This window comes from Venturia canescens, chromosome 1 (genome assembly GCF_019457755.1).
Source record: "Venturia canescens isolate UGA chromosome 1, ASM1945775v1, whole genome shotgun sequence".
Taxonomy (NCBI): Eukaryota; Metazoa; Arthropoda; class Insecta; order Hymenoptera; family Ichneumonidae; genus Venturia; species Venturia canescens.
Window position 1 is genome coordinate 25,758,352 of NC_057421.1, and position 144,179 is coordinate 25,902,530.

A 144,179-nucleotide genomic window follows, 5' to 3' on the forward strand; every position below is an offset into this window, starting at 1 on the left:
AACGAGTTATTGTCGATTCTTCATTTTCGAACTCGAGAAATTTGTTTCTTTCTTTAAATTTTTTATTATTTACTATTTTTTCGTCATCGTTTCAAGCGGTGTCTTCGATTTGTTGTGCCTTCTCCTTAATTAAAACATGGAGAACTGGGGGATTCCTGCAAACGTTTATTTTTTATGTCTCGTGGATGAGGAATGTCACGAAAAGGCCTCTCAAAGACTTTTGTTTTCATTTCGTTTTTGTTGTTGGGAAAAATTGAACTAGAAAACTTTTTTAATGGATCCCGTTTCTACCAGTCGGCCTCTCTCCACGTCTCGTTTTCTCTCTGCCTCTTGTTGGGCGTTATGCATCCGTGCCTGTGAGCTTGATTTATTCAACAAAAGATGTTGGAAAAGTGCGAGAATCATTTGCATATTGTTTTATTTCTAAATTTCACGATCTTTGTCCCTATCACGGAGCCTCGCTTCTTAATTATTGGACTTCGGAGAGAGGCGTGTTAATTTACAACCTACAATTCACAATATCGTACGTCCTACGGTAGATTTTGCCGAGAATAAAATATGAGCGAAAGCTACGACCCGCGTTCTCGGTTTCCTTTCCATTCTCTTTTTTCCGTAAATTTCTTTGCTTTTAATTACGCACACCGTATACATGTATTCGAACAATTAAGATCGGCATTTCATGGTACGAGTCCCTGAGTTTCCGGTTACCGAGTACGATTCCCTCCAGAAGTGGTACAGATAGGGAGAAAAATGGAGAGAGATAAATGAATGCTTAATTGCTACGAAATAGTATACGAACGGTTTCGAAAGAGCTTCGTGACGTCCTTGCAGAATATCTGTAGTTGTAAAATTACCGGTGTGCCCCTCAGGCTGAGAGCACGTAATAAAACTAGTCTGGTGCAAAAAAAAAAATACTTTTACCTTCTGCCAACTGTGAAAACAGTGTTTTCAACAAACGTTCATCAACATCTCAGCGTCACCTTACGAAGTTAATTTGTTTCGACGTGTTTATTGAAAAGCTCCTCGAGAAATGAAGATACTGTTAGTCGCTCGGAATTCTAAATTTCAACAAAACAGAGAGAAACTTTTGAAAATTTCTCAGGAAGCTCGAGACTGTTTCGACGATCGTTAGTCTTCCAAATTCGTTCGATTGATTGCAGTCATTTCGTAGGGAATTTTCAAATGATACACTCCGATTACTGGAAACTTCAATTTTCTACTGGTTCGAAAATCAGGATTCTAATGAATTGAGAGAAATGGCTTCGGTTGGAATTTTTCCATTTTCTCATTGGGATTTTTCGTTGTCGTGGAGGAAATAATGATCACGAAACAGCGTGTGTATGAAAAAATTTTTCTTGCATTTTATTACAGTGACGTACGTGTATTATATGGTACAATTGTAGTATTTAACGTATAACCTATCTGATGCAATTCGTTCGGAGCAAAATCAATGCGACCTAGTGCGTCGGTCACGGCAGTTACATTATTCCACTGTTCGTTTTACCTTCTATTGTCCGATCTCTTAAATCGCCGGCGATGCATCCCCTGATTTGTGATTACGGCGCAGTATAATAAACAAATGAAAAAAAAAACGATTCAATTTTTACATTTTTCATCGTATAATTAATATTCAACGGCGACGTGGAAAGAATCGAGTGCAAAAGTCGAAGCTCGTTACGAGCGGACTTTCGCAGACGAGAATCCATTTTACGATTTTTTTTCTTTCTTCCCAATGACAATGAATTTTTGCCTCACAAAGGAACAGCTCGTCGAATATGTTTATCGTTATGAGATAATCCGGAATACGAATCCCATCAGAATGGCAACGACGATTCCAAGAGCATAATTCCTTGTAATTGTTTTGATGGCACAATAATTTCTGTGATTTTCCATACAAACAAGCCTGCTGGCTATTCATGTACATATTAATTCTGCATCTCGTCACAGTGGAACAGTCGAATCAATCATTCATTCAGTGGGCGCCTCCAATTAAATAACGTGCGCGAGGCAGGCAAGGAGAGGGGCTCCAGGCACAGGAGTATGTTAATGAAAACGGAATATCTCATGCAAGACTAATTTTCTTGCTTATTGTATTTTATTCAAAACTCACGATCAATTTTTTATACACAATACCTCACTCCATTTAGACGAACAATTTCAAATAATTATTTTTAACGAATCTATCGATTGTATGTTTTAATTGTTTTTTTTGTTTTTTTGTTTTTTTTTTCGATGTGCTGTTGTTCGACCAAGTTTTTACTGTACCTTTATTCAGTATTCGGTTCATATGAGGAGTGGGTAAAATGAAAAATTTAATAATTCCTAACCGTAGACGTTTCATCAAATTTGCATGATCTATGGGATCAAAAGCTTCTGTACTTTTGTCTAATTGACGGAGAATCGAAACGAAACTTTTCACATTTAGTAATACTTTGTAACCTTGGACCCTTTCTCTTAGCACGAGCTCATCATGAGAGAAAAATAATTTTGCTGGCCCAGTGTTTCGAACAGAGACAAAAAGGTTAGTTCTCTAGCTGTCATTCGAACGGTATTCGACTAAGGAAAGCATCGGGTACGACAGTCGTGATCATCGTTTTTGCTTGGTAGATACCGTAGCAGATTTTGTAGTTTCACTGTATGATATTTGCTGTTCATTTTTGTTGTTGTCTTTTATTCTCTTCGAATTCATTTGAGAGGAAAATATTAAAAAAAAACATTCCGAATGCTGTTACAGTTCAATGAAAAGTTCGATGAAATTTGAGCAATGAAAATTCCAAATTTGTCTTGTTTCAGATTCATCATAAATTCTGCACAGTTGAATGTGATATTTTTGAACGGAATAACAATTGAAAAAATGGTAATTTCCGTGCACCAAGTCCGAATAAATAGGATCAGAATAATTATAATTTCAATGTCAAGATTTCAGTCCTCTTCAAATGAGTGCTGCATCAGCGACGTAATGAACTTCGCATTCGAAATTTAGTTTGTTTTATTTGACATGGAACATCCTCTATGTATAGATAAACTCTACCGCAACCCCGTCCTCTGAAAATACGTGCCTTACAATGTGTACAAGAGTGAGGCGTAGACGTTGAATTATAATCACCGTCGGTTCATCTCTCGCGGCTTCGGTCGTTGCATTAACTTCGAGAAACTGTCCCAAAACGATCACGGAGTCGACAACGTATACAAAGATGACATAATTATAATGACAAGAGTAGGTGGAATGCGTTTTGGAAATAAGGGAGAAATAAAGAGACAGAAATACGAGGGGAAAGGTAGGGAAAAAAGACTCTCCGTAGTCATAATCATTGTAGCAAGTGAGTGTGTCGAGTATTCGACGATGAGAATGCAGTTCATCGCAGTTACACATGAGTACACATTCATGTACCCTTTTTAATCGTTGTATCGTTGTAAGTGGTCGTATGGACATTCGTCGCGTTGTTCATCGAAAAAAGTGTCCCGGAACCCCATTGCTAAAAATATTAAGTTTTTAATGTACCGAAAAAATCGATTTCATAATCATGTACTCTTTTCCTTTAGAAAAAAAAAATAAAGCATCGTTGCTTCATTTCCATTGTACGTAACGATCGGTTGGAGAGCCGGACGCATTGAGCGTGCTTCAGTACGCCTGTCACCGTCGAAATATTATTCGACATTCGTTTTTTAATCCAGTTCGATCGTTTGACGCGCGAACAATTGAAGAGTTCGTAAAAAACTGTTTATAAAATCACAAAACTGCTAACCCCACTTACTCATAATGTTGCGACAAGCCTCGGGGAATCAATGAATTCCCGAAGCAAAATCTCTCTGTACACCAATTTGAAGTACCTATTTCACTATTCCTCGTATAATCATGAGGATCAAATGTTTTCGATCGGCCAAGATCACCCACATTTGCACTTACGAACAACGAGGTAAACACATATATTCGCTCATTCGCACCAAGTTTCATGCGCACGGCCGGTCACCAATCGAAAAAGGGTGTTCTCGAAGGACGCGTTAGACGTTCAACGTCGTCGAGTTGTTGTTAGCGACAGTAGTCAAAAAGGTCGTCGGAGGTTGGCCATCCTGACTAGCGGCCCTTGCCGCTTGCCCAGCCTCGCCACTTTGGATACTAAAGTGTCTGTACGATATATATTCCGGTGGTATCGGTTGAGCATCCCGCTTAACCGCCTCCCGCTGTTTCTTCACCTTCAGATAACCGAGCACCGACACGAGTAGTATAAACACAACGAAACCCATGCAGCAACCCACTATGAGACCCAATCTTCGTGTCAGTATGCTTGTGACACCACTCACGTCACTCATTGGTGAACCATCGCTGCTCACTATCGCGTCCGGTGCCTCCAGTGTTCTCACCTCGGTACATCTACTAGTTGCTGAATCAACCATTTCCGGGAGTGAATCTGACTCAAAAACGTCCTCGTGAGAGACATTAAATTGACCGATTACATTGGCTTCGTCGACCCTCGTCAACCAATTACCCAAGCCCAGAACGCAAATAAGGTAACGCGTGTTCGACGACAATTTTCCGAGCTTCACGGATCTCGCATTGGGATCCAACATTTTTCCTCTAACCTGGAATCAGAGAAACGGAGGGTATTCCTTTGAGGAGATTGGTGACAATGAACTCATTCCATGGGCTTCATTTTCGTCAGTTTAATCTCACTTTGATGAGTAGTAATTCGTGAAAAATATTTCTATTTACCTCATCTATATTGTCCAGAGCATGATAGGCCACCTGATAGCCATGGAGTCCAGTTTGATTGCGGCTTTGCCACGAGACGACAACCGAAAAAGGCTGGATGTCTTGAATGGCTAATTTGAGAACCAACGGAGCCGAACAAAAGGCATGGGGATCCAATTCCAGAAAGACGAGACCACGGAGCTCGGGTGGCTGCTCACATCTCAACAATCCCCCTTCAATGTCGTTCATCCTCATACCACTGGCTGCCCCGTTCGGTCCGCTTCCGCTGTTACCTCGATTTCTACCAACTCCGCCACCAACAAGTTTCTGGTGATCGCGCAACCATTCCCAAAGCTCTTGAGACTCGCAATCGCAGTGAAGAGGATTCTCTGCGGCACAAGAAGATTCTCTTGCGGTTAAAGTACATTAGAAATTGAGTCTGCTACAGCTGCGAAAGGAGCTTCTTAAAGATTTTTCTCAATCGGACGAAACGTTGGGATATCGACTGTCCATTGACCATATTTGTGACCGTTTTCCACAATTTCAATGAATCCAATGATCCCGAACAATCGTTTTGGGATCTGCTTTAGCTGGTATTCGCAGTCCGCAATATGGAGGGCGTAAAGAAACTTTACTTTCCGGTTGAATTAAATTTTGTTTTTGATTATTATCAACCGTTGGAAAAATATACTCAGGGCTCATTCCTGTTTTGCCAGTGATGGTCACGACGACACTTTTAGACAGTTTTTAATGAAGAAGACAATTTTATTATTCCAGATGGTTTTGTTTTTTTTTTTTTTTTATGAATTGAAAACGAAATTACAGATGGTTCTTTTCAATGGATACAGATCAGAATTAAACTTATCGACAGTTCGATTTCTTTTGCTAATTTCATTTTTACTTCTAGCTTCAATAAATGTGTCGAATGAAAAATATTCATGCCATTAATAATAATAGATGTCAGTGAACACTTTTACTCCGTGTTTCAACCGAAATGGGCACTTTCGGTCTAGACAAAATTGGTGATTAATAATGCAACTATTAATAAAATAATAGTGGTGAATGATCTATGATACAGTAAGAAGAAGTGACACGACTAAATTTAGACGTTAGCATTGCTATTTTGAGATCTGGATGGATTGGCTCGTATCGCAAATGATAGATCGAAACGTTTCTAAAAAAAAGTATAATCGTTTTCTCCGAATGTAGTACATCATTTGCCAGCAAGCGTCGTCGTAGTGTAACGTAGCTGAGGGAGATGCTTAAAGTTGAATACGAACGGTGTGAAGCTATTATTGCACTTACCTTCGGTTCGCAGGCTTCGTATCTGTGTCTCCAGCGGCCTGAATGCGTTCAGCGGTAAATTTTCGAGATAATTGTGACTCAAGTCGAGAATGCGAAGTTTCTTGAGTGGCCTAAAAGCATCGGGTGATATGAACGATATCCAATTGCCGTACAAGTGGAGTTCGGCGAGATTCTCTAAATGTTGAAAAGTGTTTTTGCCAACGCCTGTTATTTGATTGTAGGAGAGATCAAGAATTTGTAGGGCCTTAAGGTCCGCCGGAAAATCCTCCAATTCCTTGAGCTTGTTGTGGGTGATGTTGAAAATTCGTAGATTCTCTAAGCCCTTGAGTCTCTCCTGAGGTAACAGTTCCAGCTCATTCATGGATATGTCGAGAGTTAGGAGTTTCGGGAGACTGCGGAATGCACTCGGCGATACTCTCGATATAAGATTGTTGCTCATGAAGAGATGCAGCAGCGATGGAAATGCTTCGAAGTCTTGGCTGGTAACGATCGTAAGATTCGTGCCACATATGTGTATCTCCTCGAGCTCCGGGTATTTAGATTCAGCACTGAATTCATGTATCCTCGTTAAGGGATTGGACGTTACGTTGAGCCATCCTAGACTCGGTATGTTTTGGGCGGAGAGTGCGACGCTTGGTATCTGACGAAACTTATTACCCGCAAGCTCGACCTTGCGAAGTTGATTCGCGTGAACGAAGAAGTTAGCAGGTAGAGCGGTCAGGTGATTGTGACTGAGATCGACGGATAGTAACCTCGAGAAGTTAGCAGCCGCGAATCCGGATAATGACATTATTGAGTTACCGTGAAGATCCAACTCTCGGAGACTGGTCAACCCACTTAGTCGTGAGATGTCGACGTGCGGTATAAAATTGTTCGCCAACGAGAGAAACTCTATCGTGGTCGCATTGACAAAGACCTCGTACGGAACTTCCTGGAATCTGTTCCCATCGAGTTTCACTTCTCTTAGAGAATCCAAACCAAGAAACAGAAGACCTGGCATTGTTCTCAGAAGATTGTTGCTCAACAGGAGCTTTCCGAGATTTTTGTTTTTCGAGAAGATTTCAGTTGGCATGCGATGCAGTTGGGACGAGTCCATCGAAAGATACTGAAGCGAGGGGAGACCGTCGAGCGATTCGCTGTTTATCAGGCTGAAGTTGTTGTTGGAAATACGAAGAACTCTTAATCCGGGTATGTCGAGACGATCGAGAGCGTTCGCCGTCAGACGATTGTTTTCCAAATTAAGCTCATAAAGATTGTTCAAACCTCTAAACGCGCCCCGCTCGATCACGCTTACCGTGCAATTACGCAGATTCAAGGTCCTTATTGGTAAACCCTCTTGAAATATCGTATCGTGCAATATACCGAGATGATTGTTGGCGAGATCGAGAACGCGAAGTCTCTTGAGAGCCGTGAGGGAATAAGCGTCGAGTCGACGGAGACCGTTATCCTGGAGATAGAGCTCCTCGAGTTCGTGCAATTCCGAGAAAGTTCTTGCAGTGACGTGACTCAATCGATTCATACTGAGCTCGAGAAACTTGAGGGCCTGCATCGGCTGAAACGCTGTGTCCTCGATTCGCGATATCGAATTGTTGGTTAGATAAAGTCTTTCGACGAGGAGGAGGTCACGAAATAAAGGCGCTTGCAGACGGGTCAGACGATTGTGACCGAGCCACATTATCCTCACGGAGGCTTGGCCGCGAAGAGAATCGTTGTGCAGTACTCCGAGGCCATTGTTGTCCAGTTGAATGGACACCAACGAACTTCCTCCAACACCGTTTTGTCCGACGTCGTTTGACACTTGAAACACATCGCCTAGTACGGCTAAAAGATTACCCTGAAGATTGACGTGCTGGAGACTGTGAAGTGATCTCAGTGCTCCGGTCTCCATATCGGTAATAGCGTTGTTCTGCAAATGCAGCTCGAGGAGGGAGGGTAACGGTGTGAACACGCCGCGTCTCACCTCTGTTATTTGATTGTCCTGCAATCGAAGTTCTCGAAGTTGTTTAGCTTTGGCGAACGTGCCAACCTCGAGCTCACGAATGTTATTACCGTCGAGGGATAGCGTCGAGAGATTCTCGCAATGCTCGAGAAAATCACGAGGCACTCTCTCTATGTAATTGCCGCTTAGATGAAGCTGACCGAGTTGACCGAGGCTGGCCAATCCCCTCGAGTCTATTCTTCGGATTGCATTTCGTTGGAGATAAATGACCGAGAGGCTCGAGCTACCGGCAAACGCTTCGGCTGGTATTTCCAGTATATTGTTCTCCGTGAGAAAAAGTTCCTTCAGCTCGGGAAGCCTCGAGAATACACCGCGTATATAGTGTATGTGGTTGTTGTTGAGATCAATCGAACGGAGCTTTTGATTGGCACGAAAAGTCGCTACGTCGAGAAAAACGATTTTGTTGTGACTCAGATCAATGGACTCGAGATCAATGAGAGATATAAAGGCGTCCTTATCGATCGTCTCAATCGCGTTGTAATAGAGCGTTAACGTTCTGAGCAGAGGGCAACAACGGAAGCAATTCAACGGTATTATCACAAAATTGTTGCTGCTCAGATCGAAAAAATTAAGGGCATTCAGGCGCGAATAACCGTCACCGGGTAATTGTGAAATTTCGTTCCAAGCGAGCCTCAACGAGGTCAAATGCTCCAAACGTCGGAGTGCCGTCATCGGAAACATTCTTATTTTGTTCTCGGCGAGATTGAGGTCGGTGAGTGTATTTTCGAGACCGGCGAAAGCGTATTCCGATATTTTCGTAATCTGGTTTCCCTCCAAATTAAGTTTTATCAGTGACAGACCGTAAAAATTATAACTCGGTAGATCGTGAATGTGATTCGCCTCGAGATCGAGAGCAGTTAAACGGGCGAGATTTGCGAGGGCTTTCTGCGGCACATGTTGCAGGTGACCCGAGATCAATGCCAATGACTCGAGGCTCGTTTTCAACCTCTCGAACGCATCCTCGTTGACCTCGCGTATCCCCGAATGCGATATTTGTAGATGACGTATTCGAGTGCCTGGTGGAAATACGCTCGCTTTGAGTTCCTCGACCCTCCGGTCAAGCTCGTAAACACTCAACGACTGTACCATCGATTCTGCAAGTAAAGCAAAGGGTCGTCGTTAGTCCGGGAAATAAAAAAAAAAAAACTAATTTTAAAAACGTCCTGTCGCATTAATACTGGCTAACTGGAGCGAAAGAATAATAACTCCTTTCTACGATAAATTACTGAAAGAATTTTGTGACGGAGGAGGGCTCGATGAAGTGGTACGAGATTATACAATAGGCTGAGGAGAGGAAGCCTTTTCGTCCGATTCAACGAGCCCGTAGGGCGAAAAGTTTGAACAAAAAATTTACCTCGGTGTTTTCTCGTCCTCGTAAACGCCAGCTCCCATTCAAACTACTCCCGTCGAGTTATTCAAAGTATTTCAAACCGTTGTAAACCAAGTACAAAAGTTCTTCAGAAAAGTCTTACGTCCTTCAAAAGTCCACTGATACGCTTTATAACACGCTTTTTCATATTGAATAGAGAAACGAAAGTTCTCCCAATTGTGATAAAAAGAAAGAAGCGTGTTTAAAAGCGTATTTCATTTAATCTCACGATTAACCTTCCTTACAGAATATTCAAAATAGAAAAGCTTTTATAATGAATTTTTTCAAGCATTACGAACTCAAAAACTTCTCTACCAGCGTATTTATTTATTCGCTAAAACAATCGTTTCTAATAGGAGCCCGATACGAAGAGGGTCCTCGACGAGAACATTTCACCGCGAGGCTTTTTTCCAAAAGAAATAAACCCGTGGCAAGGCACACCAGCGGCGAGCGATCCAGGGTTTCAGGGGGGATGCACAAGCTCGACAAGTTCAATCCGAAAATGAAAATTTCTTTGAAAGTAGATCGGCAAAGGGGCTGGGCACAGGAGGTGAGGAATTTCAACGGTAGACGAGTCGCGACAGTTTGAAATTGAAATGCGCCAGCGAGCGAGATTGAATAAATCGCCCCCGGGTGGAGAGTAGGTCGCGTGACGTCACGAAGCATATTCTATTCGGGTCAGTTTTTATTTTTACTTCTTGTGCACATAGCGGGCCACAGGAGCGACTCTACCTTGTGTCGTATAGGCCTAACTTGCTGTATAATAGAGCATGCCTCGTCCACCCTCCATACATTACTGTACTCTACGATCCGACACCCACCCCGCCCGCTCCAAACCCGCCACTCTTTCTTCGCCGTTCACGCTTCGAGGTCACAAACTCTCTTGAGCTCTAACGTATGTCCTTTGTGTTAATGTATGTGTTCCATTCTTACGTTCAAAAGGACGTAAACTTTATGGATTCGGTGGCAAACCATAAAAGGCTCGGGTCCTTTCGTTTCCTACCAATTGCTCTGCACATATATTGTATTAGCGTTATTTGACTTTATATATATGTACATACATACACATAGCTATAAAAGGAACGGACCGTAGTATCGAAGCTTTACTGGCCAAACCGTAGCGGTAACGACCCTCATACTAAAACGGATCGATCCCAAGTTTATATCGTGTCGCTTTTACGATATTCCTCGATGTACGTGATACTAGATATTTGTATGAATTTCTGGATCACCTATACATCTTAGTGCAATGGATGTTTGTGTTGTCGCTGTTGTTTTTTTCGATAGGCAGCTTCCATGTTTTAACATATAAACTAACATTGCTGCTTAATGGGTGGCTACAGGGATTCATGATAATTGAATATGGGAATGGATTCTAAAGGTAGAAGCAAACATTTGTTTATAGATGCGCATACTAAATCATTTAATTGACACTGCGAAAAAATATTTGGTCATGGAATTTCATCGGTTTCGTTTGACGTTGGCAATTGAGTACGTTTTTTTTTTTTTTTTTTTTTTTTTTTTTTTCACGAATGGCAAATCATTTTCGCGGAAATAGGGTGAATCAATGAATCGGTTCGTTTCGATGACATTTCGTTGCATTCAGATGAATTTGTTCAACTGCACCAAAGCTTTGTTGAATCGACCGGTAAATTGTTGAAAAATTAACAAATTGTTTTGGTTCGTGTCAGAAATATTTTCCTGCTCTCGTATCGACGAACTGGCTATTTTAGTTAAGAGAAACGAAATAACGAGGAATTTTCCTCTCGATGTAAAGCGGTAGTAACGATGAAATTTTACCTTGAGTACCCGCCACGGTCAGTACGCCGTTCAATGCTATCCTCAATGATTCTTCTGTAGCACCAGCACACTCGAGAAACAAACCATCCTCGAAATTGTAACAGGGACATCCGGGTATCGTCTCGGTTTGCGGACACTCGATGCTCTTAGCCTCGTTGCTCGCGACCCAAGCGGCCAATACCATCGAGTAAATAATACGAAAACCTGTTCCACGAGTGTGATGATGATGATAATGATGACGGTAATGATGATGACGACGATGGTGATAGTCGTGATGATAGTGGTTGTGAGTGTGACGACGTGGTGGCGGTGAGGAACTACGAAGACGCTCGGTCTGAGACCGTCTCTCACGATCCCACTGCGTTTTGGCCAAGCGCGGATTACGCCGCTTCCGCCTCGTTCTTGGCCACGTCGTCCACATTATCGTAATTTTTCTACTCGCTGTAATTCCTCGAACATCCTTCGGCCCCCAATTTTCCCAGGTACACTGGAGAATCTAAACAGACAGATTTTCGTGGCTTATTTCTCATTCGTTTTCCTTTTGTTCGGTTGTTTTTTCTTATCAATATTTATTATTTTTATACCCAACAGATTTGACATTTTCATTGGCTCTCAGAATGAAACTGAAGTGAATTTCATTCCATCCAGTTTTATGTAGTGCTGCTGACCAACAAAAGTAAACCGTAGAATCAATTCTGGACTAGTTTTTTCATCGAGTTCCACATTTTTTTTTATGTCTCGAGACTGAAATGGAAATGCAACAAAAGTAACATCGCGTACTCCATTCAGGCACCGATGAAAATGTTGAAAAAAATACACTCAACGAAATTGCCTTTTACAGGATTACCTTCAAGACTCAACGATCTACTTTTTTTCCTTTCGAAATGCGGTTTTTCTGACGAGAATACATTTCGAGCGGGATTGCTCTTTTTTTACTCGCTCGATTTATAAATTTTTACCAATTATTGATGAGTACAGTGTACTTTGAAATTCATTTGATAGCATTCACTCATTTCACATAATGTTTCATTGATTTAAAAATATTTGAATAAATACACAAACTCATCTATTTCGTATAATGAAATATCAGTGGAATCAAAACTTGAATATTTTTATTGCGTTCTAATTAAAAGCTTTTAGAGCTTGCAGCGTTTGAAAAGAGTTCTTCTTTAATAATATCCAACTTTCCTATTTAAAGATTGCAATCATGGAAACATAATAAACATTTTTTTTTATCTTTTTTTTTTTTTTTCAAATTTGTACGTGAAAGTAAAGGAAAAAATGAAAACATTGAATTTGGAACGTGAAGTATTGGAAATGATTGAATTTTATTTATAAAATTTTAAGTTCGAAAATACATTGAAATATGATTATAAAATTTTCCAGTCGGCCCTAAGATCATGTTCTTGCTTGTTGCAGGAGAATTATTCTTTCGATCGATAAAAGGACAACCCGAATGTGTAGTTGCTGCTGAAAATAAAAATTTTATATCGCGCGGATGAACGTCGTTGGAAATCCGGCAAGATCAGCTGCGACAGTGAAAGAGATTCCACTTCAGAGTGTGCAGAAATATATTATGTATGTGGATGCACCGAGGAGGATTGATGCATTTTGCAAAGCATGTAAGTCAAGGTGGCCTGCTTCGTAATACATCGCGCATTAGTCGTGTTTGATGCACGGTAAAAGCAGTGAGCATAAGCTCCTGTCATTCGTGTTCGTTGTACTCTGAAAGAGGACGCGATAATTCAAGCTTTAATCTCGCAGCTCGGAGAGCGAAAGAAAGCACAAAGATTCGTGAGTCTGTATGAAAACAGTTGACAGATATAGTTATTTGAAGAATATTTTCAACGGAAAAACGAAAGAGCTCAAAGGGCTTTCCTATGACGCTGGTTCAAAACCGCGTTTTGACAAATCTGTGGTAAATCTTTTTTCGAAAGCCTCATTTCTTTGATGTTCTTCAATCAATTTCCATGGTGTCGTTAAGATTTTGTATGGGTACATTAGTTAACCAAGTTGAGAAGCTCTTAATCTCTTATAAGTGAGCAATTTCTTTCATTAAGATACAGTTATGTTAGTGCCTTAATTACGGAAGTGATGAAAGGTTTGAAGTTTGCAGGTTCGTTCTGTGTTTTCTTTTTTTCTTTTTTTTTTTTCATGAAAAGCAATTTTCATATTTGCTATGGTCATGTTTTTGTTTTAGCAATTTAATTCCAAGCATTCGAAGCTTTTTTGCTAGATGAAAAAGAATTTTATTGAGTTCTTCAGAATTAGAAATCAGTTTGCACCTTCAAAGGATTGCGAGTCGAAGTGCTCTTAAGCAGGAACGGCATTTGGGCTTATGATTTTTTTTAAGCCCGATTCAGGCTTTCAGGGAGAGTGTGAAAAAAATAGAATCGAGTGCAAAGTAGTTTGAGCTCAAAGGAGATAAAGACCGGGGATAGAACGAGAGAGGGAGGGAGAGAGAGAGAGAGAGGAGGAAAACTCTTTGGCTGCGGATAATCGAAGCTTGAGCATTCCCGGGGAAATCATAGCAAGGTTGCCGGTATTCAACTCGGCTCAACACCGCGTTCGTGGTCAGACATTTCCGCGCCATTAGAGCCGCAACGAAATTGAATTTTCACTGCTGCCGTCCCATTGTTCCGCTATGCGGCATTTGGCGTTTAATATATAAAGATACATGCGGAAGGCAACAGAAGCCAAATCAGGGATGAGAAAACTGTACGGAGAACACTGGCGTGGATAAAATCGTTCGAGAATATACGTACGGGAAGGGGCGAAGAGGAAGAACGGGCGAGGAATAGAAGGAGAGAAAGCGGATGAGGAAAGGGATGGGTTTAGTTTTCCTTCTATTCCCTTTATAATGCAACGTATCCCGATTAATTTAAAAGGCTAAGTTTTAGAAAATATGCAGTAGCTGGGATCTAAACTATTTCGTGGTTACTCCGGTGGTGCCTTCATCGAGTGAACTCGTGAGCTCTCTCTTTCTCTCTCTCTCTCTCTCTTTTATCTTTTCCTCGTGTTTCACATGTGCGGTTACAGTAGATTTTCTCATAAGCAGCAAGCTTTCGACGCTTCTTTCGTATAAATGGAATTCGAAATGCACACCGCAGCACGCATTGGTGAGCATACACATTCGTCGAGAACGTGAATCTAAATGGGAATATCAACTCAACTCTTATCAACTCATGTAAAGATTGCAAAAGGGTGCATTAGCAATTGCATTTTTAAAAGGAAAAACTCCATCTCAAAGCGAAGGTTTCAAAAATTTCAACTAACTCATTAGTAGTGCTTTATTATATTCCTTTTTACTTGGACCAAATATTGTTTGCGTTTTTCACTATTTATTTTTCAATCATTACATACTCAGACTCGATTCTCATCTTTTCAATATTTCCATACTTCATGGTATCGCATCGTTTGAATTTACAACGCATGAAATATTTCGCACGTGGATAAAAATACGAGGTGAGAAAGGTCACGTGTGAAAGGGGTCTCGGTGGTTCGCTCGTCAGAAAAAAAGCTTCCTTCGAGGATAATTTATGGGGTGATGATGTAAGGGGAAGATATTATAAGGTTTTGATGTATGCGAGCCTCGAGATTGCGAGAGCTCAACTCTCGTGAGAAGTTGACCTGCGATCTTTTCTCGTTCATTTCTCTCTCTCTCTCTCTCTATTACACACAAATCTGCAGTTTTGTTGTATAGTTAATCTACAAATGTTCTCGATATGTTATCATTAATTATACGGAGGGATAAGACGTAAAAAAAGAGAAATTAATGGTCTGGAGATTGAATTATAATTTTTGGATACAAGCTCCGAATCAATATTCCAGGAAAAACTGAATTATTTATAAAGATGCTGAATATTACATTTTCAAATTAACGGTTTTATGGTGTTGAGGTTCTTCAATAGCAAAACACGATTTCTTACGGAAATTTTGAAAAAAATATATGTCCGGTAGAAAAATCTAACGAATTGATTAAAAAAAAAGTATACCGTATAATTTTTCACATATTGTTAGTTTCACATATTGTTGTTCTATGGTTTCTCCATCTGAACACATGGCAATCGTCGAACAAAAAATATGTATCGAAATAATTCGAGAACGGTTCTTACGATTTTGATTTAAAAAAGCACATTGTTAGAGTATCTTCCGAAGAAAAAATAAAAAAATAAAAAAAAAACAGGATCTACCGTCAAGTTTTTGAGAAAAAAATGATTCTAATAAAAATCGTATGAGAATTTGAGTGGGAGAATTTCAAGGTCCGCGACGTGGCCACGTGAGACAAGTCATGATTATCACCATACTTTAGGACACTGCGCCCGTCTCAGACAGTTGCCTGTGTGTCAGAGTTGCCACGATTGACGCGCTTCTAAGAATTCATTAATATGTTCCGTATATGTGCATGCGGCATGAAGATGTATTCTAACAGGAGCGTAAGCAGCAGAAAAAATAAAAAATTCCAAAATCACGAGCAGTTATGAAATTTTAGTAAAATATCGTAAACGTATGCTTGTTTTACTGATCATTAATGATAATTTGAATGATTTTTGGAACATATTTCACAACGAATAATGTTCACACAGGAAGGGAGTTGCACCCTATTTTTTATACAGCAGTTAGCTATCGAACTACCTTAACATCGAAAAACATCGAATCGAATATGCTCGATGCAATTGAAATTACGATTAATTCAAATAATTTTAAGAACTACGTGAATCGCGATTTCTATACGCTGAAGAGCTAAAAGTTTTGTCACATGAAAGGTTTCAACTTCAACTTCGGAAATTGAGTCTTGGCTTGGGCTCATGTATGCAGCTCTCAAACTTCGGGGCCAATGGGAGGAAAATGTGATCGACCTTTTGCTCCCTCCCCCCCCCCTCCCTCCCCCGTCCTTCCCTCCCTCGTTCTCTTTCCCTCTCTATATATAACAACGTGGAGTGTACAAAGCTCTCAGAGTCTAGAACCTCAAGGGAGCTAGCACCCATAGTACAAGGCTGTAAAACCCATACACTTGCTTGTCTGCTTGCTTGCCTGCCTGCCAGTTGTTCGCCTATTTGAATAAGGTCGACGATGGTAATGAGAATGCAAATGGCTGCACGCCAGCGTGAACTTTGTACAGGCGCAACCGCGACACGAAATAAAAGTAACAAGCTTGGTGTAATACTAAGGGCTCATTTTTTCCATCCCTTTTACCCTTCGTTTTTCAAAGGCATGCTTTTTAGCCCACTCACTTAGAAAGACCGGAGGTCATCCAGAACTCAGAATTTTCTCACGTTCTTTCCATCCACCGATCGATCGAGCTTATCCGTGAATTTTTTTCCAGTCTGTTATACACCCCTCTAGTAATTTATTGCTGACTATTTGATTGGAAAAATGAAAATACCGCCGAAACAACTTCTTGCTCAAATTTTCAACTGAAATTATTCTGAGAAAGTTTTATAAAAGTTATTTGATCAATTAAACAAGACGAAAATAACTTTTTTGAATCACTGTCAAAAGTTTACTTCGTACATCCACTCAGACCCGGCGAGATTAAGTACGAAACTCTACTTTCTCGAGATTTAACTAGCACTTAAATACTTTATTTTTACGAATTATATCAAAAGTGCTTTCAAACTTCATAATCGTGCTTTATCCTACGTGCTAATAAGCATCTGTTAATGAATTTATTATGAATGAACGTGCGATTTTGAAGCTACCTGCTCGTCATAGATACGCGCTGTACTTTGAGAAGTTTTTCATTCTCGAATAGCCTCATTGTTTTTTACTTTTCTCAAGTCTCAGTACTTCAGTCTACATGCGAAATAGAAATTGGTCTCGTAAGGCGCATTGTCGTTAGCATTGCTAATAAATGGATCTATATAAAGGACCCGCTCTTCCACGAATTGTCTCGGTGTGCCGAAACTTTGGATAAGATTGTAAAGAGACATTAAAATGAAGGACCAGTCAAGAAGTCCGCTAATTTTTAACCGGCGCTACAGCGCTTGTTTCGCCCTCATTGGCCTTGGGGCTACCTTTTTCGAAAGAGCAACTACATTTGTTTGCAAAAAAAGGTAAAAGGAATAAAGGTAATGATGAATCTTTGTTATCTTATTTGTTCAAAGACCGATATCTTTTTCTAATCGTTAATTCTTCGATATGAAATTGAATTCTCGGTCAAATTTACGAGACAGAAATCTGGCAAGTTTTGGTCGCTTCTGTACTAATGTGCAATCAACATCGATTGTTTCGTGGGCTATTTTTATTAGTACAGTAAAAAGCGTTTGGCTGCACGAATTTACGCTTCTCTTGTTGGCCTATCTCGTCGAAATGTCGTAACGGAAAATGTTAATGTGTCTTCAACTTTAAACGACCGTTCCTTTTTTCCTGCTCCCGCCTCCTTTGCCGTTCTCCAAAAGTTGAAATGCAGTAAGTTCAACACTCGAGGGGAGTGCATAAAAAAATGTGCAGTTGTTCATTTTTATGTTTTGCAAGGTGTTTTATGTTCAGCTTCGACACTCGTGTGATTCATAAAAAATGCTATTACCCAGTATATACGAGCAATATTACGCTTAATGATGAGTAGTATCCACCCTCCTTAATCTTCGTGACTTTTTCGTTTGAACTTTTTTTTTGATGCGTAGTACCTAATGGAGTGAGCAACTTTAGTAATTTCGCAATTCATTTCGTCTGTTGAATGTGTTTAATGATGAAACAATATTTCATTAAGGTCATGCCCGAAGGATCGTATTTTATGGGTGTCTAAATTGGATCGATTTTCACTTCTTAATTAAAGATACAATCACTTTAATTTAATGTCAGAGTTATCAAATCGGAATTGTAAATAAATTATTTCAACTTATCTTTTCGCTCATTTCGTTTTTTATTTAAAAAATCGCATTAGAGAGCGCAAAGGTAAGAAACGAAGGAGAATGGACTAAGAAAAAGTATTAATAAAAAGACAGAAGGCTATGCAGGAATGGCCCGAGCCAAGAAGAAACAAAATGCCGAAATAAGCAAATGTGAGGTTATACCAGTGCTCATTATCAATTTCGTTCAATATTTAACGTAATATATTTTTATTACTAGAAAGACGATCGTCTCGAATTTTTTTCCAAACCTTCATTATATACTTCATCGTTATTGTGTACTTTTTCTCAAACTTCGTAAGAAGCGTTCATTCGTTATATGGAAAGATAAACGATTTTTTACTTATAGTCCCTGCAATCTTGTGTATTTTTCTTCATATTCAACCGCGTTTATCTCAATAACCAATAAGTCGAGCCCTTTAAATTTTGATAGTCGTATCAGTCGACTAGCCATTTGAATTCTGCGTAAATTTCAAGACTTTTTAAAGAGAATCGTTTCGTGCATGAACTACCTTAAAACAGGCGAAAAAACTCTGCGTTTAGTCCATTTAGAAGAGGACGAGGAAGGCACGGAATAGTGATTTCTATGTCGGGTTTGTAAAACTGCGGCAAAATCTGTCAAAATTTACTTTCATCACACCACAGAAGCAGTACATAAACCGTATCAATTACTTTTTGCTTCGGTTGATCGACGCGACCAACATAGTGCGGTATTTCCAGTATTACGGATTTCCGGAGTTTTCGAATGTGAACGCCAGCCGACTCGTTCGTCCCCTGAATATCTGGCGGCACGCAAAGTCGTTTACACGCGATCAACGATCGGCTCTCTGTCCTCTTTATAGAAGCAACGTTTGAAACGTTCGGGGCAATAATTCAGGAGCCGCTTCAATATTGAGGGCTTTGCAGAAAAAATGCCTTAAAAGCTTTCGTCACTTACGCTGAGATTAAATCTCAACATATTTAGAAAATCTTTTCCCGTTACGGATGCGAAAAAATCGATGTTAAGCATGCAAGTTCCCCGGATGAGGCATGAAACTTGAAAGCCTGATTGAAAATGTTAGAAAACGACGAGATTGTTGAAGATACAAATACGATTTTTTTTTTCCAATATCTCTAAAGTCGCTCTGACCGTACGTACATTTGTGTCGTACGTGCGGAAATACACAAGATAAATTTACCGGAATCGAAAGCCAAGTTTGTATGCGATAAAATGGGAAGCATAATTTTTATGGGTATTTTATTGCTCGTTAAACCGTAGACGGAGTGGTTACCCTATACAGGAGTAGAAATAGTGGGACGTGTACGAAAGTGCAGGCACGAAATCGCCGTTAATAGAATCGTACATATAGGTCAGCATTGTTCGATCAATACACCTTTCAAATGAACTAAGAATAAGATATTTTTTGAGCTGCATCTCCGATACCCGTAGCAGCAGGCATTTATGTAACAATGCGTCGAGTGCAGGTCTCGTTAACCTGTCGAATGCACAGAAATCAAATGAATGAAATTTTCGATAAAGGCACAAATAAATCTGAGAACGGGTCGGTTTCAAGCCAAAAATCATTCAGCTGTAGAACTCTCCTATCGATTCAACGTCGAATGAAATTTTCATAAATGAAGAAACGAACATTTTGCTCACCGTGGCAAATTTGGGATCGTGGATTCTCTCGATAAATAATCGAGTTCTATTCCAGTGTCGCGTACACTGACGCTGTGACTCCAAAGGCCACAGAAGCTTGTTCGATAATTCTTATTTCTCAACAGGAGTTTCCAAGGTAATCCAATAAAAGTCGAAGCCCCCCCCTCATGTTTCGTAAATGCACGTATAGATATCTTTTGTGCATACAGGTTTTCCCTATTCGAGGAAAAAAACGTTAACCCGAAGCAGCGAGCATAAGAGTTTTCTTTCTGGCCCTGAGGTGGCCGAGCTATGTGCAACCGTGAACACACTCAGATCCATACGTATATATGAGTCTACATGGACCGTTGAAAATAAAAAGGAAAGGATTGCGCAAAGCGCATATACGTAAAGGTATGAAAGTTCGGACGCTGTAATACTCTGGTCCTTCAACGACCCCTCGAACTTTGTAATTTCGTGAAGAGGCCAGACCATTCGAGTGGGTCACTATAAGCGAAAAGTTTCGCAACGATTTTTTTGGTAATAATATACGTGAGGAGAGGGGGGGGGGGGTGAGGGGGGGGGGAGGATCTATCCATTGAAGCTGCGATGCGGAAATGAGACACGTACGTAAACTCAAACCCTCCATATTTTTTCGTAAACAGTCTGGAAATAAATATGATAAAAACGAGGGATGCTGGATGCGTGGGGTGGGATAAAAAAAAGTTGCACGTCATTCGCACGAGAGTTACTGATTTCGAATGAAAAATAAAAAAGATATCATTTTTCCAGGCTTGTCGGAGAATTTTTCGTATGGAAAGTGCGGATCGGAGGTGAAAGAAAGCGGTGGCAGGTTGGAGGAGAAAGGGAGATGATATCCGCGAAGAGTGGCATCAGCATTAGATATTCCCGGTAGGGGAATAGGGCGCAGTGAAAAGAAGCAGAACGCGGATGGTGCTGTACGTATAAGCGCAGATGAGCTTTTCTTTTCACCGCTATTCGAAGGTCGAGAGAGAACGAGAGTTCCGCACCAGAGAAATCGTTCGTGGCCTCGCACAGTCTCTCCATACACCGGATCACTTACTGCCGTTGCATATACGTGCGCCCTGCCCTCTTCGACGCTGAGACTCGAGAAGAGGCAAAGAGAAATAAACATCAAATGGCACTTGCGTAGACGGTGGCCACTCACGGCGGTATAAGCTGAAACTTTGTTTTGTCTGAGCTATTGAAGCATTTTACAAGATAATTATTCACTAAGCAACATCGAAGTTCACGTGAAAATATTATTTTGAAATAACCCTGCCAAAAAAATTGGTACCGAGTGGAACACTGGGAAATAAAGTACGCGAGTCAACCACTAGATCGCAGAGGCTTCAAGCGCTTCCTCCAAATGCTTCGAAACGAGAATATATTTCAACGTTTAAGATTCCCAGGAATTCACAGTATTCAACTCGTTCCGTAATAACGTCATTTTCGATTTGAGTTTCGAGGAAAAAATTATAAAAACAAATTATTTCAGCACATTCAATTTGTGTCAGGTGCACTCTTGTTTTTTTAAAAACCGCTTGTTTAATTGGTTCCTCAACGGGGGAGAAGGTCCAGTGGGACGTCGGCTCCCCCGTGTTTCCATCTACGATTCTGTGCGGTGAAGCCTGACACAAAAAAGACGAAAACGATATTGCGAGCGCGCCGGGTACAGAGTATCATGTTATGCTACGTAGAAGAAGCTCGAGATCATTCTGAATGAAAGTTCCGCAGGCTGATGAATGCAGCGACCGCAGGGGCGAGGAAGAAAGGGGTGGGACGCGATCTAAACGCGAGCGCGAACGAGGCAGACATAGGGTTAAAGAGATGCGTAAAGGTCAGGAGTGAGAGGAGTGCAGATGCGACGATAAGGTCGATGTTGACGAGACGAGAGGGCGAAGAGTGGAAAAAGCTTGAAGCACGCTCGCGATTGAGATAGGTTGGGATATTATGTGCCATAGGGGCGTTCACCTTAAGCAAGGCAATCGTTGGCCAGCGAGCAGTGATTAGCCGTCGTTTTTTTATTGACCTACAAGCCACGTTGGCCAAAGCATGCTCGAGGGATGCTTCGAACTAATTTTTTCCTTTTCCCATGTGCCAATCATTATGGTCTGTAGCTATGCTCTCGGATACATGGTCTGATCGTCCTTTTTCGAAGCAGATAACCAGGGCCATCAACTGAGCCCTCACTGCAGTAAGATAAAACTACCGTGTCTCTATGCGCAGCCGGAAATGGCTCGAAGTTTATATATCTCGAATCTAGAACGAATTTAGCTTCGGACTCGAGATGTTTCTACATTCTACATCCCGAGGAGAGGTCCGATAGCGATTATCGATAAAAAAAACTTGGAGATAGTGAGCGCTCATTTTGCTCCCTTCGATGTAGCTATTGGAATGCTAATTTCGCTATTTCGTCGGTGCTCGAACCGTGCAGGGTTGGGTAAAAAACGAATGAACCTTTTACTGGTTGGGCTCAGTGAGCATCCAGTCGCCTTGGTCGATGTGGGTACGGGCTGCGGAACTCGGTTCCATTTTAAACTAAACAAGCATCGAAAATTGAAGCTCTCTACGTGTTTGTATACTGCGATTCTCCAGAGCCTCCTATAAACCCAGGCCCAAAATTAATCCACCACGGCTCTGGCCAGTGTGTGACTTCGGATGCCTTCTGTGGATGATTCGCTTCGTCCCAATTTCGGCCTGTTGGTTTCGCAATGATTGACTTGGTGCGCAGGTCAAGAGGCGCTTTTTAGGGACGTGTCAGAACGCGCTCGCACCAGAAGAAATTCGCACCAAATTCCACTTATAACTGCAATGCTTTTGCTGTTTTTCCTCTGCCCTAAGCAGAAGCGATGCAGTTGTTGATGAGCAAGCTGAAGCTCCCTTGAACAGAACCGGAGATCGAAGTGTAAGCGCAAGGGATGGGGAATTATCAAGAAAAGAAGGAAGTTCCATCATGGAAATATAGTAAGCAACTTTGGAGAATTTTTCATCATTTTTTTACCAACTGTTTAACAAAGGCAATCCCACAAACATCGTTCAAATGTTTATCCAATCACACAGTGCGGTGGAACCGCATGCCTGCAATAACTCATCGATTTTTCTCTCACAAAGTATTCCAATTATGTATTTAGGTGTTGCTAGTTTTAGTATAGAAGTCTTGGTTTCTTAAACGAAAGTATTTTTTGAAGTCATCACTTTGTTCAACTTTTAATCAATGTTTTTAAATGCCAATTTTAAGGTTGTTCTATAGGGTTACAATGAAGTTTTTATGAAAACTTCTCATAATAAGCTACCTGAGAGCTACCTGAGATAATAAATTCACATCCATAAAGATGAGGGAAAACAAATGATCAAGTACATCGTTTGTAGTCTATCATACATAATTCGTTTTCTCAAAACGGAATAAATATAACAGGCTGAAGTCGCTCATGTAACTATGAAAAGAGTTGAAGATTTTTAGTTGAAGATTTATAATAAATTATTTTTTTCGGATTTATCATCTGATATCTGGCAAAAGTAGATTAAAATTTGAAAGAGTAAAGAAAGGGCCGATTGGAAATTTTCGTTTTCCTACTTGGCATTGAGACTGTGCAACGTCCTTAAACTCCTAATATTGTTCAACGAATTTAAACTTGTAAATATAAATAAAAATCCAAACTTATCAGTACTATTTGTCTCTGAGATTCGTTCCACTGTCTGGGCGATGCCTGAGTTTCACAATTACTCGAGTTCCTCATTCACAAACTCGTAGTTTGTGGAAATGAATTAATTAGGAATATAGCCCTATGTAGACTTAGCCCTATAATGACTTCAATGAATGGCCTCAGTCAGCTTTCTATATGGTACGATTGAGTTAAAGAAGTGGTTGTCGGGCGATCGCAGGCCTGGGGGTTTGTAGTAAAAAGTGAACTGGATATTGGTGTGTATCTCGACGTCATGTGATGCGGGGAATTAATCAATTTTTCTCCTAGCAAGTTCTTGTTTGTCCAATTTCACTCAGCTCTGCCTGCCGGGCAAAAAGATGAGAGTTGTGCCGTTTAGTTTCGCCGTTTCACGAGGCTTGCATCAGTTTTCGTATGATGTATCTGGGCGTGATAACTTGCAGGAGATATTCGTTTAATTTACGTTAATATTTGTGCACTTTTCCGGAGCCATCGGATTTGTAAGGGCCTCTTGAATTTGTTGTTGGTCACGATGGTTTGCTCTCGCATTTTTACAATTCGATGTTGTACTGCTTGCTCTTCATCGTAGGGGTGCGTATGCTTTGATGTATATTTGAATTCATACACCATTAGGAACGAAGAATTGATGGAGAAGATAGCTCGACGTTTTATTGTTAGCGAGAGGAAGAGGGTTAAATAGAGCCGAGCCTAGCTATGATTCTCTGTCATTCGTTCGTCTATTTCTCTCGCCCTTTCTGCTTGATGTCGTAATTAACTGTTACTGCATTCAGCATTGTTTTCATCTTGGTGATTCCCTTTCTTACTCACTGATTTCTTGCTTTTACTTTGTCGTTGTAAGTATAACGGGATTCTGAAGTGGTGATATTGCAACGCTCCGGAGAATAGAGTAAAAGCTCAAACGCATTTCCCATCGTTTGAAACGACGTACCTCCCAAACGATCTCATTTATGCGACCAAGTGTGTTGCGAAACGGAGAATGTTTCGAAAGCTTCTGCGCTCTTGTCGTGCTAACTATTGGCAAAGAGAGTCTGTGCCATGGTGCAGCTTAGTGAAGAACTTGGAGTAGGAATCTTATGCTAAATGTTTGTTGAATCAATCATCTTTAATGCAATGAATAGCCTTTTTCTCGAAATCACTATTTTGCACGGTTAGTGCGCATAAAACTATCAACATTCCCTTAAGGTAAATCATGCCCGAAGGATCGTATTTTATGGGTGTCTAAATTGGATTACTCCCTAATTGAAAATATAATCAATTTAAATTAATTTCAGAGTTATTAATTCAAAATTGTAAATAAGTTTTTCATACTTATTTTTTGGCGAATGAAATTACATGCCATTAATTAATCGGGAATCCATCGCTTACCGAATCCCAAATTTCGTTCGTCCCTGGTGTAAATACTACAGTTTTTGATGTAAAACATCGCATTGGAGAGCGCAAAGGTAAAACACAACGGAAAATTGATCAAGAAATAAGTATTAATAAAAAGGCAGAAAGCTATGACAGGAATGGGCCGAGTCCAGAAGAAACAAAATATGCCTTAATATATCTTTACTAGTAAGACAATCGTCTCGAACTTTTTCTCAGACCTTCATTATATACTTTATTGTTATTGTGTACTTTTTCATAAACTTTGCAAGAAGCGTTCATTCGCTATATGAAAAGAAAAACGATTTTTAACGCACAGTCCCTATAACCCTGTGTATTTTTGTTCATATTCAACCACACGTTTATCTCAATAACCAATAAGTCGAGCCCTTTAAAATTTGAAATGCGTGTCAGTCGAGTACCCATTTAAACTCTGTGTAAATTTCAAGACATTCTTAAGAAACACGTTTCGTGCATGAACTACCTTAAGAAAAATTGAAATTCTCGGTTATACGTTCACGAGATTGTATTGTTGCTCACACTGCAAAAAATAAAAACTGCATTCGTCTGAACACTAAAATACTCGTGATCAAGTACGTCGTAGTTTGTGTCTAAAAAAATAAAACTGAACTTCAATTTCCCCTGGAAATGAGATCTCCAATCACAGCCGGAATATCGACAAACCACAACCACAAGCATTCCTCTGGTTAAGTTCTCCTAACTATATGTATCTAGCGGCAGAATAATTTATCGCTACTTCTGTAGTGTGGAAGACAGACAGACAATTCGGAGCCACGAGCTCAACTGTATGCAATTAGGAGAGAATGATTCGCGGAATGGCATCAATTATGCTTTTGAAAGACGAGTTGAGATGCGATGTGAAAAGGAGAGAGAAATCGACAGAAACGGAATGGAATGGGAGATCGGGTTAGGGGGATGCCAATCGGGTACAGCTGCAACGATATCTTGCAGTCTTCGTGTCTGTAACGAAATCAACGAATCCGAAGCACTACGATTAGTCCGATGGTTCAATGAGAAAAGTCTCCGAAAGGAAATTGGAGCTAGAGTTACAACGTTTCGAAACTTGTTCAGTTACACCTTCAGGAATCGAAATTAGTTTGGCTCCCCACTGTATATCTATGATCATATGTGCCTATATTCCCGAAGGTGTGGGCATGGGATATACACGTCAGAATTTCTTGTGCACCGTTATCTATATTTTAACTGGGCATGGCTGCATTTTACCGCTGCTGCAGTGGTTGAAATCTTCGAAACGCGAGCTAGTGATTTACTTGGCAGCCTGCAGCCATGTATTTATGTATATATGATGAACGAGTGTGATTAACATTTCGTATGCACCACCAAGTGCTTTCCACATACTTCATATGCACCATACGTACAGAATTCTATGGGCCATACGACCTTGGCAGGCGAGGGTGAAGAAATGAGAGAAAATAAAAAAAGCTAGGCTCCCGCAAATTCCTGGGCACTCACATATGGAACACTTGCATGGGAGAAGAATCCAGGAAAGCAAAAAGAATGAAAGAAAATAAACATAAGAGAGCGATGGAGAAAGGCTGGTGAGAATAATGAATTAATTACTGCTCCTGTGGCCTTTTTACTCAGCTTCGATTCTTCTATCGTCGAAATATTCGGAATGCTTGCGGTTAAATTGAATATTTTTGATAAATGTGGGGACTTGATAAGCATACTAATGTGAATTTGGACATAGACGAATCGGTAGTATTAACGATCGTCGTAAATATCTTGAAGAACGCTGGGAATGGAACGTTCCTTAGTGATTCGACTTGGGTCTGAGCCTTAACCTCTCTTTACTTTTGCCTGCAATTTTTCACGTTTTTGTAGTACCTCTGAGAAGCACTCAGGCTCTCGTTCTATTTTCTTGAAACAACATGATTCTGATGACCTCACAAACAAATCTCGTTTTTCATATAACCATTTTTATTCCACCAATGGAAAGTTCTTCTTTTTTTCGTTCCACCAAAGTTGTAATTTTCGCTAAGGTGTGGTAACAAATAGTTAACACGAAAGTGAATAAAGATGATCTCAAATCGCGTGCTCGCGCCCTCGAATTTAGCTCGGGTGACAATTTTGCTCGCGCTTTGAAGTAGTTTACTTGCCCTTCCTCTCAGTGGCATAATGTCGTTTAACTTTGAGCCAGTGGGCGAGGGCTTTCTTCTCTTGATGAGAAACCTTTTCTCAATGAAAAAATCGATCGATAAGAATACAGGTCTCCAGGTCGAATCACCGTTTCGCCTCAAAACAGCTTCAAATTTATTATTGTAATCATTCCTCATTACCACTTAAAAAAACCCTTCTCATATTGAGAAACTGCATCTTTTTTCACTTTTGACGTTTTGAAAAAAAGAACGGACAGATCCAAAGAGGTGTTTTTACGCAGCCACAGGTCGATTCCGTGCGAAATGCCCCTCAGACCTACGACCGAAAAAAAAAATCGGAATTCAATTGGATTTCTTCTCACTAGGCTATAGACTTCGACTTCAGCGGTTCTTCGGATTGTGTTGGATTGCGGATAAAAGTTTATGCTTTGGCTCGCTCCTCCGTACCTCTCTTTTCCCATCTTACTTTCATTCTTGCCCTTCCTTTTTCTCCTGTATCCAGACATTGGAACGTAACGTTTGGAATTTTATACGGGGGATGCGATTGGAAAAGCGAGGGTGTGACTAGTCTTGACAGGAAAAAGATTTTCATTTGGGGGATTCCCAAACGCAGGATGTGGCCTTTTGTCAAGGGAAAGCGAGGAGGGATTAAACGTGTAAGGAAAAACGGTAAACCGCGTGAGCGGAAATTGATTTTTATAGATGCCTTTGAAATTCCGAAAATCAAACACGTTTTGCTTACGCGCGTAGTAAAGAAATTGTGAATCTCGTATTTGCTTTTGGAAAATTTCGCTTGTTCGAATGCTCCCGGAGGGTTTTTTTCAATGCGATTTTGAAAAAAAAATGCTTCACTAAATTGAACCTCGAGTAACACTGCGCGATTGATATCGATCCTCATCCTGCATGCATCAATAATTTAAGCGTTAATTAAACTTTCAAATCAACGCTCCACTATGAGCACCGATAGTGATAGTAAATCAAACGAGCTACAATATTCTAATGGAAGTTTGAAGAGACGCTATCTCCCGCATACCACAGACACACGAGTAACGACCTTTTCTCTATGGCTCCATCTTGTTCCCTCAACCACTCATCCCTTCATTCCACAGCCATTTATTTGAGAGGGTTGTAAAACAATTCATGAGAACTAAAATGTTTATTATTACTTGGAACCTCGCTCTAAATTCAACTTATTCTAGATGGAAATATAAACATTTTGAGTATGGAAGCCAGCGACTGCTTTGTAGCAAGGATCGTGATCTAGAGTCGCGGTAGTGACTCAAAGACAAGTACATTTATGACGTCGCTGCCAGAGACTCTTTACAGGAGCCATCGCTTTTCTACTTGTTTCGAAAATTTCTTTCTTCAATAAATTTAATTTATCTGGCATCAATCAGTAACTGTTTATATATATATATATATATATATTTTTTTTTCGTGGCGTTTCGTGTTTTCTTCTAATTATTGTGGATAATATATTCAGTTGTAGTAATCTCAACGATGTAGATAAATATTAATCAATCACAATTGATTGAAAATTGTTATTTTTTAGAGAAAATTGCTTTTATTAAACATTTTTTTCCGTTTCAATGGAATCATTATACTTAATAGTTTCGTTACAATGCATTGTGATTATAAAATCAGAAAATATTCAACAAAGAGTGTCGAATAATCATCGAATTTCTGAACGAGGCAACTTTCGAGATGAAATTTTGTTTAAGAAGTTTTTATGCTTCAACAGTATCGTGGTATCTCATTGCTACTAGAACTCGTGAGTTCGTAGCTGAAGTGGTTAGCTTTTTGAAGAAGTGATAATCATTTTACGACCTTCGATTGGCTTTACTTATCATTTCTGAAGAAGGCACGACTCACTCTTATCAAATTCGAAACGAAGAAAACGAAAAAATTCACAGATATTTATCGGAACAAGACGACAAACACATCAGGCTAATCTTCGATTTATTTGCTGAAAAATTTTTCTGCATCGCCTAATGGTGTCGAGTCTTATCCACAAGATTGTGGAAATCAGTATTTAACACGGTTTCACAATATTCGTCGGTAAAAACATGCCGATAAGATGGGCACATTGAAAGAGAAACCTCTCTAACAAAATCAGAAAAATTGAATTTCAAATACTATGATAGTGAAAAAAATGTGGTTGTGTAAATAAGAAAATCCAAAATTCCAGCAATAAGAAAAAACTCCCTTCAGATTTTACGTAATTTCCATTGCTCACATTGAAGGCCCACGTAAAAGAAAATACAAAACGAAATTGTTGCATAGAAATTAATATTATCGCGAAAAATATCGACGAAGCGTGAATTCAGTATTCCTAGGGCAAAACGTCAAACGGTTGTTTCTCGTTTCCCTTGATCTTTGGATGGTGCCTCATAACTTCTGAGATGGAATAGAGCACAGTGAAAAGGTTGCAAATGCACTAAAGAGAATCCCGAGTAGTTGGGGTTTACAGAAACCCCGTATGAGGTTACCAATGGAGAATAAAAATGGAAAGCGAAGAGAAAGAGAAATAGGATGGAAATGCTTCAACCGTGGTGACTAACATACTTGTTTTATTCCCCATCCATTCTGCTCCAAGTCTAGAACGACGACGCCGAGAATCTTATGCACCGCTGCATGTGCACTTGAGCAAAGGACTTTGCGCGAAGAAGGAAAGCGAGCAAGCTCACATTAGAGGCAGGTTTACAACAGCTATTGTTTTTCAAAGCATTGAAATTGCTTTACTCAACATATCGATCCTCTTGGGGAAGTCGTCGTACCTTGATCTGTTCTTCCGTTCCTTCGAGAAGCATGACTCTCACTCCGTGACTCTTTAGTCAACCTTTATATGCTTGTACTACATGTACGTACGTTCGTTTTGTCTCTTTATACATTTAGTTTCATCGTACACTCAAGCTCGGATGCAGTCGGAAGGGAATCTAAATTTTCTTGCCGGAAGCAAATGAGCATGTTTTTCCCAGTCGACGATTGCAGTTTTCACTTATCCAACCAGAAGTTTGCGCCATTTACATTTTAATGAATGGTCCTCTGTCGCCATGGAACTGCACACGAAAAAAGTACACGAAGAACTGGGCGTACGCATTTCGTTTAGTCCAATTACTTTTAATGTGATGTCAGAGAAATTTTGTATACGATTTTTATGTTTATGTGTGCAAAATCGCAAAAAATAAATTAATGAGATTACGTAGAGGATTTTTCTTGAACTGCTCTATTCGTAAGTCCGAGTTTCTAAAAATAATTTCTCTCATAACCTGGTGCAAGAATGATTAATAAGGTGAATGGCTTGTGGACGAATGGTTTACGAAATGAAAAACTGAGGCGTCTAATCTTGGAAGGTTTTGTAATTTTATTAAGCATGAGTCTCATTTGGGACGTCGCTGCATTTGACACTGTCAGTTGCTTCTTCCATTCGGTATATTCACTTCATGCAGAAATAGCATTGGAGTGCTACCGCACGGGAACGCAGTTAATGGTTTATCTTTTATTTGTAAGAAAGTGTGCAGCGTCTCGTGAAGCTTTTACGTTTTATAGGTCACTGAATTTCCCATTGTTCTCGGGCACTTTCGTAGATCAAGTTAGGAAATTATGAAATTGTAGTTCATTAGTATTTCACTGTGATGGCTCAATGATTCATTTAAGGAAGTCATTAGATTCGCGTGAATAAAATTGAGATTCCAAAAGTAGTAGATTGAACTATTTCATTTGAATAAAAATAAAATAAATTCACGTTTGTTCAGTCTACCACTACGCGGAAAATACATTTGTTCGGAAATTCGAAATTTTCGACAATTTGCTTGATCGATTTAGCAATCCACGCTTCGTCTGTAACATAAAAACAGAATTATAACCCGATTTTGAATTCGGGAGAAAGAGAGTGCAGAAAATCGAGTACATGCTATTATATGAGTCGAAAATCGGTGCTTCATGCACCATCGAACCCATACAATTCAAATATGCCGTAATGAAATTCAGTCTCGCAATATCCGAGCAATGAATTTGACTGGGGCTCGGAATCGAGTTGTTTATTTTCAGTTCGCTGGTAACTGAGGCGTTCATCACTGTCATTAATTTTCTGAAAAGCGACCTCAATTAGTCTTTGCGATTCGTATTCTCTTTTCCATATTTTTCGATATCAATATTTCTTTTTTATGATTGGACACGCTCCGTTTGTTCACTGCAGTGAACGTGATCACAGAATGTAAAATTTCTCTAACGCCTTTGCCCTCCTTTCAAATATGGATCACAGCTTAAAATTCATTATTTTCATCATATTTTAATAAGAATTTCGTCAAATTATTCGCGTTTGCGAAATGGACGGGTTGCATTTGAAATTGTCTGTCTATTTTGATGAACTTTCACTAGAAAAAATAGGAAACATCATTTTCGCTACGAACTTCACGAAAAAATGTCCTGAATACTTTAGAATGCAGTATTAGCTGAATCATTGTTCGAGGATTCCCCTGCGTACATCAAATGTTGGGAATATTTTTCAAAAATAAAACAGAAATTTTCTTCGCTGCAGTATCTCAATGAAAAAAGATTAGATTGACTTTTGCTCATCTCTCATCTCTCGCTTGCTTATTTTAACTTGTTAAACACACTACTTTAGAGCCAAAGTGGACTTTAAAATTATTTTTTTCGGTTTCTCTAGTTTCAGTATAAATTTTCATTAACCGAACTGTGAACGTGAAGGTATGGGCTGCGCCATTTATTACGAGAGTGTTTATATTTTTCTCCACTTTTTCTGGGCTTAGTGATCTGATGAATGGCTAGAAAAGTCCTGCATTCATTGGACTGAAAAGTAATGAAAAAAAATCTAAAAAGAGTGTGTGAAAAGTCACGTGGCTCAAGTGAAATTGCTGTACGATGGGCAAACGGGTTCATTTTGTGTCAAGATTGCATCGCGTCTCTTCATATCTAATAAGTGGCATCAAGAGTGTTTAAAAACAGTATTTCATCAAAACCAGGACCTATTAATAATGTTGGTAAAAAAAAACCTGATGTTTACACAGAGTTTCTTATTTAGAGCTGTGACAAGAGATTGAAGATATTTTTAAAATACTCTGTGAATTGTATAGTCCCTGAGATCATAATTGCTTCGTTACCGACGTAATTGCACCCCGTGTGTATTCTCTTTTCGTATTTTTAACTTGGGATTTCATTTCGATAAACTGTACAAACAACTGCGAAATTTTTACTACATTCATTTTTTCATTAATATTTCTTTTCGTATTGATAGTGATACAGTTCCAAGGAACTGTAACTTGAATTAATAATCACATATAGCCAATGATATACGTCTGAAGTTTAGTTCATGGAATCACAGTTCTCGAGAGTAAGTTCTCTTGAATTTACCTCTCATATATGGGATAGAATCTCGTAAACTTTATCGAGCTTCAATATCAAGTTAGTGGAAAAATGAAATTTTAACATCGGACGGTATCTGAGGAAATCAACACTCTCAGGAATTAGTTCCGAGTTTGAGATAATCAAGTTCCAATAAAAAGATTTAAAAAATGAAAAAGTCATTCCAATTTCTATCGTAACTGCTAAAAAATTTTAATCGTACAATGCCAACGTTTCCACCTATTTAACTATAATAAATTTCATTTCAGAATTTAACATTAAATATATTTGTATGAAAATAAAAACACTGTGATATTTGTGAGGAATGCACGTTCAGTAATTATGATTCCTTCTCTCATTATTCGTTACTCCAATAATCGGTATCACTAGCAATGTTATACGGGCAACGATATCGGAAACTGAAGCAGAGTTACGTGAGAGGCCAGTTCTGAAGCATGCAGAATAAGTCTTTCGTATAGCTCGCGCTCGCAACTAAGATTTCCTGATGTTATTTCATGCTGGTCTACAACGCAATTGCTCTTACAGTGTACAAATTTAACTTGAAATATGAACAAAAATAAAGCGAGGCTACATCGTTAGTCTGAAGGTACAAAATATTTACGCGGTCGTCGGGGCTAAACCAACTATGCAGGCCTCGAGTGGCGGTATAAGTGCGTGCGTAGACTCGGTACTCTTCGGATATGTACTGCAAAAATCTGCCAAGTTAAGGAGGGGTGCTCCACGATGGCCGTGCCTTTTAATTATACTTGCATGCTCATGACGGTATCCTGTACTGAAGCCAACGAGTTAGAGAAAGAGAGAAAGAGAGCGAGACGGAAAGTGCGACAGCAGCTTTCGAGTATCGCACACAATTACTCGGTAGATTATTTTTCCTAATTACTTTAAATTTCGTCTAGAGTCTACGCAGTATTTAATCTCATAAACGTCGATGAAAAAAATAGTCTTTTTTTGAATAACATTAACTCACATTTTGCGCCGCGAGTGTTTGCTGAATCAGTCGCCGCGACTACAATATTTCGAGCAACTAACTACAAGTGTGACGGAACGCAAAGCACGTTACAAAATCAGGAGCAACCGTAACGAAAGTTTTTCAATGTGGATGGATGCCGTGTAGAGCTGAAGCTCTACACCAACGTCACGTAAACATTAAAGTTTACATACGCGAGGCTACGGTGAAACTATATGTACCCGCTTCGTCAATCCGGAAGCAATAGAAATTCATTATAATATGTAGTATTCGTGAAAACATCCGAAACTGGAAATCGTAATGAACTCGAATAGGTAAAAAAAGACGTGTATTAGTTTCAACCTTTTCGATAAATATTCGAAAAACACACTTAGTAAACCCAATAAACACACTTTTTTCAGGACTTCTACAAGAAGAGATTTAACTTTTTTGCTTGAAAGAATTATGTTTTTTTTTTTTTTAAATTTTATTACAGTATTTTTGAAACATGTATGCTCAATGAAACGCCTCCTTATTTTTACCAAATAAAAAATGACATTTTTCTGAAAAACGAATTCAAAAAAATAGCTTGTTTGTTTAGGGTAGTTCTGTATGTACACGTACAAGCTAAAAGTTTGGGCCGCGGCGTACAATGACATCCAATGCTTATGCAGTGCTGACGGCTACACGGTTTTGTCAAAGCTTGTACACTCTGGCTGTCCTACACAATCACGCCTCATGAATATTTCCTCTACACATATAGAAAGTGGCATTGTAATCGTGGCAACAACGCCATTCTCCAGTCAAAATGTCAGTGTTTTCCGAAATTTTATTTATTCGTCAGGAAAAAAGTTAAAAGTGTTCAAATGCCACTTCAATCGAGAAAGATGGTTGAACATTTGAGAAAAAAACTTTCACATTGTTTTGTATCAGTTCGCCGCACCGTACATTGTTGCCGCGTCGTCATGCGCCCGTTCCGTGTCACATAGAATTAACCCAGTTCATCAATCAATATCTCCGAAACTAGATGGTCAAAAATTCCCATTTTTTAAAGTATTAATCCCACAATGGTACTGAATACACGACTGGTTTTATTTTTAAGTCGTAAGGTTTGTTTAGCGTCGGTAATAAAAAATGTAAACAAAGTGCTATCCAGTGACGTGTTACTGTTAGGAGGTATAGGCATCGCGTACAAAATGACCAATTTTTAATCGCGAATATCTCGAAAACGAAATGGTGAATCGGTTTAAAAATTTTGAAAGTCGGTCCACGAAGGCTAGTATTACACCATATTTAAATTTCAGCCGGTTCTTAAGATTTCAACAAAAGTACAAAACTACCTTAAACAGTCATGATCCTTGTGCTTACTCAACCCAGATTGTATTTTTTCTCACTCCGCACACGATTACTCGAGTAATCGGATGAAAATATCGAAACTGGAACCAAGAAAAATCGTTCATGGAACTTTAATAAAATGATGAATAACAAAATATCTTTTTTCTCAAGAAAAGTCTGTTTTGTCTGATATTCAGCATATATGAGCTATAAGGGACAGCGGAACGTTTTACATTTTCAAATAATGTCACGTACACGCGATTCATATATTGTCCATGTACAGAAAATAGATTACAAATATTTTTGCTCCGTGAGTTTCCAGCGAAAATTCTGGATGGGCGAATAGACAGAGAGGCATATCACATAGAAGTGTACGAGTGCAACGTGGCACGTATATCAAGCAAGGTTCTTCCGAGTACTCGTGAACGTCTCTAGAATTTTTTTCCCGTATACTGCCATATGATAAAGCGAGCTGGTTGGGGTGGGTGACAAAGGATCGTGAAGGGGGTACTAGTGGATGATCTCTCGTTGCCGGTTGCGCCCCAGACGTCGCGTCGCGAATATTTTTCTCTGTGAAAATTTTTTCCTCGATAAATTCAAAAGTAGCATCGAGGGTGTCACGTTCTCGTGATACTGTGGTCGAATTTCTCTTTTTCTTGAAAAGCAAAGACTCTCTCGCTCTCTCTCTTGCCCTCTCCCCCTGTCTCTTTACTGGGAGCGAAAATGGTGGAGATAGTGCAAAGAGTTGAAGAAGAGCCATAGAATGGAGTAGACGCGAATGTAATCACGAATGTTGAAGTTAGTTTGCTCGTGGTTTCATGAAAATGCTGTCAGGCGGTACCGATTGGGGTTCAATCATTCTTCAGAATTGGTCGAGCATGCATAAAACCGATTATAAGTGTGCAATTGGAGCGACAATTCCTGGTTTCTGGCCTGTCGAATCAGACTCATTCTCCGCTACAGCCCAGCTTTTCTATATTCTACAAGTTTCATTTAGAATTCTTCCATTCTCTTCTTTTTACATTCAAATGTGATGGAAGATTAAAAATGAGAAATGGTTTTATCGAGGGACCTTTGACATTTTTATGCAAGGGTGCAGGTAAGTCTTTCCGAGGGACAAAATCCAAGAATTGCAAACATCGCAATTGCCTTTTTTTCTGCTAATTGCAGTTTTCATCAACATGGTTTCGTTCCTGAAAAACTTCATTTATGCATACGAGCAGGTCAAATTCGTCAAAGCTCAGTCAGTTTTGCCGGCACGCTCTGAAAATAAAATTGTATAATCGAAGCCCTGAGCTGTGTGCGCTGCATGCGATTTTAAAAAGTCGATATTCGATCGAGTCGGTACACATGGAATAGAAGACGTTAACGTAAGTAATGACTAAGAAACAGTAGGGAGTGGTGGGAGGAGGCAGTCGGAACAGAAAGGGAGTGAGAATGTATGTGCTCATGTGTAGCCGCACGGCTAATAACGCGGCGAGTTAATTACATCCGTAAACTGCGGGTAGCTTGTTTAACAACCCTTCGTGGGCTTCGGCTGTCCCGGCAGATTGCCAGCCTGAGACATAAGTCGTCTCTGTAATATCTTTGTGGATATTGTTCATTTACAACTTTTAGGGTGAGGCTGTATTATTCAAGATGTCAAGTGTGCACTTTTATAAATTTGATGTCGCGGGTCACGTTACGGAAAGCTTTGGGATCATTTTGAAAAATTGTCCACATAGAAAAACATTATTTAATAAAAATTTCAACGTTATCTAAAAAAAAAAAAAAAATGATAAGTATTTGGACTACTTATAGTTCCTCTAGAACAATTAAAAACATGACTCACGAGAAAGCATTTGCATTTCACAAGAAAAGATTTGTCTTTGCCCAGAATGGCTGAGTGACACGCTTGATGATGGTGGTTCGTTCATCGTCTCGTTTCCCTCGCGGAGGTTCCGACACAGTTGAATAACGCGTTGTATAATTCGCAGTACAATTGCACGTATATAGACTCTTGAAGAGCTGTAATACAAAGCAATAAATATAATCTGAAGCTATTATGTTGGCACATGTGCAAGAACAGTGTAGATTAGGCGTGTGTAAGTTGATTGTCCGGTTTGTTATTCAGGATGCGTAGTACGAATTTCATACGAATCTAAATACGCGCATATACGTCACGTATAATCCGTTTTGTAGGGGGCTGGGGAAAAAATATGCCTTTTCAGACAACGGCCTGTATAATTAGGTATACTGGGCGATAGCATTCACGAGACTGCCACGCATAAACGCTCGAGGCACGCGAATACGTTAGACCACAAGCCTGAAAGGCAGTATTGCATATACGTGTGGCGTATACAGATGATCCGTGGAGGAAAAGTCCATGAAATAGAAAAGTACGAAGATAAACCATGAGAGACGTTAGGCCCGTAGAGCAGTCAGAGTACGAGAGTTAATCCTATCCCCGCGGGGCTCAATCCAACGAAAAGGGACGGAAGGAGGTTGGGTGAGCTTGGGCCAACCTCGTTCATCCCATTGAAAGTTATATGCACATATAGATGTGGTAAGGGAGGGTCGAGAGTGCGGTACATCCAGAGCAAACCGCCTCCACCGCTATACGAGTTTCACGTTTCATCCGCGAGATGACGGCTTTTTGAGACAGCCTCTGGCTACTCCTGTATGTCACTCATGCAAATTTAAGTAGTAATGATTTATACAAAAAATCGAGCGAATCGTCTGTTAATTTGCGCGAGCCATTAAAATTATTAAAGGAAATTATGTCGAAGAAGATACGTTATGGAGGCAGTTTTTTGAAAACAGAACGAAGCATTGGATTGTGTTTAAAAGATGTTATAAAATGAAGAAGTTGTTATTTGATAAATCGATTATTCTTTGAATTGATTATTAGTATTATCGATTGGTGTTGACAGTGAAGATGGTCACACTGTCTTTTACTAGTTCGAATACATTGATGAATATAGATGTAAAAGAGACAAAAAATAGAGAAAAAAACAAACGAAGTAGAGATGTTTGTTTACTTGGAGACAGTTTTTCTCCGACGAACGGTGAAAAAGAACGTAAAGTTTATGTCATGGGAATATTCAATAATTTTATCTAATATCGATATTTTGTATTATAATTACGTCTTCACCACTAAAATTGTACTTAAGTTGCCAAAGAACAAGAAGATTTCTTAACGTGACGAGATTTACTTCTGTGTGATCAAATGAACGAGTGATGGAGATGAATTAATGGATTACATTTTTTCCTTCACTTGAATTACAGTTAATCAAGATTTCGTCAGGTAATCTACTAAAACTTGACGTTTCTTTAGAATTTACACTTTTATTGGAATAATCATACTGTATTTGGGTGTGATAATCTCTATGCTCCATTCGATTGCTCACTCGTGTTTTTTCTCTAATTCAATGAAGTTCCTCCTCAAAAACTATCATATCGATTGCCTCAATTCTACAGTTACGTCTCATCAATAAATTCTCAAATTCTCAAATTGAAGCAAGACACGGTACATTGTCGTTTCACACGAGTCTCGTGAAAAATTTCTTTTCTTGTGAGTTTAGGCTTATTCCGAATCAATTATCATAATATTTTTTATCCTAATCAAGCTCTTATCAGAAATCATACACTTTCGTAAACCAAAAGGGGTTCATTTTAACACATTGGGTGGTTTTGCTTATCGATGGCACCCGCACAGAGATTTTATTTCTTTAAAAATCTACTAAATCCTTTTCACATACCCCCTTAAGAATGATATTTCGGCGGTTTCACTTTAAATTGTGAGGAAAGTGTCAGGCTAGGTTAGCATCTGCGCACAGATTCATTTGTATTCAGCCTGTGGTCATAGGTTTCTGGATGGGAATAAGAAATATATATGCATGCTCTGAGAGAAGACAGTAAAGGAAGAAGCAATTTTCAGAAGTAGAGTTCCACAAGCCCGATGATCCTAGCAATGTTTGTCGGACGTGCCGAACGCGGATCATCTTTCGTTTATCGCGCAGAACGCCGCAACATTGCATACTGGATTCCAGGTTTACCTATCAAAGTCTGTCCACATCGATATCTTGTGAACTCAACCAGTACACATCCACTGAATCTACAGAATGCTATTTCCTATCGATGTATCTACGACTACTTTACGATGTTCACAGGGCTTAACTGCGTTGGAACGAAGAAAATAGGTTTTCGAATATAAAGATACGGGGAAGTTTCGTTGCCAAGGAAGGCTAAGGTATGCCAATCAAATGAAACGAGCCGCGATTCATTGACAAATAGGTACTATACTTTGGAGGTATTTCCTAGATCAAGTCTTGCAAGTTTTTCGTATTCATACCTTTGTTGGTGAAAATTAAATTTTCGTTAAAACTGAATAATCAATGAATTTCTTGAAGGTTTCGAATACGGTTAATTTTTGCAGTGTACGGAAAACATATCAACGCGTATTCTCAACATAATAATAATGCTGTAATTATATCAAAAATAAACTCAATTCCTCTTTCACCGATATTCAAATCGACTCTTATTCTTTTATTACCTTGGAATGTTTTTATTTGCATAAAATTTAAAAGATTAAAAAACAAATGATATGATGAGAATGAGTTCTCACAATAATTTTGTTGTTGACTCGACAACGTGGGAGATGAAACGAGAAAAAAGTATTTCGCATTTGCAACATGAGAAAATGAGAAAATATTTGTATTGAACAGTTTGAAAAATTTGAGAATTGAACTGTCTTTCGGTAAATTTTAATTTAATGGAAAGGAGCGCGAAAATGAATGAATGAATTCATATTTTGTTTCAGTCGAAGACACATGTGGGTCGAGAAACATTAGACCATGCACACGGAGAAAACGGATTCGTTTTTTATAATGAGGAATATATTATCTTTCAAGAATTTAAAAAGCATTTAGGCACCGATTACAAACAGTATAGTATTTTTCGAACTTTCCAATTTTTCGTCTCTTGAATTCTAAACAGCTTTATGTGGATAGCAAAAAGAGATGCACGTGAGAACTATATTTCGTTTTGTTTTCGACTGTTATTCATCATGTAAGACTAGCACTTACTGATAAGTCCAAATTTATTGTAAATCACAAATTTTCACTGTCAGCATAGTAAATTCTATGATAAGTACACGAATATACACCGAATACGCATGACATTTTACCATGCATATAGTTTTTTTCAGGGTTGCCCGAGCATACTTTACACCATAAATATTTGAAGTGACAGAAAAAATTTTTGACTATGCTTATAGAGAAAAAGACTCTTGAGTCTTTTGAATAAAAGATATGGGCCTTTTTACTATGGTGGATAGAACAATTTTTATTACTGCTCTTCGAATTAATGCTGCAATCCAGTACGTATATACTGTCCCCGAGATATTATATTCGTAGTACTTTCCTCTAGAATTTTCGGCCTCGTTTTCTCCGCATATGATATACATTGATTGTCAAATTATGAGCGTTTTTGGTTCAGTGAATCCCTATCTAAAGTGGAAACGGGCAAATAAAGAGTCGATAACTGGTGAGCGATCATTGAGAATTTGGGGCTCCGAAAAATATTTACTTTGTCTAATCTCCCTGATCGTTTGTAATTGTGTCATTTGGAGATATTAGTGATAACTGTTGATTTCAAGTATAAATGACTGTGGTTAAATGACTACAAACTATATTCAGTCAACATGTTTGATCTGGTTTGTTTTACTGTGCGGAGTAGCACTCCAAGCTGTTGAAATCGGAGCGATTAGAGAGGCCCTGTTCGACAGTTTTATCTACCAAATTTATCCGAGGAGTTTCAAGGATAGCGACAGAGATGGCATTGGTGATTTGAATGGCATTATAAGCAAACTCGATCATGTTGCCGATTTAGGAGTCAGCGGATTTTGGATCATCTTATTATCCAAGCCCGATGCTCGATTTTGGCTATGATATTTCGAATTTCACTGATGTCCATCCTCTCTTCGGAACTTTAAGTGACTTTGATAGACTCGTCGCGAAAACTTAATCTCTTGGGCTCAAGGTTATTATTTGCATCAGTTTCTCTCTGCCCAATCAGATTTAAATTATCGTAATCTGGCTCTCGAAAACGAAATGAAAGATGTACTGAGGTTTTGGTTGAAGCTAGGTGTCAACGGCTTTCGAATCGACGTTGCAAATTTCATGTACGAGGATGACAAGTTTCTAGATAAATCAGTTATTCCTAGCATGGAACTTCCCGTTACTGTATACGACGCACATTTATACAAAAAATATGAAAGAATCTTCGATCGTGATTCGGAAATGGTGATGCGATGTTAAGATCTACAACAGAGTAAAACGTATTTTGTTGACTGAGGTCGGTGACTACAACGAAGTTGTTATGTTATTTCTATCTACGGTTCTAACGTGCCTTTTAAGTTTATGGTCATCAACAGCTTGATTAATATTTCACGAAACGTTGATTTTAAGCGCGTCGTTGATCAATGGCTGAATGACGCGCCCAACGGTCAAGCACCCAACTAGGTTGAAATGAAATCTCGATGCTCGCAGCTGTACTTCCAGGAGTGGAAGTTGCCTATAACAGTGACGACATTGGGGGCTCTCTTACAAAGACACCGTTGATCCTTCCGGTTGCATAGTTGGACCAGATGGATACCAATTCAGGTCCGGGAACCTCGGAGATCGCCTTTTCCATGGGATAATACGACCAGTGCTGGTTTTTCTACCAACAATCGGCTTCCGGTCTATTCCAACTACAAAGCTCTCAACTTGGCGGCTGAGAAGAGCCAAGCCGGTTCCCATTACTCAATATTCAAGAAACTCGTCATATTGAAAAAACACTCAATTCTGAGAGCAGCACGGAAACAATTGTCGTGGGCGACAGTTTTTCGCTGTGGTGCCTAGACTCAATTATACGACGTTGTTGCACTTGTTATCAACTTTTCAGAATCGAGCCTCATTTTCAACGCCAGTCGTTCACTGAATATACCTTCGAAATTAATCGTTTACACCGTCAGCGCAGACTCGGAAATCGTCCCTGATTTAAAGATGGGCACTACTGCGCTCAACGTACCAGGTGCCGCTTCAATTATACCATCTACCGAAAAATGAAGATCTCCAGGAAGGCCGATTTTGTTTTATTTTGGTTGCAAAAGTGACGGTATTTTCTTGTCATCGGCCACTTTACTGTTATTATAATAAAGGAAAAAATAATTTTTATTAGTACCCAATCGATCGTGGATAAAAATGATTTTCATAATTATCTCGAATTGTGATTATTTCTTCTCTTTTATGCCCTCAGTTCCTCGTAAAAAGTACATGTTGATACAAAGATGATATTACGCGAAAATCATTTCTGACTAGCTTACAGTTATTGGAAAATTGCACGTATCACATGGTCGTATCAATTCCCTGGAAAATCATCCACATGCATTACAGTTGAACGCACTTATACCCAGCGAAATTTTTCCAATGCATCAGAGATCCTTTACTGGCATAGCTCCGAGGAAAAACGTCTCATAAAAGGACACCCATTCGAACGCCTATAAGTCCTTCCACGATTTTCGTCTACGTCATCCTTCTTCCTCTCCACAATATGGATCAAATGCTAGAGTATGAGTGCCAGCTACACCTTCGTTCAGGCTTTTCAGACTCGCACGTAAATCTTCCTGAGATTTTCTGGAATCTCTGAAAATTGGGTTCTTTCCATTTTGCATAGTTTATGTGTAGCGATTGAGCGAGGTATTTTTAACATTTCATTTTCGCTCGCCTTTACCATCGACTTCATATACTTTCTTATTTTGCGTCTTCCCACTCCATTTTTGTTGCTTTAAAAAGGTTATTCGAATGCTTTTTATCAGACTGTTGGAATGTACTTAAAATTGATATGCTCAGAAAACTATTTTTGGTGAAGGAAATTTATTCAATACGAAAGCTGAATTATGCAGATTTCTCGATGAAAATTGACTTTTCTGGGACAACGCTAATGATGGAAATGAATATCGTTATAGAAGATGGAAGATTAGAAAGGTTTTCAAGTAGTAAGAAAATGGGATTACCACTGAAGCATGATTGCATCGCGTATCAAAGGACTGCATCAGTTTACGGAATCAATCAGAAAAATAGCTTAGCTCTTATCTTGTTAAAAAGTGCTTGAAGCCTTGGTACTGTTATTGTGATAATCGTATACTCATATCGAGAACCGAGTAGGTGCTGGAGTCAGCACAAGTATAAATTGAGACGTTCTGATCACGAGCAGCCATATGTGGTTGAGATGCTCTCAAGGTCGTTCATATTGTGTGGGCTGTTAAGCCTGGGTGCTAGCTGGATAGATGCAGCTCCCAACGCTGCTGGTGATTGGTGGGCAAACACCTTTATCTACCAAATTTATCCGAGAAGTTTCAAGGACAGTAATGGAGATGGAGTGGGCGATTTGAACGGTATAACGAGCAAGTTGGAACATCTAGCTGATTTGGGAGTGAGTGCATTGTGGATTTCACCGATATATCCAAGTCCGATGGTGGACTTTGGTTATGATATCGCTAATTTCACCGACGTCGATCCGATATTCGGGACTCTGAGTGACTTCGATAAGCTTGTAGCGAAAGCAAAGTCCCTAGGACTCAAGGTACTCCTCGATTTCGTTCCAAATCATACTTCTCACGAACATCCATGGTTCAAAAAAAGTGTTCAGCGGATCAAGCCCTATGACAACTATTATACTTGGAGAAACGGTACAGTCATTAACGGCCAGAGGCGTCCACCTAATAACTGGTTGAGCACTTTTGGAGGATCTGCTTGGGAATGGAACGAGTCCAGGGGTCAGTATTATTTGCATCAATTTGCTGCTGGTCAGCCGGATATCAACTACCGCGATGCGAACCTCGTTCAAGAGATGAAAAATGCGTTAAGCTTTTGGATGAAACGAGGTGTTGATGGCTTCCGAATTGACGCGATAAACCACATGTTTGAGGATGCTAATCTCCCGGATGAACCGGTTATTCCTGGAACGGGACTACCCTCGGATGACTATGACACTCTGGACCACTTGTACACGAAAAACCTCAACGAAACTTATCTGATGTTGAAGCAATGGCGGGATCTCTGTGACAACGTGAGTGCTGGAGGCGTGAAAAAAATTCTTTTGACCGAGGCATACGCATCTATCGACTTGGTGGCCAAGTACTACAATTATGGTTCCAACGTACCCTTCAATTTCATGTTCATGGGTGAATTGAACAATCGCTCGAAACACGTTGATTTCAAACGTTCCTTCGACAATTGGTTCAACCACTTGCCTGCAAATCAAATGGCTAACTGGGTAGTTGGAAATCATGATCAACGTCGCGTGACCGAAAGATTTGGCACCAAAAGGGCCGATCAGCTCAGCATGCTTGCTGCTGTTCTTCCTGGAGTCGGAGTCATTTACAACGGCGATGAAATTGGCATGGAAGATGTATGGCTTTCGTACAATGACACCGTCGATCCTGCTGGATGCAATGCCGGACCAGATCGGTACAATTTCAAGTCGAGAGACCCTGAGAGAACCCCATTCCAGTGGGACGACACGACCAGCGCTGGATTTTCCACCAGCAATAAAACCTGGCTTCCAGTCCATTCGAACTACAAAACCTTGAACTTGGCCGCCCAGAAGAAGCAAGCTATTTCCCATTATTCGGTTTTCAAGAAACTTGTTATATTGAAGAAACAACCAATCATCGTGAATGGTGCTACGGAAACAATTCTCGTGGGTGAAAATGTCCTGGCCGTCGTTCGAAGATTGAACTCCAACGTCGTTGTCCTTCTTATCAACTTTTCGGAATCGAGCGTCGTCGTTGATGCAAGCGCTTGGCTCAACGTACCTTCCAGTTTAGTCACCTACACCGCAAGCGTCGATTCCAAATTGCCTCCGGGTCAGAGGTTGAAAATGACGTCACTCAACTTACCTGGTGCTGCTTCCATAATAGTTTCTGATCAAAAAACGGTTTTCGATATGTTTCACAAGCATCGTCTCTTCTAATTTGTGAAATTGTATACAACGCATAAAAAAAAAATAATAATTTGCTGTACAGTTCTTTTCTTTCAATATCGCAAAATAAAAAGACCTTTTTTCAATGGGTTAAGAGAAAACGAAATTTCATGTGTACAACTTGTTTCCTTTTCCTTCATTGATCCCTTTTCCTAACGTTCTATCTAAATTATATCGCATTTGACTTTTGAATTCAAGAGCTCATGAATATTAATAAAGATCAATATCTTGTGATATTTTTCCGAAACATACAATGTAAAATGATTTCGATCGGTATTTTTTTCAAGGAGCCAGAGCTTTCTAACGCGAAAAAAGATAAAAAAAATTTCGGGAATTTCCTTTTTTGATAAGTGAAGTATCCTACAGTCTATTGTCATATAGCGCGACAATCTTATTCACTTATTTAAAAAATTCAGTTTACAATTAGACCAAAAAGCCAGACTCACTACAGAAATTTAAGTTCATCTCCGTCGTGCTCTTGGTATCCGGCTGGACCTATCGTTAAGTTTTTTTTTCTCATTGTCATATACTGTATCATTATTCACCACAAACATTAATAAATGAATATTGGGATATTATAGTAAATTTAATGTAAACTATCACAGATAGCCAAGTGTTCATTAAATAGTAGAGATTCTTGAAAAAAAACGGAGTACTTAAGGATATTTGGTACAGGCTTACAATGTTGCCATGCTAAAAACATAAAAAGTTTCAAAATGATCAGAATTTTATAAAATTTGGTGAACATATTCTTTAGTGCCAAATTTGACAATACAAATTTTTTAAGATTTTTCTTCTGTACAGTTATCGAGAAATTGATCACTAAAGTTCACGTGTATAAGCACAGCGTTTCCATATATATAGCTATACATTCCGGGCATAAGAAATCTGCTTTAATGCGTAATTACTTGATAACTAAGCAGAAGAAAATTTTGAAAAAAATTGTGTTTTCGCACTTGATGTTGAAGAACATTATCACCAAATTTGATCAATTTTTAATTATTTAGACTTTTGTACCATACATTGTTAAGAGAATATTATACTTTCCAAAGGTTGAGAACCTTTGTCTTTTTCTTACGCATAACTTATAAGTAATATATGATCTGTTGCATGATTTATTGTAATTTTCAGATATTTTTTTTCTCTGGTGAATTGAGATATTTTTAACATTTTGATAAATTTATTTTTGTTACTCTAATTTTAATTGATGCATAAAATATTGATGATTATTTTGCAATATCGTTTTTCAAAGTTCAGGGACTAACGGTGTTTAAAAAAAAAAAAACCAATGTAATTCAATGGAAAAAAAAATTGAAAATAAATCATTTTTGAATCATTGAGTGAACTTGGCGAAACCGCTCGCGCTCGAGTGTTTTCTTTTTCTTTCTCTTATGGTTCGTTGTCATGAACCCGAAACGACACGAAAAAAAAACAGTCAGGCAACACATCGAGTTGATTGAGGATGGATGTACTTATTGAGAGAAAAAAAAACCAAAATCAAATACGAAATAAGGATCTAAGGTAATGGCTTTCATATCATTATTCTTATTCTTGATGATCGCAATTCATTACATGGTTCAATTCTTTTTGGCTGGTGATGGCCGCGGATTGATTAATTCATTACATGGTTTAAATATTTTTGGCTAGTGATGGCTGCGGATTTATTAAAACAAATGATGACTATATAATTGTTTTTGGTTGCTGCGGATTGATTTTTTTTTGGTATTTGTTTTTATTATAGTATAATCAATAATTTTTATTATTCATTTTATATCAGGTGAAAAGACAGTTATATCCTGTTCTGGAATTGATCCGTGAATTATCAAGCAACGTCACACGAAAAATTGAGATTTCTTGTTGACGAACCACCAGAAGAAAAATTAAAAGAAGTTTTATACACAAAACAAATGGTATAGGCAAAGAAATATCGGGTCAAGTTGAAGTTTGATGCACTTTTTCTACTTCTGTTTATATATAATCGATGAATCCATCGCGCCTTTTTTCAAAAAACAAAAATTTAATAAGAAAAAAGAAGAAAATCGTAGTTGTTTATGTACCCGGTTTGCCCTAACTTTCCTATATCATTATTGAAGTCTATAAGCACTTTGTTACGAGACGAAAAGTGGATGATTCGAAATTCTAGAATGACCTATCCCTTTAAGTTATTCTCGATCAGTGAAGAAGCGATTTTTCAGATCCAGTCCACTGGACCTCTGTACGTTATATACCATGATCAAACATGATACAAAAACTACTAAAATACCATTTATGATATGAGAGAAGTGCTGTTTATAAAATGAACATAACATTTGGAATATTTTTATAGGTTCCATCTTGAAAGGAAAAGAGGAAATTTGGGTGTGTACATTGCTCTTGCAGAAAAATTTGAAAACTTTTGCATTTTGGTTCCTTCTGATCAACATTAACGAAATTATGCAAAATTAGTGGACTGAACTGCTGTGATATCATGAACAGCAAATCATGTAAGAGATCCATGTAACACGAGAATGTATCGAAAAATTTGAAAACGGATGTTATTGCAAATGAATATTTTCACGATATCAAAGTACTCTAGGAAACCTCTTATATCTTTATTGATCAAGTTGCATTTTTTTTCCACTGCGATATTGAGTGATACCTATCACGTTATATATTTTCATGACATATATGATTGGATTTTCCCCAAAGAAGGAGAACTGGAAAGTTTGTTGTGATCTTTTCCAACAATTATCGATGAATCACGTGATAGGCATTTTACCGTGGAATTGATTGCTTGAGCGATTTTTCATGACATTATTTCCGCAATATAAATGGAGCAGCCACTGACATGATGCTCAATAGTGTTCAGAAATGTTGGTGAGGTTGATTGTCCTGTTTGTTCTGGCCACTGGGTCGTCCCACGTCGATGCGGTCAGCAAAGACACCAACAAATGGTGGACTGATGGATTTATTTATCAGATCTACCCGAGGAGCTTCAAGGACAGCAATGGAGATGGAATCGGTGATCTGAATGGTATAACCAGTAAGCTTGAACATTTGGCCGATTTGAACGTGAGTGCACTCTGGATTTCCCCAATCTATGCCAGTCCAATGGCAGATTTTGGCTACGACATAGCAAACTTCACGGACATTGATCCGATATTTGGAAATATAAACGATTTCACCAAACTCACAGCCAAAGCAAAATCTCTCGGGCTCAAAGTACTCTTGGACTTTGTACCAAATCACAGTTCCAATGAGCATCCATGGTTCAAAAAAAGTATTCAAAAGGTCAAACCCTACGACGAGTATTATGTTTGGCGCGATGCTAAAATCGTTAATGGTACGAGGCAGCCACCGAACAACTGGTTGAGTAGATTTGGCAAGTCCGCTTGGGAATGGAATGCGCAGAGGGGTCAATATTACCTTCATCAGTTCGTTATTGGCCAGCCGGACTTGAACTATCGTAGCAAAGCACTAGACCTTGAAATGAAGAACGCCTTGACATTCTGGTTGGATCGTGGAGTTGATGGTTTTCGAGTTGATGCGATAAATTTCATGTTCGAGGACTCAAGATTTTTGGACGAACCGCCAGCGGTAGGTGGTCCAAGTGTTCCATCCGATGAGTGGGAGTTTTTGAATCATTTGTACACGCAAGATCAAAATGAAACTTACGACGTCGTTCAGTCGTGGCGTGCACTTTTGGATGCTCATGCTAATAGAACGAAAACAGGAGCGAAGATCCTCTTAACCGAAGGCTATACCGCCTTGCCATTAGTCATGAAGTACTATTTGTACGGTGTCGATGCACCCATGAACTTCATGTTCATGTCCGATTTGACCAATGATTCCCGAGCTGTTGATTTCAAACGCAACATTGATGCCTGGATGAACGGTATGCCCGAGGGTTCTCTGGCCAATTGGGTTGTGGGAAATCACGATAATCATCGGGCGGCGTCGAGATTTGGCACCAAACGGGCAGACCAACTTTCTATGCTCGCTGCTGTTTTGCCTGGCATCGGAATTATCTACAATGGCGATGAAATTGGCATGGAAGACATGTGGCTGTCGTGGAACGATACGGTCGATCCGGCTGGCTGTAACGCTGGACCAAGCAGATATGACTTGAAGTCCCGAGATCCAGAAAGGACTCCCTATCAATGGGACACGACGATGAGCGCTGGCTTTTCTTCGAGCAACAAAACTTGGCTTCCGGTCAACCCTAACTACAAAACCCTTAACTTGGAAACGCAGAAAAAATCAAGCGTTTCCCACTACTCCATTTTCAAGGAACTCGTCGCATTGAAAAAACGGCCCATTTTGAGGGATGGTACCACTGAAGTCATTCTCGTCACCGAAAATGTTTTAGGCGTTGTTCGAAGACTACCCAACAGTGTACCTCTTGCGTTACTCATTAACTTTTCTGAATCAACAGTGAAGGTTGATGCCAGTGCTTGGTTGAATATTCCGAAACAGATGGTGGCCCATATCACCAGTTTAGATTCGAAAATACCGGCTCATTCGACCATAGACACTTCAGCATTTAATTTGCCTGGAGCTGCTTCTGTAATTCTGTATTAGAAAGATTTTATGAACAAGCAAATGTACTTGAATATAAAAAATAAAGTGTGTTACTAGCGAAAATGGATCATAAGACGTAATCGAATGAATAACCAATTGCTGTGATGATTAAAAATTTTCTTTTCCTTAGTCCTTCCTTCTTTTATTTATCTACAATTCAACGAACCATCAATTATTCATCTGCTCTTCTTTTTGACTTTTATCTTGTCACCCTCGTGATAATAATTCATAACAACAGGAGCTTTTTATTCCTATGAACGACGAGGAAAAATTTTCAATAAAAAATGTTTAGAGGGTCGTTTTACTCGGAGGGTCGTGCAGCTCTAGTACAGGCCATGTTTCAACATTTTTTCACGCTTATCAGAGAGGTCAACGAGACCACTTGAATCTAGAGTTACTTACGTGTTTATCAGCGAGGAAATCTTTTGAGGGGAAATCATTAGTGCAAGGTCAATGCTTGATATGCTATACTGAAGGCCATTCTATTATTTTCTCTAATATTTTAGTCATCATATTATATCCTCCAGTTTACGAAAAAATCTCATCTCAGGTAGCTTTCATATCAGTAAAATCTTTTCAAGAAGTTTTCAAGAAGTGAATCAAGTAAATATAGATAGCGTTACTTTTATCACGAACGATCTTGAATATCTGACTTCTGTGCACTCCAATGCGGTGTCCGTTTTTTTCAATCGTTGAATGGAATCTTTCGTTGCAGGTCTAGTAATATTATATAATTATTTCTGTTTGGATTGTCAGATTATTTTGACGACGGAATTTAAACACAAGCTTATCGCTAAGCTACCATGATAAATGCATTTTCTGCACGGACTATATCCAATATTTATTGTGAGTAACCGTAGTGTAGCTTTGGAACTTCTTCGTTTTTTGAATTTCTTGCATTTCAATTGATTACTCACAATGACGGATGTCTCTCAATATTTTTTCTTTTAGCTGCCCCACACTTAACCATTTGATTTTACTTAAAGTAAAAAAAAATTTTTGCTTGTGTAATGAAGTTGTCTTTAAGGAAGTTGAGGCTATACAGTCATTTTTTTTACCCAAAAGTTATAACCTGTACCTTTCAAAAGTTAGGTCAGTTTACAGTTTGGCAATGTTGCATACAATTTAAAGAAAAGTTGGGGAAAAAAAGACGAAAAACTGGTGAAAGCTCAGTCGAAAACACGAACGGTGACGATCTTAGCCTCAAAAAACTGCACGGAAAACAGATTATTATTAATATAATCTCAGCAAATCTCCTAATAAATCTGAAAAAATTGACATTATTCGGCAAGCCTTGCTCATGTTGCCCAAAAAATTTCATATTTTTAGCATCATTTTTAACGGAGATATCACTGAATGTGTCTTGACTTCCATAAGATTACATGTTATTTGGCCCAAATTGTTATTGATTTTTATCAGCAACAACGCTCCTAAACTGTCTGAAAATTTAACAGATTTTTTTTTACACTTCACTTTATAAGATACAATCGGTTTAAAAGCGATGACATCATTTTCATTCTAATGCCTCAACTTCCTTAACAGCATATGTTTCGGCGAAAAACGATTTTGTAAATTCAATGCGGGATACTTGGTGCGAAATACAATCAGGAATAAATTTGTTACGGGGCCGAAGCCTGAGTCATAATTTTTTTGATATATAAACATAAAATCGATAACTGACGTGACTTATCTGGCCTCATCGTGTATCACACGACCACCTACATTTAGCAAGGCCGGTTTCGAGGTATTGCCTGATTAGTGGTAAAAAAATTTGCAAGGTGGCGTTTCTGTTTGTTTCAGAACTGACGATTTTTATTCAGCTGGTGCTTTATAAATGGGGAGGTTTCACCCATGATTCAGTACAGTATTCGAGATGCGGTCACTTGCAATATTAGTATGGCTGTTAGGGCTTGCGTTTTTGGGTGTTGATGGAATCGGTAAAGAGCCAAAAGAATGGTGGAAAGATAGTTTCATCTATCAAGTATATACGAGAAGTTTTAAGGACAGCGATGGTGACGGTATTGGAGATTTAAACGGAATCAGTAGTAAGCTGGAATACTTGGTCGATCTAAACGTGAGCGCACTACTGATTGCCCCCATTTACACAAGCCCGATGATGGATTTCGGATACGACATCGCAAATTATACCGAAGTTGATCCAGTATATGGAAATCTCAGTGATTTCACGAACTTGACTGCCAAAGCCAAGTCTCTCGGGCTAAAAGTGTTGCTAGAATTCATACCAAATCACAGCTCTGACCAACATCCATGGTTTCAGAAAAGTATTCAGAAGATTAAACCTTACGACGACTATTACATCTGGCAAGATGCCAAACTGGTGAACGGCACGAAGGAGCCACCAAACAATTGGTTGAGTGTTTACGGCGGATCTGCTTGGGAATGGCACCCAGTGAGAGGTCAATTCTATTTCCATCAGTTTGCCATTGGTCAACCTGACCTGAACTACCGTGATGCTGCTCTAGATCTAGAAATGCAGAAGGCTCTGATATTCTGGTTGGATCACGGTGTCGATGGCTTTCGCATCAACGGAATCGATAGGTTGTTGGAGGATGCATCTCTTGCGGATGAACCGGAGGTGATAGGCGGTAATGGATCCGCTTCGAATGATTACGATTCCCTTGAGCATATATTCACAAAGGATCTTAACGACTCGTACGTTATGCTGAAATCCTGGCGCAAGATAATTGACGCACACTCGAAAAAAGCCAGCAAAGGTGAACCGAAAATGATTCTGACCGAAGCTGCGACCAGCCTTCCACTGACGATGCAGTATTTCGATGCTGGATCCAACGCACCTCTTAATTGGATGTTCATTTCTGATTTGGACAACAATTCTCGTACCTTTGACTTCAAACGCCTGATCGATCGTTGGATGAACGCAATGCCTAAGGCAGCCTCCGCTAATTGGGTCGTCGGTAACAACGACAATCATCGAGCGGCCACGCGACTTGGCCCTAAGCGAGCGGATCAGCTCTCCATGCTGGCCACTGTTCTTCCCGGTGTCGGTATAATCTACTACGGCGATGAGATTGGTATGGAAGACATGTGGCTCTCGTACAATGACACGGTTGATCCTGCCGGATGTAACGCTGGACCTACTAAATACATCCTAAAATCTCGTGATCCTGAGAGAACTCCGTTCCAGTGGGACGCGACAGCAAGCGCCGGTTTCTCGTCCAGCAACAATACCTGGCTCCCCGTTAATCCGAACTACAAGAGCTTCAATTTAGCTGCCCAGAAGGCCACGCCAGTTTCACATTATTCAGTGTTTAAAAAACTCGTTAAATTGAAGAAACAACCGGTCATGAAAACGGGTAGCATGGAAATCATTCTTGTCGACGAGGATATTCTCGGTGTGGTTCGTAAAGACCCTGACCTTGGTCTCGTCGCTCTTCTAATTAATTTTTCCGAATCAACCGTTGTCGTTGACGCCAGAACTTGGATGAATATACCTGATGAATTGTTCGTTTACGCCTCGAGTGTACACTCGGGAATACCATCTGGGGTTACCATGGACACAACCGTTCTCAATTTGCCTGGAGCTGCTTCTGTCATACTGTCCTCCGAAGAGCTCGTGTCCTGAGCATCCAATGTCGCATCGAACTGATTAATTAGTTGTAATTCAATAACATATTTAACCATAAGTTTCAAGTATTTAAAAGCCATAATAAAGAAATGTAATTTCGTGCAGCCAAGAAATAGTGAAGTCTCTCCCTTTGACTTCGTTGCCAAGCCACGATCACAAAACGTCGTAGCATCTGAATATGATAAATATTCGATGTTGAAAGCTGGAATTATGAAAATATCTAGCTTCCTAGCTCGCTATTAGCAGTTGCTATTTCTACCTCTACATTGCATATCTTCAAGCACAAGAAAGAAGAAGCTTTACTTCATACTCTTGTACCAGGAACAAGAGAGCAATAATGAGGTCAAACGCAGCCTGTAATCAGATTTTCACATATGATATTCTGTTAAAAATGCATTACATTTGCCTTCATGTGTCTCATGTCAGCCGTGTGCGCGTTACTAATCTAGCACGATAGTTCCATTACAAAGTAAACGAGATGCTGATCGATCGATCAAGGTCTCAGTCCCTCCCTTTCACTATCTCTCTTTCGCTCTTACAATAAGTGGCAAGATATATATTTCGCCAAGAGAAGATTAAGATATATAGAGCGCGCAGGCGGAAGTCGAGCCGGAAACACTCACAGCTTGAGGTGGATACTAGAGGTTGGGTACAGTACACTATTAGGGTATAGTATACTATTAGAAGCGTGCTATCGTCGACACGAGCCGCAAAGTGGTTGAAGCTTGAGAGGGGAAGTGGTGGAAGTACACGCCCGTCGTCATCGTCGTCGTCGTCGTCCTCTTTCTCGTCTCCGCGAATGTGGGCCAGACAAGAGGGTAGTTCAATCATGTCATATGACAGTGAGTGAGAATGAAAATGAGCGTATGCCTGAGGTACGGTGCGAGCCGTGCCGTACGGTATCTGCTACCTTGCCCTTTTACGTATTCTGACGTGTCTCTGAGGTTCGGCTACAATGCACTGGTATGTATAGAGTGCTTCAAAAGTTAGGAGGTGACTTAATCATACAATCAATAAGCCAAAAATGTTGCTTTTCGACCTTGAGCAGCTCTTGGTGACGATGGTACTCTTTGATGGTTGGCGGTTCAACAATCCTCTGACTACTATGGGGTGGGTTGTCTTTTCGAATTTCTAGTGCTAGGGTTGGGCCACGATTGCAATATCGTAATAGTAGTTGTGTTGGCAGTATTATGGGAATAGAATGGTAACAGCGCTTGCACTGGTTGATTAAGCATTAGAAGCAAGTACTTCTGGATAACACTCTATGCGAATCAACCGAGCGTAGGAACAATTGGTTAGATGAGATAAGAGTAAAGGTAAGAGTTTATAAGAACTGGTGAGAATTCATACCGGGGAGCATTAAAGAAAAGAAAATGCACGATACGGTGTGCGGTGGAATTGAACGTCGAGTGGAGGAGACTCTAGCGTACCGGGTAACTTTACGCATATCACGGCATGCCAGCCATCGCTGTTCTCCGGAAAAATCCACCGGATTGGACGTGAATATTTGATATCGACGGTGCTCCGACGGAAAATAGGGGGATAGTTCCTTCCCCAAAATCTGCAATCTCATCGTCGATCATAGTTTAGAAGATATTTTTGAAGCGTCCAGTATATCTAGCCGGGCTGCAGGAAAAGAAAAGAAAAAACGAGATAAGAGAGAAGAGGTGAGAGACAACAGTACTCTGCGAGAATTTTTTGCAGGTTTCGTGACAGCTATGGGAGAACATCGCATTCATGTACATGTATTTATACATGTATACCCATTTATTGCCAGAACGCTCTAGCGCGCACCAATCACACTGAGTGCACATTCTTCAACTGGTTTCTCAAGCGCGCGATACATAGCTGTGGGAGAGATGGAAGAACGAAGGGTGAGATGTGCCGAAAACATGAGGTATAAAATGGATATGGTTGGTGGGTGTAGATATGCTTCAAAAAAGCTTGAAAATTCACGTATTATGTTGAACTCGCGATAACAATCCTGCGTTATTGCAGCTGGTCGGTGCTGGCTATTCCAAACACTTTTATCGACCTTTTTGAGTTCCATCTCGCATGAAGCTTTTTACTATCGTTAAAAAACGTCCACAACCACAGCTGTTCGTGCCGGTACAGCATTTCTCTTTTAGCATTATTGACGTGGGTATGAGATGATAGAAGAAATTAATTGTGATCCATTTCTCAAAAAGAGGTTGACTTTGATTCTGAATTTGGAGAATTTTAAAGACAAAAAATGATCGCTGATCAATCGATTTTTTTGAAGATTTTTTTCCTTTCTAACTTTCGAATGAATTCATAATTTTGAACGCGGAATCACAGAAATTCATTTTTGAGCATTTTATTTAGGCTAGTCATTCGCATCGCAACCTTTTTTTCACATTCGAATTGCATGCACGTCTACCAACCTCCTCAGCCATGTCTTATCGTCCTCCCTTTCTCGTCTTTGTATACTTTCATGACTGAAGAAGCCCAGATTCGCCCAAGAGGTGCGTCTGATTTGCCTTGAGATAACTCACCCGTCTTAATTAACCAGCGACAACCTCTTGTTCGGAATAGAGGGTGCAAGGGTCACGACCTATCACACATCCAGCTACACACTATATCACAACTTGTACTCATGTCCCGTTGCAATTTGCTGTTGCATGAAACATGAGGTGAGGAAACAATACCGTCGTAGAGCATAACATTTGTTGAGAAATCTTTTCAACGTTTTTATAGGATTGAATATATGTGCACCGAAGATCTCGTTCGAATATTCTCATTTTTATAGCCAGCATGTATTGGTATTTTATGAGTGTCAATTTTTTCTTTTTTTTCTCGTAGCCGAATTTTTTATTTGTAAAAATTAGTTGCTCTCATCTAAATTGCTTTTAAATTCATCCGGGGAAGCATTCGGAATTCTGTTTTATCGGATTTGATGTCACGGGAGGAGATTCCGGAACTTACGGCGGGGCTTTTGAAGTGGCTTTCGTCGATTCGAGGTTAACGCGGCGTCCTTTCGCAAGATTCGATTTCAAATGAAATTTCAGAGGTCCTTATACTTTTTAACTAGACTCAGACGCCCGCTTCGCTTCATCGATCGGCCGCTCTCTACATTCAAGCAAAATATTTCCCTATGAACTTTCCAGCCGAAAAAAAGTTATTAAGGCTTTTTTGGTAAATTAACGAATTACACGCTTCATTAAGGAAATCGAATCATTCAGAGTTAACTTACCAACTTTTTCCGAATTTTTGTATAACGAGCCCAAACCGGAATAATAAACTGAAGATAATAGGCTTTCCCAATCTCCTGAATCTCCCTTGCACTGCAGATTATTAGGGTCGGGCTACTATTTGGATCGGTGACTACTGACCCGTGCATCCATCGTATATCGATCGGTGCGCTCCTGCTTCTGGGTTCGATCATGATAAGCAACGAAAATTTGCTCAATAAAAATGAAGCCATTCCGGATGACCAGAATTTTTTTTTTTACATTTACTGCAAAAGAATCGTTGTAACACGTATAATAATGGGAACGTGAAGAATTGTAAAACAAGTAAAAAGTGGTTCGAGAAAAACCCATAAAAGGGGTTTGCACTGAATGGAAAAGTTTCAGTATATTATTAAAATACAGCATGCTATTTCGTCTGCTCTATCAGCATGTTTTAACAAGCCGACTGCTTCAATAGCCTCACGTATTAGATTGTTCTACGACCTCGTACAACCTTCGGTAATAATGATTTCAAAGTAGCTTTTGTTGCACGGAATACGAAGCACTGGATCAACCTATTCATGTAAATCCACTACTATCGAGAAAATAAAAAAAAAAATTTTTTTAATCATTTTTCGAGTTCGAGCGAATTGATAAGTAAAAGCGGAAAATAAAGAAAATAGTCAGTAAAAATTGGCTGGATCGATAAAACGTTCATTCGTTTGAACTGTAGCCACTGATCCGATATTGGCGTTTTACTGATTCGAAATGTGATACAGTAATTATCGAGGTAGTAAATACGATTGAGCAAGCGATTTTGCGTCATGAAAATGGGTAATGACGTCTGATAAATATATGCAGTCATTGGAAATCGGAAAACGTTTATTGCATAATACCATGATTAATTTTGGTTACCGTCACGGTATGCTCATGTCTTTTGACAATCGAGTGTGCTATACATTCCGCAATTGAATATTCATCGAGTGTAACGTAGAGGCAAAAAAAAGAACATAAAAAATACATGCAATGCTGTAAAAAAGTTGTTCCAAATACATTCAGTCATAAATAGTGGTTCCAGGTGATCAACTCAAGGCTAAACTTAAAAAAATCATGGAATACATAAAAATTCCGAAAGCATCAATAGCTAAATGCAATGAAACTCATTAATTCCAATTAATTATAAGTGCAGTTCTGTATTTTAATGTTTTCTACTCAATAAGAATCAAAATGAGAATGATTTGCGACCATAAGTACGTTACGAGAATTTCTGTTTGAGATTAATCCAATCTTCCATATCGTTTCTTCCAAAAAAAAATATTCTTTTCATCCTATTTCATTTTAACTTTGTCTCATTTTTTCAAAAGTCTATTACGTAGCCAACCACTGCATATGAATTATAATTTTTAACATTTCAACGAAGTAAACTGCAATATTAAAAGTTTTGTGGGAAAGTAGGACTTGCTTTTGAAATTATTCAGTTTCAATGCTCAATTTTCCCCATCATCATGAATGATAGGTGCACCGACCAGAAGTAACGACGGTCGTATGACACGTTCTAACGGAAGTCAAAACTGACGATAAAAAATATTGCTCTGCTGCCACATTCGCGATTTATAGAACCTCAATACTCTCACTCCATAACCATAAATGGACTGTCGAAACTGTTTGGTATGGTCAGTGCACGAGCGATCTCAAATATCATCATTATTTTTACCAGTATCAAAGGTGTTATTGGATAGTAGCTGTGAAAAATATATATAAACATGAAAAATGGGTGCGAAAAAGTATCGATATTTCGGTGCAACTGTATTAAGAAAAAACTAATGTTTTCAACCCACAAATTGTCTTGAATCGCGGTATCAACTTACTCAGATATCCGAATGAACTTGATTCCGAATCCATGCATCAATATCCAAATTGGGATCGCTCACCTAATTCATTGGAAATTAAAGAATGCATGATTGAATTGGCAATTTTTTTTCACTGAGAATGGTTGGATCAGATTTGAGTGTTTCAAAATCTGAAGACAGTTTCAAATCCTCGAGGATGAGCTAAACACAAAGGATCCATTCTTCAGTGCGCTTCTGAGACGCCAAATCAGTGACTCTTGAAATTGCTTTCGACTTTGCAAACATACAGACATACATAAACTCAACTAACTCGAGAGCATAAGATCTCTCGATACACCAAAGCAAAATTACTAAGATCCCCAGTGTGCAATTTCAAATTCCGCAATTCACAGCCTTATATGTATGCAAAAAGGGATGTAGATTCCTTGATTGTCTCATCTTTCTCTAGAATATCAACATAATTGAAACAAAACTTTGGAGTTAAGGGGATCGGAGAACGCATCAAGAGACGGAGGCCGTTGCTACATTCTTGTATCTTTAGACGAGGTGCGTACTCATTATTCGAAATAATGAGATTTGATTTCTTCGTGTAAAAAAGGTTGTGCCGTATACGAAATAATTCTTGAAGAAATGTATTTCAAAATAATGAGTCGATGAGACTTTCTTTTACTCAAAATTCCTGACAACGTTTCTACGTTTTTAAGCAATGAACTTTTTTTCCTACACTCGTGGGAATATCATTTATTTTGTATTCGTTTGAGAGTCCACTTAAGGTCTCATAACGCGTTTAATATTTTATGGAACACAACGCTGAAAAATTGCATAATATTTCTCGAATCGTCTCATAAAGAATATTTCAACATGAACAAAAGGTCGCTCCCTGCGGAAACAAAAGTTATTCTCATCCGGACGACTCCATAAAATTACGTAAACTTTGATACGAGCCGGGTTGGTGATATTTGTAATTCTAGTTTCAATGTGCAGCAGTCATACATCAGTCTGAAGTCGAGACACAGTGCGTGAAGCGTATGGGAAAAGTAGCCTGCACCACATGGTCCAGCATCTACGCAAAAGGACGCGGAATTGAATTGCTCATAAATCCAAAGGGGCTATAGTTAGAACGTTCGTATATGAGTAATTAGTCGCTTTGAAAAATGTTTTGTACCGATTACACGAAAGTTTTCCTTATCATAAAACGTTGATCCTGGTAAACATGGAGATTTGTATTATTTCAGAAAAGTTTACAGGCCTTTGATAAAATTTCGTAGATCGCGTCATTTACAAAACCTCTCAATGGCACGAATGAGCAATTCGAATAAAAAGTGATGGGCTGGACGTATTTGAACATAATTTGTACCAATCCAATCGAAGTTGAATGTTGTGAATAACACCAGGCGATCCTGAAAGTTGGAGGGGAATCGATTTTTCAAAGTCTGTACCTTCTTGAAGTAACGAATGACTTTCATGTGAGTTTTTACCGATTTTCATATGTTCTGGTTACAAAAAAAGGTTGCCATCGTTCTTATTATTCAAAAGGAAGATTCTGCAATTTTTTATTTCTATTAATTTTTTAGTAATTTCGATGAAACGTTCTGAGCCCGATGAGGATTCTCAACACTTATTTGTTGCTGGAGATTATATTTCGAATTACTGATAAATACTTGGCCTCGAATGGATATAATCAATTTTAGTACTGCACGTAACTTTCTTTATAACTTTTGCTTCATGAGCTTGTTTTTCCTCGAAAATAATTATTATGAATGCTTAGTGACTCCTATGCATAAAACGTCATTTTTTCAATCAAAGTTTCCGATTTGTTGGGTAAATATTCCAAATGATCAATAAAAACTTGGCCTTCAATTGATATCATACATTTTTATATTGCATGTAACTTGGATAGTACATTTTTCAATTTGTTTAATATTTATGATTTTGTTTGAAAATTTTTTAGTTTTTCTTTATAGAATTTTTTTCGATTGTTTTTAATTTTTGTTGATTTTTTTGAACTTTTCAATTTTCCGTTTTTTGTTTCCATAGAATTGTTTTCCTGGATTTGAATATTTTTTCTATGTCATCCAGAAACAAGGGACCATCAATGTACTTGTCCCAACCTTTTTTTTCCCTAGGTTTACTATTTGCCAATATTCTCCTATCTACACGTAATAGCTCAACGGAGCTTACGCACTCGGAAGAATGAAAAGAATCATGAAAATGACATTTTTTCGATTACTGTTCGAGCGCTCGGACGAGAGTTTTTCGTGGTCTAAGTTCAATAGAATATGGGAAAAAAAATTTCTATATAAAGTCGTACGTGCTCGAGACACTTCCATTTATAGCTGGGAGCAGAAAAATTTCGAAAAATACTCGATCGCTCGACGGTAGGCTGTCATACTCCAGAAATGTAAGAGTTCAGAAATGACAGATTCCTGAAAGACACAACCTCGAAATGACATACTCCCGAAAAGACTTGATCCCGAAATGACATATTCCCGAAAAGACTTGATCCCGAAAAGACATATACCCGAAAAGACATAGCCCCGATACGTCATATTCTCGAAAAAACAAAACTAGACATGTTGTACGACAGGAAGCTCCCTTCACGAGCTGTGAGACTTTGTGCATTCGCAGAATGCTAACAAGTGGGGCTGTGAGTAGCTGCATTCTATAAAAAAAGATTGACACATGAACTTCGAAGGGCTCCAACAAGAGTCACAAGAACGACATGGTTATCTAATGAATTTTTTTGAAATTAGATCGTTTTATTTTACGTAATAATTATTTCTCATCAAGACTCATTCACGATACTTTGAATTCAGTCACATGTTTTTCGATTGAAATCGCCAGTTAATATCGCGTTCAATAACTATTCCAAATAAGTATGTTTTAGTTTTGAATTTTATATAAATATATATATAAACATATGATCAAAAATATTTTTTTCGGTGTTTTTTTATTGGTGACAAAAAGTTTCCGGCTTGCGAAGAAGAAATAAAGCGAAACGATTAATTGATCAATACTGAATAAATATTTATTATTTTTTAACCTGTCAAACTGATTTTTTCTATTTAAATTTTTAATATCTTTTTGAGCCGAGTCACTTGATGCACATGTTTCACTGTGATTCCGTGTCGCTATCGGAGATGGTCAGAGTCCAGCCTCCATCATCTTCGCTCTCACTTTCTTCTATAATTTTTTCTACCTCTTTTTCTATAGCCTCGTTTCCCATTTCTTCTTCTTCTTGTTCTTCCTCTTCCGAAGTTTCCTTCTCTCCTATTTCCTTATTTCTTTCGTCTCCACTGTGATGTCGCCTTGCCGCCTGGATCTTGGTGGGACTCGTGACATAACTTTCCGTCAATTGCATTGATTCCATCCGTTCTGGCTCATCGTGATCAACATTTTCTTCTTCGTCACTATGCGTAACATCCGTCCTGGGCCGCGGGATTGGTCGAATTTCGGCAACTGGACGGAGCTCCTCATTTCCATCGACGTTTTCTTCCTCCGCCATGTCTACAATAGAGTAAGTTTTTGATGACTTTTTTTCAGCTGTTACTTCTTTTCTCTATTTTTTTTTCTCATTTTTACTCAATCTAATATGATCATTTTTTTCCTTTGTTATTTCCACAATTCAGCGATTCCGGACGATTCTAACTTCTATGCACCCTTTTTTACACTTTATAGGTTCAACGATAATTTTAATAACAATTACCTTCGGAAATTCCGAACAAGATACATTACCTTCGGAAATTACGAACAAAGATACATTAGATACAAAAAATGGAATACGATTGATTATATTATTCTAATGTATCTTTGTTCGTACTATATGACATACAGAAAAATGTATGAAACTTTCATAGTTTAATCAGTATCGTTTTCTAATGTTAATTTCTGTATTAATCGGCACGTTCTATGCAGGCAATCTTGAAAAGAAGACAAAGACTTCGGATTATTTCAAAAGTAAAAAATGATCCAATTCTTCTGAAGGAAGCGAAAAGAATGGAAAGGGACTTGATGAATTTAGCATTTCTTCCGGCGGATTATATCGAGGAAGGCTTCCAAATCATAAAGTCGGGGCTAGAAGAAAACTGCGTCTTGTACGATATTATGAGACCATTGTTTGATTATTTTCAAAAGTTCTGGATGAAAAGAGTGACGCCCGAGGTATTCAGCGTATTCCGGGAAAAACATCGCACAAACAACGTTGTCGAACGCTATCACCGGACGTTAAAAAAGGAAATGGCGACACGGTCGGAAATCGTAAAGTTTTTAGGTATGATTCCAAAATATATTCGCCAATTCTTAAATTTGCATTAGCATTTTGATATTTGCGCTAATAACTTTTGACCGCAGATTCTCTAAAGGCATTGCAAGAACTGTTCCACCTGCAACTTCTGCAAGTATTGAATGGATTCCGACCGACCCGTGCAGAGGCAGCAGATAGCAGAATGGAAAATTATAGAATCTATAAGGCATGGGAAGGATTGGGCCGATCTGAAAAATCTTATTCGAGCAGAGAGGCACGACAAAATTTGGGAGTTCATTGTGAAGATGCGAGCGTCGACAAACGCTTTTCTATCTGGAATTTCCGAAGGTAATTGTTATTAAAATTATCGTTGAACCTATAAAGTGTAAAAAAGGGTGCATAGAAGTTAGAATCGTCCGGAATCGCTGAATTGTGGAAATAACAAAGGAAAAAAATGATCATATTAGATTGAGTAAAAATGAGAAAAAAAAAATAGAGAAAAGAAGTAACAGCTGAAAAAAAGTCATCAAAAACTTACTCTATTGTAGACATGGCGGAGGAAGAAAACGTCGATGGAAATGAGGAGCTCCGTCCAGTTGCCGAAATTCGACCAATCCCGCGGCCCAGGACGGATGTTACGCATAGTGACGAAGAAGAAAATGTTGATCACGATGAGCCAGAACGGATGGAATCAATGCAATTGACGGAAAGTTATGTCACGAGTCCCACCAAGATCCAGGCGGCAAGGCGACATCACAGTGGAGACGAAAGAAATAAGGAAATAGGAGAGAAGGAAACTTCGGAAGAGGAAGAACAAGAAGAAGAAGAAATGGGAAACGAGGCTATAGAAAAAGAGGTAGAAAAAATTATAGAAGAAAGTGAGAGCGAAGATGATGGAGGCTGGACTCTGACCATCTCCGATAGCGACACGGAATCACAGTGAAACATGTGCATCAAGTGACTCGGCTCAAAAAGATATTAAAAATTTAAATAGAAAAAATCAGTTTGACAGGTTAAAAAATAATAAATATTTATTCAGTATTGATCAATTAATCGTTTCGCTTTATTTCTTCTTCGCAAGCCGGAAACTTTTTGTCACCAATAAAAAAACACCAAAAAAAATATTTTTGATCATATGTTTATATATATATTTATATAAAATTCAAAACTAAAACATACTTATTTGGAATAGTTATTGAACGCGATATTAACTGGCGATTTCAATCGAAAAACATGTGACTGAATTCAAAGTATCGTGAATGAGTCTTGATGAGAAATAATTATTACGTAAAATAAAACGATCTAATTTCAAAAAAATTCATTAGATAACCATGTCGTTCTTGTGACTCTTGTTGGAGCCCTTCGAAGTTCATGTGTCAATCTTTTTTTATAGAATGCAGCTACTCACAGCCCCACTTGTTAGCATTCTGCGAATGCACAAAGTCTCACAGCTCGTGAAGGGAGCTTCCTGTCGTACAACATGTCTAGTTTTGTTTTTTCGAGAATATGACGTTTCGGGGCTATGTCTTTTCGGGTATATGTCTTTTCGGGATCAAGTCTTTTCGGGAATATGTCATTTCGGGATCAAGTCTTTTCGGGAGTATGTCATTTCGAGGTTGTGTCTTTCAGGAATCTGTCATTTCTGAACTCTTACATTTCTGGAGTATGACAGCCTACCGTCGAGCGATCGAGTATTTTTCGAAATTTTTCTGCTCCCAGCTATAAATGGAAGTGTCTCGAGCACGTACGACTTTATATAGAAATTTTTTTTCCCATATTCTATTGAACTTAGACCACGAAAAACTCTCGTCCGAGCGCTCGAACAGTAATCGAAAAAATGTCATTTTCATGATTCTTTTCATTCTTCCGAGTGCGTAAGCTCCGTTGAGCTATTACGTGTAGATAGGAGAATATTGGCAAATAGTAAACCTAGGGAAAAAAAAGGTTGGGACAAGTACATTGATGGTCCCTTGTTTCTGGATGACATAGAAAAAATATTCAAATCCAGGAAAACAATTCTATGGAAACAAAAAACGGAAAATTGAAAAGTTCAAAAAAATCAACAAAAATTAAAAACAATCGAAAAAAATTCTATAAAGAAAAACTAAAAAATTTTCAAACAAAATCATAAATATTAAACAAATTGAAAAATGTACTATCCAAGTTACATGCAATATAAAAATGTATGATATCAATTGAAGGCCAAGTTTTTATTGATCATTTGGAATATTTACCCAACAAATCGGAAACTTTGATTGAAAAAATGACGTTTTATGCATAGGAGTCACTAAGCATTCATAATAATTATTTTCGAGGAAAAACAAGCTCATGAAGCAAAAGTTATAAAGAAAGTTACGTGCAGTACTAAAATTGATTATATCCATTCGAGGCCAAGTATTTATCAGTAATTCGAAATATAATCTCCAGCAACAAATAAGTGTTGAGAATCCTCATCGGGCTCAGAACGTTTCATCGAAATTACTAAAAAATTAATAGAAATAAAAAATTGCAGAATCTTCCTTTTGAATAATAAGAACGATGGCAACCTTTTTTTGTAACCAGAACATATGAAAATCGGTAAAAACTCACATGAAAGTCATTCGTTACTTCAAGAAGGTACAGACTTTGAAAAATCGATTCCCCTCCAACTTTCAGGATCGCCTGGTGTTATTCACAACATTCAACTTCGATTGGATCGGTACAAATTATGTTCAAATACGTCTTAAACGTACTTGTCCAGCCCATCACTTTTTATTCGAATTGCTCATTCCAAAAAAAAATCAAAAACGAAGTTAATCCATATGTTAATATTGAGGAACAGTAATTGCCGAAAATTAATTTTCCTTCGAATTACAGGAATCGTTCTTGTTGAAATGAAACTAAAATCAAAGACGAAATTGATCAATCTATCAATGTATTTTTCTACACCGATCATGCTGATTTTGGGTGCAATCGAAAGAGAATTTCTTAATTAGCTGAAAGTTCAATTTTCAAATTGCGACATAACGCCTGAGCTTCGCAATTCAAGAAAATGACATGTCGATTTTACCCCCACCACCGCGAATCGTTTTATTCAGAGATAATATAGTCTCGGCGAGAGCCTCGGGCCAGCAGACGATAGGGCTGTCAATGTACTTGTCCCGAGACTCTACCGAGTCTCTTGATATTGAGGGGCCAATTGCGATATCCCCCCTCGCCTTCCGCCCTGGTCCCACCCTCATGGTTGTGTAACGTTGATTTACATGCTATATGTTCCCCCGATGACCATGTAAAACGTTACGAAGCGCAAATTCACATCAATACACGTTTCGTACCTCAATTCAACAATGGGATTGCTGTTTCTGTGTGTTTATAACTCTCAAACTCACACAAACGAAACAATTTCCATTCATATATGCACGTGTGTTCGTATGGTTCAAGATATATGTATGTAAAAATGGGAATATATATGTAGACATTATACGAGAACCGTCCGACTCGAAACCCCTTCAATTCCCGTAACTCTCTCGCTGCACATAACATGGTCATTTTATATAGACAGAGCGTATATGGTATTCTCTATCGGTACGCTAGCTTAGGCGACGTTCTCGGTTGTACGCATGGAAGCGAGAGACATAGGGTCGATATTGGCCTCGTGAATTTTATGCTCCGAGAGAATCCAATTACCACGAATAATTTATGGAGGAATCACGGACATAAATGACGTGGAGAAGGACATAGGAATGGTCGACTGATATATATCGCTTGTATATATATATAGAGAGAGAGAGAGAGAAAGAGACAGTCGAAATCCTTGCATATATATATGGAGGATTTTGGTTGGCTGATCCAGAGATTCCGAACCGATGAAAAGCGATTTTCCAAAAGGTCCATAAAAATAACCGAGCTTTGCATGAGCGCAACACAATGTGTGCTCGCTTGTACGTGCGTGAAAGATACGATGCACCTCTCTCGCGTGGGCTATGAGCCGCTGAAATTTCCACTTGTAAATGTACACGTATATGAACCCAGGATGAGGAAAGGACGTAACTAACACGCTGCTCCATCGTGAACGAAACACTATTTACGCCTTTCTGTTAATGAATCGCTCGATGTACGATAGTCGACAAAGCTTGGCGCAGCATAACCCTCATCGAGATCGCGGGGCAAGGGAACGCTTTGCTCGAGCCACTATTTCGGTGATTAAAGAAGATTTATACTCGCGATAGCCACGGCGACCCAGAGTTACCGCCAATTATACCGATCGACCAACAAACTCCACACCCTCGCTCCTAAGGACTCTATTTAACTCGTTCTCACTCTTTTTCTCTTCCTCGCCCTCTCACCTTCGGCTTAATCTTCTCGATTGCTTTTGTGTATTCACATTTTTGCGAAGATAACGCCCGGGTAGGTAATGCATATTCGTTTGGTATTTTCGAAAGCTATCGAGCGGCCATTCCGTGTTCGAAGCTCAAATAGGCTAAGCTTAAATTAGATTCTTGATTAATTATCGGATCTCTACTCACCGATTTACGATTACCAACTTGGGCGAAGAATTTATTTCTGAAATTAGAAAAAAAGGTATTAATTTAGCAAACGTAATAGTGGTCACGATTTGTTTGCTTTGAAGTTGAAATATCATTAAGATATCGTCACAGCTCGGATAAAATAGATTTGATACTTGGTCCACACACGTCTGGAAAATTTAAGGTAGTTCATATGCGCGAAACGATTTTCTTAAGAAAGTCTTGAAATTTACTCAGAGTTTAAATGGGTAGTCGACTGACCCGCTGATCAAATTTTAAAGGGTTCGTCTTATTGGTTATTGAGATAAACGTGTTTAATTATGAAGATAAATACACAGAGTTATTATGACGGTGCGTAAAAAATCATTTTTTTTTTTTTCATATAACGAATGAACTCTTCTTGGAAAGTTTATGAAAAATTACACAATAACAATGAAGTATATTATGAAGGTCTGGAAAAAAATTCGAGACGATTGTCTTACTATAGTAATCAAGATATATTACTTTAAAGATTGAACAAAATTGATAATGAACACTCGTATAACTTCATATTTGCTTATTTCGGCATTTTGTTTCTTCTTGGCTTGGCCCATTCCTGTCATAGCTTTTTCTTGATCTATTTCTCTTTGTATTTTCCCTTTGCGCTCTCTAACGCGATTTTTTTACATAAAAATCTATAGCATTTTCACCAGGGATGAATAAATTTGATTAATGGATTGTTATTTCATTCGATGACGCTGAAGTTTCCAACGTTGGAGTCCAACGAAATGATCGAAAAAACTCTCCAATAATTCCAGTAATTCCCCTATTTTGTTCCCCGCCATATTTGCGATTCGTAGTTTTTCAAGCTGCACCAACGATTCGTGAAATAAAAAATTGGTGAATTACAAACGTTTTTTCCGTTCATTTCGTTGGACTCCAACGTTGGAAACTTCAGCGTCGTTTTCATTCGTCAAAAGATAAGTTGAGAAAATGTATTTACAATTTCGAATTGATAACTCTGACATTAATTTAAGTTATTATATCTTTAATTAGGGAGTAAAAATCGTTTTAATTTGGACACCCATAAAATACGATTTTTCGGGCATGATCTGCCTTAACATCAATCAAATGATCGTAGAAACTTTGAGCGCCCAATAAATTTGTGTTGAAAAACAGCAACATTATTTTTCCTAAATAAAAGTTTGTACAACAGAAGGGATAACAATGTCGAAGTGCTTGGCAAAAGTCTGTATTTTATGATGTAGTTCCACAGAGATTTCACGTGTACTTTCCGGTATACAAGATTTGTTAAGTTCTAAGAGTTTCGGAGAGAAACAAGAGGCAAGACAGAATGAGGATAGGAATTGGATGTGTCTGTTACTGCGAGCTTCGCGTGTATGTGAGAGCGCAGAGGAGATCGTAAGTAAGAACCGAGTGAAAAAAACCGAGAAAACGTGGAATAGTGAGGATTGCAGAATCGCTGGGACTGCCTGCTCGCCAAACCCAATGTGGTTTTACTCGAAGAATTATCGACAAAACTTTTATTTCCGAGTGCCAAGAGAAGATCTATAGAGAATCCTTTGCTGGGTTTGGTCCAACATGAATGACCGAGCGGCCAACCACGTGGAAGACTGAACGTGTGCACCGACAAACTGCAGCTGCAAGACGAAAACCCTTCGTATTACAGGGCGATACGGTCTTTCGCGTTTCGCAGCTAACTACTTTCGTGGTTTTGTCTCTTTGACCAGTGTTTCGTGTACCTGACACAAAAAGTGACTCTCGTATCTACGTATATTCGTCCGGTGAATGCAGGATCTGTTCGAAACGGAATTGCGAGAGTCGTAAATAGCTGGAATTATACCGGCTGGAAAATGTAAAAATGGCGGGAGCAATGAAGAGGTTACAGAGATCACATGACAATTGTACTAATTAGGGGAGACCGGGTCAAAACGGGATACCCGAAAAATGAGAGAAATTTTTTTTTCTTTTTTTTTTTTTAAATTTTTATCCTAGTCCGAAAAGAACATGAAACATATTTTTTCCAAAATATCTTGTTTTTTTTTGGATTTTGATTTTCTTTTCAAAAAATTCGTTTTTTTCAAATTCTCTTTTTTTTACATTACTTTTAATGTGAAAACGTTTTTGCACAGATATACAATTTTGTAAATCTACGATTACTGTCTCGCAGATTACTGTCTACGACAGTAATCGCAGATATATGTTTGCGGACCGTCATGTGTGGTTACACCTGCACGTGAATCATGTGCCCACTCTGCACAATTTTGGCACTGAATCCATGATTCAGTGGATAAAGAATACAAATTTTTACAAAATAAACATTGGCAATCATCGTTATTATTCATATCATTTATATTGAATTGAATTACAGAGGGTGCGTTCGACTTACGTTTAAGCGCTGTAATCGCTGAGATCGCTTTCAACGTCTTCAACAGCGGTAAGTCGGAAGCACTCGGTTACGGGTGTAAAATACACCCAAGGTGCATTGAATTAAGATCATAGTAAAAAAAATTTCATAAGTTTTTGAACGGTACCCCGTTTTGTCTCGGATTTTTTTTTTTTTCTTTGAAAATTGAACAGAATTCCAGTACATTTCTTAGTTTTTGGGAGTAAAAAATAGACAGAGCTGCCCAAACTTCTGAAAAGTTCAATATTTTCTTAGGTATCCCGTTCTGCCCCGGTCTCCCCTAATACTTTTTTTTTTATAAAATTATTAGAATTTTGATGATTGTATTGGTGAAATTAAATAAGTTTTGAAACTAGCGAGGATTAGTTCGAGCGGTAATCTCGGATTTATCGATTATTCCAGTCTCAGGAACTCTAAGCACTAAATACAAATTTCGAGCCAGCAGACACGGAAGAATATTTTGGAATGGATTTCATTAGGATGTTGAGCGATTGCCGAAAATGGGGATGCATATTCCATCATCGGTAATTATTAATGTCCGACTGGGTTTACGTTTTCACGTATATTATTCATGATTAAAGGAGTCGTACCAGACCATTATTGATAAAGGGATTCATTAAAATCATATTAGTGCCTATAATTCTGAATTTCCCTTCCTGTTATTAATTATAGAGTAATTAAAATTTTGATATCCGGGCGATTCAATAGCCTTATGCGTTAATGGAATTATCTTCGAGCTTCGTCTAATGAAATTTAACTAAAACTGTCAGAGGTTTCGAAACGAATTTTTTGAAAGCAACAGTGAATCAATGTTCCATGGTTTCTACGAAAGAGAAAAAGTCCACAACAAGTATTGAAAGTCTTTTTCCAATCGGCGGAAGCGTGTTAAAATTTTTCACTATTGCATTCGTCCAATTAACCGATTCACCGGATTTACCGAGTGTCAAATAGCGACGGGACAAGTGTTCGGAAACAACAAAAAAAAAAAAGGGTTGATGAAAATGTTGGCACTCTTTGTGTCTCTGAATTTCCATTACGAAAAAGCTTTGGTGTGCGTTGCGTTTTTTTCTTTTATCAAACCATCAAATTGTGTCCAACGGTGTTGACTGGCCGAATGGCTCGTTCAGAACTCCTGGTCAACGAGTACGAATTTTTAAACAAACGGACGAAATAAAAAACTCGAAACGCGCGGTGTCGATTTTTTAAAGCTAACACGTCACCCATTGGGATTTAAACTCGTCTGAAAATTGGACTTTTATACTATTTCCAAACACGTTCCTTCTTTAAAGGCTTTTTCAATAAACTTTCTGTAATCAACGTTTCTTTTCAAGTCTGTCAAAGTCAATTGAGTTGAAAATGAGACCAACGGAGTACAATCAAACGAGTCTTTTATAGAAGCCTTAGAATTATCGTTGTCCCAAATGTCTTGTGGAACGACACAACATGCAAGTTTGTAGTCGCAAAGAGAAAAGTATATAGAATTTCACGAAGTAAGACATTTGCTCAAACAGTAATAAAGTTTCAAGCAGTTACACATCGATTCTTTGTATACTTTATGTCGACTTCGGTTGTCGACACCGTTGCTCTTTCATTCGTATTGCGAGCTTCAGCCGCTTTGAGACATTAAAAAGTCGGATGAAACTAATTTGTAATTTTATTTTTTTTGTGATGAAAATGGAGATTAAAAAATTCGGTCAGCTAATCCTCCTGGATCTTGAGATTTAATGGATTTTTGGTATCCAGAACTGTATGATCGTGTTATAAACCCGGTCATTTGTTTCCAAGGACACGAAGAAAGATTATTCGAATAAGCAACGGGGATGTCGAGAGCGAAATAATGTCGCAGCAACTTTTCAACAATACCCGTGGCATTTTCAACATAGTTGAATTTTGGCTTGTGATGAAAACGTTCGGGATAAGTACTCTATGGAAACTTTTCCATTGGTATAATTCGGATGCCTATTTCCACTTTCTGAGAGGAAAAGAGCGAGAGAGAGAGAGAGGGTCTGGGTGATGGGAGAAAGCGAAATGTGCAGATTCTATATTCATCCTGAGTGATTCTTTCTCCACAAGTCCCCCTCGGAGTGACAGCCGCGTACATCTGGCGAAAAGTTACGTTTTACCAAAGTTTCCCAAGGAATTATGCGCTCATCTCTCGAGCTTCTATACGGAGAAATTCATGCTGCATTAGACTGGAATCTTTTCTCTCTTTAAAAATTTTTTTTTTAAATAATATAATCGTTTTCTCTCGACTGTTCTTTCGCTTCCGGGGATTCTTCGTACCTGTCAGACTTTAATTTTATTGATCGTCAAATGTTTTTTCTTTAAATTGGGGTACCTAAAGTTTCGACAACAAAAAACACTCGAGTTTCCCAACACAAACTCTTCATTTTCATAACAGGAGCATCGATTCGCGCGATATGAAGTGAACGCAAGTAAATAGTTATAAATCTTCAGAGGGGCAACATTTTACCCTGCTAAATCACGAATGAAGGATAATACTGATCATGAGATCCAAGCAAACATTAATTAGATTTTGATTTGTTTTATGGGGTTGAGTACGGTGTTTGTACCGGTAATAAACCGCGCGCATATTTCATGCGTTGGATTAGCTCGCTATGTGCGGCTACATCCGTAATCTATGAATGTGTCCATGTCTACGTACAATCTGACAAACACAGACGAATAAATCAATCTCGAAATAGTGTATTAACTGCTCATGATACAACGTTATAACAACGTAAAGTTTAAGTTTTTCGGAATTATCGTAATAAACAAATGACCGATTCAATAATCCGTCAGTCTCATTTCCGATCAGTCAAATGCCAGGGTGTTAAGAATAAACGAGAAGATATTGACAAAAAATTTCGTGCTATGGGGAAAATGCGGGAATCCTCCGATACGTTATACCGACTAAACCAAATCCGACAACTCGTTACTTTGATCTTTTTGATTGGCAGCCTCTAGAATATTTCGGAACGAATAATATAAAATGCAAAGCATGAACATAGTAGTTGGAGTTTGGAGCAGGACTGACGGATTATCGGGTTCGTGGTGTAAAGTGTTGTCGGATTTGTGGCGGAACTGTGTTGGAGCATTCTCATGCAAGCCATAACTGCATTAAATGCGTATACACTCTGGCAGACTACACATTCCTCGCATACTCTCTTTAATCCCTCTCAGTTCTCTATCGGTCCTTGTCACTTTGCTTTTCGTTCAATATACCAGGATTTCAGGTGTTTCGGACACACGTGTAATCGCGTAGGTTCATGTGAGCGTCCACGTTGAAGAGAGCATGCGTTTGCGAAGATGTGCGCTTGCGTTCGCGATATCGTGTGCTTCGAAAGATATATGTGTGTGCGTATAACTACATTAGGCCCTTTGCGTAGCATGGTAGCCGAATACCAATCAGTTATGTCAATTTGCCGCAGCAAAGTAATGAATGGTAATTGCTGGCAGCCAGTGCGTAGACTGCTCCGCGTCCCCGATTCAACGCTCGGATTTCGGTTTCCATCACAACGTGTTCGCGATTTTCAAACGTGACCCTCCCGAGCATTCGCTCCTGTGTCGCTCAGGCATCCATACAACCTGCCCATCAAACCTTTCACGGCTTTAATCACTGCCTCTCTCAGCGATTCAACTTTCAGTCTCCCATCGATTCATTCAACTTCTTTTTTTCAAAGCTCTGTCGCTCTCCGAATCAGGCACTTTATTCGAGCAACAGTCCAGCGTTGAAGATTTGGAAGGACAGTTTCGCCGAATGAATCGAGACTATTTTGACCTCATCAGAAACATCCCTGTGAAGAAATTATTTCTATTCGGCTGCTGGGCTTCGTTCTCTTTTCAACATCGTCCTCTTAATCCCACGTAATTTTTCGTTACTGACAAAATCGTTGGACTACTTCGATGAGATAAAAACCTCGGACACCGCTCCATGGTTTGAGGGGGAATGTCAGTGTGAGAGGCTGAAAAATGAGGTATTTTTTGAGAATTTTTTTTTTTTTAAACGGCTCGATCAAGTTGTTTGAAATTTTGTGTATTAATTATTGAAATAATGAAGTATACGAGGTTTTTTTTTTAATTTTTAGTACATTTTGTTAAACAGAGGAGCGGTCGCTAAATGGCGTCTCAAAAAAGACTCCCCGACGGTTGACAACATAAGTGCTACAGCCAAGTATCTGAAATCGAAAATTTAAAAAGATTATTAAATTATAATAGTATAGCTATTGCAGCATCGTAGGAAATTTGAAAATTTTGATTAGAAAAATAATGGTGGGCATTAAAAAAAAAAATCGAATTTTATACAAAAATTTTGTAGTAAATTGTTAATAAAAAAAAAGTAAACAATTTAAAAAAACTCTATGATGCGACGATAGCGATAAGTTCTCTGAAGAGAATCCTTCTTGAATGAAATCAATTAGATAAAATTTGACAGAGTTACGCTGTCAATCAAGTCAAAAAACATGCTTTCGAGAAAAACGCGTTTAAAGTTTTGGAAGGATAACAAGTTCTTACCGATTAGTCTGCTATCCATGGACCATACAGAAGCTCTTTTGCGCCCAAGCTCTTTTTTCACACTGATATTCCCCCTTAAATGCGTTTATGCCACCTCACTTTACAGTTTTCGCTTCACTTTGTCGAGCGTTTACTATTGGCACTGGGTTGCAAATAATCAAACAGATCGAACACGACGATAATCTTTAAAACAAAAGTACAAGGTAAATGGAAAGCTACGCTCGTGAGACTAACAAAATTATGGGAATTTGAATTGAAAAATTGATCCAATGCAGTTTGAAAATAAATAACCAATGGATGCAACATTTTTTTTTGTAAACAAAGCTCTAAAAAATCACTCGTAAAGCGAGGCCTTTTTAAATCGAGTATTTTTTACTTAGTGGATATTCAATTTGTTAAAGGAATATCGAAAACTTTCACACCCAATTCTTGATCAATTCCGAGCAAACATTGTGCTTTTAAAGCTTTACGATGACAGCAGATAATTGAGGATGAGAATTGTACAAACATGAGAGCGAGAGTGTGTATATTTCGTCTGAGTAAATAGTAATCAGATATTTATGTGATGAGAAAATTGTGTACGAGCTATTTGCCAATTGGTTAATCAAGGTATTGCCATTATACATATCGTGAATTCGTAGATTCACGCCGATTTCATATTGTTCCCTCACATTCGAGCATACACCACACAATTTCATGACGTCCGTTGGTTTCCGTTTGCGGACACAGGTGTAATATCTTCCATCGTAACTTGTTGTCCTCGTAAAATACAATAAAACATCGACGTTGTGCAGATACGTGGAGAGTTCGTTACAATTTAATACAAATCTCGTTGCTGCTTGCCTTTGTTTGCGAAGCAAGTTTCGCCGTACGATAAACAAGAACACACAACGATATGTGGCAACAATAGCAGCACAAGAGAGTCGGCACACGTGAGAATATCGTGGCTAATCCCTTTGTTATTCCAGCCACTCTTTGTTTGAACGATGCAAATTGTTTATTATTGAAATTGGATTTTCAGGGTGATCCAGAGACAACCTGTGGTATAATATTCTTATGCACGCTGTTTTCACGCGTTAGCCTTACACGATGGGAGAAAAACATGCTGATGAGTTCAACGCGTTTTTTGTGAAGGTGCTGCATTCGTTAAACGAGAGCAGTTCCAGCTTCCGGCCTCATCCTCACTATTTTTCTCAGTTCAAATGTTATTCGTACCCCGCTCTTTTCCATATTCCCATTGGCATAAAACCATCTAGAGTTTGCCGCATAAATTCAGCATTTACGACCCTCTCTGCTTCAGACTCTCGCGTTGCCTCGAGAATACCGAAAACGGGGATATTACATTAAGCCCCTGTTTCCGGATGACTTAGCAAGAAACGAAGATGGAATACACATGTTTTCTAATTTTCAACACACCGTGCAAAATCGAAACATTTTACCGAGCGCTCACTTGCATCCGAAAGAGGAAGCAAACTCTCTCTACACCTTCTGCAATAATCCATGCGGATAGTTCTGTCATCTCGTTGCCGAAGACGAAGCAGGGTGTTATATTCTATTAGCATGGTTGGTTAGCTGGCCAAACCGCGTACTATGCAAAGGGAATATATTTCTCATAATTGGAGGCCATATTCCGGGGACGTAAGACCGTGAACGGAGAAGGTTACAAGTGAGTACGAACAAGAGCTTCGCAAATAGCTCAAGTTCGTGGTTCCTTGGCAATATCTGTGTTCACTTATATTCGTTTACACATTAAATAGAAAGTCCTTTCAAACACATGTGTACAACTGATAATTCCGAGAATTATGGACATTTAGTAGGACATGAGAAACTCAGAAGAACTTCCAATGTTCAGTGATTAACGCGCAATAGTCCAGTCATATAGCAAATGAACCGAGAAGGCTAAATTTTGGATGTGACGTGGAGGGGGGGGGGGGGGGGGGGGCTAGAAAAGCTTAACTTCAAATTGTGGACAAAGATTTCCTGTGTGCATTTTCCGCCATCTTGAAAAAAGGGTTAAATTCAGTTTTTTTACGATAACTCGGTTCTCCGTTGAGATACGATAATTTTAATTCAATACTTTTTTGTTGCATTTTTTACGCTCTACAATTTTGGTCCTATACATTTTTCATCCATCCTCCATGGTTATTGAGATAACGATTGAAAAAGTTAAAAATTAAGGTAGTACAATGTGTTTGGGTTTTTATAACCCGCAAGCCGATGGCTAACTAATCAGTCCTCCGTATCTGAGTATTGACTTTGCTCGAAGCTGTTCAACGCGACGGATCACCTAAGTCGCACACCGTATACGGACTCACAATATCATTGCCGCTTTTATTTTCTTTCCCCATAGTTTATCAACGTCGCTTCGAGGGTTTTTTTCGATTTTTTTTATCGCCCTTCCACTTGTGCCGGTATAACAAGCTCGTAAGATCGCATTTGTGCTTATTAGCTCGCTCCACATTTCCAGCGTGTATCCTACTGTCTGGGTTATACTCTACGATTTTAGTAGAGGTATCATAACAACGAAAACAAGCCGAACATTCTAGGACTTTAGATTTGCGATTCGAAAGCCAAAGGGAAAGCTCACTTGGAAGGCTAGTGAATTGAAACGACATGAAAGAGCAGTCTGTAAGGTCTACAAACGTGTGTGAAGAAGTGTAGGTTATTCGTGTATACATGAATGGATGTGCATGAGTTGTGTTCGAGCTTCTTTTTCCAAGCTGCGGTCGGCTCTTTCATGGGAGTCATCCAACTGTTGGCCTTATCCTCGCCCGTCCATTCTTTTGCCTTCGTTTTTCTTATTTTTTTCTTTTCTTCCTTGGATATGTTCCTGCGGAATGGCGTATCGAGTCACGGAATACACAAGACTTGCAAGCTTGGATAATCGACCACTCAGAAGAACACCACCTATTCCTTTATCTCTTTTTCTATGTTTTTCTAGTGTTCTCTCGCCCTTTTCTTACTCAGTTTTTTCAACCTTTTTTCTCCCTCTACTTAGGGTCACAAAGAACGAGAGACGTTTTTAAAGCTTTTTCGCTTGTCTTTTCTATCCATTTAGTTGCATGGGTTCTGAGAAGATCAAAAAGTCACAAAAGATTCCGAGGATCCTTTGAGCCTTGTATATGCGCTGTACACATGATACAAAATGTCCGCGGAATTCTGTGCGCTTTTCTACGCCAACGCAGAAAGGTGATTTACAAAGATGAGTAAAACATTCCACGTATAAAAACAAATAAACGAGTTTCCAGATTTTTTCATGCCAAGAGCCCCATCAGGAGCTCGTCTAAAAAAGTACTTTCTTTGAGCTTCGAAATATATCGAATTTTGATACACGCCTTGTACTCATCGCCATTTCGGCCTCATGGTAACAAATAATGCAGACAAAAGATACGAGAGCGTGCTTTTAATGCTCGTATAACCATATTTTCGGTCCATAAACTCGGACGAGCTTATGGAAACCCCAGTTCACGTCGTGTAGAAGGATCCGGCTGTGCGATTAATTTTGGAGTTCGCGTTTCCGGTGTCCAAAGTCTACACGGCCCATTTTCTTCGATATTCGCGCTCGTTAATATCGCGTCTTCTTTATTCACATATAGTACATATTTATGTGTAAGCTAATATAGTCGTTTTTGTCCAGCGAATTTACTATTATACAAGGATGAAAAGCTCGTATGCATTTTGGAGCTACATTAATACCAGTTTTTAGTGAATTCACGAGCCAAATCGTACCGAAAGCTCTAACGTTCGTTTATTGTCCAAGGACTCCCGGTTTTATTGGCTTCTGGACACGCTCCTAATGGCTGTCTCAATTTGACTTCGATTCATCTTTCAATGGGCACAAAAAATGACGTCGTTCTTCGAACGCGAGGAGGAAAAACTCTGTGCCTGATGTAAAAACGAAAAATACAAATGAGACTATTTTCCGGCTTATTCATGAATGAAGATGGGAAAGGTAAAAAATCGTCAAGTATCGCAGAGACCAAGAAAAATCCTTTCCCTAATGCATGTGATCGATTTTATTTCAACGGAAATGCAATTTTCTGGTTGCGTCGCATATTTTGTCGGGATAGGATATGCTCATGGACCAGAACTTTTCAGCTTCACTATGATCGCAGAAATATTCGGCCATGCATACCTTTTACGTGCAGTACATACATTTTTTATTTTTATTATATATTCAAATACTACATGGATGAACGTATTGGAATAATCGATGGGAACATTTTTCGTTACTGTGGAAAACGAATTTTCTTGGTTTTTTCAACAATTATAATTATTTTTGCTTTTTTATTTAAATCATCAAGTCATCATTGGGCTACTTATAGTCTGTGCAATAATTCGCTCGGAAAGAGTAAAAAATTCTCCATTTGTTGGATTCAGTCGTTCAGAGATGGAACATTTGTGGAATAATCGATGTAGAAATTAGCACAGTAACGATTTAATGTCTCCATAAACTAGCAACATTGATTCTGCTATTTCTTTGATTAAATTATTTAATCTGAAACATTTACTGATAATCGAATACCAATAGGGGGTGTATCATTAGTCACTCCATAAAAGGCAGTATTGATTACTCGGAATGTGTACTCGAGTAGATTTCCTCTCACTCAATTACTATAAATATAGATGCATCGTTAGCATATTTAACTTTATGTACGTTATTTAATTCATCGTTCCAATTTAGTAGAACAGTTCATAATTTACGGTGATTTTAATAACAAATATTTGATCAGAATTCCACCGACATTAAAGAGTAAAAACGTTTCGAACCGTGCCATCTTTTTTGCAGACATTGACGAGTCTTAGAGATCTGAAAATAAACTCATTACTGTATTATCCATGTGGCAATTTTGCTGTTCGAAAATATGGTAACTATGATAAATTTTTCTCTTGATTTGAATATGGATTAGACGAAGTATCGATATGGAAAGTGAGCTCGATTTTCATTGAGTTTGACTGAAAATGCTAGCAAAAAAATGGTTAAAAAAATAATGAGAATCACCCAGGAAATTTTGAATTATTCAATTATTCAGATACAGCTATGGCCAGAAATGCACATGTTTTCCAAAGATCGATATTACATTGTCGTAAGCCTGCCTATTCGATTATATGTAGAAATAGCTTGCGCAGATAGCAACGAATGGGGAGCGCTCCACAAGGCTGGGTTCGGATCGATTGGGCCTCATCAATTCATCAGTCTGCTCTTCAATCATGAGATCATTTTCACCTCGTTCGAAATGCCGATGAGTCAACGCTCGTTGAATTTTAAACGATTGATGGGCTCAGTGTAGATGGAAAAAAAATGCAAATTTGGAGCAGTTAAGGACCCCAGTAGTTTGTCATTCTCTATTTTCAACCTCTTCAGTCAAATTCATATAATATCGATGCATTGGGTGAGTTAAATTGGAGTAAAAAAACATCACCGTTTCGAATAAAGTAGAAAAATCGAACAGGAACTCGCTGTAATCATAGGTTATAAAAATAAACTGCATTTTTATAACGTTTTCTTTTTCCCAGAAATATGATGAGGTGCAATGTTCCTGAACTTAACATCTCGAGTTTCAAACAAAAAGCTTTTGTCAACGAATGAATAAAGATATAAAGAGATTTTGTTTCCAAAAGAATCGTCTCATCTGGTCAGTCGATTCGTTGTGAAAAATATTTTCCTCGCGTTTTCCAACTTCTGATAACGTTGGTTCGCCCTACCAAACTCAATCGCTTCCGCAAGTTCGCATCCTCACTACGCAGGAGTATTTCGTGTGAGGATTTCCAATTGGAACTTTTGTAAAAAAGTTGCACAAGTTCGTTTCATTGAACATCACTGCAGAAAAAGGAAACCTTTGCTTAGAATAAAATGAATGTATCTTTACGAGAAATATTTCTTTTATTGACGGATTGAAATATCACGTCGATCCCATTCACGAGAAGAACGAATTCGTTTCTCTTGAGAAGTTTGAAAGAATGAAAGAATGAAAGACTGGGACTGCTTGAAAAAAACAGTTTGTTGTCACTCCTCAAAGACTCAAATTATAAACAGAAAGAAAAAAAACTTCGAAATCGTAGACAAATGTGTCAAACATTCAGGATCATATAAAATCCCATTCTCATCACCACAATATCATATTACGAAATAATACTTTGCAAATTTTGAAAGGAGTTGCTGGTCAAACTAACGAAGCTCTGAGAAATTAAATATTCACTAAATTCGGTTGATTCATCTAAGAACTGTTCATGTTTTTGTTGACCAAACTGAAGTCGATATTGGATCTCTAAAGCCTGGACACTGGTGTGTGAATTCCCAAGAAAATTCAAAGCATTGAAAAGTAAGGACGAAAGAACTTATATACACCAATGTGCTAAATAGCCCGAGGAACGAAGAAATAAAACTTGTATATGGGCTATCGAATATATATTTCCTACAACTACATTATATGCTGTTTATCAAAAACTTGTTGGACCTACGACGTTTTCACTCAACGAAATATATTTAGTTAAACCCACAAATTTTTATCTTAGTGTAAAAATTCCTGTTTACTCAAGTCATTTTTATCGTGGTATAAATATTCAGAGGATAAAAAGATTTGAAGGCTTTGCAGTAGAGAAACTGTTATAATGCGGGTGAATCCGGCTTAGCGATTACACAGTTTATTATTCGCTACAACTGTGCCATAATTCGCAGAGAGATTGGTCAAACACGTAGACTGTTCCAGAGCTCTGAATCAGTTATGTGAATTTGTGTGTTAAGTCAGAATTCTCATGTCTGTTGTCAATGTTCTGAGCAAAACGGATCGAAATTCACTGCGAAATAAAGGTGATGAAAAAAAATGTTATTATTTTAAAAATTAAGATGAAAATTAGTTTCTTCGCTGCTTAGTTATGAATAGTCAAAGAATTTGGCTCCTCACAGATTCGAATATGCAATAGACACAGAAATTACGAAAACCTCCAATTAGATTAATCGTGCTGTTAAAAGTAACGAATAGAGATAAAGCGGTCGCAGGTTGAGAGGGAAAATGGTCGTCCGAAGGTGGATAAACTTACGAGACTACATTTCCACAGCATGAAAAAATGCTCCAACGGATCGAAGGTTTCTCAATTATCCGTCAACTCTTTTACCTGTACTTAGGCGAAATAAATGAGATCTTGTAGACCCCAATCCTCCTGAAACGACAGCTTCGAGATCGTTTGCCCAATCTCTGCCCGTGAATACCACAAAAACCTCGCTTTTTGCGATAACATGATGAGAAAATAAGAGAGACTTTACGCTCTCTGAGAGGAAAAAAAACTTCAAGATATATGACCGGAGAATTGCAGGATATACATGTATATGGCACATAAGCAATGGAGTTGGCACCGAAAAAAGCAAGCTTTAGGTGTGCGCTCTTTCTTATAAAACAGCAAGATCGACGATTATTGGCATCGGTTTTCGCTTAGAACGGGAACGTTAGGGAGAGCTTTACTAAACTGCGTTCGATAAGTGTTGGGAATAGAAAACATGACGATGATTATTGATTTACTAAAATTATGTTATTGAGGAAAATATCCATGACCGTAGTAGTGATATTGATAGGACCTGTCAGCGTAATGGAATTGAAGTTGAAAATAAATTGACAAATATAGAATTATCAAAAGAAATGACAGAAATGTCACGAATGGAATCGTCGATTTCCTGGGGAAAATATGTGAATATTTAATATATTATGAAATGTAAAATTCATACATTATTTTCCAATTACAGTTCTCATTTGATTATTGAGAATAATTTATGAATCTAAATTTCAATGTATCAATTATTCTTCACTCAATCAATCAGTTATTCAATTATTTATCTTAAGTTATTTAGTTCGCATCTGAGGGTAATGAAATGCTAATGCATCAATCGAACGTCAGTTTAATTCTTCTTTGACGATGAGCACGATGAGGAAACGTTTCGAATTTTCGTCTGAATTTATAGGTGCTTAAATTAGAGAGTTGAAGCTAATACTCGACGGATTTTTATTAAAAAACAATCAGAATTGAAAAATCAATTTGTAGTACGGATCGTTTTAAAAGTATGGGTAACCATAGCGGATAGCAATTGTCCGCCTAACACTTCGATGAAAGCTCGCTGGACGTGGAATTAAATTACTTTTTCGCTGTGTTCTCTTTCGACATCCGCTTTCGCTACGTAACACCTCGAGAGATTGCAAATTCAACGATTAAACCATCGCGCATGGAGCATGTTGAATCTGATGAAAAAATGTATGAAACAGAGAAAGATATATTTCCATCCTTTAAAATCCGAATCTTGGTGGAAGCGCAATATTAATTAAAATTTAATTAAATCAATCAATATGAAGTTTTTTATGTTGCTCTTATTCCATTGTTTACTTTTTGAAAGTAAATAATTCACCTTCGTTCCTTCCCTCACTATGATATTCCTCATCGACGATACGCGTAAAAAATTCAGGATATCGAGTCGCTGAAAATTTAAAAATGAAATCGTAGCAGTGATTCACGTGATAAAAGCATGCATTTTTGCTCCAAATATTTACATTTGCACGATTTTCCATTGTGCTTATAATACAGGCATGAATCAGACAAATATTTATAAACCCCGGAACCTCTATTATTTATACAAACCGTGTCTTTTGTACCAATAAAATATCTAGTATTCCCACAAATAAAAGGAAGAAAAATACTTGACTGTAAAAAATGTAAATCGTATACAAACGGGTATTACACGGGGACAAGGATAAACCCACGCGCACAAAACTTTATTATAACCATGTTGGTGAGCGAGAAATTTTCCCTCTTCGAATAAAGCGAAACGAGGAAGAGGCGAAAAAACACAATGCCCACAGCGTTGTGAATAGCACACTATGTTCGAATGTTTTATATAAAAATAGGACCAAAAGTGGGTGGTGTCATTAGTTTGTTTTTTTTTTCTCTTTTTTTTCAATCGTATATATTTTTGAATCCTTTTTTTAACGCGAAGTATAAAAATCCGCTGAATACAAGCATACAAATATTCGTTTCGCGAATCCAATACCAATTAAATTCACGAGGTCCGTTCTGTAAAAATAAAATGTAGCTTTAATAAATTCCGCAACTCTTTCCATAATATGAATATTAAAGAATTTTACCACGGGTTAAATCTCGACCGCACGTTTAATCCTACAGTCGCAGCCGGCCCCTTATCGTGAACTAATAAGCTTTTCGGCTTCCATTTTTTCCTACCGCCAGTCCATATACATTATTCATAAAAATTAGTGAGAAAGCTTCTGTCTATAAGGCAATAAGGCCGAGACAAAGTTTTGGTTTAATAAGTGATAATAGCGAGGGGCTATTCACAAGTGAAATCATTCGAGCACTTCTGTTCGAAATCGATTGCGAAATCGCAAAAAATCGTCTGAAATCACAAAGCATCTTACTGAATCAGTATTATGTGGATTTGGTTGAAATCACCTGAAATCAAATTGAAAATCACTGAAGTCGTCTGAAATCAGCGTGAAATCACTTGATTCAGGAAATCGCTAAAAATGATGGCACGCTCGACTCGCTCGAACGAGCGCTCGAAGCAATCAAATTTTCCAGGAAATTTTGTTGTGATCCTTTGTAACTTTGTTTACTTTTTAGTTCGTGCGCTCGAGCAGTCAGTCTGCGGCTTGACGCACGTATATGCAGAAGGGCTCATAGAAAGGTGACTGCTCGGGAAAAGAAATATTTTTCGAATATTTTTATAAGCTTTTTCAACTTGTGCACCGCATAAATTAGTGACTCATAGTGCCTAAAACTGTTCGAAATCCTGTCTTCAAATTTTTTGTTAAAGGTATGTATAATTTTCGACTGATTTTCACGATGTAGTTCAAATTTTTCAAATTTAAATTCAATTATATCGACAATTAACTCGAGGCAATTATTGCAAGACGTCTCATCTAGTGAGAAAACGGAACTCATTAACAACATAAATATCATCAATTTTTGAATGTTGCGTACGTACTGGAAATTGTGTGTTACGGATATCAATAAATAATTTATTCTCATTATTCAATATCAATCGAATCAACGTAAATAGAAAATGAGATTTGAAAAAAATTGAATACTTTTATTATAGAAAATTGCTATTAAATTATAGTATTTTTTTTTTTTTTTTTTTTTTTTTTTTTTTTTTTTTTTTTTTAATTTATATACCGGGGCTGGGGAAAATGCATTTACGCACTGGGGGGGCCTGAAAGGCCCCCTGTGTGCCGGACTCTCCATTAGCGGAACTACCGGCTAAAAACCCCATCCCCGGTCTCCTAGCAACCACCCCGGAACCGCTTTCGCATTACTTCGGGGTGGCGCTCTATCTCCCTGGACGCCCCTCAGGGCGTCCCATCCTCCACGAAGGCCCGCTTGCGGCGGAGGACGACCTCAACAAAGAGGTCGACCTCCGCCCAAGGCTCTTCGCCCAGGAGCATAACCCGGACAATATTATCCGGAGTTATGCTCCCGTACCTTTCCTCCAGTGGGGCCCTCCACACTCTCCATTCCTCGCATTCGAAGAACGTGTGGAGGGCATCATTAAATTATAGTATACATATTACAAAATCAATAACATTAAAACAAAAGATACGACATATACTAACGGAAAACTTTTTTGCTTGATACACCCGACTATTTAGTTATTTACCGTAAATAAAAAATGGAGGATGAAGTCGCAAAAGGGAAAGAAAAGGAGTCAAGCCATTTCTGGGATTTACTAGAGAAAGAATCAGGAGTTAACGTACCTGCATACATAAAGAATATTTTAAAATTCAACAATTTCGATAATCCTTTGTCTTTTCGTCACATAACGCCGGAGACAATCAAAGAATTAGAAGAATTCTCACGTCACACGATGAAGGATCTTTTGGAGCCTGAAACCGATTTATACCAATTTTATGGTCGATTCCATAAAGACCCGCAAAAGTTTCAATTTATGATCGGTGACCGCCATTTAATTGAAGAGCTGGTGATTTATGTGAAATCCAAAACTTCCGACTTTTGGAAACTACCTGCCACCGAGAAACTAATTGCTCAGAACACAAAAAAAAACCCAGGAATACGATCGAATCGGGTAACAAGCGATGAGAGGGGACTTAAAAACTCTGCTCAACTGAAAATCTCTCATAGACCGGACATAAATATTGAAGAAGAACGAAAAAAATTGACAAAAATAATAATATCGCTTCTTCGAAAAGAGAACGTCGAGAACGCAGTAAAAACCGAAAACAGCGATCCAATGTCTATGAAATTTCCTGAACAGAATCTTGACATAACTATTTCAGTCGTTGAATTATACAACGGTGAAGATTTGCCACAATCATACACGTACTCCGCCAAGATCAAATGTGTGATATGTGCAAATTCTGTGGTAATAACGAAGTGCGGTCATTCAGGAGACATCAAAGCAAGATGGGTCGTATCAAACTACAGACGACATCTACACACTCACAGTCTCGATACTGCAAAAACGGCTCAGAAACGAAAATCTATGTCCATACTTCAGGCTCTTCAACCTTCAGCGAAAACGTCAAAAACCAAGGGAAAAATTGATTCACAAACGACCGAGTTTGACAAGGTTGAAACAGTTCCAGAAAATAATTCGTCGAATCGCCTAGATATTGAACCTCGTATTGAACTCAATATACAACGAACTGAAATCGATTCGGGGGTAAACTCTAACGATGAAATTTCAGAATTGTCACCGTCTGATGAAACGACGGAAATGGAAGGTTAGTTATACTTTTTGCTTTTTTTAATACGGTATTTTAAGAATTTCCATTTGTAAACAAATTATTAAACATTATTATAAATTTCCAGAGTATATCGATCAGTGTCACCGTAATGCAACAATTTTTGAGGCCGGGCTTTCTGAATTCCCTGCTTCGCCTTCGACGTCAGCTGCTTTAACTGAACTCGAACGAGAGTTGGAGGTGGGGGAATATTAAATCGGGATTGTCACCGAACGGACAATCTCGATAAAAAGATTCCTTCAATGGACAGCGCTCGGAATCCTTCGAAAACCAGGATATTTCATCGAATGAAGAAAATGTATGCGTCTATTGGGCCAAAGCAACTACGTATTACTTCATTCTTCCCTATTGAAGATAAATTACGAAGACTTGTTCGAGAAAATGAGCAAGTAAGAAATACGCTGAGAACTTTTATGGAACATAAATCTGTGAGTACAGTAAATTTAAAAATAACTCAGTGTGCCGCAGATTCAAGCTCGTCACAATCGAACTTTTTATTAAGTTTGTTCCGTAGTGCAAATAACAAATGCAGTGAGGCAAAAAAAGTAGGGAATAGATATAACGAGGCTTTTAAACTGTTTAGTACGTACCTCTTTACAATAGGTGGAAGAATGCTGTATGAAACTTTATATGCGAATTTGCCAATTCCTTCCTTAAGTACAATAAGTCGTGTAATTGGTAACTCTGGCTGTGATATTAAGGAAGGTGTATGTCGGGCCAAAGAATTGAAAGAATTTCTAGTCGGACGAAATTTACCTCTCATTGTATGGGTGAGTGAAGATGCAACACGAATCACCGGTCGAATACAGTACGATACTCGTTCGAACCAACTAGTTGGTTTTGTATTACCGTTGAACCAAAAAGGAATGCCCGTGTGTGGTACATACCCGGCTACGTCAGCTTCTAAAATTGTCGAAAATTTTGAAAAGGGCACTATTGCTAGTTTAGCGTATGTGATAATTGCTCAGCCTCTGATTGAAAATGCTCCATCATTTTGCTTGTCCATATTCGGTACCGATAATAAATTTTACGCGACTGACGTTTTGAACCGGTGGAAATATATTATTTCATGCTTGAAAAAAGAAGGAATAACTGTTTTCGGAATTTCTTCTGATGGAGATCCACGCTTATTGAAAGCAATGCGTGTTCAATCTCAGCTGGGTACGAATTCGACCGTTGACACTGGAAGTTTTTCAATGCGGTTTCCGTACTTCCATGCGAGTTGCGAACCAGAAGTAATTTTCATTCAAGACACAATACATATTGGTGCAAAACTGCGAACCCGGCTCTTAAAGCCATCAATTATTCTTCCCATGGGGAATTTTATTATTACAGCAAGCCACCTCAAAATTCTCATGGACACGGTATCAAAAGACAAACACTGCTTAAATCAAAAGGATTTATCGCCAAAAGATAAAATGAATTATGCCTCGGTCGAAAAAATAAGTGACCCTAAAATTATTGATCTTTTAAAACACAATGTTCCCGGAAGTGAAGCGACGACGGTTTATTTACAAATAATGCATCTTTTTATGAGTGCTTTCCTTAAAAAGGATATGAAACCCCTAGACCGTGTATATAATTGCTGGTTCTCGATTTTTGTACTCCGAATGTGGAGAGCATGGTTGAATACTGTACCACAGTATTCAGTTTCCGATAATTTCCTATCGCTTAATACGTACTTGTGCATGGAAATGAATGCCCATGGCTTGGTCAATTCTATTATGAAATTGAAAAAAATCACTTCATCACCACAAACCCCTTCAGAAATGTTTTTGCCATGGCAATTCAGTAGCCAACCATGCGAGAGTTTTTTTCGTCTCCTAAGATCCATGAGCACAACCTACTCAACAATAGTAAATAGTACACTTCTAGAGACCATTTATAGAGTTAAAAGAATTCAGCTTCAAGACGATATTGCGTCAGGAAATTTGCATGATGAAAGCGCTCAATTCAATTATCCACGTGCAAAAGTAACAGGTCGATCAACACTAGAGCAGTCCTCACTTCCAGAAGTAAACGATATTTTTGAAATTATCGAACAGGCCAAAAAAGACGCTCTGACAAAAGTTCAATCGTTAGGGATAAACATGGGCACACTAGAATGCGACACGGTCTCTATGCGATGTAACGAAACAGGCTATGAAAAAAAAGACAGTGAAGAGGAAATTGAATATATTGAGGAGTCGAATATTGAGGTTCCATCGGTAGAAAACGATGTCAACGGTGATCGAGAACCTCAGCTTGAATTATTGCAAGATTTGTCCATCCTTTCCAATGCTCAAGGCAGTTTACTGTTAAAAAATTACGAGCAATACGAAATAAAACTCCAGCCTGACAGTCCTTTCGTCGTTGTGAAAGATAATCATAATAAAGAGTTAGTTGTAAGGAAATCGTCGATATGCTGGCTTCTTCAAAAAAATTCATCGAATTTAAGCAGTGATCGATTGCAGCGCGTAAGAGAGTCTGAATTAAACACATTTGTAAAAAGAGGTCAGTATAAACGGGACGACAAATGTTTTATAAAAAAAAATGACGAAATTCATATCGGTGACTGGTGCTTATTTAAAAAAAAAAAGGTTGGAAAAGGTTCACCAAAATGTTTCATGGGTTTAGTTCTTAATTTCGCGTATACTGACGGTACAACGAAAAAAAGTCAAGAGTATTCGAGTCATTACGCGCGCGTGAAAGAAAATACCAAAGAAATTGGTGTCTTGTGCAATTGGTACGAGATCGTACCAAAGTCACCCGATTTAGTACCGGTACCAATGGATGTACACGGATTCATTAGTATTAAGCAATACTGTTCAACAATTTCATCGCCTAGTATGTCCGAAAGAGGGCTCCATATTGACATGGCTTTATATAAAAAAATTAAACATTTTTTTTAGCATCAATATGTGTATTTTTCATTTTTCGTTCCTATTTCCCGTTGCCTATTTTCTTCAATTTAAAGTTACTCATCGAAAATGATCATTTTAGAGTTTTCTCCTCATTCCAGTGATTTGAGCAATCATTTGAAATTGCTTTAATGAATTCAAATGAAATCATCTGAAATCAGGTGAAAGATACGTGAAATCGCATATTTTTCAGGACTGCTTAAATCATTTATGAAATCACAAAAATCATATGAAATCGACTTCGCACGGAAATCTCTTGCGCACCTCGCTGAACAGTGAATAGCCCCTCGGATAATAGCATGAAAGATATTTTCTGCTACATGGAAAGAGATACATAATATGCATCGTCTCTTGTTTTATAGTACCCATTACGCAAATTGATTCATATTACGAAATCTCCATTCGTTCTAGTCCATAAACTGAAATAGGCTCACAAAGGTCTTTATTATAAAGAGTCGTTGAAAAGTGTACGTATTGTTTCGCAGCGAGAACAAAAGACTGTACCACGTTTCATAAAACCGACGTCGTGAATTGATGACAACGTATATTCGATGCTATTAATCATTTTTGGCATCAATTATTTAAGCCCATTTGTTTTTTGGAGGCATCAATCAATCGACAAAAATAACGGAAAAATATCGGTCACAGTCTGTCGTGCGAGCTGCGACTTTCCTATCGATAAATTTTGCGTTGTTTTTTTTCTTCTTCACTTAACAGAGTGTCTCGTGATGAGGAATTACTACAACTAAGATCTCCTGCAACTGATACTCGCAATGAAACATGCTGCAACGTTTTCCGGAGTTTCCAGCTCATTCACGAGATCGTTGCAGACGTTTACAACACCAAACAACATCTTCGTTGGATCGGAACCAACTTCTCAAAGCATTTGCTCTGTTCCCGATAGTTTCGCGTCGATGTAGAACTTCAAAATAATTCTACGTAGACGAGAAGTTATACGAAAAATAATGGAAGAAGAAATACTTTTGCGAGAGAGAATTTAACACTGATAAAAAATTCCATTTTTCGTTTCGATGCTTTTCGTATGTTTTAGCCTTGAGACACGTGTTTTCTGTGGTAGAAAAATACGATGAGGAGTGCAGATGGAAAATTGCTATTATGAAGAATAATTATGCGAACGCCTTAATTGTGCGATTGCCTTAATTTGACGGGAGACGAAGCTATTTCGACGTTTGCTCTCTATTTATTAATATTATTCAAGCTCGTAATTTCGCTTCAAGCCGGACGAGTTGAAATCGAGAGATTTCGGAACCCACTCTCGACAACAATTCGAGAGTGGCATGGAGAAACCGACAAACGAAGCTGAAGAGGATGGTTGGAAACTGAGTGTGGACAAGTCGTCGTATAGAAATAGCATACATGTATAGATTATTATACGTGTGTATATAAATTTCAACGTGCCAACTGTGGATGTTGAACGTCGGAAGTTTCTAGATTAGTTTTAGATTAAGCTCTCCGCGTTGGTACTTTAGATTGCTTTAAATATTTGAATTCAGAAGACGCAGCACCTTGGGAATACTGCTACAAATGCTACTCACTTTCCATTGCCGCATCTAAAGCGCACGGAGTTGGTGGTCGTCTGAGCCGATGCTAGGAACTATAACATTGGATATGCATACGCTCCATACATGGTCCGCGAAGTATTTCTGTCTGAGTTTATGCATATTATGTATGACTTACAAGAGATTCTCAGAAAGATGCTCGACACTTGGGCATTTTTCCATTCATATTCGCCATTTTTCTGGTTTTTTTTTTTTTTTAATTCCAATATTCACCCCTGTGGTATGAATGAAGTGGCGTTTGGGTGCTAAAAATAAAACCCCTGAGCCGAGGAGAGAAATTACAAAAATTTTAGTTGCTCTTGTAAAACATCCTCGAAACTTCCTCGCAGGTTACTCAAAATTGTATAATAAAATTATTATAAACGATACAACGAATTTTGGAGAATCAATTATTTTCCGAGCTTTACGACACTCGATAGCCGAATACTTATCAGAGTTTCATTGTTATAGCGATTACGTGACAAGTTATTTAAGTAGAGTAAAAAAAAAATATTGTTTTTGCACAAGCGCACAATTTGAAATTTACTTTTATACAAAAATGTATAAGTGCACATATTGTTGCACGAGTTTCGTCCCTATAAAAAGCAACGCGATGCTTCGTTTTGACGAGGCATCGTCAATATTTGAGATATATATTTTGGAAAATAACAGTTTTTAAATCGAGCGTTAATCCGAGCGAGGAATTTTGTATATATTATAAAATGTATAGGAAACATGCGATGTTTAAAATGACGTGGAGGGATGTATGTATAATATTCCTGAAGTGCTATCGTATGTCTGTATCTATAGATAGGGGCAAAGGGGAAACGAGAGGGTGGGAGGGGGGGGGGGGGGCGACAAACAGGGCAGGGACCCTAGGGCGGTTTACCAGCGATCTATAGCACAGAGAGCGTCGACATATTTCCCAGGTCTCTTTCATATTTCTGCATAAAGCTCAAGGTCGTCCGTACACGCTCTGGGCTATAGTTCACGCTTCTGCAGCCTCGACGGGGATTAGATTTATAACGCTTTCGACGTATACACGTGCATCTAATATATGCGGCTCCGGTTTCATTTTGTTGGAATGTAATCTCTGCAGTGCACATTGATGGTAAAGACTGATATATTTTTTTTTCTTTTTTTTTACCAAGTTTACGAATGAAGGCTAATACTTGAATCGAAAAACTGTGGAACCATAAAAATCTAAGATGCTTATAAATTTATGAAAGTGACTTTTTTCTCATTTCCTTTCTCTGCCAGTATCGTGACATTATTTCAAACATTTTGCGATGCTCATGACAATAATACGTCTTTGAGTTTGCACAATTCTCGAAAAGCAGTTTCTAGCTTGTCAAACGTGACCCGCTTCAACTTTGTTCTCATTCATCCAAGATCTTATGTACGAATGTTTTTTTATTTCAGTTTGAACTTACATCCCCGTCTATATTGTCCTTACACTCTTATTGGAAGTCCTTTACAACGAGAAAGCTATCAAACAAAGCAAGTCGTGTGCAGGTTCCTTGAACGCGACTCACTCCGTAGTTGCAGCTCCTTTGTGAAGCGGTTGCCTCGCCTGACTCACTGTTACAAAGGTTGCCGTACGAAAAAAATAACCTCCGAGGTCTCGTTATTATATGGAAAAAAGTTGAATATACCGAAGAATAGTGAATGAAAGTCGAAGGCTCCGAATCACGTAGATTTTAATATCGCTCGAGTCCTGCGATCTTGAAGGCTTTCTTACGAACATAATACACGCCTCTTGAGGAGAACCTTGGCAATGTGATTTTTATTTTGGAAATGAATACAAGCCTCCGGCGGATAAAGTTGATCCAATATATTAATTTTACATTGGCCCGGGTTCCTCCATCATTTTTTTCTCAACCAGACTCAATCAGGCCGAATTTTTCAGGCCACTGTGTTTACATTTGAGATTTAGTGTTTGCGGGGCTGACAATGGCCGGGACTGCAACAAATGCTTCATGATGCACACGGAGACGAAGGTTATAAAAAAAACATTACCCCTGCCTATTTTGGCCAAAAGTAAATAGTCGAGTATCGGGAAATTATTCATGAAGGCTTCGACAAAGTTGAACCGAACGTTTGCGGAAAAACAAAATCACAGTTCGATTCGTTCATGCATAAATTCTTTTACGTTCACTTTTATAGTCTACCGAATGGTGCCCTGGGCTTATATATATTCATACCTATATATAGAATTTATAAGAGAAGTGCTGCGCCACGATCGGCAGAGGTCTTTGATCTCTCAGCCAACAGTGGAAAATATGACGTGAGAAAGTTTCTTCTATGTCTGCCAAAAGCTCTCGGTCTCTTCTCATCGAATCGACTGTACGAAAATCTTAAATTCTAAAATCTTACTGAAATCCCGCATACATTTTCAGCTCCGTGATTTTTTAGAGCGCATACCAATTTCTGGTTTCCCCCTCTTTTCCTGCGAGACGTTTCCTTCCCTCATTTTTGGTCTCTTTCGGCCGCCTTTCTCCCTCGATTTTCCACCCTGTCTGTCCGTCACTCCACGGAGAACAAGAGATCGAAACAAAGTCTGCGAATTACTTATGCTCGAACGGGTTCATTCTATTTTTACCCTGCATGCTGAACGTGTCTTTGAAGAATATAAATGACAACATTTCAGACTCTTATGAATCCGGATCAGTAATACTACTTTTAAGTTAATGTTTTTGTCGCAATATTCTCCACCAGTTCCAACATCCTCTAATCAATAAAAATTCACCTCCGATGAAACTAGGAAAATAGGGACCTTCAATGAGACTCTCTGCATATCGCTGTTTCACGGGGTAGAAAAAGGAAAAATTATCGTTACGAGATTCTGTTAAGTAGTAATTTGTTCTATATATAACTGAATTTTTATTCTTCAGAGCATGAAGTTTCTTATTTATACTCTCTATTCTTTGTTCGAATGCGGTCCATCATTTTGTTAATTCAGCTGAAGCTTTTCTTACCACAACACAGTCTACGGAGATTCAATATACAATTATTTTCGTAGCAACAAAATATAACGTCAGAGTAACCCAAATATCGTCGCACATAACTCTCGATTTCGTTAATCCAAATCGCTGCTATCAATTTGAATCATTATCTAAATATTTTTTGAAATTTAATAAATATTTTGTCGTGCGTATGGGACTGAATATTTTAGTTAACATTGAACATTTTTCAAGTGTTTCAACCAAATTTTTGTCTCAGTGTGAAGACGGATTTATGATTTTCTGCCACAATAAACACAGGGTTTATGAAAATAATATATTTTTGCGGTAAGAAACGCTATCAGATAAGAAAAGAGGCAAAACTTTCGTTAAAGTAGATTCATCGTTGTTACAATTTCTTACTATTATTTCAGCCGCTCCTTTTCCATCATACTTTTCATCCTCACGATCATGGCTTCACTGTCTATTTTCTTTTTTCAATTATTCTCTATGCTCTTATCGCTTTTTTCACCGACAAGGACGTATTCCTTTGCTATCCATCTACTCTTTCTACCGAGCTCTCAGGAAGTCTTCTTATGCCGTACGTCTCCGGGGACAGAAAAAGAAGCCGTCTAACTTTTCAGACAGATTTGATTTGGCAAGAGTGCATTTCAACTCAGGCATCGTTCACATCATTGGCCGACGGAAAATAAGTTCGAAATTTTAGATGGAATGTTGAGAAGATGGAGATTATTCAGTAAGGAATTTTCATTAGCTTTGATTCTCTGCCTTTTTGCTAATTTCCCGAGAGAAGAAGGAAAGGAAACTGTTCGAGTGGTTCACTTTCAAATTGGATCAAATTATATTCGTGTGATTTTTTTCGATTCAATTTTGAACTTTGTCGAAAATTATACAAGTCGGTACAGTCATCGGTGATTTTCTTCTTATTCGTGAAGTAAAATTTGTTTCTTTTTTTTTCACGAATCAAGCTTCTTTCGTTTCATATAAAGATGGATTTTCCAAAAAATAATAATACGAAGCCGTTGTTACACGTCGTTGAATAAAGTTGTCTGGAAGGTTTAATTTTCTACTTATCGGACGTCTGTGAAAAAGTGTGCTCCGCTTGTTTAACAAACGCAATAAATGCCCGCGAGCTTATATACCAAGTTTCGCGTTCTCTCGTCTCGCAACGGTTTCATCAAGACTGCCGAAACACTTTCGTTTTTCTCGGCTAATTGATCATTGAGCTCGGTATTTATTATCGGAGCTCTTGAAACTTATATTCCGTAATTAAATTAGCGCATACCATCCTCATTATACGAGTTATATTTATAGGTAAAAAAACACCGAGTAATGCCTCAGGCTCTGGGCGAAGAGATTTTTTTGAACCACGACGTGTCAATTAACTCGTAAAAAATATTGTGTTTTATAGTTGTGTATACTGCTGCTCTTTTCTGTTGCGTGATCGACCTGCACCATCCCCTTCTCTGATTTTCGAGGCATGATAAAGTTGAACAGTTCTCGCGTGTTTATTGAGATTTAGAAGAGCTGATGAAACAGCAAATTTAGAGCTCTTGGGTTCCTTGAGATCTAAAATATAATGAGCTTTTGGTTTGCACTAAGAATTAACAAAACAAAGAATGAACGAAACTCTACGAAGAATTTCTTTTTGTATATTTCTTGATTTTTTTAAAAAACAATAATTCGGGGTTTATATTTGTTTTGTTGAATTTAGTTTAATTTGGAAACATATAATTCAAAGAGTTTTGAGGCAAATAAAAGGGAAAATTCAAGTCGAGTACATTTATTTGTTCTCCATTCTACAAAAATATTTTCCGAACTCTAATTTCGCGCAAAGCGTGCTCGAGTATGGCCTTTGTGAAGTATTAAGTCTGTACCGAGAGGTTTAGCAGTACAAAGTTAGGCCCTTTGTCAATTTCACGGTCCAATGTTCGGGAGGAAGGGAGGGAGGGAGGGAGGGAGACGGAAGTGAAGCTTATATTTAAAACAGTATTGATCTAGTGGTATGTACACGCGAGACAGTTACAGTCTGTAATGCTAAGTAGATCGAGTGCTATAGTGAAGTATGTCCTTAATAATAATTGAGGAGTGAGAATTTAGGGATAACTTTTGTTGGACTATAATTCTGGAAATCGTTTCATGGCTCTTTAATGACTTCCGCGCCCAGGCTTATCGATAAATAAAATCCCATGACGAATAATTTTATTCAAAATGAATTCCAGGTTTATCAAGACTCTTCCAGGAGTCGCTGATTTTCTAATAATCTGATGGTAGTTTTTTCGTTAACAATTTTCAAGAAGTTTCGCATTCGTAGCTTCTTCTATCGTTGAAAGATGACAATTCTTCAAGTACCATAATATTGAGAACACCGTTCCATTTCACGAGCAATCTTTCTTTTACTATAATTTTTGTAGAAGAATATAAAATGAATGTAATTGTATGCGGGCTCCAAAAATAAGCACGTAACTCAACGTCAGTCGTCACTCCTCCTTTCTCTCTTCCCTACAAAGAGATCTTCAGTGACATGTAATCAGTGACATTTTTTTTCGCAACGATAATTCTAAGCTAAGTACTTTGTGTGCAAGAAAGAATGGGGCAAAATATTCGTCTCGTGACTGTTCGTTCGTGATATTCTGGATCTGTGAGAATGGTTTGCTACCAGAAAGCAGCCCAGTAATTGGAACAATATCGCCACAAATAGTCCACATAATAATACGTATAAGTATCTATGGACCCGGTTATGCACACATTCGCAATATTATTCCCATCTCACCACTCGTTCATTTCCGTTTACCTCTACGAAATAGGATCGTTTATCCACCACGAAGAATCCAGGGATCCCATTTGTGATTATTCTACCCCGATTATTTCGATGTTATTTGTTCCTACCCTGCATGCTGGTGAGAACGTGAGAAATTTGAAAAGCTTCCATAACCGTTGTGCCGTTTTAGTTCTCCGAGCTTACTCCAATAACGTTTCCTGGATTATCGCGTAATCGCACTTTGAACGCGATCATTCAGAAAATGAATTGAAAAAACGTAAATGAGCTCGTTACTATTCCTCCGGAGATAAATCGTCCACATTTGTCACGTGAACTGAAACATTTTAATAGTTGAACGGTGGTTCAATAAATGTCAAAAAAACCCGTATCACTCGGAGCGGGAACCACATTTTGATTTTCCAATCTTTGTATCCGAGCTCAATATACCCAAACTCGATTGAGCTTAAAAACGTTGGTCGTGTCATAATTGAATGGGGAAGGCAGATCACGTCACCGAATTTTTGTTCGCCGGAGAGCACACCCAGCAAACAAAGGGTTTAAATTTTCTCAACGTTTCGAAGTAGAAACCGCTCTAACTTTTTTCGTTCGGCAAATTTTTGGCCGGAGCCAGGAGGAAGAAGTTTGAAAGAGATTTTTATAGTTCCACGGAAAGTGGGTCGTTCACGCGGAAGTGCGTCAACGGTAGCTCTGTAGCACTTTCCACATATGGTATCAGGGGGCTAATGCATTAAATTTACGATCATTTACGTGTCATGAAATAAATCGTGAATAATGTAAATTTCATGCACCCTCAATTTGAATTGTTATCCAGTGTAAATTTTTATATGATGCATAAAATTGTCAATTTTTTTTTATTACGTAACCAAAGTATATACTTTGAGTTAAAAAAACAAAGTATCGTCGGAGAGGCGCTGGTTTTATTTTTTAATCCTCGATGCATCTTTCGTTCATTACGAGCTATAATTCATTATGCAAACTTTGAGCCACTTCAAGCTTATTTTTTATGTCTCCTAATTACTTTTTTGATGGGAGCTGTGCTCTTCGTGTTTCTACGGAAACTTTTTAATCACGAGGAATGTAACTTTTACAGCGGGTTATGATGTATTTTTAATACGTCAGCGTAAAACAACAATGCAAAAATAATTCCTTCGAACAAGCAATCATAGTTCGGGTTATTGTAGCTCGTTATTTAATCAATCAGGAGCCACCGATGATGCTCTATTATCGAATGCTTCCTAAACTATTCAATTATCCTGCCAACACAAAGAGAAAGCAATTGCATGTTCGTAAGCTCACGCGACGATCAACTACTGTAACTTTCACGACGAATCGACTCTTCGATCATTATTTCAATTTCACCTGAACACTTATTTTTAGGAATTCAAATCAACTAGATCCGCTTGTATAATGTAAAACATGGATAAAAATAAAACAAATCAGAATAATTTGCAAATATTTTTTCGCTAAACGTGGATTTAGAAATTCATTTTTGACAAGGTTACCCCCTTCATATAAGAGGGTGAAAAAAATAGAAAATCTGAAAATTGCTGCACATAAATCTACGATTCAGTTCCCAAGCTTCTAAGCCCTTTTTGCCCACTTCCAATATTTCCACCGAGTACATCACTATTCTCATATAAATTAATTAATCGTTAAACCAAGTTTGGAATATTGAATTTTTGCATTATTTACAGGAAGCTCATTATCATTTACTGGAGTAATTGAACTCTAAAAAATGATTCCCCAAAGGAGTAAGAAATTTTCAAACTTTTCACGAGTTTCCACACTAAAATTTGGGCTTTCGCCAACGCACAGACCAACGTGAAAATGTTTCCTTCTCGTTCACTTGCGCATGGCGTTTTTATTCCTCACAGAGTAAGCGTCCATGAGCTACTAAACAATGCGGCTCTAGAGAATGTTCCTTCCCGTAGTTTTTATGATTCTTGGTTCTGTCATTGACGCAAGAACTGATCCATCTTTCCCTCTGGCTTGCATTTTGCATGTACGAGAGCTACGAAATTCCGCGGTGAAGTTCAACCCCACTGTTGTCGAGGATCGCCAGGACGAAATTGCGTATTCGCGTGTGCTGCACGGTTTACCGAGGCGGTGGTGGAGCGGCAAGTAGAGTGGGAAGGAAAAAGTTGGAATATGTAAGAGGGTTATGTAGCCAGCACTTTGCGATACAACTCAACGATAATGTGTGTGCCGCTCACGAAGCTATTGTAATAGTGGTAGTCGAGAAATATGGTGGAAGCCGGAGTTAATAACGAAAAATGAATAAAATAAAAACCGGTTGGAAAAAGAAAAAAGAAGCGGGGAATACGACTGAAAAATATAATGGAATAAGCGATACGGTCGCGTGAAAAAGCCCCGGTAGCTCGGACCATAATCCGATCACGTACGGCAGGCTTGGTTTTTCAAGTTGAAATATCTTTCGGAGAGATTCACCCATTAAATTTGTCACATGTAAGAAATCACATTTCCCGTATCGGATATAGACGAGAGCGTGACGCAAACAGAATCACAGCGCTTCTATTAAAACGATTATACTCGAGTGAGTTATAAGTAGCGAAAAAGCTTTTCCATTTGGAATACTCTGAGAGCTTTTTAAGCACATTTCGCCTCCGAAGATACTCGAGCCGAGCGCGTTTAACTGGCCCTAATTCGCGGAATGAAATCCAACTTACAAAAAAAAAAATAGCGTATAATGCATTACGAGTACCTTGATGTAGCGCAACGTATAAAAGTCCCATCAACCGCACTAACGTTAAACTTTTCCCTCCAACTTTTATGACGATAGATACCAAAAGTAGACTCGATGTGTATCTTATCTATTACAAGAGTGTTAAAAGTCACGTCACTTCACGAGTATTCTTCAAGAATCCTCCACCCCAAAATATAATGAAACGGACTCAGAGTTAATTACCCTATTAACGAACGGAGTAATTAACGTAAATATTCATAACAATGGGCACGGCAATATTAAATCATTATTTTAAATGTTTTCTCATTATTTACAACATACAATAATATATCAACGCTTAGAGAGCTAATTGTCCGATTATTATTTCAATTAATCAATGCATATTAAGTCACGCACATTTTTCATACACTGCAGCAATAAAAACTGTATATTTGGTGTTAAGAGAAAAAGATGACGTAAACCGTGAGGTGGAATCACGAGGGGTGTGCGCGTGCTGTCGCGACGCGCGCCCATGGTAGACTGACGCTTGCTTCGCCGTCTGACTCGTAGCTGACTATCCCTACTGGGAAAGGCGCGCGAGTCCCTCGTGAAAGAGCGCCGAGGCGAGCAGGTTCGCTTGGGCTGTTACTACTTCATTTACGCATTTTATGTATATATCTATGACGCTCAAAGCATTACGGTTACGTTGTGAGACGGTACTTTCGAGACTGAGCTACGAGCTTCGGAGTTCAACCTCATGCCCAGCCCTACCAACATCATCGATAAAGCATCAGTGACCTCCACTTTTAAATCCCGGCCTCATGATGTCTCTCTGCATGCATGACCCGACCACAGCTGAAGCTCGAACGAACCGCACTCTTTTCCATCACCTTTTCCCGAATTCCAGGCCCTCAAGCCACTCGGGAAATGACGTGATAACCCTCGAGCCCCATCCGAGCCAAAGTGATTTATACCATCGATTTTTTTGAGATCGACACCAGCTTTCGCTGGCGAGAGTTTTTCCGAGTTTACCTTCGTGTGTCTTGGCGTATGTGTGGTATTCTTCTGGTTTTAGGACGACACGATGGTGACTTGTGTGCAGTGAAAAAGATCAGAATATTTGTACACAAATCTGCATAAATTCTGACACACGAATCTCCGATCTGTTTGGGTTTCCCAGTCAATGTTTGGCTGTAGAAAATAATGTAGTTTTCATTAAGGTAGAAAGGGTTCGACTTATTGGTTATTGAGATAAAAGTGTTTAAATATAATGAAAAATATACAGGGTTATAGGGACGATGCGTAAAACATCGTTGTGATCTTTCCGTATAAAGAATGAAGGCTTTTTACGAAGTTTATGAAAAAGTACACAATAACAATGAAATATATAATGAAGGTTTGGGAAAAAATTCAAAACGATTGTCTTATTAGTAATAAAGATATATTAGGTTAAAGATTGAACGAAATTGATAATCAGCACTTGGTATAACCTCACATTTGCTTATTTCGGCATTTTGTTTTTTCTTGGCTTGGCCCATTCCTGCCATAGCCTTCTTATCTGTCTTTTTATTAATACTTTTTTCTTGATCTATTTCCCTTTGTGTTTACCCTTTGCGCTCTCTAACGCGATTTTTTATATAAAAAAAAACTACAGTATTTTCACCAGGGACGAATGAAATTTCGGGTTCAGTCATTGATGGATCCCCGCGATTAATTAATGGCTTACAATTTCATTAGTCAAAAAATAAGTTGAAAAAATGTATTTACAATTTTGAATTAATAACTCTGACATTAATTTAAAGTGATTTAAATTTAATTTAAATCACTTTAATTAGGAAATAAAAATCGACCCACTTTAAATACCTATAAAATACGATCCTGCGTGCATTGACCTTAAAGTATCCAATCGTAGAAAGGAACGAAAAAATTGAACGTTTCGATAATTTTTACAAGATTCGCGTCTGCCTAGTAGAAATTTCTATTTCAATTTTGGGTCATGCCACTCGAAAAGGAATGATTGCAGTATAGCTAGAAACGTTTAATCATACATTCCATGCAACTGGGCAGTTGGATAGTAACTTTTAATGGCCATGCAATGATGACCGGACGATAGAAGTGAAGTGACGCTTACGTCAAAATCCAATATCGATTCGAACCGATCGATACTGTTCGCTCTTTTTTTTTTAGAGATGACAATTGAATCGCGTTGAAAACTTTCTTCAATACTTTTTATGCACCGATATCGTTGAAAAATGATACGAAATCGTTTCCTGTAATATTCGGAAGTACATTAAATTATTGCTGAAAAGTTCGTTCCTTCCTTTTTATTTTGGAAGGGAAACATTTTGGAGGAACGTTCAGTGATCCTACATATTTTTCAAGACACATAATTCTTGAGTCTTGGTTGAATGAGTCGATTTTTTAAAAACATTTAAAAAAAGCGTTCATTCGTAGACCTAAGATTTTTGATTTTTCATCAGATTTCTTACTGTGTATGGGGAATGAGTAGTGACAGGTCAGGAAGCACGAAATATGTCAAATGATGAAACAAGTTCGTGAAAGGAAGTTTGAGACTATATTTATTCAGAAAAATAGATCGTTGAAAATTCCTTGGTGAATTTTCCAAAAGTCTTTCCCATTTTGTACATTCTTATTTAGAAAATTTGTCATAAGCAATCATGCAAATTCTATTTGATCTCCGATTTTATAATCAATTACAAATTTTCCTACTTTACGAACTTTTTGACGTTGCATGCATATTTTTTTTTTATTTTTTATTTTTTTTATTGTTTCAGAAGAGTGAAACCAGAAAACGAATAAATTGAGACAGTCGAGCTCGCCTGCGTATACGGAGCATAAGTTTCTGTCGAGTCCCCAAAGCAACTTCGCTTCCCACAGCCAAGTTTCAGGCTGCGTTAACTACTTTCCTCGAGGTCCGATATCTTTTTGATATATGCACAACAATCATGTTCTCGGTTTTGGAACTGAGAAACTACGTGGGTCACTCCTTTCAAAGACGCCATGACACTCGGGTGTTTCGCCCACGTTTATGTATGCGTACTATATTTTGTCAATTTTATTGTGTACTTCTGCAAGATTCCTATTTGTGTCCTATTTGCGCTCCTCCTCCTTCCGTTTCCTGACAGTTAAATTGGTTAAGAAACGTGCTTGTAGCTTTCTTCGAACGAACACATTCACAATTCAGATCAGACGTTCGTTTGTCCCCGGAAATCCTGGAGTTATTCTGAATAGTTGCATCGTCGCTTTGTCTACAACTTTTTTTTTCATGCACGTTGTCAACGATACTGTCCGATTCGAGAACGTGCCATAATTTGTTTACGACCAATATGAAATTTATGATGTTTTGAATTTTTTGGATTTATGAGGTTTCTCCTGTGGATAGAAGGGCCTCAATGTCATCCTGCTGCGCGAGCACAACTGTCTCTGGAAGCTCTATGGTGGTTCGTAGCTCTGTGAACAGAGTAAATTGAGTCACGAATAAGCAGGTTTCCATTCTCGTAAGATTCGCTGGGATCTGATTGAGTGGAAAGCTATGATTTTTTCAGCAAGAGTGAACTTTTGCGTTAAAAACTGAAGAAAAATAATTTTTATATTGTTTTTTCAAACGAACGAATTTCTGGCGAATTTCGGTTTTTTCTCAGTCTTTAAAATTGCCTTCTGTGCATTGTTTCATGGACGAAATTTGACTTTTTTCTTTCAGATCCGAAAGTGTTCAAATTTTGAAAACAAGAAAAAAGAAAGAAAATAACTTCTCCAGTGTTTTTCTACGCGCGTAATTGAGCAGTGACCTAATTGTAACAAAAATTTGTTTAAACGAATTTTAGCCGAGACACTTGCAACAGTGATTGACTATAAATTTTATTGAACGAAAGAGAAAAAGTGCGAAACTCGAAGCTTACGTTGAACATGAGCCATGTTCTGCTTTTCCGGAATCTCCGGGTTGAGATATATAGTAAACGGATTTGCAGCATTCGTAAATCATTCGGTCGGTAGTTCGAGACCTCCGTGCCCGGCGACGAATCCCGGCAAATAATTTGTACCTACTCGTGCACACACTCTAAGAGACTTTCTCGTCTTGGGTTTCCTTGTGTGAGTCGGTGAGTCCGGGGCGTACCATCACGCGGCTGCTCCCTCGACGACAAAGCCGCGAACGTCTCCGGACATTAAGCCAGCTCGTGATACCGCGGCTAACGTACTGTATATATACCTAAACCATTAATTATCATTGTACTTCGAAGTGAATCGACGTTTTAGCGGATGAGGGTGAAAAGAGTATGGGCAATTTTCTAAACGGCTATTTGTTACCGTCGGTCAATCGCTTCGTGCTTTTCGTCATGAGTAAAATGCTTAAAACGTCAAAAATATTTAAGATTTACAAGCAGAATGTGGGTAATAATAATCGAAGCATGAAAAAATGTCATCGACGATTCCAATACTAATCTCATCATTTGTTATTGCGTCACTTCTCTCAACTGCCTAATCGTAAAATATTGGAGTTGACTTCGGTAAAGAAACTGAAAAGAATGTGAATAGAATTTTTCTTCTTTGCTTGGTTTGGAAAAAGAGCACGTAGGAAGGCCAGGAGAAATGTTTCTTCTTCACTGGTTAGTTATTATAAACTCAGAGAAATTGGGATGTCCAATAATGATCTGATGAAACAAACGATGCTCTTGTTACGTATTTTCATCGAAAGAGTTCCATTCTTCCATCATTCCTTACATCACGTGTGATACACACACCCCAGAAAATTGGAGGGTGAGCGAATGACATGATGCATCGCGGTACTCGCTCGACCGCGTTATCTTCACAACGGGACCATTCGCGTGTGGAAACGGGACCGGGACCGTACCAATGTACACCATCGCCCCTTTCCGCTTGGCTGCGTTATACCAGAAACTTCACGTGACCCGTTGGGAAGCTTCCGCAGTTTACGAGAAAGCAACGCGTCCGTGGCGCGTGCAGTTCCTACACGTAGTTTTACGGCTGCATTCCTCATCCTTGTTAATGTGCGAGAGAGAAAGAAACGCGGTGGGAGGAAACGAGAAGAAGACAAAATGTTGTAGGGGACAGCGGTGAAAAGGGACACGCGATATATTTCACATGGAAGTCGAATAGCCGAAAGCTGCTGGAACAGGAACGAGACGAACACGAAGTCGACTTTACTATCTAGGAAACAGCGTAACTGACACAACTTTATATTTGACGTGAGCTTCGTTATGCTGGTTTGTTGACTCGAGCTTCGGCTACGTTATATTAGACGAAATGTTAAAGTTTTTTCCTCTCCATATTCCATTTTCACAATTCGAGAAATATATTTTACGATGGGCTGTTACAAGAGCTTTGTCAAGTTGAAATAATTTATCATTTTTTACCAGTTTTGGCACCTTCGAATGAGGTAGGAAATTTTCCTCTGCTCAGGCGTTAAATTTTCATTCGCCATGGTTATAATGCAATGGTTGAAAAATGGTAATTTTATCGTCTGCCGCGTACCCTGAATAGTTCACCAGTTTTCTTCTGCCATGTCGATGACATCCCGAATTCAGATCACTTCTGCAGAGATATTCTTTAGCTTTTCGGTCGATGCTTTCAATCCTTCACCAGGTGACTTCACATGAAACAGATTAAAACGGTATGGGAAATTTTTAAAGAAAACTCGAAAACCACATTATTGGACGTGTACGAAAGCAGAGAAACTTGCATTCGAGATAACATTACATTTTTAAATTCCAACAATGTAGTTTATTCAAATCACAATCAAAGTTAAATCAGCTTCGAATTAGATCGGAAAGGTAGTTTTTATAAACTCTTAATTCGCACAGAGAACTGATTGATGTTTTCGAGGTTATCAATTAAACCGTTCATTTTATGAATTCTCTTGATCTCATGAATTTCATTTAATTTCTACTCCGAGCTTGCCATTCAGAATTCATAGAATGTCGGAAGACGGATGGACCGTGTAGAAAAGTGCTTTTACCATTTTATTGTATTCAATATTTCATTCGATTTTTTCCTGCTCAATCCATTATTCTTTTCACTAAAGCCGTCAATTTGAAAATTCTTCGATTTTTCTACTCGAACATACACCATTGGGAGAATTTACTTTTTTCAGATATTTAAAAAAAAAACCTCAATTCACTTATTAACAATCTGCTAATACGAGAAAATCGTGAACACCGCAGCTGCTTGGTCGCACCTCATGTTTATCCTCTTCGACTGTTTCTGGTCTCTCGAGTCTCTCGCATCGTCCCTCCGTAATCTGATATTATGCCGAGCGGAAATAATTATTGTCCAGCAGGAGGATTCGGACAGGTTTATTATGGCTCAATAATGTAACGAGATTATGTTAGAAATGGTTCGTTGAAACAATGTGTGTGAGGGTGAATTTGTGAAATCGGCTTTAACGTGTTTATGGAAAGCTGCATGTGTGTACAACAATTGAGTATCTTGTTACGTGCATCAATAAATGCGACAGTATTCTCGTGGGATTCTCTTGCTTGTCGATGTATAGAGGTGTGTTCCATTTCAATGTCCCCATTGTTTTTCACACGCCATGAAACTGAACCGAATTGTCTTTCAGAGACAAATCGTAGTAGCGATGTCTTTCACAATTAAATCGGCCAAAATACGAATTATTCTCTACCCTAATGTGTTACCTAGTTCACAGTTTAACCTCAACTCTCTGATGTAATTATGAAGATTACACCACAAGGGATTAGGCCTCTGGAAAATGACAATGTCAGGATTGAGGTTCAATTTCCATCCTTTCTTCTCCTCGTCACACTCTGAAAGGGTTAATTATCGTGTTTATTGGATGAGGAAACTACATCTTCAGACTCGATTTAATGAATTTCCATATTGATCGCTTTCGTTGCCAATGAATTTTGAGTGTAATGGAAAATATATGCTATAGAATTTATTAATCGAGTATAATTTAATTTTTCTCCTTTTTCATACGCACTAAAAGACAACGAGAACTTTATGTCTCCACGTACAGCCACAATAATGGGGTCAATTAGCTCCTCAACGTGCGTCATTTAAGGTGGTTTACACTTCTCTTCTTATGCTTGACTCTCGGAGCTCCGCCTACGGTTTATCTACCAGGAGCCTCTAATCCTGCATTTACGGGAATACACATCACTGCGGTGATAAATTTTCGGTCATAAGTTTCGAAAGTACCGAAACAGTTGTGAGAATTCATTTTTTTAAACATTCGTTTATGTTTTTTTACGAGAGTTGTAAATATTGAAAACGATAATTTGTTGTCTTTTTTTGTTTCTTTCAAGGTGTACCCAGTTCGCACAAGAAAAGTTTTTTGCACTTATCCGACTGGAATCCTCATAGAAAAAGCTTCCACCTGCCAATCCGTATAGCAACACAATGTAATCAACATATTTTTAACTCTACCACCGTTCGATAGTCCTACAAGAGAATTAATTAAAATTTATTCCAAGAATCCTGTCGGTTCGATCGACTAGTCGAAATTGCAAAATAAATCATTCAGAAAAGCTCCAATTCTGTCCCTCTCGTTTCTGTAGTCTCAGACTCCCGGATGAAGTTAATGCCATTGGCCCGGACGGTAAAACGGACGGATGGCCCGCTTGTGAGTGTGCATGTGAGAATTTTCGTTCCCGTATTTATGTGGTTGTATTTGCGTACAATGTTGATGAAGGTGTAGGACGTTGGTGTCCTGGTGGGCTCGTACAATTCTCAGCATTACACCGGATGTGGAGTACGCCTTTAGGAAAGACGGAAATGCCCGCGGTGCGGCACAAGACGGGGAACGTTTGTCGGCCACGGAGCTTTTATGGAAAAGGGTTGAAGGGAAAGGAGAGAAAAGAGAAAGAGCATGTTTATACAACTTTGAAGGGTTCTTGGCTTTGCTTGCTCTGTTTCTTGAGCTTTCTCTATCGTTCTGCACTACTTCTTCGTGCCTATGTATAAGTATATATGTATACATAGTGAATGTACGTGGTAGAAAATCCAGAACATCTCAAAGCACATGAAAGTGCATACCAAGGGAGCTCCTCGCGGTGAAACTGACCGGCTTAATAATGTCTTCGCTGCGAGAATATACGAAGAGAATACGGCGAGGCATTAAGTTCCACAGTGAGAATGCAGCCCCCTCCCACGTCGCTCTATGGTTAAGTCCTAATACGTACAACGTCAAAAGTTTTGGTAGACTCATGTTGCGTATAGGCCATAAGATTATAAGCGTGCACTTATAATTGTACGTATTCAAGTTTGTCGAAACAAAACAGTAGGAGCCTCCAACAGCTTAAGGCCCGGAGTGGTGCTACTTACGCCCGTTTGCTGCATGCAAATATGCATATATGACCATGTTCATCGCAGATTCATGTCATATATGCAATTGTGCATATAGGGCGCCATTGTACCAAGATCTTCGACCCTCTGTCCTCTTACGCCATTTGCTTATTACGCAAATCAGGATTATTATAATATTCTCGCAGTTAATTAGTCGGATATTATACGCAAATTCATAGACCAGAGTCGAAAGCTTTCAGTCCGTGGACTGTGTGCTTTACACGAAATCTTTTGCATATGCATATGAATGCGCATGTAATATTCACACGCCAAAATCTTTTGTTGTGTCATTTTATCTCGCATCTCTCCGAGATCGTCCTTTCATCGGGGTCCACCGAGCCCTACAGGGTTATCTCCATAAATCCACCTCCTTCTTGCGCTCGAAGAAAACCTTATGGAGACAAAAACTCTGTGCTATCTTTGCTAGCTCGATGTTACATTCTGCGACGAAGAGAGAGAGAATCAGAGAACGAGAGGGGAGAAGTATGTTTGTGTTTGCTCGAGCCTTGTCACGTAGATCGTTTGAGCCTTGTAAAGGTCCTGAAGGGTATTCCCTCCGGTACCAGGTGGATTTTCCGTACCTAGACCAACGCAACATGTAGCCGTGAACAACGTAAACCTCGCTCGCCACGCTACAATTAGATTTTCCCCATTTATAAATTCTATAGGCCCTCTTTATCGCGGATAGGTATATAAGCGACTGCTTTTTATCCATTAACCAAATTGCGATATAATCTCCGCGCATTAAAATACGCTCGTTACTTTAATTGTAACTAACGAGTATACCTCATGAAAATAGAATGTTGAAAAGGGCTCCAGCATTTTACATTTTCCTGGATAACAAGAAGTCGTCTATGTTCCTTTGAAAATATTTCTTCATATTTATTTTAAAAATTCTATTATATGTTTGCAAAGTGCAAATAGTTGATCGGTGTACTATCCAGTTGAATTCAAGGTAAATACTTTCCATGGAAACCAGTTTGAGCTAACCATTCTTAAGGGGAATATGGATAAGTTTCGTCACTGAAGTTATAAAACTCAACAGTAAATTTTCACAGATAATTATAGCCCGACGAATTCATGGCTTGTATTTGTTCGATTAACATACGCATAAGCCCGAGGTCGAAAAAGCGCTGAATTATGTAGAAAATATGCCGCGCTACCTGAGCACTTAACGAGCTTGCAAACAAAAGAGAAAGAGAAAGAAAAATGGAAGAATAAATGCTAGACTGGACGGGGAATCGAGAGAAAACAGGCTCGAAGCTCGTCGCCATTTTCTCCAGGGGTGTCACAAAACTTTAAAAAGACGTGTCCAGCTTTGGATAAGGGAAGTTTGAGAGGAGCAGAGGGAAGGAGGTGAGACCCCACGGCGGGTTTGCTATTTAAACGCGCAGCAGTTGGCAGAGCACACGCGCGCCTTCTGTCACGGTCTGTTAATCATTCGTATACATACTATACATGTATTGTCGTATACGTGTTCGCGAATACGTGTGCGTACGTTTCCCTATGTGTGAGCGCTACTCTAACAAGTATTCATGAGATTCGTGCGAAATTTCAGCTCGTCGAGCAAGCATCGTCCGAAAGGTCGAGTGGGTAAGCTCCGAGGAAATGTTTCCATTCCTTTTTTTCTTTTTCATCAAATAGTCTCCTCCTGTTTTACGCTAATTCTTCCACCATCCACCTCTCTCAACCTTTATCTCATCCTTCTTCCTATATCGTTACTTTCGTGTACCGAACAATCTGCATCAAATTTTGCAACGGAATTTATGCGCGTTTGGAACGTTTTCCCATATCAATACGTCGGAATAAAATGAAGAATAATTTAAAAATTTAGTCATCGAAAATTTATTGCTTTCGGTGAATATTTCGTAGGCGAGATTTTCAAGAATACTGCGCACGATATAAATATCACGTTTTTTAGGGAACGAATCATAGCTCAGAGATGCGCCGGCATGTTTTAATGAGCTCTCAAGATTCAGCTGTTCTTGGGAACTAATTCAACAGTTGAAATTTTCGCACACGCCCGAAAAGGAAATGAGCTTTTTTCAAGTCTCTTCTCATTAATATAAGTAGTTTGAGAATACTGAATACAACAGCAATACAATGATTTATATTTAATGAAATTATTAGTATTGTTGTTATGACACGAATTAAACAGCATAAACTCCAAAAAATTCACATTTTTCCTCACTCGTAGGGAATTTCAAATGAAGAAAAGCCGTAGTGAACAAAAGAGCAACGTTGGATCGCTTGCAAATGGTCGGTCGTCACCCTAATTTTTTTTTTAATACACAAAGACCACCGAATGTATGTGAATTCCTATATAGAGATTTTTTTCCACAAGTTGACTTTGCAAGTTAGCATGTTAGTAGAAAAAGCGTGTTCCAATTAAGGAAGGAACAGGAAACGTCAAAGAGAGTCGGAATTGACAGGTGTATTATTGAAATCGGTTTGCCAGTAACTTCAGGGGGAAGAAGCACGTAGACGAAAAAGTTGGGTCGCCACTTCATTTGCATGTATCTCGATGAAATATGCATTTTGACTGGAGTTGGTTTCGACGAGATGGTTGGTTGGAAGGAGCGGGTGATAGTTCGACGAGGGTTTTGTGCGTGTTGAAAAAGCGAATAAGGGCACAGAAGAAAAGTAAGAAGTGAAGTAGACGGGGAGGAAGAGTGTGGAAAATTGGGATCGAAATTCAATAGGCATGACTGCGCATAGTGAAAAGTTGACGTTCCCCGTTGGGCTAATGGATGGCTCGTACTTTTTTCGTTTGATTTTGTGCGACTTTTTTTGACGAAAATTTTACTCCATTGACAATGTAATAATATTTGGTTGGTCCTGAGGGAGAGAAAAGAGAGGGAGGACAAGTTAGCAACGGTTTTATCCGTAACGGAAGGGAAAGTTCGGAAAAAACGAAGGGAGAAAGAAGGTAAGAAAATAGACGTCGTTCAGAGTTAGGCACCTCTTTGGAACTTGAGAAGAGATTCGATATTCTTGAAAGGGAAGAAAAACGCGGGTGGAAGAGAACGCTCGTGGCTCGCATTCCTGAGAAGGTGCTTCCTGCCACGAGGATCTAGATTCCCTTTGGTTGTGTTATAAAAGCACACAAATCCAGCTCCACATCGATATAAGAACGCACGAAAAGCCGAGCTTTAACTTTGTTACGTATGCTCGTGCATCAAAGTGACTTTTGCACGGTAAACTATCACACTGCTCGACTTTACACGCACAGAAGTTTTTTTTTTTCAAAAAAAAAAATCTCTTCCCTACAGTTTTTTCTCATTTTTCTCTGTTCATCATTCCTCGGAGATCAAACGAAGTCTTGAAGAATCATAAGGTTGATGAATCATTAATAAATCTTCAATGAGAAGCGTCATTTTTTATTTGTCTCTTCGTTTAATCCAACTTGCCTTCACCACGTTTTTCGATTTTTTTCGTACTACGGCGACGTCTCAACATCATCTTTACGCCGTGTATTCAAATTGCTTTTCACGTGACCAGATGACTGGAAAAAGCAATTTGACACATCGAGATAGCAGAAAAATAGGCTGCCAATCGTGCTGACGAACTTCCATTGAAAATATTTTACATCCATGCATGCGTATAATGGACGATTTTTTGACATAAGACGTTACTTTTTTAGGGGCACTATACGTACGTACATAAGTCGAGTGGGCTTTGAGGCCATGGTGAAGGCAGGACCGCTGCAAATGGAAGAGGTGAAGATACGCAGTAGCAGCCGTCGGAGTGAGATATGAAATTTTACGAGTCGGAGGTTCTGTGAACTCACTACCCTCGCCAATGTACCTCGTCATATTTCCTTCCCTCTTCTCGCCGTATCCACACTTCTGCCTCTGTACCTCTTGCACTCTTACATGTATACTCTTACGAGCTGTCATGGGATTCGCATTACCGGATGTCAGGTCGCACTCCTGCGATAAGGACGCGTTCTGCACGTCACTTTACGTACGTGTACTTTTCACCCCTTCTCTTCATATTCTCCCCTCGCACGCTTCGCCATGTTTGCACATATTCGGCAACGATGCCACATACACGGAATAGTATATAAATGTGTGTGTGTGGGTGTGCGTGTGCATAGAGTATCTATATGCACGAATGTTTGAACGAATGATACGAAAATGCTGGTTTGATACCTCGGCACGTGCACAAGAATGCTAAAAGGGGTTATTTCGGTATCCGACTCTCCTATTTTACCCCGCTGCATTTGTATGATCAAGCGACTTTGATAACTGTCAAAAACAAAAAATTACTAGAATATCTATACAGATATAACAGGCGATTGTATAGCCTGCGACTGACAGTTATGTCAAGCGAATTTTTTGTTCGCGTGGCTGAGCAAAACTGTGATTACGACCAAAGCATGTCTCTTCCGATCTCCAAACCCTCATGTTTCAACCCGGACTTTCCGATACAGAATCGTTCACGTATTTTGAAAAATATTCAAAATTAACCAGAGTTGAAGTACACATTATACTTTTTTTAAAATTATTTTTAACCACAACTATGATCGAGTTAAAAAAAAATTTATATTTAAAGGACCAACGTCGTTGTTGATGTGTACGAATATAATGGATTTTGGACGTTTTTTTTAAATATCAAATGAGAGCGAAAAAATGAGTTTTTCATCACCGTAAATAACTGAATATCAGAGACCTTAGTGGGGAGAGTGAAAATGTGTGAAGCGTACGAAGTTGAAGAATATTCAAAGATTTTCAAAGAACAAGGGAGTCACTCAGTCTTTTGAAACAGATTTTTGTAGTATGAAAACGTTACTAAACATTAATTATACGTATACTTCCTTAAAGTTCCATAAAATAACAAGGGAATTTTTAAAAAGAAACTAGTGTACGGAGGTAAGTATGAAGGAAACGATAAGAATGAACCAAAAAAAAGAAAGTGAAGAGCAAAGATGATGAAACGCACAGCCACTGCGTTTCTTCTAGCAGAAAGGGTTTTTTTTAGTGATAGCTCCAGACAACGCTCAGATTTACAAAGTAGCATTAAGGATTAAACGAACTGCTAACGAGCCCCACGGAAATTTACTGCTATTGTAGCTCAAAGGAAACCTGTTCTCCCATTAGCGGAACAATCGTTCTTCCTATATATATCACCAGTTTTATTTCTTTTTTGTTTTTTACGTCCCCTCAAATATGGGATCGTTCAAATATATCTTATCTTCTGTTAGAGCGTATCTTGCACATTTAAGGTCTGAACCTTATTCCAAAAATGTGTCATTTTTCTTCTGCAGTTTCATAAAATCTGATGTGATTCCATTGCAGCTGAAGTTTATTGCAGATTCTTCACTGACAACACGTTACATAAAATTATCGATCGCATTCCATGCAAATGTTTCGCCCGGCGGTGACACAGCACAGAAATGCTCGTCAAGCATTGAGGAAACGCTTACGCTGTGAACTTTTAATGAAAATTCATTTATCTTTCACGAACATTTTGTAACGATGCTCACGTTTTACGAATTTAAAAGCACATGACGGACGCCACAACGAAATATGAATGACAATGTTGCAGAAAATCAATTCTCATTTTATATTTATTAAAGCACGTTGAATACATTGAATCGTTCCATCTCGCTAAGATTTTCCGGCTACTAATTTGATTGCATTACTCGAAATACTTGATAGTTGAACCATATCTTTTACCATCTGTCCGCATTTCCAGTTAAATTTTCCAGTTTCCCTCGTAAAAATTCAACGCAGTAGTACATTGGAAGAGGGTGGCAAGACTTTGGGGATATAGCATGAACAGGAAGAGAAAAGTGAGCAGAAAACTGGCGTGAAAGTGATGGGTTTCGTTGGTAAGAATCCAAAAGAGTATCGTGCAAGAGCCATAAAAATAACAAAAAAATAGTAAAAATTCTGCTTCCAATCTCAAAACGAGTGTCTGCATTCAAGAGTTCGGTAGATTCAGTCTCGTGTCTCTTCGCTGCAGCATCGCTTGGCTTGTACTTTGTAAAAATTTCAGTAGCCAATACTTGTGTTAACAGTTCGACAGCGATTTTCCTAGCTTGTCCGTGTGCTTGAACGATCCATGCGTCAGCTTGTACGAGAATACAGAATACAGGACTGTGTGTAGCTTAAACAAGGTAGATGTTTCGTGAGGAGGGTTACTGCAAGGGTTTACCAGGGGCCAAACCCCCTTGGTGGGGTTAGTTTCGCGATCTGACTTTCAGATCTTCACTGCTGCGGGAGGTTAACCGCCCTCCCATAAATTACTGGAAAGGGCAGGATAGTGAGGTTGTGAGAGTGGAAGCAGAGCGCGAGAGGGAAAAGGGGGGACATAGAAGGGCAGGAGAGAAGGAAGGAAGGAAGGAGAAAGAGAGCCGCGCGAAGGGGTTGTTGATGCATCGCCGCTTGTCGGCTGGTCTACCGAGCTTCGAGTCTCGGCACATCTACTCTACTCGACGTGACGGCTACTGGACTGCCTGAAATATACTAACACGAATATATATATACAGTTCGAAAGCACACCTACGAGTATTGGTAGTCGAGTATAGATATGCGGAGCACACTACAGTTCACATCTCACAGAACACGTGTATTGCGTGAAATTTTGAGAAGAGAGTCTTTTTTCCATTTCCCTTGGAGGCTAACTGTTCCTGAAATATCAAGAGATCGGTTAGATGCACGCGGTACATATGTGTAGGAAACGAGTAGAGTGGCATAACTCTTTTTCTCCAGCTTCACCGATTGGTATTTTAAAAACTTTTTATTATTGAACGTGCGTACACCCCTCCGGGTTTTCATGAGCTCATAACAAGCTTACTTGTTTGGGGGAATTTTCATGGACTGCTACGCACAGCCACTCTTCCATTCGGCTTTCCCTGACCAACCGAGCATACATGGGCCTCATTATTCTAATCATAAATCTAATTTCCTACCCTTGTTAATGCTGGACAGCCGGTTCATCGGTATTAATATCGATGGAAACTTCCGGTAAGGAAATTCAATCATTCAATGCAACCTTGTATATTTTGGCTGCGAATTTTGCCCGTATGTTGGGCCGGTACATGTAGCTCGGGGTGAACATTCTCGTGTAGGGAGAAAACCCGGGTCGAAAACGCAGGTTTGTTAATGCTTTTGTATCGTATGGACCGATGTCGGCTGCACTTGGCCAAACATCAGCTTTCTACAACGTGGATTACATTTTCCGGTTTATTTATGTATGTATATACACGTATATATAGTCTGACAAACGATGGCTATGGGGAGGTGTCGAGTTGTCAAAATCCCAAGTTTTATACACTGCGATAAGAGATGAAGGACGAGTCGGCAGTAAATATCCCTTAACAGACTGCAAAGAGAAACGTGGGGATACAGAATGGAGGATTGACGTTTTACGAATGCGATATGTACGTGAACTCGAGAACAACTCTGAAGCAGCAGCGACGCGTTGACGATTCGGTACATTGACGATACTTTCGTACCACTTACTCGGGAGAATGTCAATTCCCACGTCAAATAACAGATTTACATGTGTCACGATATTCAATATGACATTCCCCAAGATCCCAAGTGATCACTTGGAAACATTTTTCTTGTCAAATAATAGTGGATGTAGATCAGGAAAAAGTCATTAATTTCAGAAAACAGACGAGGGAAAATATTTAATTATCAACGGGAAATTGAATTGGGTTTTTTCGATGAGATAAATTTTTTGTTTACCTTTTATTGTTGAAAGATGAATAAAATGATTGTATCAAGGGACAATTTGTCTCTCGAAATGAAGCGTACTCAGAAAAAACTATCGTCGCGTTTTTCGTCTTCAAGAATAACATTGAAACGCTCTCGAATCTCAAGACGTATTTCAAATTAAATGCAAATTCCATTTGAGAGGAAATGGGAATGGAAACAGAGCGCCATACCTATTGCGTGATCCCAAGATCCCACCGGTAATCTTCATGTTAACGGATACAGTTTTTACAACGAAAGTTGACTCAATCTCCACTAATTCGTAATTTATAAACGAGAGAATCTTTTTCGTGCACAAAAGTGTAACCTCTTTTTCCACTCACTTTGCGCGAGAAATCCGAGAGGCCTCTAATCTTTGCTGCTCATTTCATCATCTGCGACACTAAAACATCATAGACCATTATTGTGAAAACTTTTTATCAGCTAATTTTCCATCGATTTTAAGACCGCTATAATATTTCAGACTCCAATAATTTTGTGAATGAAGACAAAAGTATAATAAGCGGAAATGAAAACATCCCAACATTGAGTGAGAAAAATCCCGTTTGTGCACGACCCGTGTGCAGTGGTTTCAGTGAGATTATCCACATTAAGCAGCTTGGGGTGAGGCTAATACTTAATTGGGTGACCGCTTAGCCATTCACCGGCTCGCACTTCAATCGCTGAGTAGAAGAGAATTGTGATGAGTTTTTTTCGTTATAAACAACTAGAACTCAGTAAAAATATTGCCACATGTATCGGCCAAGTTTTCTGTCCAGTTATTCTTTTGTTTAAGGTAGGAGTCGGGCGACAATCGATATTAGACGAACTCGTGATTTTTAAATTATATCATTTTTACGTGATAAACTTTCATATGGCTAAAGGATTTAATAGGTTACCGAAGATTATATCAAGAAATTTACGGTCAAAAATAGAAATATAACACGGCATCGTATGAGAAACCCATCCCGCCAATACTATGATTGCAGAATTCATTTCCTTATCGATTAGATATAGTTTATGTTAAAATTGCTCCTCATAGATTATATTATAAAGATTCTAATGTGACCATAAAAATATAGGGCCATCGACTAATTCGATGAGAATTTTTAAAATAATCTCGATGAAAACTCAGAAAATGGCAGGAAATCGACTGCCATGAAGTGGCTCGATATACTTGGCAACGTTAAGAATGTATACATATATATATATACTTTTCGTGATAGCCGGCGAGTTTGGAGGCTATGATATCTTTCGACTGTCAGGTGAGAAGAGAACCGATATATATATATATGTGTATATATTGAAAAACCGGGTCAAATAAGCAATCATAAGATATTTCTAATCATAAATTATTATAAACATGATCTTGTATAAATTTATACGAATACAGTTAAAGACACAAGATTTATTCAATACAGAAAACCTTTCTTATAACCTATTTTATTTCGACGATTAATACCTAAGCAACTGTGATTCAGTACTAAGAAAGAATATCGCTGGATTAATTTTGCAGGAGCATTGAAATTGGTGAAGTACAAGGAAGTAAAGATTAAGCGACTCGGAGATCTATAAAAATCCACGCGAACATTAAAGATAATAAAATCAAACATCGATGCAATTGTAATAGAGAAATAAAAATTCCTACTTCGAAAAATCACCTGTCAATTCATCGCATAGAATAAAAATCAAAATATACACCAACGATTTGCCGACATGATATGAGGAATGGTCGGAGAAGCTCGATTGGAATCGGCGAATTTTAATCGGCAGTTCAGTGGATTTGAAGCCCACCGATGACAGACGCAATAGGGTGGTTTAAACTATTTCTATCCTCGAACGATTCAATTTCTTCGTACATCGAAGACTATACATGTGTGCAATGGGGAAAAAACGGCGCAGCTTCGTCGAGGTTTCGCCGTTGCTCGTTTATCGGAGAAACGTTCACTCGCTCGTGACGAGAGGGCTGCAGCGAAAAAAAATTGAAAAAAAAGAGAACTTGCTGCGCGAGGGCGAGGCTCTGGACGTTCTGCAGGGGCGGTGACTGAAACATTTTAAATTAAACTGTGGCCAATTCCAATTTTATCTGGCTCGGGGATTACAGTGTTGGAACGAGGCTCCGGAATGGCTAGATTGTATTGTATATATACATAATGTATACTGTCCTATACAACATAGAATACGGAATGCCACTACCGAGAACGAGATTAAACAATCAACTCTACGAACCATTATTAGTTTATTACTGATACCGAGCGAATTAGCATTTTTGTCATTCTTTTTAATTTATGTCGTGAAAGGCGATGATCGAACATTTTGTAACAAAGAAGGTTTCAAAAAGACAATATTTCATGAGATTTATAAGAAAAAATGTTTTTTTTTTTATTCACTTTCTTAGATTTTCTTCAAGATGCATTTGTTAAGAATACTCTTACCAAATGATTGGGAGAAATTTGTAAAATTAACGGAGATACAGCAATTTATGTGAAACTGTTCGAAGCGTACGAACGCGCAAAGCGAATATGCGCGGCCGAGCACGAAGCCAAAAGCAGTATGTGATAAGGGTCGTGCAAAAATGACGTGTCAAAAAATTAAGAAATTGTTGGTTAAAAAAAAAAATTTGAAAATATACTTTCGTATGGTCCACGCACCGTGTTCTGGGGTCGCAGAATTCATCTTGTGAAGAGGCATATCTAAAAATAGTATGGCTCTCGAACTAGATTTAAGTTAATCTTTGATGACGTGAATGATGAATGTATGACCTCCGGCAATTTCAATTTAGATTGACGGATTTGGAAATGGATAGGAATAATGGAAATGACGAAGACGTGACGATGGATATGCTCAAATTTTGTGATTAGACTAAATTCGAGCTTCATGAAATATCAATGAATTCACTTTATCTTATAAATGGAGAAAACTGACAACCCGTAAAGTATCCATATACATTTTTCATTCCCAGTGTTAACATCGCTCAATAATTGGTCGATTTATTTTTTATAAAACTACCATTAAAAATACCATATTTAGAAATATGAATAATTAGTCATTACTGAAGTACACATTCATATGAAGACTTATTTTTTTTCGATAGAATCTCCAATGGAAATGGACATCATTCAATTTGAAATGAGACCGAGAAAAACAAAAATGAAAACTCATAGTGCAGAATGGAGAATAAATTTTATATGCATGCTAAATAAAAATGATGAATTTTCGAGTAGTTGAATTCCATGAAATATAAAAACGAGAATAACACAGTGAAAGACACTCAGGACATTCTGAAAATATTAACAGACTGCAAAACGATACTCATCTCAATAATCAGTTCATTGGCATTTGGGTATTTAGCAGAGCGTTCACATTTGCGTTCAATTCATACACTTTGAAACAGTGATGTTGACTGAGTGAGTAAATAATCTCCCAGTGCATACAGACATCCATCTATGTCTACGAGCCACTGGGACATTTCTACTCGGTAATGCATGGTCGTGTTATTTCGCGGAGAATGAGAATTTTTCTTGGTAAAAAATGTTTTCTGAAGCGCATTCCAATTTGAAATTAATGACTGCATGAAAATGCTTTACTTTCAAAAGATCAACGATCTCAAGAATTTCTCAAATGTTCGAAAGCTTTTTATGTTGACATTTCCTCGTCGGCGAAAAATTTATTTATTATTTATAACCAAAAATGAAACAAACGGACAAAAAGTTTTACATTTTCTTAAAACCGTACTTGCTGGGGAATATTTATTGTTTCGAAAGAAAATACGGATCGTTTTTGATTGAGATTGCGGTTCAATAAAAGGTGGCGAGACTGTGCGATTATATGGGAATTTTTTCGCGCATGATATTCCTTCCCTTTCCATTTACCATTTAATCAACATCTCCGTTGCGTCTACTGCTTGGCTCACAAGGTTTTTATACGTTTACGAGAATATATGAGAGAGACGAGTGAAGTATGAAGGGGAACGATGTGGGAGCCCTAAGAAGTTTTATATTCACGATATTATTTCTCTTTTTAACATCGATAATGACGTCGTCTGGGCCATTATGAATTTTCCTCACGCTACAGCTTCACTGAATATTTTTCCCTCTCCCTCGCACTTTCGTGCGTTTTAATTAGCGCCCCGTGATGTGTGAGGGTGACTAAAAAATCGTTTTTAGTCCCCGCGACATTCTAGATTGTTGGTGAGATGCAAAACAACACATACACTCCCTGTCGAAAGTTTCAAACCCCTGTTATACGTAGCAAAAAAAAATGTTCACAGGGTTGACGGACTGCGGCTTTGAACGGCTTTGAAGCTGTTTTTGGTATACCAAATACTATTTATTATTTCTTAAAGAGTTGAAAAAGCGTTGTCGAAAGAAAGTGTCTTGATTAAATGATCCGTATTACAGTGTGCACTTACATGACTTTAATTACTTTAATTTTTTTTAAATCAAACTCATCAAACATGATTGCACGATTTATTCTATTATGCACACATAAATAAATAAAAATTTACAAACTTTCTGGCGCTAGTGTATCTAAATACGTTAAAATAACTGCTTCTCGGCAATCATTGTAGACAGAGAGAATCGTATGTGAGATTTACCCTTCAACGAAAATAAAAGCGTTTGAGAAGGGAAGACTGAGCAAGTGGTTAAACGGAACGGAAAAGAGAACACCTCGTGTGCTAACCGATTGAGGCTCTTGCGATACCTCATCTCCCCTGCAGGTTGTGAACGATCGATTACTCCCCTCGGAGTTTCGGAGCATCAACGATAGAGAATGAACCCAAGCGAACCGAGCGGGACAAGAGCCCGAGACTTTTACGAAAGGTGAAAGGCTTGTCTCAAGGGGTGCTGATGTCCCCATTCCCTTCCTGTAACCTTAAAGCAAGCCTCGAGTTTGCTTCCATGTACCGGGGAATTTAACCACGTCACTTTTTTGCCCGTCTTTTTTTTAGCACATGTTGGTTATTTTAAACTCGATGACTGGATATTTCAGTGCACAAAATTTTACGAAATGCTTCTTTCGGTGCGAAAATTCTCAGTTTTTGTCAACTTTTTAAGTAATTACGAATCGGTACTAAACCATTGGCTATTTACCGATTGTCGTAAACCACATGAATTGCTTGACAATTCAAAAAAACTTTAGTCCGGGTGACAGCATTACTATTGAGGGTGTGCCGAAACATAATCTATTAAAGACAACGCTTGTAAATGATAGCCGGCTGCGAATATTGCTAATGTATCCAGCCTTAACGAGGGCTTCTCCTGCGATAACCCTTCGTTCAGGACAGCCATCCCATTTCCCTAACTTGTCCAAAACTATTCTCAAGGTTCCCGTATCCAATCGTACTTTACATCCAGTGCTCTTAATCGGCCAATTCAATCGAAAGTACCTTTAAGCTGTGGATCCTTACCGAGCTTTGGCGCATAAATCAGAGCAATCACTGATTAGGGGTAGTTCTGTGAACCGTAAGATTCCCACATCCTTCCGTTTTTTATAAACCCTGGAAAATAAACGGAGAGAATGTTGATTTACTTTTTCAGTATTTTTTTGCTCGTTTTCAACTGAAGTTGCCACTGCTCGACTAATTAACTGTCGGGATTTTGTGTCAATGGGATACAGCATTTTTATTCCTATATTTGACATTTCACATGAAAATTCAGTGTATTATTAATCTCTATTTCATATAAGCATCGTCGATAACATTTTTTCAGTAACTCCTCGTCTTTCAACTCTCTCATGCCTCTATATCCACTTTTTCACATTTTTTCGAGTTGACAGATACTCGTCGGGATATATTCTATATCCAAGCTTTTCTCTCCATGATGAAACCTCATAATAAATATTAGAGAAAGTTTCCAGGCGGCTGTACCGAGGGTCCTGGATATTTTAGCTTCTCCTTTCTCTTAAACCCCAACGACGTTAAACTTTTGTAATCCCCCAGCGGCAGCTGTTCGTCCGTAAACTCTTTTTTTTTTTTTTTTTTTTTTTTTTACTGACGAATCCTCGAGCGATATCTTAATCCCTAAATTTAATTTGACTTTCCGGAATTGACTAGTTTCCATACGGAGCCAAATTTTTGGGAAAATGGTTATTTTTATGATCCTGGAAACCCTTATAGATGGTACATGTGCAAATTCAGCCATCCGCGTCATAACGCCTGGGGGGAATGATGGTTTTTTATATTTATTTATTGGGCTTATATTCCCTCGCAACTATTCGTGACGTTTCTTTCACGAAACGCAAAAATGTAACGAATACAAAATATTTAAGCTTTGAAAAACCGGGGAAAAAAGTATAGGACAATACGATGAAAACTGATGAGTATCCGTTATTGAAATTCCATTCACTGTGAATTTTCATTAATTTGGGCACACAGGCTGTGTCTATGTAAAAAAGTCTACCATCCGCAGGCGATTAAAAAAAATGTGATATGCTGCAATATCCTGTATAAAAGAATTTCAGAGCAAAGCTTTTTTAGACATATACCGAAACTTCACGTCCTCAACCTTTCTGTCGGATCGTAGATTTCTCTGATGAAATATCCGTGCTGCTCAACCATGTCGAAAAATAACAGGGAAATATGTGAGCTCCATTTTCAATCAATCTCGCCTCCCACATGCTTAGTAACAAATCGCTACAGTGTACTTTTAATACTCCGTAAATAATATTTTCTTGGAAAACTCTTAAAATCGTATTTTGACTCATTTTAATATTTCCTCTGATTTGCTAGAGGGTATGAGAGGAAAGGAAGACGCCCTAACCTACCAATCTCTCAACTTTCTATCACCGAAATCGTACGAAATCCCAAAACTGCCTTCGACCACGGATGGAGCTTATTCTCATTACCATTTTATCCGTACAAGAAGGAATATCCACAAAAATTCGTCGATTCTTGAGCCTCTTCAGTCGAGAATGCAAAGCTCCGTTAATTTCAATGTTTCCATATATAATCTTCTCTCTTAATGATCTTAACCAAATAGGTATTTGATCGTCTTACCTCAGTTGCTTGGAATTAGTTTCGTCAAATGTTGCAGAAACTCAGTGGATGCTTTTGGCCCTAATACAACCACATCAGTATGACTAGTTGGTTGCCAGGCAAGCTCATAATTAGTATACATCTAACGTCAAACGTGAATCGAAAGATCAAAGTTTCATGAAATTATTGAATGGGTGATGGCTGGCCCTGAATACGTTGGCTGAGGTTGTAGAACATGATGTCGCTCTTTGTCCCATTGATACAAGCAACATAGACGCTCTGACAAGCTCTTGATCGCTGGTACTGAGTAGATTGGATAGCTGGACAGGGACAAGAGAGTTGGGGCGACGATCGTTTGCTTAGAAGGGCCAAAGGGGGTGAGAGAAAGAGAGACAGAGGGAGAGAGAGAGAGTGCTTGGTCCTGAGCAAGTCGAGTAGCTTGTCACAACGTATTTGGAGTGATCTATGACTGTAATTAATGGTCACTCCCCAAGAGAACTACGTGGTTTTCAATTATCTCTTGGACTAGTTAGACAGTTCGAGCCCCAAGCCTGTTTTCTACACGTCGATTAACCATTAAATATAACCGGCACAGATTCCTTTGTCTCTCTTCGTAAACATCGTCATTTCAAGCGCTCGATGAATTCCCATTCCCTGTCACTTCATTCGCACACCAGTTCTAAGAATGGATCCAAAAACTAGGATTCAGTAACGACTGACTTGAAAACTTCTCTGAGTGTGATCTGGCATACAAATTAAGAGCAGCATGCTCTCATTCTACTCGATCATTGATTGACCTCTTACAAAGTTGAAAAAATAAAAATGCAGTGACACAAAATTTGTTAATAGTTAGAAAAAATGCTGCAAATTAAAATTTGCAAATTGCTTCCTCAAGATGGTCAAGATGCACAATGCTCAAAGCTTACTCTATGAGGTGCTATATTTTTCATTTTGGCTTCCTCATAGAGGAAGCTTCGAGCATCGTGCATCTTGACCATCTTGAGGAAGCAATTTGCAAATTTTAATTTGCAGCAATTTTTGTATACAAGGAATTAATGTATTTTCTCTAACTTCTTTTACGAACTTTAATTTATCTCTTTGTTTAAATTCATAAAAAAAAAAATAAATGACGAGCCATCAGGAAAAACAGTATGCAACTTTCAATTTTCATCGTTTTTCTATTTACATTGAAATTAAAGAAAATTCCGACAATTTTGCTGGAAAGTATAAAGGAATTACAGACTTATACACAATATCTTATAAAATTTTCAAAAATTGAAGCGGTTGGACGATTTTTTGAAAAACTCATATTTTCGTAAAATTCAAAATGTGTCATAAAATTTGAACCGCTCAACCGATATTCCCCAAATTCAATACCAACCTTCCTATTATGATAGTCTATTTATAAAAAAAAAAAATTATTAATAAATCTCTAAATTTTCGAAAGTTAGAGCGTCGACACCCTTTTTATGAAAATTTCAAAACGTCGTCAGATTCGTAATTTTTTACAAATTCTGACAAAATTATCAGAGAGTGAAGAGCTTGTATAGATTGACATCTGTGCAAAACGGTAGCCCTGTATCTCAAACCGTTTCCGAGTTATAAGCGTTTGAATTTTGCAGTGCCATAACATACACACACACACACACACGCACACACGTGCATCCGGACATTTTTTCTAGACATGATTTTTCGATGTTTTGGAACATTTTGAGCACATTGACATTGAAAACTGGAAAAAAAAATTTTTCATCGTCACAAAGCTTCCTCGATGAGGAAGCAAAATAAGTGACATCGCTCAAAGGACGATTGAAAATGGATCCCAGAAGCTCGAAAAATATAAAATATAAAAAAAAATAGAAAACCGAATCCACAGAAATAGAAGTGCATAGTTACACCATGTGATTCATTTCTATTTTTTTTTTAACAGTTTGCTCGATTTCATACGTTTTATTGAGTATGTTGCACGTGGCACGAATAGCTTGCCAGAGGGATTGGGCATGGGCGAATTTGATAGCTGTGGAACGGCATCGGCGCCCATATCTCGACAACTCCTCTCTTTCTTCCTGTCGGCGGTAGTGGCAGGAATGTGTGATAGTATGTGTGCGCGCGCGGTGAATATTGGGAATCCTCTAATTTCCCGAGGCGGGCATTCTCGACACGCGCGTGCAGCCGATGGCCCTGGGACACACGCTCCGTTATAACAATATTTGCCATTCGATATACTACGACCGCCAACCATGCCCTTCTCTTTTCTACTAATACGAGCAAGAACATATCGTATTCATTTATGCCATGTGTGACCTGACGAAGCAATGTTTCAAGTGTGCAATAGTAGGCAATCTGTCCCAAAAGGGAATTGTCATCGATCATCATTTCTCCAACGTGCATGTATTGCGATATGTGTGTGGATAAGTGCACACATATATCAAGTGATTGTGTCGAACCGTTTGGACGGACCACCTGCTCTCTATTTTGTGTGAAAGCTAACGATTCCGCTTGTGAAATCCATCTGAACCTCGCGATCTCGCCAACGGCTATTTATAGTTTTCGTAATAAATGTTACATGATTGTGAAGATTCGCTACGATTGTGAAAACATTTCGGATGGTCGTGGGTTAAAGATTGATGGACGTTTCCCATTTATTGCGTGCACGATGGACGCACATTGAATCCATTTTTTTAGTTAACGAGTCCAAACAGTTCAACTGTTGGGGTAAGTATTTTCGATGTGGCGATTAACGGAGTACTTCTAGAGAGAAAATTTTTATATGCAGAAGTGAAAAAAAAAGAATTAATAAAATGACAGCAACGTTGATGAATAAACGATCCAATAAATAAATATTATAAAATACAAGAGAAAAATGAAAGATTCGTTGAACGGAAGAGCAAGCAAGGATGGAAAAAAGGGAGAGGATTTCTCATCCTGTCGTTTCAAAGTTTCCTTTGAATATATCAAAATAAAAGAAATTCTCGGTGAAGCCGTGAGTCTATTCAACTCTTTTAAACTCGTTTCGGCATCGCTGATTCGCGCATATACAGCCGCGGTGAGTCTGTGAAATCGCAGCAATGTCTTGTACGCGCGGAAAATCTCTCGGGCTCTCACGCGTTGTGGCCATGCGAATGGGAACGGAAAGAGGGCGAGGGAGAAAGAGAGACAGCGAGGGAGGGAGGGAGACGAGTGTGTAGGAACAAGACCACTCGTGTATTACTATAATACTTGAAACTCGCCAGAGCTTTTTGCATTCGCCGTTGGATACTTTTTACCCTTTTGCCGTTCAAGGAGGAGCTTTTGAAAACCCTTTTGGTTCTATCGCATCGTGCTACGCCTCATTCTTAGGTTTGTGCTTTCGCCTCTTTTTTCATACGTTTTTTCTCATTCAGTCTATCCTGTTAAGAACATCGTCTCCTCACGACTACATTTGTAAAAATTTTTATAGAATTTTACATATCAACTTCTGCAACGATGTTCGTTATATTATGAGAACAGACTTATGGCATCTCTGCAGCTTCGACATCTAATCTCGTTTGATGGGAATATCTGATTCTTATTTTTCAACTCCCCCCTCCCCGTACGAATATTCGTATTCCTTTTCAATTTTATGTACAATTCAGATCTTCTTCAAATCCAAGTTTTCTCATATTGTCCTTCCGTTTTATCAATCTTTTCCTACGTTGCGATAGAAAATAATAATTAATCTAGTATTAATTATATGTTTTTCCGCAGTAAAATTTCGAGTTACTTTGAGCCACTGGTCAAGGAATCAAACAGTTCAAAGCGTTATACCTTCAAATGAAAACACGATTAAAAAAATGCTCAATACTACTTTTTTTTTTCGTAATTCTCAAGTGCTTAGATGCAAAATATAATAAAAACTCGTACAAGATATCAAGTTTTCATTTGATCCCCTCAAACAAAGTGGCAGAAGAGAGATCATTGAAGCTGGATCAAATACCGATTGCAAACGTTTTTGATTCCTATCGAAGAAAAATACATGCCCCCCCCCACCCCCCACCCCGCAAATTTTGAACACCGCGTATATTATATAACGCCCAAAGTCGTCGCTGTCAAATTTGCGAAAAATGTCCTCGTTCAACACAAAATCCAAGCGTTATTTAAAGCGATAAGCGCTTTAGAAAGTGCATATATATAAAGCAAGAAATCCGAATCTGCATTATACACACACACACACACACTCACAGATAAATATATCTACATATGAGTAGGTGGAACAAGCTCTCGAAAAAGTAGAATCTCGTCAAGCTTTGTCGGGATTAACGAGTGCCGGAACTCATTTTATTTGTTTCATTCATCTCCAAGCGTACTTTTACACCACAAACTTTTTTCGTTTCTATTACTTTTCATCCGCTCTCTATTCCCTCTCTTCAATTGTCATCCATTCTATTTTCAGTCCTTTGTCCTGTCTGCAGGAGCTGACTACGGTTTTTTGTTGATGTTGTTGCTCTGGTCGATTTTTTTTGCTTCTCGTTCTCTGACTGCACACAATCTACTTTTTTTAATTAAAAAAAAACAACAACAACCGAAGTGCCCTGTACAGGTTTAGCAAATGGATTAAGCATAACACCCTCACGTTTTCAGCCAAATAGTCCTTGAGAAAAGAATATTTAGTAATCAGAGTCGAAAACGATATCGCGTTTACGTTATTTTAAGCGTTTTTTTTTTTTTTATTAATCGACAGCGCTACTGCCGTGAAGGGGGAATTTATATGATGTATTATGTCGAAATGTTTTCGAGTGATTCATAAATAGTTTTTTCATCGGTTTGGTACACGCGGAAACCGCAGCGATAGTTTTGTCTGCGAAAACACAACGTGGGAGAAAAGAGAAGTTTTGATATCGTTGTGACGAGCGTTAACGTTTTGAATTGATTTCAACCATGTCGAAGATTTTTAATCAAACAAAATTCGAATAATTTCATAATGTGTAATTTTGATGTCGGTTGAGTCGTATGAAAATCACCGTGTAGCGTGAAAAACATTTTGTAGAATGAAAATTTGTTATTTCCATGCCTACAGCATTATCCATTGTCTGGTGAACCACGATCAAGCCGAAAGGCTTGATTTTCATTCCTGTAATCATCGTTTCCACGATAAACTTGCAAATAAAAGCTGTAATCAGAATTAACTTTGCATATATTTCCCAATCGAAATTTTATTTAAAAAATTATCAAACGTAAATTATATTTTCCATATTGCGGAAAGCTAATTCCCTGGAAAACTCGTGTCATACTCTAAAATTTTTAACCGGCAATCACCGATTGAACTCCCATAGGAATTCATGACTTTTTGTTTATAAATGTTATCGTTGAACTATCATCGGCTGGCGCTCTGTACTTATCAAGAGTTGAGGCTGATTTATGCATTCGAGAAACGGAAAGCGTTACAGTACTCATTATCGAGAACATTTTCTATCTATTATCGAAATAGTTAAGAAAAAAAAAGTTTAAACAAAATACAGTTTACCGGAATGACTGATGTACAAGAATGCAAGAAGGATTAATGCGGATGTTTGAAAATTCAGATGAATCAGAATTTTCAGAATACATTTATATAATTGTGGAGTTATTGAAAAATGTGGTTGTCGTACCATTTGATTGAACCATTAGTACAAATTCTTTTATTATTTTTGATTGGATAGTGAACGAAGCACTATCCCATAAAACAATTTGAAGTATTATTAACCCGTGTGCCGAATGAAGAGAATAAAACGAATATCGAATCGAGCAGATTTGAAAAAAGCCAAATGAAATATCAGAATTTCCTATGAAACAGAGATTTAAAAAAAGTAAAACGAAAAATATCAGAAATTTCTATGGAATTGGGAATACCTATGTCCATATGTAGTTTCGAAGGGATCCCCAGTAGCAACAGACATCAGTGCACATCGTGCCCGATTCTCTTTCACGCTTGTACCATAAATTCGTATGTACACAATGTGTGTGTATGTACAAACGGATATACCAACGAGTTTTGTCGAAGGGTGCAGATGGCCCAAAGGTTGTAAAACAGGCGCTTTGTTCGCTGTTGCCCATAGAATTTTTCTACATGCATGATGAGCCACCTTTTTTTTTGAAGCAGTAAAATTTGTAATAAATTATTTTTAGTGAATATCATGCTTATTTGAATTTACTATTTTTTCCCGTAAATTTTTTCCACACGGTATTCACGCTAAAGGAAATAAATTTTCGGTCTAGCGTCTTTGTAAAATGTAGAAATTTCATGATACTGTTCGATCCAAAATTATTCCGGTTTTGGACACGACTGAATAAATTATCGAAAAAACAAAGTTACTTACGTCACTGGCTTCCTTTGTGTTTTTTATTGGATTCCCGATTCGTATGCACGTATTTTTTCCCAGAAGATAAGCTCTCGTGATAATCGTCGTTGCTGTACTGGATGAAAAAAAATTTTCCACTACATTGAAAATTTTATTGTTAGACATGACGTTTTTTGACCCGTACATAATTGAAACGCTAATTAGCAAAAGGAACTAGAGAAAATTGTTTACCACGTTATTTGGCAATAATTACATTTCCCCGTTGCCAGCAGTAGCTCGTTGTATGTGCATATAGTGAAATGGATATCGGGAGGAAGAGTGACAAATGAAAGTGGAACAAATGAACCATTATTCGTTGTACTCGATCGCTTGTTTTTATTCCACCAATGCTCCCCCTTTCCGCGTATTGTTACACCGTCTCTTTCGTTCCTGTATAATGAAAGACAATTGAATACAGCGACAAGCGGGGGGTGCTTCACTGAAAACGAAACCTCACAGACAACGATGATCAGTAATTGCATCGCTCAATTGTTCGCGATGTATATCAATGATATTTTTTGATACTCAAAAGTTCAATTGTCGATTGATGCTTGAAGAATGTAATTTATTTACTAACCAATATTTTAATCCAACTTCATTAAACCGCATCCATCAAGAGTTGTAGTTACATCTTTCGTACCTTGTCTTAGTACTCTATAGAAATTGTAAATTAAAAAAAAAAACTGTAAAATCTCGACTCAACTCATGATCACCCGGAACTAGTGTTTGGAGGAAGTAAATAGTTTTTCCCAGTGAATTCCAATTGAACAAGAATGAGAATTGATAAGGTTATTGTCCAAGCTGAGCGCCATGAGGACAGTCTCTTAAGGATTTTTTTTATCAGAGCCCACACCTTTTTTTGCCAGCATAGATAAAGCTTTATTTTTTACAGATTTGGAATGAGAACTTGGGATTCTTGGATATGAACTTTGCAGATATTTTCTGCTGTAATACACTTGAGAATAAGTGAAATCGCGAAAAAATTCGTATTTATAATTGTGAGCATCGAACTGGACAAAGAACGACACATCATGGAGAACACTGATGCGGAAACGAAAGAGCATGCAAGAGAAAAAGAGAAGAAGCGAAATGAGATATTGAACGAGTGGACAAAACAGAATAAGGGGGTGTACGACTCCCACACGGTATAGCAAATACGGGAGAAAGGGAATTGTAATAGGATCGACGCGGTGCTCTGTGACGTGGGAGCACAGGATAAATTCTGCTGCGAATGTTAAGGGGAAAGCTATTCGATGACGCCGTTACGAAATTCGTTGGCATTCTTTGTCGCGAAGCAAGTCAAGCATAGAAATCACATTAAAACTAAAGCGAAGAAAGCTTGAAAAAAAATCAACGAATGAAATTCGTACTCGAATAATGCCTTTTGATTCTGAACTCGACCGCGAAGTTCGAATTTTCGAATTGCCTTCATTCACAATAAACAGATAACGATTCTGATGATCGAAAATCCTGAGCAATATTAGTACCTCGCAATACGAAATCGATCGTAAACTGCGAACCTCGAATGACACTCCCATGTAACAATTTCCAACGAAACATACATACAAATTGATATTTAATGATCAATGATTCGTGCGCTCGATTATTCATGTGCTTTCTGGACTTCAACCTCTCATTGGCCAATTATCCGGATACTAAATTCTACCTCTCGGTTCACTGAAGAGCTTTGATCGATTCCTGATTCAACAACAGCATTTCCATGGAACTCAAGTACTTATTAGACTATGGACGTATAGTAGAGCCTTTCAAACAAGAATCCCTGCTATAAAGGCTTTGATAACCGAGTTTTTCCATCACTGTTGAAATTTTTTCGTATAATTATACGTAATTGATTGGAAACTACCCATCCAAAGCATTCCTCGAAAAATCCAGTTTCCACTATTTTTTAGAACGCGTTCAATCTTCGTAAAGTTCGCGATAGCCAATCCATGAAATATGGAATATTCTGATAAGTGGTAAGTATGAAAATGCATCAAAATCTCTGTGAAGAGCTGCAAAATACAGTGAACATTGGAGGACTTTATTTTTTAGAGTATATTCGAAATATTGTGGAAAAAATGAATGAGACAAATTTTGGAATGCGTAGAATTTGTGAAAATACATCGGACACTTATTTTCTATCACGTTTCTTGGACCAAAATATTTGGTGTTGTGTATGCAATGCAAGAGAACGACTGTGGGCATATATATCCAGGGAGCTGTGATTTCTCGCGATTGTGAAATCACGATGGTACTTGGACGGAACGTTTACGTACGTGTAATAACTGTGAAGCAGTGAATTCGCTGTTGAGAGAGAAAGCGGATTTCCATAAATCGACAAACCAATGGCCTGGATAGAAGGAAACGGAAATGCTTCTTTTTCTCGATGTGGAAAATTGGCCGGAGCTGGTTTCTGCCTTTCGAGTTTTCGAAGTTCTTTTGTTTGTTCCAACGAGAGCATCTCTCGTTGTGTGATGTTGTTTCTCGGAACTTTATGAATATTTAAAAAATTCTGTCGCTTCGAAATTCGTACAACGAACGACGAAATCTCGAAATTTTTACACGCGCTTAACCTCAGTTTTTTCCGTCCTCATCATTTTTCATTTCACCGTTTCATTATTTTTCTGCTTATTTAATAATTCGTAGCATACTTCAGCATTGTCGGTTAACAGACAAAATTATCTTATGTACTAAAATATCTCCACAACTTTTCGCTCAGTACGCTGAGTCATAACAATTTTGAATCACAAATTGGAGAACTATAAATTAATGTAAAATAGAAGAACGAATCTAGAGTACCATCAACCCGAGGTCGCTTCGAAAGTTTTACAGTTTGAGAAATAATGAGCGTGAAATATTGACATACTGGAGTTTCGAGATTGTACTGTTCAGAAGGCAGTGACGGAGGCTGGACAATCCTCTCCGTCATATTTTTCATTGTGTTGATAATCGAGTTGAGAATGGAGAGTAGAGTAGGAATCTTTAAAGCCTCTGGATGAACAGAACGAGTTGGAGGAAATTAAATTAAGCCAATGTACGAGAGCGATTACGATCGGACGCTGGAGTCGTCGAGACGATTTCTAAAGATTTACTCCGTCCTCTTATTTTTTCTTACCCCGTGTTGTTTTTTCCTTTTTTTCATTGCTTTCGGCATACTTAAGTATATACGTAGAAGCCAGGACAAAAAGCGCTAGAAAGACAGGAGAGCTGTGCGCCAAGCATGGGCTAAAAGAACGGAAAGCCTCTATCGTTTTTTCCATTCTACGAAGATAATGGCTTTTTCCTTTCGACACGAAGATCCGTTTTATTTATATTCTTCCACACAAAGACGTACACCGACACCCACCGATCGGGTTCTACTTCTCTTTTTTCTCCTCTCTTTCTCCCTTCTGGCATTTTCTTTCGGCCCATTCGTTATCAATATATTTTTACCCTTTATTCAGTCTTATTCTCTAACACTCGACCTTCCTCCTGATAATCCGTGCGAGAAAGGGGACATAAATTTTTCGAGGACTTCAGAATTTACTCAAGCTCTGAATTAATGTTATACCTTGTTGTACAGCCGAGTCGAACCTTTACAATAATAGAAGCAGGTCCCTCATTCTCCCTTGCTATGTACCTCGGGATCCAAATCCGCTAGCTCATCAAACCGAAACGAAAGTAAAAATAAATAAATTAGGACCCAAACATTGGAATGTTATTAAGTGAACTCGTTATTTTGCATTTCTTGAGTCTTGTAACCGAGAAATCTAAAAATCAAAGATAAATAAAACTCAAATGAAAACTTTGAAGATTCGAAAATTGTCGAATTGCTTTTTTTTCAAATTCCATTTTGCTTGCTTATCGATTTGTAGAAATTGGAAAAAAGGGAAACCGTACAATGATGGATAGAACACACCGGCATTTAGAATAGGAGTTATTGACACTGATTTCAACTTTCATTTGTTTTATTCAAGAAAAATGTGCCGCATAAGAGTACTGACAGCAGAAATAGTGGAAAGTGCATTCGTTGCATTACGTTCCCGGTTGTTGTTATTCGCTGTAGCACAACAAGGGTGATGGATCGCACAAAACGATTGCTGGTTTCCATAACGTGGCATGCGTCGATGTATCGCACGGAAGTTGTCAGAATAATGGTACTCTAGAACGACACGTACAAAAATTTTTTCATTCCCTATGGCGTTGCTACAATCGGTGAATCAGACAAATATGTATGAATATATAAATTATATGTGTTTCTGGTGCACAGGGTGTCCCCTGACGTCATCTTTCGAATCTTAAAATCTTTACTAAACTCGAGTCGTAAAATCCATTAAAGTTTCCGATGCGAAACATTCGTTTTTTGGAGTAATTTTCTTCATAAACGTTGGAGAGTGAATAACATTTCATCCTGCACACTCATCACACCGTTTATAGTTTGGTCTTGAAAGCAGAACAGAGGAAGCCTTTGAAAATGTTCGCTTTCAGTGCGATCTTCAAAAGCAAGGTATTGTTCGAATCGGCTCTAAGATTGTTACAAAGTGAAGTTAATAATCTTTTGAAATTTTGTACTATAAAAATTTTGATGCCTTTTGCATACTTTTGTTCATTTGATCGCGATGAATAATACAAGATGAAATAATGACTTTGATGAAAACAAACATTACAAAACCCTTCGCCAGGGAATTCAATTCTGAAATGTATCTCACAAGAATATATCCGAGGGACACCCTGTAAAGTGAGTAAAGCCGTGCACCTACTAAAAATTCAGAACGACACGTAAGAATATCTTTTTCCGTAGATGTTGAGAGAAGTAACGCGTGGGAAACATTGAATTTTCGTACATTTTCCTTATTTCCTTCAAATTTACTGACAACCAAGGATATAGTTGCGACACCGAAAAATCGATCACTGAAACATAATGTAGATTGTTGGGATGCAAGATGTCGGCATTGCTCAATACCGGCAAGTGTCATAAGTTTTTATTCGTTCCACAAGGTACATGAATAATAAAATGTTTCCACTGTCTTCCTTGCCCCGTTTTTCGTTTTATTCCACTATTTCATTCATTTCCATTGATTTGAAAGATATTTGTTCGTGCATGGCATCTCCGACAAGATGATGGAGTTTCTTCGGTGTAAGTTTCTTACATATTTCAAATGATATAAAAATGAATTGCTCTCTATTTTCGTCCTTCATAAAAGTTGGTTTGAACGAAACATCTTAAAAATTGTAAGAGTTGATATGTTTCTTGTTCTTCTTTATTTGCTTGCTCAGCTTAGTTCACGTATCTGCAAATCCTACGAGAGATTGTACGGTAAATCCATCAATGGATTGGTCTATACGAGATCTCTTTTTTACGGTGCACTCTACGTAATGAAGATGTTATCCTTTCGAATATCACGGACTCGGCAATAGGATATTCTTTCATAGTGATTTTGTTAACGTTGAAAGGAAATTTCACTTCGATATTTACTATTACATATTTCAATGTAAATTATTACAATTGATCAAAGCTCCAAAGAACATTGAGTTTTCTCTTCTTAAACTTTCACAGTTTATCAAATTCCTGAGTTACTTTCTTACAAACTTATAAAATATTAAAAAACAATGGAAACTATTAGCGGTACTTTGCAATCGAACGTGAGAGCAATAAAGATCGAAATTCAAAACCATCGTCATAATAATATCAATGCAAAAAATATTCGATAAACTTTTTAATTTTTGTGAAACTTTATCGACAATATTTAGCAATGGAATAAAATTCAAAGGAAAAAGAAACGCAGAAAAAATGCACGGAGGAGGAGGGAACGAAAAAATCTGCATAAACGTACAAAAGGGAGTAAGTAGCGCCAGTTGCGGATGAGGGAAGCTAGTGGGGCGACGTACGAGAGGTCGGAGTAATAAGAGGGCCGACCTCGACATGTAGGCCAAGTACTGTTGGCTATATACACATGCTTGACGCTATCTGACATCCATATATTATATATTGCCTCAACTGGCTATTCCAACCTGGTCAATACCTTTGTCAACTGAAGAGGGACATATATGAATGTAGTAATCGGAAAACAAATATCTCATCACGATAAACAAAGTTTAAAGATGTTTTTTCATTGTTCGACTTTTTTTCTTTAAATTTTGATATTTTTCGGGTTAAACGAAATTTTGAATTATATTCGTACTGGGATATTCTATGAGCAATATTTGCGAATAAAGATTTTCGCGGGATCGAGTCATTTGAGAGTAGAGAAATGAACCGTATAGTTATCCTTCTGTCTTCGCACATTGAACGAATTTGTCGTATCCAATTTTGAACCAACAACGATGACGTTCGGTCACCTTCGGCGTCATCCCAAAACAAGCACACCGAGGTAAGGCCAGTACTTGGTTGGGTGACTGTTTAACTATGCACAGGTCCGCGCATCAATCATCAAGTGGGAGGCAGTTTTTTGAGTTTCTAGGGATCCTAATGAGCTGCATTACAAAAGAGAGGCTGCCAGCTACCCCCTTAGGGGCGAAGGCTCAGAATAAATAATAGTGAAGTGGAGGAAAAGTGTAACGTTGAAGATATGGGAAGAGCTCGTGAATACCTGAAATGGTATGTACAGGAAAAAGAAAAAAAGTTCTCAGATATATAGGATTCGCTGCATTACATTTGAATTTTCAAACAAATATGGAGTTGTCGTAGGGAAAACAATGAACGATAAATGCATTGCAAATTGTTTCGATAGTAGAGTAAATACTAATAACTAATGACCAACAATTATCAATTCAAGGTAAACCAAGTTTCAATAACGAGAAAATCCTATTTGTATATATTCTGCTTACATAATTGATGAATAAATTCGAGAATACGACAGTAATATTTATGAGCTTTTGTACATTCTAATTAATTAATGGCGGCCACGCATTTGCAGTCGGTGTTAAATCTCCGAGAAAAGCATTGCCACGCCTCAGCAAGTTCAGGATTGCCATTGTTTTCGCTATTCACAGTAGTAAATTGAACGTAAACAACGGTGAACACCGTACAATTAGAGCAAGCTCTGGAGCTTCATTTCTGGTCAAATTGATGCTGTCAAACCTGCGTGCGTTAGCCTATTCATGTGGATGGGCTTAGCGAAGAGTAACTAGAAAACAATTTGTCGCAGTCAGCTGATGGGGAAATTCTTTTTCTGAAAAAATACTTCGTTTCATTAATCGAAGTTCAATCATGAGAGTGATTCGAATCATGTTGGCTTTTTCCTCACTTTTTATGTCAAATAATAGATGAATGATGTCAAACAATAGATGATGTATAAAAACATATATCTATAAAAGTATCTATAATAATCTTTTCGAATTTGAGTCAAAAAATCTTAAATGACAGAAATTTTTTTTTTTTTACTCATTGCAGAACTATTTTTCATAACAAATCATATGATCACTTCGATCTTTTGAATCTCCATAATTTCACTATTCAAATAGTTCATGTTCGAGTTGAGCCAAATAAAATTGAATCTCCGGTCGGAGCATGTTAAATTGATTATAACTTGCGAAATTATAAAACAAACTTAGTTTTATATCTTCTGAGAAGATGCAAACTCTTAAACAAGGAGACAAACTTGATATGAGGTTTGGTGCAGCGTAGATAACAATATTCATAATAAAATCCCCAAAGTCCAACTATAAATACGACGGTAGAAAAAATTTCAATAGAACGCCACACTTCTCATTTTCTATTCCACTTTTATAAAATGATCTTGCTGAAGACATTAATAAGAGCACGTTTCATTCACAGCTGTGATTATTCGCGTGGAAATATCCAATCGGAATTGTGTTAAAAGAGAGAAAAATCTACTAGTCAAATCAGTATCTCGATTGAACAAAAAAGTAAGAGTATCATTATCCATACATTGAGTTGGGCCCTGATTGGATCCCAGTAAGGATACTGCATCGAGGTAACTCCGTTAAATCCCGATCAGGAGCTCATCATAAAGAGTCTCGAAAAAATGTCTGCTTGGATTCCTTAAGGAAGTTCGACGCGAATCTAATGGAGATCGGAAATTCCAACTTTAAGAGTCGAAATTTAGAAATATGCTAGAAATATAAACCGTGCATCTATTCTCAGAATTATTATAGGATTTACCGTCCAGTGGCGAGAAAACAATTAACGAAGATCTCATTTCTTGAAGTGTTATGCACTTCGAAATGGCTCTTATGGCAGGCACACTTCTTGTACGACGATTTGGATTTAATGAAATAGGATCCTCCCAACTTTAGAGAGTCAAAAACGAGAATAAGAAAATATAATGTTTTTAGATATGAATGATGTCTTGAGAAAGCCTCGTTACCGGTGAAAATGACTTGGGAATGGAAAAAAACAAAAACACTTATTTGAGGCTAACGAGTAATAACGACATAAACGGTGAAAGGTTTGACAACACTAGCTGGTTTAAAATATAAATCAGGATACGCATATAAACAGAAAATGACTGTTGTCGCATTTGCCTTGACAATTTTACTACGAAAGTATTTTAACCGTTATCATTATATCAAAAATTGATTAATCTTAACAAATAAGTTACACATTAACACATTATTTTACTAATTGCGAGAATAAATATTAATCGTTTCTTTGATCATCGAAAGAGCAAAAAAGTTCAGTTGCCTTTTCGGTTCACAAATAACCCATTATCTTCCTTAATAAACGGAGCTTTATACCATGTGTTTTTTCCGAAATAAGCTCAACTTCTTTGAATCCACATATGCACTGAATTCAACGTAACAGATGCGAGAATAAAAATAATAAAATCGGCAAAGATCGTTTCAACGTTGTATCCAAGCAGAGTTTGTCAGCCGGCTTATCAGTGTGGATTTTCCTTGTCAATGATAACACGAGCAGGTTGACGTATATAGAGATAAACAAGAGGACAAGGAAACGGAGGACGTTCATGGACGTGATATGCTTAGAAAACTTGATACCGGCAATTTCAAGCGCGTATATCGATCTCGAGGCACGCATTCCGATCGCTGCCGAGAGAGCGCGAGTTATACCAACTATTCGGCATGAATGTTGCAACCGTACGCTCGACACGTCCCATCCGCCACTAGAGAGAACCGCGATCTGTAGGGGGATGAGAAGAGAGTTCCCCTCGATCGTAATCCCTAATATCGATTGTGATGGATGCACGACTAAAGAGACTAAAACACTGCAATGAAAATTCATATGCAATCAATTTCCGAATGGCATTACTGATTAATTGGAATGAAGGAGCAAGCAAACGACCCGAAATACGTGTTACGGCCATGATACAATTATTGGGATAACCCCAACGTTAAAATATTGAAATCCATTCTCTTATTTTTTCAATTTCGGTCCATCAAATCAGATTCAGAGTTTAAAATATCAAGGCGATTGAAAGATGCCAAATCTCAAGCAATGGAAGTTGAAAGCTAATTTATTAAGGAAGAGGAAATTTGGTTAATTACTCTAGTATTAAAAGTACACATATCGATCACATTGATTCTCTAATTTTATGAAATAACAGAGTCGTTGAGCATTCAGTTTCTATACCGTTACGTCTTTGAATTTCGATTCATTTATTCATTTTCAAGCTTGAAAATAATCATTGGAGAAACTAAAAACAAACACCGTTGAGTACTTAAGATTGAAAAATTCAAATACAGGAATCGTCAGTGAAAATCTAATCGAAATCCAGCGATTGCACAAGTGCATATTTTTCTGCTCTTTTTCTTTTCTTTGTTTTGCAAAAATTTATGGGGGTACACCATAAATCTGTAAACGTATTATCGCGAGACAAGTATTATTAATACAAGGAGATATGGCAAGGGATCGATACTCGTGTACACTTTGCGGCACAAGGTCTTTATACAAGCTGATATGGATGAAAGGGAACAGCGCAAGCATTTCTAAGCACGCATAGTATTGCTACCTGGATAACGTGATATCTCGACAGTCCGAGCTTGCAGAGGCATAGTTACGCCGTTCTATAGTCCGCGCTCAAGGGCTCTAGAGGGTGATATGAACGAGGCTCGAAATTCACACTTAAAGCTTATCATCGACCCCCTGTAGCCGGAGGTTTCTCTGAACAAACCTTCTCTATGGAGCGAAAATGTGTTCGTTTGCTCTAATATCCTATCGAGATATAGAATAGACTCGGTTGTATTGTAACTCCATTCATAATGATTAGCATCGACCATGCTTACTATTTATAATATTCACGACGTTATTTCTCATTAACTAGATTAAAACATTCCAACATTTATTGCTGGTTCTAAAATTATTTCAACCCCACACGATCCTTTTATTTTTCCGTCTCTATATTATTTTCCACCCTTGCAGTACCAACATGAATAATACATTCCATAAAGTCTATCGATTCGTACTTCAAATGACACTGACTGAAGCAATAATAAGTAGAAACAGCAACCAACGTTCAGGATATTCTAGCAACTACGGTGTGCCCTGTTTTTCTTGTACGTTTATGTTTCTACCTTTTTATTATGATGTGTACATAATGCTGTTTTATCAGAGAAAATCATTCTCAACAAACAATAAGAAATTTACATATATAGAATTGTTTGGAATCGAGTAATTTTGACGTTAGTTGCACGAAACTATTGTGATTACGAAAATCATTGTGATTATCGGATAATCAAACTCTCGATCTTTGATTTTTCACATCACTGAATCTCTCATTGGATCGATTCTCTACAGTGAGCAATGTCATACAATCCGAATTAAATATTCAATGAAATAGATTCGATTGCAATTTTTTTCGCTCATTTCGAAGGGTTAAAGAATATTGCTTTGGCGAAAAAGCATTAAATCGTATAATGAAAGGTAAGAAGAAGCATACGTAAGAAAAAGAGTCATTGAGTTGAATGCGCCAACACCTTGAAGATATGTAGAGCGTATGAATACATTATGCACATTGATATTTGCGTATATAAGGGGTACTGAGTAAAGTAAGTTCTACGAACTCTACAGAGCGCGCGCGGAATCGATTCGATAGTCGAATATTTTATGCCTCTCGAGCGATTCAAGCGATGCTCTTGATGCATACGAAGCCGCGGCAATAACCCGAGAAATTGCATGAGATGGGTTGCCCAGGAGGAGAGAAAGAGACAAATACAGAGAGGAGGAAAGATAATATGCGAGTGGAGCGTCCGAAAGGGTATGGGTAAAATAGATGGTACCTTGAGGATTAACTGCAAAGTGAGGAAACCACCTTATCGTCGCAATTGGTTCGGAGCTCCGTTATACTCGTGTATATATTAATATTAAGATTTTCTAGGCAAACACTTTGTATTCCTTTGAGCCGAAACGACTGATATCGTTTTAATAATAACGTTTGAATTAAAAATAATAACAAACGTCTACAACTCAAATATTAAATTATCACTCAATGGTGTCTTGAATTCAAAGTATACTTTGATAGAGGATTTGAACAATTTATCGTGAAAATATTTTTTATTCTTAGCTTATACTGAAAAAATGTTTTAATCAATCACGCTAGTGTTCTTTGGATGATGAATTAATACGAAATTACTTGTTTATGATTGATTCGGAGATATATTGTTTTTTGCTAATGTTTAATGCTCTGCTGAGAGTTTTTATCTCAGTGGATCCAAAGGTGTTGAAGTTGTATTACCATTATTATCATCATCGATTTTCGATACTTGCACTATACGATTTTGGCCAAGACGCTTTATCATAACTCGATGCTCTATGTTGGTCGTGTGCACTTTGCTTCTAGCTTATCATTATTATATACGTGTTACGTTTCTCATCGCTCGATTGCACTTTCTCCTCACGCAGTACCGATAAATTTTCAATGTACTCTCTCCCTTTCGCTGTGTATCCGTGTATATGCATATCCCTTAAACCCACGTCCTGCTACTCTTCCAATTTCCGTTCTCATCCACGAGATCAGCTTACGAACGTTCATACAGTAGATTTGAAACGAAGATCACTGAAACCCTGACTGGAGGACACTCTTCGCATGGTTCGTAGACAAGCGTGTTTTCGATACAAAAGATATTGAGTGATGGCGGAAATGATAACAATATTCATGATCCAATATCTTCCATTCGGATTTTTATTTTATAGAAAATTAATAGTAATCATATTTTTGTAAGTGTCGATCGAAACGTCATTGAAATGAGAAAGTATGAAAGGTTTATGAGTTCAGATGAAACTTTTAGTTTCTTATTGATTATAATATAAGCGATTTTGATGCTACAAATCATTAGAATGATTGCCCTTCGCTCCTTGTTATGGCTACGTTCCATTTGTGCTCTGCAATCTTGTTTATTTTAATATAAAACGATCCTACCGTGTTTTAATCATCTGTCTTTCTCTCAGGGAACTCAGGCTCGCGCGAATTTCCCACTGTTGATGCATTCCTAGTTTGTCGCGGAGGGGGCGATCGCTGAAGAGAAGGTTTTGTCGTCCTTGACATGGACTTCTCCAAACTCCTCGTAACTACCAACGTCAGCTATATGCACCAGATTGCTTGTTAGGGGATGTTGCAGACTGGTCTAACAGCAGTTGCAGTGATATTCTCCAGAGACAGATACAGCACATTCTCTATGCTAAGAGCAACAAACTCAGTGTCCAATGTTATCTCGATTGTTCCCCATGCCACATTGCGAGTTGTATCCCATGATACGCGAGCCTGCTGAAAACGTCAATAAACCAATCTTCGTGTATTTCTTGCACATTGTTTGTAACGTCATTGCTCGGGCCTGCTCAATCGGGCATTGATCATTGAATGGAAAACAATAAATAAACAGGTGAGAAAAGTGACTCCAGGTAAGATTTTTAGAGGGATTCACAGGGCTGAATAAGCAAGTAAGGCGAGTAAGAACTGGTGGTGAAACAATGAGAAAAGCAAGAATCAATATTTTTAAATGGTTCGTTATCAGATAATTTATTTTTTTGACTCCGTATATTTTTACCAAATTTTCTTGTTATTTATTTTCCCATAATTTAGCGAAATTTAAAATGCAATTAATTAGTGGGCATTTTTTACGAACGTAAAGTCGGTGTTGAGTGTTGTTTGTAATTTATGAGCTATCCGAAAGAATGGGCGTCTGAGAAGGCCTAATATAGGTCTGATGGGGCACGTATCGTGAGCGCGATATGCCACATACTGGGTTATATATGCCGTAATGTGGGAAGCTTTTGCCTCGTCGGTGCAGAATGTAAATCGTTAGGCGAATCGTGCGGCTAATATTATGCGGAAGCAGGCACCCGAGGTATGATAATGACAGTGGCATAGCTCACCGGCGGCGTCTGGGCGCTATCACTGCAGCCCCTTGCCTCACCCTTCATTTCCGGTACAGGTCCTTTTATAACAATGGACGCCCAAAAGGATTAGCATCATCTGCGACTGCGAACTAAACGAAATAAGGAATAAATGAACAGAGCTTAAACGATGTGGAGTTTTAAGAGGCGATCCGAGTAAAAAGAGATGGTCGAGATTCGAGATAATTGAGAAGAAAAAAATGGAATTTAGTGACAGGAAAAGAAAAAAAAACTAAGTGGATCAAAATTTCTGTTTCTCAATGGAGACAGGAGGAATTTGTGAATAATTGGTTCTGTGCTCCATCAAGTTGAAGAATCAGAGGGAATATTACTTTCACACAACGATCAAATAAACAGTAAAATTCACTACGAACAAAACCAAAACATTGCAATTATGATGTGAACATTAAAATTAAAAACTTATTATGGATTCAATCCCACGATAAAATGAAACATGAACGTTAAAAAATGTTCAGTTCGAAAGAATTGTTCGAATAAAATTTAAAAAAAAATTTTTAATGAAAATGTGCCTCAAAAATTTGAAGAATTTAGAGAGGGAGACAGAAGGAATTTTCAGTTGATTGAAGGATACAACAGAAAAGATGGAATACATGAAATAATAGATACTCCAAAACAATTCGAGATAAAAATATCCACCTCAACCAACAAACGGTGATTTTTTACAGCGAGTAATAATAGCAAAAAGAAATTATGAATGCAGCAGGTTCGAGTATCATGTTTTTTTCGGGAGTTCGAATTTCTCGATTTATGTCTCATTAACGTTTCACGTGGACCCGGCTATTCTCGTTTCTTTGGGAATTATCTCCATGGATGGAAGAAATGAAATGAGAATGAGTACTTTGCTGAGGTAGGATTGTGACAAGACTGCATATAATTGAAACTCGATTAGGGATCAAATAGCAAACTTCACTTATAATCAAATTGTGGCTTATCCGTTCCAATGGCGAAATCTGTATAATGAACAATATATTATAGTGCATTTATGGACTCAATTCATTGTTACATCTCATGAAGAAATACTTGTTGCCTTTGTTTGATCAGAACTGCATACGTGGACTTTTAACATAATCATTTTTCAATAAAACGATTATACTTAATTTCATTAGAATAAATGAGTTTTGGGTCACGAAAATACTGCATTTGTCAACGAATAACAGAATAGCATTGAAATGAGACTTCGGGATTCATTTTTAATCCAAAAGCAATATAATTTCCACATTTTCTGTCAAATGAATTTTCACGTGCTCTGATATTCGACAGAATTTCTTGTTCTTCAAGCTCTATTTCACGCGATTTATAATGAAAATTTAATTCGACATGCCATAGCGCATAAGCTCAAAATGAAGGCACCTTAATGCCAGCGGTACTTTTCGTTAAGGTAGACCAAAATTGAGGGGTATTTCTATAACGAATGAGCCCCTAAATATAAACTCACAACTTGAAGATACTTTATTCGGTGCGGGAAGTTTCCGTTCGTTTCAAGTTTCAATATTCATATCACTCATAGAATCTTAAGAGGCTGCACTCAAATTTGGCAAAAATAGAGCTGACTGAAAGAAAAAGCCAGGTTTGATTGCGGCGTAACTCGCAGTCCGGGATTTCCTGTTTCCGATAGAAATGGAGTCGCGAAAGGTGCACTCATGAAAGTCTGGTACGTTTCATTGGAGAATAGTCGACGTGACTTGGGGGTTGCGTGTAGACGCAACCATTGGCTAGACAACTTCTTACCCACGCGAGAGAAACGTGACTCACCTTGTTTTACAGCAACAGTCCAACGAAATGGTCATTTTAATGGGAATCCTTGGACTGGGTACAGAGCGAAAGAGAGAGAAGGAGTGAGAGGGGGAGGAGGATGTGGAACGTATACCAGTCGTGTTTCTAGCGGACCATTGTTCTCGAGCACAAGCTGTTACGACGTTTCGTGCCTTGTGCCTTTTCTCGTGTGTCTCTGTCATCACGTGTACTTTAGCTCATCTACAAAAGCCAGGTGGAGCTGACATTTTATCTCCGCAAATGAGCTGCTGGTCAGCTTAGTTCGTCATGGCTATAAAATCGCGAGTATTACGAGAGGCACAGTCATTTCAGGCGTGGAAAAGGGCGTAATTCGAATTATGTGAGGGCGTTAAGCAATCGAAAATTAAACCTTTTATTTCATAGCAACTAATACTTACCAATCTCACGTGGCGCGCGCGTTCCAATTTACGTGACTTGCGTTCAAGTAGAACAGGTAGCTTGAAATAAGAAGCGTGTTCCTGCCATGACAGGATATTATCATGTTAACTGCGTTTGCATTTGGAATCTGGATTATGTAATCCTTGAATAACTCACTTGGGTATCACCTGCTACCGGAGAGATAGTACAAGCCACGCGACTCAGACTTGTGTCAACGCGTATTAGATTCGTACCTAAAATTCCCGTCGCAGCATGTGTGAACTTACTGAATTGTATTGCCTGCTTGGTTAGCTTTTCCCAATGAATACAGTTGGACGAGAAATATCATCTATCTATCTTGTATCCAACGAATCTACCGGTAACTCTGACAAACTGCCTCGCATCAAACCTCTATTCGTACTTATTATTCCTGACACGTTGGATTAGAGAAGTGCATTCGAGTTTATCCGAAATTTTCCTCTTCCGTTGTGTCTTCTTACTGAGCATTCAGCTCTCGTATCGTCAAACAATGCTGAATATTAATGAATCTACGCACGTCAGATTTCTCTCTTGGTTATGATAGCTAAAAGGATACAAGCAGTTGGATTACAACGTCAAATTACTTTTGTATGTACACCCGGCGCTCCATAATGCACGCTCTTGTGGATATAACTACAGCCGAACCTTACCTATCGAGTCCCAACCCTAGCCTAGAATACAAAATAGTAAAAATTCTTAGTCAAATTCTCCACAACTCAGTTCCAAGGTTCGGAAGCTACACGATTGAATATTCAGCCTGAAGGAGTTTCTATCATCTTGAATTCATCTTTCGATATATCAAGTTCATTTTGACCCAATTGCCAGCGTCATGGACCAGGCGAATTCAGCCGGTATGTCCTTATGGAAACAGGTTATGGGGCAGCTAGCAAATGGAGTTCCAACGTTCTTAAGGATATATAAATATTTGAGAGACCACGAGGGAGAACTGCACATGTGCTCGTTACCTATCCGGCTTGGAGGATCAGCCACTGCTGGATATTGGAGTTAGATCGTAGAGTTTCCTCCTACCCGGACGTTATAACACGCTCACACTTTTGCCACTGGGTAGTAGTCTGACAAACCATCCCATCAGAATCCACCACACTCGCTCTTGTCTAATGAATTCTTAACTACAGAGGCCACTCGTGGCGGTGTGACTAATGAATTTTTCAGCCAACTCCGAGAGAGAACTCTCCCTCCGCCCGCCCCAATGCTGCTCCTCTGGTGCTTCCAGGCCTCGTTCCTTCCTCTCATGCCTACTTACCACG

At 38.4% G+C, this 144,179-nt stretch overlaps 5 protein-coding genes and 1 pseudogene across 9 annotated transcripts; 5 read left to right on the forward strand and 1 right to left on the reverse strand.

The window, feature by feature from the left end:
• Positions 1 to 1,339: 1,339 nt before the first annotated feature.
• On the reverse strand, positions 1,340 to 98,567 carry LOC122407091 (protein artichoke-like). Of its 5 annotated transcripts, XM_043413085.1 has the most exons (8): positions 98,290 to 98,567; positions 98,086 to 98,194; positions 73,401 to 73,583; positions 66,479 to 66,515; positions 11,164 to 11,659; positions 5,996 to 9,088; positions 4,712 to 5,079; positions 1,340 to 4,581 (listed from the first exon to the last, which is right to left on the reverse strand). In XM_043413085.1, exons 5-8 carry the CDS (start codon positions 11,582 to 11,584, stop codon positions 4,003 to 4,005), a joined length of 4,461 nt encoding a protein of 1,486 aa, XP_043269020.1. In that variant the 5' UTR covers positions 11,585 to 11,659; positions 66,479 to 66,515; positions 73,401 to 73,583; positions 98,086 to 98,194; positions 98,290 to 98,567; the 3' UTR covers positions 1,340 to 4,002. The 5 variants fall into 5 exon arrangements, with proteins under 5 accessions (XP_043269020.1, XP_043269028.1, XP_043269012.1 ...); XM_043413093.1 differs by lacking the exons at positions 98,086 to 98,194; positions 98,290 to 98,567 and adding an exon at positions 74,072 to 74,771; XM_043413077.1 differs by lacking the exon at positions 73,401 to 73,583 and having other exon boundaries at positions 98,086 to 98,567.
• Positions 40,172 to 41,605, forward strand: LOC122419295 (maltase A1-like; annotated as a pseudogene).
• LOC122407117 (alpha-glucosidase-like) lies at positions 42,729 to 44,628 on the forward strand. The gene has a single exon (XM_043413122.1). It carries the CDS (start codon positions 42,768 to 42,770, stop codon positions 44,511 to 44,513), a length of 1,746 nt encoding a protein of 581 aa, XP_043269057.1. The 5' UTR covers positions 42,729 to 42,767; the 3' UTR covers positions 44,514 to 44,628.
• Positions 47,347 to 49,149, forward strand: LOC122407129 (alpha-glucosidase-like). Its single transcript, XM_043413149.1, has one exon. It carries the CDS (start codon positions 47,373 to 47,375, stop codon positions 49,080 to 49,082), a length of 1,710 nt encoding a protein of 569 aa, XP_043269084.1. The 5' UTR covers positions 47,347 to 47,372; the 3' UTR covers positions 49,083 to 49,149.
• Positions 50,905 to 52,794, forward strand: LOC122407124 (alpha-glucosidase-like). The gene has a single exon (XM_043413135.1). The coding sequence runs from the start codon at positions 50,956 to 50,958 to the stop codon at positions 52,684 to 52,686; it is 1,731 nt and encodes a 576-aa protein (XP_043269070.1). The 5' UTR covers positions 50,905 to 50,955; the 3' UTR covers positions 52,687 to 52,794.
• Positions 85,039 to 88,050, forward strand: LOC122419296 (uncharacterized). The gene is made up of 2 exons (XM_043433730.1): positions 85,039 to 85,138; positions 85,227 to 88,050. The coding sequence occupies exon 2, from the start codon at positions 85,402 to 85,404 to the stop codon at positions 88,048 to 88,050; it is 2,649 nt and encodes an 882-aa protein (XP_043289665.1). The 5' UTR covers positions 85,039 to 85,138; positions 85,227 to 85,401.
• Positions 98,568 to 144,179: the final 45,612 nt, after the last annotated feature.

Coding starts and splice junctions, on each gene's coding strand:
- LOC122407091 (XM_043413085.1), bottom strand. CDS start 11,584: ATGTGGACGACGTGGCCAAGAACGAGGCGGAAGCGGCGTAATCCGCGC. Junction 9,089..11,163: donor GACCGTGGCGGGTACTCAAG/GTAAAATTTCAT, acceptor CTTTACTTGCAG/AATCGATGGTACAGTCGTTG. Junction 5,080..5,995: donor ACGAAGCCTGCGAACCGAAG/GTAAGTGCAATA, acceptor CTTGTGCCGCAG/AGAATCCTCTTCACTGCGAT.
- LOC122407117 (XM_043413122.1), top strand. CDS start 42,768: ATGCTCTCAAGGTCGTTCATATTGTGTGGGCTGTTAAGCCTGGGTGCT.
- LOC122407129 (XM_043413149.1), top strand. CDS start 47,373: ATGTTGGTGAGGTTGATTGTCCTGTTTGTTCTGGCCACTGGGTCGTCC.
- LOC122407124 (XM_043413135.1), top strand. CDS start 50,956: ATGCGGTCACTTGCAATATTAGTATGGCTGTTAGGGCTTGCGTTTTTG.
- LOC122419296 (XM_043433730.1), top strand. CDS start 85,402: ATGGACAGCGCTCGGAATCCTTCGAAAACCAGGATATTTCATCGAATG.